This window comes from Bufo gargarizans, chromosome 3, assembly GCF_014858855.1.
Source record: "Bufo gargarizans isolate SCDJY-AF-19 chromosome 3, ASM1485885v1, whole genome shotgun sequence".
NCBI classification, from domain to species: domain Eukaryota; kingdom Metazoa; phylum Chordata; class Amphibia; order Anura; family Bufonidae; genus Bufo; species Bufo gargarizans.
In genome coordinates, this window is record NC_058082.1 from 294,878,482 (window position 1) to 295,022,660 (window position 144,179).

General features: G+C 44.2%; 2 protein-coding genes across 3 annotated transcripts; both read right to left on the reverse strand.

Moving 5' to 3' along the window:
- Positions 1–6,259: 6,259 nt before the first annotated feature.
- On the reverse strand, positions 6,260–85,489 carry LCK (LCK proto-oncogene, Src family tyrosine kinase). Of its 2 annotated transcripts, none has more exons than XM_044286502.1 (13): positions 85,068–85,489; positions 75,830–75,930; positions 71,410–71,485; positions 61,460–61,550; positions 54,582–54,677; positions 41,599–41,702; positions 39,850–39,999; positions 36,683–36,835; positions 25,326–25,505; positions 21,990–22,066; positions 21,286–21,439; positions 11,301–11,432; positions 6,260–7,657 (listed from the first exon to the last, which is right to left on the reverse strand). In XM_044286502.1, exons 2-13 carry the CDS (start codon positions 75,920–75,922, stop codon positions 7,455–7,457), a joined length of 1,509 nt encoding a protein of 502 aa, XP_044142437.1. In that variant the 5' UTR covers positions 75,923–75,930; positions 85,068–85,489; the 3' UTR covers positions 6,260–7,454. The 2 variants fall into 2 exon arrangements, with proteins under 2 accessions (XP_044142437.1, XP_044142436.1); XM_044286501.1 differs by having other exon boundaries at positions 75,830–75,927; positions 85,068–85,487.
- A 38,217-nt stretch (positions 85,490–123,706) lies between these two features.
- Positions 123,707–130,325, reverse strand: FAM167B (family with sequence similarity 167 member B). The gene is made up of 3 exons (XM_044285186.1): positions 130,218–130,325; positions 129,815–130,101; positions 123,707–125,584 (listed from the first exon to the last, which is right to left on the reverse strand). The coding sequence occupies exons 2-3, from the start codon at positions 130,097–130,099 to the stop codon at positions 125,321–125,323; spliced, it is 549 nt and encodes a 182-aa protein (XP_044141121.1). The 5' UTR covers positions 130,100–130,101; positions 130,218–130,325; the 3' UTR covers positions 123,707–125,320.
- Between the last annotated feature and the right edge of the window lie 13,854 nt (positions 130,326–144,179).

Consider the following 144,179-nt stretch of genomic DNA (forward strand, 5'->3'; position numbering starts at 1 on the left):
TGCATCGCAGGCTGCGATGTAAAACTGTCAGCATTCGCCCCATAAGACGCAGGGGCATCCCCCCCCCCATTTTGGGGGCGAAAAATACGGTAATTATATTCCTCTAGTAGCGTTTGTATAATTTGTAGATCTGACCGGGGGTTGGAGATTAGGAAGAGCAAATTGTCGGCAAACGCCATACACTTAAGTTGCGCTTGACCGCATTTAAATCCTTGGATTTGTGGATTTTGTCTTACACTCTGAAGTAGTGTTTCAACTACCAATATAAAACGGGTTGGGGATAGCGGGCAACCTTGACGTATCCCATTTGCTATCTTAAAAGAGGAGGATAATGTCCCATTTATTTTTATTCACACTGAGGGGTTCGTGTATAACGTGAAAATTGTTGATGTCAGCTCTGTTGGGAAGTTTAATTTGCGTAGAGTGGCTTCCAGAAATTCCCAATCCACCCTATCAAACGCTTTTTCAGCGTCAATTCCTAGCAGAGCAAGTGGGGATTTGTGGTGATGGGCCGCGTGGATGATATGCAGGAGTTTACGTGAGTTATCTCTGCCTTCCCTTCCTTTCACAAAACCTGCTTGTTCAGGGCCGATCAGATGGGGGAGCAGAGGGCTGATGCGATTTTAGCCCAGATCTTGAGATCCAGATTTGAAAGGGATATGGGTCTGTAATTTTCACATGCCTGTGGGTCCTTACCTTGTTTGTGAATTCAAGTAATATGTGCTTCCAGTGATTGTGGGAAGAGAGTTCCTCCTGTGAGAAGGTGATTACAGAGATTAGTGAGGTGGGGTAGAAGTATATCTGCAAATTTTCGGTAGTACAACAGGAGGAGACCATCAGGTCCTGGGCTTTTCCCTACGGGGAAACTAGATAAGATTGAACTAACTTCTTTGTCAGTAACTGGTGCTATCAGTGCGGATTTTTCTAAATCTGTTATTTGAGGGGCCTCCAGGGGGTTTAAAAAGTTTTGGATTCTGGAAGGAAGTAGAGGATCTCTATCAGGCCGCAGGTTATATAGGCTCGTATAATACGAGTGGAAATCCCTGACTATTTCAGAGGTTTGAGTCTGGACTGCTTCTTGCTTTGTCTTAATTTTATGGATGTACTGCTGTGCACACACTTTTTTAATTAGAGCCGACATCAGCTTCCCTCCCTTGTCCCCGTGCGCGTAAAGTTTATGTCTGAAGTGTAGCTGCTGTTTTGCATGTCGCAAGTCAAGTATGCGTCTCAATTCTTTTCTGAGTTTCTTTAGATTTTCCGTTTGTGCTGTAGCAGGGAATAGGTGTGGGGATGTGTTCCTTCGATTATGACATTATCTCCCCTGCTCCTTTCTGGAAGAGGACAGTATATCAATAAGGCCTCATGCACACGACAGTATTTTTTCACTGTTCGCAAAACGGGGTTCCGTTGGTCCGTGATCCGTGACCGCTTTTTCGTCCGTGGTTCTTCCTTGATTTTTGAAGGATCCACGGACATGAAAAAAAAGTCGTTTTGGTGTCCGCCTGGCTGTGCGGAGCCAAACGGATCCGTCCTGAATTACAATGCAAGTCAATGGGGACGGATCCGTTTGACGTTGACACAATATGGTGCAATTGCAAACGGATCCGTCCCCATTGACTTTCAATGTAAAGTCTGGAGTCCCTTTTATACCATCGGATCTGGGTTTCTCCAATCCGATGGTATATTTTAACTTGAAGCGTCCCCATCACCATGGGAACACCTCTATGTTAGAATATACTGTCGGATATGAGTTACATCGTGAAAACTCATATCCGACAGTATATTCTAACACAGAGGCGTTCCCATGGTGATGGGGACGCTTCTAGTTAGAATATACTACAAACTGTGTACATGACTGCCCCCTGCTGCCTGGCAGCACCAGATCTCTTACAGGGGGCCGTGATCAGCACAATTAACCCCTCGGGTGCAGCACCTGAAGGGGTTAATTGTGCGTATCATAGGCCCCTGTAAGAGATCAGGGCTGCCAGGCAGCAGGGGGCAGACCCCCCCCCTCCCCAGTTTGAATATCATTGGTGGCCAGTGCGGCTCCCTCCCTCTATTGTATTAATAACATTGGTGGCCAGTGTGCGGCCTCCCCCGGCCCCCCCCTCCCTCTATTGTAATAAGAACATTGGTGGCAGTGTGCGGCCTCCCCCGGCCCCCCCTCCCTCCCTCTATTGTAATAAGAACATTGGTGGCAGTGTGCGGCCTCCCCCGGCCCCCCTCCCTCCCTCTATTGTAATTAGAACATTGGTGGCAGTGTGCGGCCTCCCCCGGCCCCCCTCCCTCCCTCTATTGTAATAAGAACATTGGTGGCAGTGTGCGGCCCCCCGCACCCCACCCTCGATCATTGGTGGCAGCGGAGTTCATCCGGCCGGGAGCTCCTCCTACTGGTAAGTGACAGGTGTGTGCGGCGCATTGCTAAATGAACTGTCACTTACCAGTAGGAGGAGCTCCCGGCCGGACACAGACATCGCAGAAGCCAGCAGGTAAGTATGATGCTTCTACTATTGCTAAGTAACCATGGCAACCAGGACTGCAGTAGCGTCCTGGTTGCCATGGTTACCGATCGGAGCCCCAGCGATTAAACTGGGACGCCGATCGGAACTCCACTGCCACCAATGATCGGGGGGGGGGGGGGGCGCACACTACCACCAATGTTCTTATTACAATAGAGGGAGGGAGGGGGGCCGGGGGAGGCCGCACACTGCCACCAATGTTCTAATTACAATAGAGGGAGGGAGGGGGGCCGGGGGAGGCCGCACACTGCCACCAATGTTCTTATTACAATAGAGGGAGGGAGGGAGGGCCGGGGGAGGCCGCACACTGCCACCAATGTTCTTATTACAGTAGAGGGAGGGAGGGGGGGCCGGGGGAGGCCGCACACTGCCACCAATGTTCTTATTACAATAGAGGGAGGGAGGGGGCCGGGGGAGCCCGCACACTGCCACCAATGTTATTATTACAATAGAGGGAGGGAGGGGGGGCCGGGGGAGGCCGCACACTGCCACCAATGTTATTATTACAATAGAGGGAGGGAGGGGAGGGGGGGCGCACACTGTGCCACCAATGTTATTATTACAATAGAGGGAGGGAGGGGGGGCCGCACTGGCCACCAATGAAATTTAAACTGGGGAGGGAGGGGGGTCTGCCCCCTGCTGCCTGGCAGCCCCGGATCTCTTACAGGGGGCTATGATAAGCACAATTAACCCCTTCAGGTGCAGCACCTGAGGGGTTAATTGTACGGATCACAGCCCCCTGTAAGAGATCGGGTGCTGCCAGGCAGCAGGGGGCAGTCATGTACACAGTTCGTAGTATATTCTAACTAGAAGCGTCCCCATCACTTCGGATCCGTCTGTGTGAAAGTAGCCTACGGCCATGGAACACGGACGCGGATGGGTCCGCAGAAAATCACGGAAAACGGCCGTGTGCATGAGGCCTAAAAGGAACAAAAAACGAATGGGGGGGGGGGAGCAAATCAACCTTCTAAAGTCCAGTCTGCCACTAGAAGATGTCTCACAGTTACCCAGGTCTTTAATGGTGTAGCTCTGAGGGCTATTGGAACAGGCAGCATGATGATCCGCAGGTTCTCATTAGTGTGTCCTGTCAGCGAATGAAGACCCTGCATGCTGCTGTCCACATGACGGAGGGCTTGCAAGGTTTCGACGAATCGTGTTCATCAAATCTCATTAGAGTTTGCTCCTCCATACAGAGTGGGCGAGGCAAGTATAAACATATAGACAAATAAAGACAAATAAAAAGCTGTCAGCACGAGTTACAGGGCTTAGAAGAGCGGTTTTAAAGCCGCTTGTAAGGGGGGAGAGTGTAAGTATGTAAAGTTAGAGTGGACGAGGGGAAATGAACGGAGATAAGTGGAAGTAGGGATGGGGTGAGATGGGGGGGTGGGGAGAGAAGGCGTAGGGAGAGTAAAAGAGGGGATCGCTGAGGCCGATATCCTTTTAAAGGTAGGCCGCTCTCAGTCCTGCAGACAGCCAGTGGGTAGTATCTGGTCGTTCACATTAGGTTTCGACCACTGGCTTGCAGGAGGTCGGCCGACCCTCATCCTCGCAGAGTGAGGACATGTTGAGCGATGCTCGATACATAGTTAAGAGTCTAACTTGAACAAGAGTCCAACATAAGGGTGTAACTGGCAGGTTGACCAACTGGTCATTCCCTGGATGATTAAATACCTGGAACTATACTGAGAAGTTTTCAAGCAGGGTCTTGCGTGTCCTCCTTGTGTTCTCTGTTGGGCCGCGGCCGTTTCCCTGTATGGACGAACTGCCAGGATGGTGATGAGGGCAAGGTCGGCAGCAGCTGCGGTTTCGACACTGGCATCCAAGACGGGATTTCCATCGGGTCAAGATCCAGTAGTGGCCATGCTTTGTTGAGGTCTTCGGGTGTGTGTATACAGATTCTACGCCCTTTGTATAGAATTGCGAGCCCGAATGGGTTAAGCCATGAATATAGAGTATTTCTCTGGCGTAGCTTCTTCAGTAGTGGGCGTAGAAGCCTCCTCTTGGCGAGAATGGAAGGGGCAACATCTTGGTAGAAAGAAATGTCCACGTCTGCGTATTTCAGGTGGTCTTTCTCTCTGACGGCTCTTAATAAGCGTTCTGCATCTACATAGGATAGAAGGCCGCAGATCACATCTCGCTGAGGGTCCGATGGTGGAGGAACCGGAGTGCCTATTTGCTTCACGTCAGACTTTATTTTCGAGAGGTCCGAAAGAATCGGCTGTAAGGCCTGGGCTATTGCTGATGTAAAGAAAGATTTGGAGGATGCTGTCAGTTCTAGCTCTCCGTGGCTCGCAGGCTGCCCACATGTCTGGCCTGTTTCCTCGCTGTCTCCTGCCTCGTGTTCTTCTGGCGCCATCTTGTGTGTCCTGGCCGCCGCAGTGAGGCTCTTATGGTGGAGAAATTTGTGGATGTCTGATGAGTTTTGCGAGGACTGGTAAGTGCTTCCGCCCTCTGCCCTCCTTTCTTTGCCATATTTTACCATTTTGGCGCTAATAGTAGCACAGGGTAGCCGCTTGTAGGGACTGCTGGAGAGGAGCTCTTTACTCACGCGTCCTTCTCCATGCGCCGTCAGGCTCCGCCCCCTTTTCACGCATTTTCTGCGTGGAATATGCACCAAAAAACATCTCTAAAAAACCTCCTATTCTTTCCAATGGCATGAGAACTTATTTTTCCATGCTGAAAAAACAGTGTGGAAAAATGAAGCAGCATACTGTATCCGCACTGATTCTCCTATTGAAATGAATGGAAAGCTGAAAAAAACACGCCAAAAACCACACTGAAAGTCAGTGTTTTTTTTCTGCGTGTTTTCAAAATCCGCGGTCTGAACATACCCATACACTTAGCTTGAGAAACACAACTGCTTTCTAGGTGTAGCAGTGGCCATTCAGCACTCAATGAGTATCATCCACACAACCTTTTCTACTTAGTAGGACCCATGCACTGTACTAGCTGAGCATCAGACAGTTGCCTAGTGAGCAGTGGCATTTCTCGATGCCTAATGTCATATCAGGCAAGTGAGTATGCCTGGACAATACCTGAAGTCCTCTTGAACTGACCTCTCATTATGTACTTGCTTCACTCTCCATTTAATTTGTAGTTGGTTGGAAGTCTTGGTCTTTAAACATCCCTGTCTACCTGGGTTCCCCGGATGTCAACATCTGGTTTGACATTGCGAAGCCAATCACTAGCCATGGCGGAAACCGGATCCCTTGTGTCATGTGACCATTTGTCATGCCGTAAGGGAAGCAAGTCACCGCCGCGGCCAGTGATTGGCTGTGGCAATGTCAAACTGGATGTTGACATTGAGGGAGCCCAGCAGAGCGTTGCAAGCTTGGAAGAGAAGGAGTGGGGAGCCGCTGTCGGGAAGCAGGTAAGTCATCTTTCCTTTACAGGTCCAGCAAAGTGGGGTATTTGCCAATACCCCCCATTTTTTCACAGTGTAAATGTGATCACGTCTGGCCCTGACTTCTCCTAAAGTCTATCAAAGTGCAAGGGGTACAATAGTTGCAGAGAGAGCAGAGCCTCTAGGTGTAATGACAACATCCCCGTTGCTCCTAGAGGTTCATTTGCATATTTGAAAACTTCCTAGAGGCTCATTTGCATATTTTAACACTTCACAGCAATGTGAGCACGTATGAACATGTCTTCAGCAGCCAAGCGCATATGCAACAAGTCAGCCAGTTTCCTAGGTATAAATCTGCTGACAGATGCCCTTTAAGGTCCAGCAAAATCCAGGAGTGTAACCTTATGTGTCTTTATTTAATCTTTAAAATGCACAACTATTTTATACACACAGTTTAATGAAATGTTCCCTGCAGTTTTTCACATCTGAATTTAGGCAAAATAACCACATATACAGTATATACGGTATATATTATTTGGGATTATTCTGTGTGCATATAGGTATGTAAATGAGGAATAGGCAAGAGTTATATGAGGTATATCCTGTTATGGAAAACTATTGTATAGAAGACTAGAAGAAAATTTACCAGACAACAAACTTTGTGTTATACTTGTTTTCACACTTTGGTTGGTCCTGTGCATCCTCTCCTGTTCTTGTTGCCTCTCCAAGGGACATCAGGAGTGGCAGTGGACCAGAGAGTAATTGGTAAAGTAACTTCATAGCAAACTTCGTTATTTTGCAATTTAGAAGCCATTTTAAGGCTGGAAACCCATGGCAGTACCATCAGCATCATCATTGGTATATCTGAGTTCTCTACAACAATGCTAGTTTAAGGAAGATGAGCAAAAGGTGGTTGCTGACCACACATTTTTTCAAGGAAGTCAGAGGACAGATGATATCCTTTGACAAAAATCAATTGTCTATAACAGCTTAAAGCGTACCCTAGTTTAAAAAAAAGAAATTTGCAGAATGACTGTTTCTTTGTACAATTATAACTGTTAAGAAAAAGGTATTTTATGGGCTTCCCTAATGTTTCTTTCAGTCATATTATTCTCTGCACAACTAGATTAATTTCTCTCACAAGCAGTGGATGTCTCCCTTCTGTGAAATTTACCAGCACTGTACTGCTGTGATGTCCTTTCCCTTACTTCCCACTATGTTTGTTTTCAGCTCCAGAGCTCACAGAACAGATAAGGAGGGGGAAATCACACTTGCAGACACAGGAGGCTCCTATAATCTTCAAAAGCAGTGTAGAAGCAGTTCTTTTATCAGGCTCAGGATCTCAGCTAGCTCTGATATGCCCCCACTTTCTGTGAGCTGTCTTCTGAGTCTCTGTTACTACGGTCGGATCTTGCCTGACAACAGGCAGTGGACTGCAAATTAAGTGGAAGTGAGAGCCCTAGTGGTCATGACTGTAGTTTTTTGGGGTTTTTTTTCAGGTGGATGCAGGCATATTTTTTAAGTGAAGAAATATGCTAGTTACACCATTCTCTATTAAAGGAAATTAAATTGTGTGAAAGTACAGTGACTCTTTAAGGCTGAGCCTGATACTGGCCCTCTGTAGCTGTAAAAAAATCTTCCAAATAGGAGCGAAGAAATTCAAATGTAGGCCTTTCTTCAGGGATGTCCTTCCAACATCGAAGCATCAAATCATAAAGTTCCTTAGGGCAATCTTCTGGTCTTGGCATGCGGTACCCACGCTCAAGATGATCAATCACTTCAGGGTTAGTCATGCCTGTAAAATACATTTGCTTATAAAATTACGTTTAATAAAGTTGTTTTCAGTGTACACAGATACTATGAGGCATGAAACAGCACCTACAAAAAAAACGTAGGCCTCCAAATAATGGAGAGGCCCTCTAGAACTATAGCAATAGGTGTGTAGGTGGGCTACAATGTTAATAGAAGGGGTTCCTGATCCCAGGGATCAAAATCATCCAGTCAAAGTCTCAGGCCCGTCTCACAATGCTGGCAGGCTGTTTCGCCATAGAATGTCATAAATTGAACAAACAAAAAATGTTGTGCGCAGTAGTATTTGTCCAGCAATTTCTTGGCATATTTGCCAGATCACTGCCAGACCTCATTATAGTTAATGGGGCTGGACAGCATTCTGGCAAGCTGTTTGTGGCTGGCAAGCATTCCGGCTCGGCAACCTCAAGTGTGAAACAAACTTAAAAGGATTTATCCAATACTATAAACTGCACCCCCCCATATGCCGGACCCCTCAAAAGGGAATATACTTACCCCGCTCCCTGCACCACTCCTGGTTCCCGCACCGCCACTGCTGCTTCTCCCCATACACAGATGAAAACATCCGGTGTAGGGGGGGATATGTCAAGCGAATGACAGGCGGGGACGGGGACAAGCCTCCCTAGCGTCACCCGCGATACTAGGGAGGCTCATCCCCGTCCCCGCCTGCCATTAGCTGCTTTCCCAGACACCTGATGTATTCATCTGCACATGGGGAGAAGCAGCAGCGGTGGTCCGGTACCAGGAGCGGCGCAGGGAATGGGGTAAGTATATTCCCTGTGAGGGGCCCGGCACATGGGGGAAAGTTTATAGTATTGGATAACCCCTTTAATAGGGTATATGGTAAGGTGTTGATAATAAAGATAATTTCTTAAATGCTGTGCTTGGTACATGAACTAAGCTTAAACTTAACAATCCTGTCCATGAAAAGAAACAAGCATTGTTAAATCTGTCTCTTAGGTTCTGTACAAACTTCATAATGCCGCAGCCATAGAAGTCCATCAGGTCCTATGGTACCTCAATAAGCCTCTGAATTCATATAGGGGCATATTGGTTTTCTTCTGTAAGATTTTTATGGAATAAAATATGACATGCTCTTTCAGATGCCGTATTATGGAGCTTTTCTCTCTTAGAACAGAAACAGCATCAGTCGGTGCAACCTGCAGGGTGATATTAATATGCAGGTGCACATAGTCATAATTAAAGGGGAAGCAAGGCATAGCAACATTCTATAAAAGTACAGTATATGATCCATATGTAAAATAATACCACTTCTGATATACAGTCAAATATGAGGTGCTCATAAAATATATTTTGATCAAAAATATGTGTCTAGCCACCACAAGGTGATCTCAATACAGATGGGAACCTTATCTCTATGTCATTCATGGACATCTAAATGCAAGGACAGTGGAACCCATACAACCTGTCTGACTGTCACTCTGTGCCAGTAAGCCTTCTATGAGCAGGGAGGGCAGACTCAGCTATACATGTCATGCTATTTAACAGCCTGTGATGTAGGTGGGTTAGTGATAGCAACCAACATGGAGGCAACCACGTCTCCAGATATATATGCTGCAAACTCAAATAATAGAGTTCTGTCCTTTGGGTATGCAGCATGTATCTGGATGTGTGGCTGCCTCCATGTTAGTTGCTATCACTAACCTATGCACTTCACAGGCTGTTAATTAGCATGACTGGTATAGCTGAGTCTGCCCTCCCTGCCCACAGAAGGGTTGCTGGCCCAGAGCGACACAACAGGTCATGGCCTGCTCACTCAGAGAGGTGGTTTTATGGGTTCCACTCTCCTTGAATGTAGATACCCATGAACAACATAGAGCTAGGTTTAGAGTTAGGTTCCCATCCATATTGACGTCACCTTGCTGTTTTTATGATCAAAATATATTTGCTAAGCACCTCAAGTTTAACTGTATATTAGATGTGGTATTGCTGCCACTACCCCCCCCCCCCCCCCCATTCTCTCTTAAAAGCAAATTACGTCCATCATATGCACACACGCCACCTTTTTTAGGAACATTTCTGTGGCTCCTAACTTGAGGCCCCCAGATTTCTTATGCACGTGATTCTGTGCAAAGTAAAAAAAAAAAGTTTAAGATGCTGGCAAGGATTTATAACGTCCTTCCAATTACTGGCAAAATGATTATTAACAGTCTTCTTAAAGAGCCTCTGTCAGCATGATCTTTAAACCTATTTAACCTGGCATATTTCCTGGTAGGGTTGCTGATGCTGATTAAAATGTATATTTCTTTACTCTGTACGTTTTTCCATTGTTGCGTTATGAGGACTTTAATCAGTATGTAACTAAAGCCAGTTGGAGCACCGAGAGGCGGGCTGTATCGCTTCACGCACTACTATAGCTCCATCCCTAGTACTCACTACAATCCACCCTCCCCTTTGATTGACAGCACTAGACATCACATCTAGCGCTATGTTCTTACGCCTGCGCAGTTAGAAACAAACTCAGTGCACTCCATCTACTGCTGCTTGCCAAGCAGCGCAGTTTCACAGTGTGCAAGTGTCGACAATGTCATTCCACCCAGAAGTGGAGGAGCCGCCGGCTTTAGAAACAGAGGAAGAACACTTCCTGGTGAAATGACGTAGTCTACACCTGCGAACAGCAGTGCAAGAGCCAGAAGACAACGCTAGACATTATATCTAGCACTGGAATGTATTGGATAACACTGTAGTGAGCCCTAGCTGTACCGGTGCTAGAAGCGATATAGCCCGCCCCTCGGTGCTCCAACTGGCTAATTAAATACTGATAAAAGTTCTCATAACTCAACAACAGAAAAACATACAGAGTAAAGAAATGTATTGTTTTAATCAGCATGATCAACCCTACCAGGCAATAGGCCAGGTTTAATAGGGTTGATCATGCTAACAGAGGCTCTTTAAATAGCAGTATATTATAAGAATCGCAATTATCGGTAATTGAGATCCAAGAGCACAACTACTAGGGTACCAAGAATAGCAGTAAATCTGAGGGACTTCAAGCAAAGAGAGTAAGACTTAAAGAAATGAATGTAAACCAAATATTCATGAGCTTTTCATGTCCTAAAATAATTTGCCTCTGCTGGAGGTCATAGTGCTCCCGACTCCCTTTCCAATTCTCATCACAGCCTCCATAGAGTTCATTAGAGAGGCAAACACGACCCTCTACACTGAAGTCTTTGGGCATTAGAGAAAGCCCCCTGTTCTCTCTGTAGGTGAGAAACCCACACTTATCAAGCATTTATGCCATGCAGGGGCGTAGCTATAGGGGGTGCAGAGGTAGCAGGCCCAAAGACCCTTGCGGTGCATAAAAAGACACTGGTATCATAGGAAGTGCATGCTGGTCAAGTTACACCTCTGGCTGGAGGGAAGGGGTAAGGTCAAAAATTTGTTATGGGGAGGGGGGGGGGGGGGGTAGTGTGCCATTTCAATTTTTGCCTCAGGCAGCAGAAACGCTATGTACTTCCCTGCCCCTGGCCACAAAGCACTGAGGGAAGGGGGGCCCAAGCTGAACTCTTGCACCGGGGCCCATGAGCCTTTAGCTACGCCCCTGATGCCATGAATTCCTAGGATGAATAAAACTTTAATCTTTTCACATACTTTTTCTCTCATTTTACCTGGGTAAGGAATTCGCCCATGTGTGATGATTTCAGTTAAGAGAACACCAAATGACCATACATCTGATTTAATTGTAAATGTTCCATAATTTATTGCTTCAGGAGCTGTCCATTTAATTGGGAATTTGGCACCTGCAGTAAAAAAAAAAGAACCTTTTACTAATCTAATCTATAATATTAATAATAATCTGGTGCAAAGCAAAGAACAGATTTGTATTATTTTTTTGTTTGTTCTAGATTTGCTCTTAACATTTTTAATTCCTAACATTCTTAGAGGGGTTTTCTGGGATTTTAATATTGATAACCTATCCTCAGGATAGGTCATCAATATCAGAACGGCAGAGGTCCAACACCCAGCACTCCCGCCGATCAGCTGGTTGAAGAGAAGGCCGCACTCTGTGCGAGTGCAGCGTTTCCCTTCTATTGTTTACCTGCTCGCCGCCGATATCGCAGTGGTGAGCAGGTGTAATTACAAGAAGCCGTCGCATTCACTTCAATGGGACGGCTCCTTCCTGTTCAAGTGTACAGGAACGAGCTGTCCCATAGTAATGCTTACAATTGTCAGTTTCTGTGTGTTTACTGTGGTCATAGAAATATAGAATCATGTTATATTAGTATTAGGCTGCATTTACATCAACGCTAGCTATTTCGGTTGCTGTGCTTTGTTAGATAAGCAGGACAACGAAAATAACAGAAGTGCCAAATTTGGCACATAACTGAAACCAACAGAGCTGACCAGACCCCATTCTGTTTATGTTCATGTGTCCGTATTTTGGCAGAATCTACAACTGAGGCCCTGAACTGATCCTCGAACACAGATGTGAACATGTCCTTAGTGGCATATAACCCATAGAGAAAAACTTTTTTTAAGGCCGCTTTTAGACGAGCGTGAGTATAAAACAGCTCCCGTCCTGAACTTGCAACCCTGCTGGGGTCGCATAGCATTATATTGATTTATGATGCTATGTAACCCTTACATTTCTGGAATGTATTGGATAACACTGACAGCATTATATCAGTGTTATCCAATACATTCCAGATGCAGTGGCGTACATAGAGAAGTAAGGGCCCCATAGCAAGGATCAAACCATGCCCCCCACACAGGACACAAGGGTTTCTGCCTAAACCCCTTTCAATGACCCTTGGGCCATTTTTTTCCCACTGCCTCAATTGCTAAAAGTTGTTTCTTTAGAGGAAAGAGTCCTGACCAAGTTTTCACCCCCAGTAGAAGAGGGGATGATCCCATCTGGGCCCCCTCTTGCCCTGGGCCCCATAGCAGTCGCATGGTCTGCCACTATGGTAAGTACGCCCCTGTCCAGACGTCTAAGGGTTACATAGCATCAAAAATCAATATAATGCTATGCGACCCCGGCAGTGCTGGAAGTTCAGGATGGGAGCTGTCTTATACTCACGCTCCTTGGTAGAATGCAATTTTACCCCACAAAGCATTTTTTACAATACAAGACATGGTAAATTAAATGGTGCCATTAAGAAATAGATCTTAGGTATAGAAGGGTTAGTGGCTGCACCGATGGGAAACAGTGGTGTGGTGCTCTCCCCATGCGACTCACCCCTGTGTCGCCGAAAATGGATAAATAAATAATGTAAGATATAGATGTGGGGGGCACTCGGTATCCGGGTTAGATGTGTGTGGTTTGTAGAAATGTTGAGGGGTTGGTAGTATGATTGTATTATAGGTGTGGGTTGTGCTCTTGAAGTAGTATATAATGATCACATCATAGTTGTTGCTATTAAAAAATTATAATTTATTGGTGTTTAAAAATTGTTGTTGATAAAGATATATAAATAAAAAAAGATAAAAAAAATGAAAAAAATAGAAAAAGGGAGAAAATTATCTTAGGTCCACTTGGTATGAAGTGAGAAATAAGAATGTATCAGGACCTAGTTCGCATAGTCAATGTTCCTAATGTCTTTGATTTAACATTGTTGTCCAGTAGGGGGAGCTGTTGCAGCTAAAGATCGTTACAGCTGAAGGTGATTGTAGCCGGGAACGATGGATGTGCCAGATTAGCTGGGAGTAAAATGTAAGTACATATGTAGCAGGATTGACATGTGAGTTGCCCCTATATTCGTAACTTTGTGGCGATACAGGTTAGGTAAGCCGGTAAAATAGAATAAAATATGTTGCAAACATTAATATACGGCTAAAAAGGAGGAGCGCAGACAGGTGCTTGATGCAGATGCACCCTATTAGGGTCCATTCACACGTCCGTAACGTGTTTTTCGGATCCGCTGATCCGTAAAACACGGACAGCGGCAATAGGCGTTCCGCATTTTGCGGACCGCACATTGCCGGCACTATAGAATATGCCTATTCTTGTCCGGAATGGGTCCGCAATTCCGTTCTGCAAAATGTGGAACGAAATTGCGGACATGTGAATGGACCCTTAGTGTTACGTTACCCGTTCTGCTGCTGTGTTGTTCGCCGGCCTTGCTCTACGTGGCAATACAGGTTAGGTATGCCAGTAAAATTACAGGTTAGGTATGCTGGTATCCTGCAGTATCGCCACCCTTCAGATTGCAAAAACAGAACTTGGAGATATGAACAAACAGACACCTGCCGATCTTTCTAAGGAACGCATCAACCCAAGGACTCACATTAATCGGAGGAAACTGACACCAAAATAAATTTGTAAAGTTGGTTCCCTATTTTATGTTGTTCATTTTGACATATACAGTGGCATGCAAAAGTTTGGGCACCCCTGTCCAACATTACTGTTACTGAAAGGAAAGGAGTACCTTGCAAAAGTATGGGAACCCGAAGAGATTTAAGTGATAACTTTGACCGAGGTCTCAGATCTTATATAGCCTGTTAGGGCTAAAGGGGTTGTCTCATCTCGCTGTTACTAAGGAGAGATGAGACACAGTCCCGCTCATCAGCCGTCCAGGAAGCAGCAGAGCGATCCAGTTAAAAACCAATAAAAACGAATTGTGGTTGTAAATAATTTTTGACCTAACATTTGTCAGGGAGCAGGGTGCTGTGTGAAATTGATTAAAAAACACTTGCCTTTTAAATATTCTGCACTACAGTTTTGGTCCCAGCTGCTCGAATCCACACTGGGCTTGCAGTGGTTATTTGCTGTTCTTTGTTCACGTGGCTGCTGCACCTACTCACTTGCAACTGTGCTCACGTGTGCATGAGTGGGATGTGCAATGGGAGGCCTCCCCCTAGGGCTCTCTATATAACGTCCCAGGTTTAGGAATGCCGAGTAGTATAGTGCGGCTTATCTGTGTATCTATGTGTGTCACGGTGCTCCTACCTGGATACGGCTGGACCCCAGGCTTTGGCTCTGAAGCAATAAATAGGGGGAATAATTGAGGGATAAAAGAATAACTTGAGTCCAGACCTTGAGATGAAGTCCAGTGGCAGCTTTAATTCACATAAACGTTCTCCAAAACGGTTTACAGGCTTTGTCTTGGTTCTAGCAGGCTTTAGCATGAAACTGGCAGGCAAACTTCACTCTGCTATATCTGTACTGACAGGCTGGCTACATAACTCAGCTTCCTCTGTATGCTGCACTTTCTCTGTAGTCTGACTCTAAGTTATGCCAGGGAACTTTCCTCCTGGCTCCTAAGGCTTTAAGCTTTGGCATTCATGCTCTGGCTGGCGTGGGCACATCCAGCAGAGACGTGCCCCTGTACACCCTTCCCGTCGCAGGGGGTAAGCTAGACGAACTAGAAACTGGTCCCCACCCTTCCTGCAGAGGGGGGTTAGAATGGAATGGAAGGTTCCATTCTATCTACATACAGCTCTGCCATATTTGCTGCCACCTGCTGGTGAACCAGGCACATTACATATTAATATAACAGTTGCATAACAAAATAGGAATGCACATTGTGGAGTACCTGGAATAAATACACAAGATAACATAAGGTTAGAAGTAGTAACACCACTCTAGGTTGTTACATTCCCCCTTACTTAAAACGAAACCGTCCTCGGCTTGTGCTTAGGTTGTGCTCTAAGGGTACCCAAGGAAGGTTAAAGGGTTGCATAAGACTATATACTATTACATACATAGACTGACTTAGAAACAGCTACCACTAGGTTCCTGCCCGTATGAGTAGGGTGTCTATTCACAGTTCACCCTCTCGGTATAACCAGTGAACCAAAAATATACTGCACTAAGCACTCAAATGCTCCACACAGAACTGGGCCAGAGTCGTATATGGAGCGTGGGGGTGTCATGTACTGTAATCCCTCCACAATACTATGAGACACCCAAAAATAGAGTGTGGATTTATCCTGTAATCCCTTCCTAGCACCAAGGTCTATATAAAGCTTTTTGCATGGTCACATTGATGACTAAACAGGTAGCTAAAAAAAACATACATATCCATATGGCTGTGCACTAAGCATTAGGACACACCAAAGTAGGAGGAGGAGCCTGTTTTCTCCCAAAACTCCCACGAGGGTTAATCCCTCTACACACACATTTTTACACGTCCTCAGAGGCAGTCCATATGAGCAATAAAGGACACTAGCTACATAAAGTCCAAGGTCCATTTAAAAGTGCATACTTGATCACATTGCGGTACCTATAAGAGAGTACATTCAATGGGATAAATACTTGAACATTGCTAAAACTTTAAAAGGGTTAGTGCAAAAACACAGTGCAAATATAAGATGCAATAGCATAGTGCAATTAAATTAAAATTAGAATCTTTTCCTTCAGTGCGGCCAGAACAAGTGCACCAATACTGGGACAAGTAGTGCAAAAGTCCTTTGTAATCCACATGAGGTAATAATGTTATTATTTGTAATCCACATATAAGGGAAAATAGCAGCAATGGTAATGAGAACCCTTTGAGCAAAAGGGGCTCCCACTTAACCTGAAAAGGGGGGGGAAAAGGAATTCCCCACAGACGTGCGCATCTTGGAATGTTTCTGCAGATGGGGGAGTCCTGACAAACATGTCCATCTGGATGAGGACCAAACCATGAGCAACAAACAAACAAAATAGCCAACACGTCCTCACCCGTCAAGAGTAGTCCAAGATGTGGCTCCCATTAGTTGCTTTCTCTTCAGGATCCAATGGAGGGGCTGCTTAGAGGAGGTACCTGAAGTCCTCTTCGCTGCTGCTGCTAGAAGACATCAGAGGGCGCTCCTGCCTCTTGTAGGCCAAACTCGCTGCCATGGTGGTTCTCCGCTGACCTCTAGTGGAGTACCGCAGGACTGGGTGGTCACATTGGCTATAGCGGCAGCCACATTTTCCTTTGCAGTGCTGATACCTCCTGCCGGGGCTCAGGATCTCCAGCTGTAGGGCTGTGGCCAAGGGATCTCCAGTGGTGATGATGGAGAACAGGGCTCTCTTACTGCGGCCGATGCCATCTTCCATGGCAATTGGTAATTGACCACCCTTTGGTGGTAGGAAAAGGCGACGGTTGACAAGCATCCCAGCTGGACAGTTGGCGGCGGGGGTAGACCCAGGATCAGAAGCTGCGGTTGTGGCTTTTCTTGGAAGCGCAGGACTCCCTCCGCGGTCTCCTGGAGGCAGCGCACATGGCCTTTGGCGGCTGGATCCTCCTGTCAGCACTCAGCTACTGATAACGGGACAAGGGGTTTGGACAGGAGGGTCACTCCCTTGAGGGAGACCATGGGGATGTACTCCACGTGGTCCCCCATGTATAAGCTATGACAGGCTTTGGGCAGGTAGGGGCGTTTCACAGACTTGTGTCCCATAAATAGTTCTTTGCCACTCTCGTCGTCCATCAGGAAACCAGAGCCGCATTCCACGGAGAAACACAGGATGGTCCCTCCGCCAGGCCCGTCGCTACCCAACAGGCAAAACAAGCAATTGCTTGGGGCACCGAGCTGGCCCGGGGCCAAGCAGAGCCGGTGCTTGTTTTGCTTCCTTTAAGGCTGAGTAACTCAGAAGATCCAATGGTATATTCTAACCCCCAGGCGTTCCCATGGTGATGGGGGCGCTTGCCTGCGGGTTAGAATATACCATCGGATCTGAGTTTTACAAGCTCAGTGAGATCGTAAAAACTCAAATCCGATGGTATATTCTAACCCCCAGGCGTTCCCATGGTGACGGGAACGCTTGCCTGGGGGTTAGAATATACAGGGCCACACCGCTTACAGCAGTATATTTATAAACTAATCAGTAACTACTTTAACTTTAATCATTGCTCATTGCTGAGCTCTTTACTTGGATTATTTGGATATCTTACTTTGTCTTAGCTCCGGTAATAGCAGGCAGTGCGGGGGGCGGCGCTCACTCACTGATCAACGCCACGCGCCTGCTCCTCCCACTAGGCGGCGCAGGTGCTTGACGTCAGTGAGTGAGCGCCGCCTGCACTGCCTGCTGTTACTGGAGCTAAGAAAAAGTAAGATATCCAAATAATCCAAGTAAAGAGCTCAGCAATGAGCAATGATTAAAGTTAAAGTAGTTACTGATTAGTTTATAAATATACTGCTGTGAGCTTCGGGGAGGGGGATCTGTGGATGGCACTGTAGGGGGATCTGTGGATGGCAGTGCCATCCACAGATCCCCCTACAGTGCCATCCACAGAACCCCCCTCCCCTAAACAGTGCCATCCACAGATCTCCCCCCTAAACAGTGCCATCCACAGATCCCCCCTAAACAGTGCCATCCACAGATCCCCCCTCCCCTAAACAGTGCCATCATGTGGATGGCACTGTTTAGGGGAGGGGGGATCTGTGGATGGCACTGTTTACGGGAGGATGGATCTGTGGATGGCACTGTTTAGGGGGAGATCTGTGGATGGCACTGTTTAGGGGGGAGATCTGTGGATGGCACTGTTTAGGGGAGGGGGGATCTGTGGATGGCACTGTTTAGGGGCAGGGATCTGTGGATGGCACTGTTTAAGGGGAGGGGGGATCTGTGGATGGCACTGTTTAGGGGAGGAGGGATCTGTAGATGGCACTGTTTAGGGGGGAGATCTGTGGATGGCACTGTTTAGGGGAGGGGGGATCTGTGGATGGCACTGTTTAGGGGGGATCTGTGGATGGCACTGTATAGGGGAGGGGGATCTGTGGATGGCACTGTTTAGGGGCAGGGATCTGTGGATGGCACTGTTTAGGGGAGGGGGGATCTGTGGATGGCACTGTTTAAGGGGGATCTGTGGATGGCACTGTTTAGGGGGGAGATCTGTGGATGGCACTGTTTAGGGGAGGGGGATCTGTGGATGGCACTGTTCAAATTTCATGCACATTAAATGCAACAGCAGTATTTGCACTGTAAACCTCCTTTTTTATTTATATAAAATGTGGGTGAACTTAAACTGTATGGCTATACTGTGGTTCCTGTAGGCTTTGCGTGCGTAAGTTGTGGAGGGGGGGGCCTCCATGTCTATTTTGCTAGGGGCCCCCAAATTCCTTCAAACGGCCCTGCCTCCGCGCAGCTCCAGCCTCGGATCCCCCGGCCGTGGGTGGTCCAGAACATTGGTCACCCAGTCCTCGATGCTTTTTTTTGTAGTCCCACATTGTAAGGGCATGAGCTGTAACTTCCGGCGAGTCCATGGGGTTCAACTGTGTAAACGAACATTGGGCTTCGTATTTTACATCAGTTTTTGGTGTAAACTGTTGCAAAACCGTTGTAAAAAAATCTGGCTTTTCATACTGTATGGTATCCTTTCTGTCCCCAGCATGTCTCCTCTTGGTTGCTGGTTATGCACACTGCTGTGTCCCCTGTCTACTGTTTTGTTGGGCTTTTCTCTGCGTGCTAGAGTTATGCGTATACACATTATTCCTCTACCCAGCCAACCAATGTGATTGGTATGCGGCATGCGCAAACCCTGAATTTCATGTATACTTGGTTGGTATTCTTAAATTATACGAGTGGCCCTGATTAGCAAATGTGTAGTAGGAAACAGTGGCATGTATATACTCAGAAGAGGGATGTAAATAGCAGCAGCAAGTAAAATAGAGGTACATTAACAGATATACAGGTTTTTTTTTTACCAAGATGGTCATGACTAGAGATGAGTGAATCGAAGTTGACGAAGTGGAATTCGATGCGAATTTCAGGAAAAATTCTATTTGCACCGAATCCGATTTCCTCACGCTTTGTGGTAACGAATCACATTTTTTCCTAAAGTAGCTGCTGCACATGTTAGGACATGGAGCAAAGTACTCTGGGAACCAGGGATCACCCACAATGCCATGCATGTAGCCAAACAGCAGCCAGCCAGCGGTGTGATGTCACAGCCCTATAAATAGCCTCAGCCATTTTGGATTCTGCCATTTTCCAGTATGCTTTTAGTGCAGGCAGAGATGTCAGCAGGCGCTAGGGACAGTGTTAGGCCTCATGCACACGACAGTTGTTTTTCTCGGCCTCCGTTCCGTTTTTTTTGCGGATAGGATGGGGACCTATTCATTTTAATGGGTCAGCAAAAAAATGCTGATAGTTCATGCGTTTGTCTTCCGCGTCCGTTGTCCGTGTTTCCCTTCAGCAAAAAAAAATAGTGCATGTCCTACTTTTTTCACATTTACGGACAAGGATAGGCATTTATTACAAGGGATCTCTGGAAAAAAACGGATCCTCCCAAAAAAAAAAATGCATCAGTTTTTTTTGCCGGACGCACAATTTTCGGATGCAAAAAACAACTGCCGTGTGCATGAGGCCTAAGAAAAGACTTTATTGTGCTGAAAAAAACTATTTACAAGTTCAGGGAAAGATTATTCAAGGTGTAGGGAAAGCATAGGGAGGCATCATCTACACTATAAAAGGAGAACAAGGTGCAATAGGAGAGTGTACAGCCTGGGTAATAGGATCGATTCTATTACACCTTGCTGCACTAATTGGGGATCCAAATCTCAATCCGTCTCACAAATGCTCTCAGTCAGCGGCAGCTCGGCGGACAGTTCCGACGACGGAACTGCCCGCCGGATCACACTGCCGCAAGTGTGAAAGTACTATTGTTTCACTACCACAGCAGACTCCCTATGTGTGTTACTGCAAGGCACAGTGTTCTACACCACAATACAGGCTCTCTGCAGACAGAAAAATAGCTGTTTTTTAACGCGATTTGCCACAAATGAATTTGGATCGAATCTGATATTTTGGGAAAATTCGGCGAACCGACTGAATCGAATTTTTGAGAAATCTCTAGTCATGACCCAGTCCCTAATGCACCTATGCAAATTTTAAATAGCAAACTCTAGAGGTAAGGATACCCTTTAAATGTAATGTTTTATAAAATTATTTTGTTATACATTATGGGTTCTGATGGCATTTTCCTGCAACAATTGATGCTTATTAGACACAGGATGTTGTAGATTGGAAGGGCAATTAGAGATGTCTGCAATCAAAAGGCCGTCTGTAAGGGGCATACACAGATCTCATAGGGTCCCAAAGCAAAACTTAGTTTGGGCCCCCCTGTCCCACCCAATTTCCTAGTATATACGCATCAATTACTCCCAGGCAGTGAAGAACGCAAATTGCAACACCCCAGATCTCTGTCAAATTTACACCCTTTTTTTGTTTGTTTTAGAATGAATGAAGAAATTTGAATTAAATACAAACTGTAATGAAAAAAAATGCATTTGGCCTCAACCTTTTTTTCTGACTTATTTGGGAAAAGGTCGAACAGATGCTTCAAAATAATGGCGCTCACTATGACCACCATATTTCTCAATGTATTTATACTAGACAACTGACAAAAACACATTGATAAGTCTCCAGATTCCCTTCTATTAAAAAACTGGGGGGAGCTCAGTGCATAGGTATTTATGCAATTAACATGGAAGCTGTAATCATCTCTTTGCATTGAGGTCCCCCAGTGCCGGGCCCCCTCTCTCCCAAGCCCTATAGCAGTTGCGTGGTCTGCCTACGTTGCAGGTACACCACTGCCATCTGTACTGTTTACCAGTTATCACAGGTGGTCTAATAAGCTCTCATCTCTCCCAGGAAAGTGGCGTCAGAACCCATAACTCATAACACTTTTCATCCAAGCATTACATAATCTTTTACTAGGCTAGGTTTGTATAGTTAGGTACCTTCCCGGGCGGTGTACTCATCGTTCTCTATCATACGAGCCAGACCAAAATCTGCAATTTTGCAGATCACTCTTTCTGATACCAAAATGTTGGCAGCTCGCAAGTCTCGATGGATATAATTCTTACGCTCCAGGAATGCCATTCCTTCTGCCACCTAGTGATTATGAAAGTACATTACAGTTAAGACTACAGGTGAAAAATTAAAGGGATTGTCTCATCATGGACAATGGGGGCATATCACTAGGATATGCCCTCATTGTCTTATAGGTGTGGATCCACCAAGCCGACTCCCCATAGAGGTGAATGGGAGCGTACTGCGCACGCGCGGCCCCCTCTCCCAGTCATTTCTATGGGGCCGACAGAAATAGCCAAGCCAGTGCTCGGCTATTTTCGCCGGCTCCATAGAAAATGAATAGCGGGCAGCTGCGCATGCGCAGTGCTCTCTCCTTCACCTGCGGGGCTCTGTTTTCGATATAGGTGCGGGTCCCTAGCGATATGCCCCCATTGTCCATGATGAGACAACCCCTTTAAAAAAAAAAAAGTGGACATGTAAAATGCTGTGTTTTTAAAAACATATTCTAGTAACTATTAATTGGCATTGTTTCTCTAATCAAATTCTGGTTCCCCAGAATTTCATTTCTTCCTAGGACCTACCATTTCTCTATTCTCTGTCATCTTCAGCATTTTGTCATTTAACGCCTTACCTGGGCGGACATGTCTATTAGTTTATAGACGTTAAGTCTGAGGCCTTCTGGTGTCTTCAAATAATCTATCAGGCTTCCTGTAGTATAGAGAAAAAGGTCAGTGGAATTTGTCAATAGACAGATAAGATCGATTTTCTTCCAAGATGGATGTCATTTGCCTTAAAGGGGTTGTTTTACTACAGTAAGTTGCATTTATCATGTACAGAAAGTTCATACAAGGCACTTACTAATGTATTGTTATTATCCATATTGCTTCCTTTGCTAGCTGGATTCATTTTTCCATCACATTATACACTGCTCGTTTCCATGGTTACACACCACCCTGCAAACCATCAGTGGTGGTCGTGCTTACACACTATAGGAAAAGCATCAGACTCTCTGGTGGCCGGGACCATTGGAGCGCACATAGGTTAGTGCTTTTTCCTATATTGGCAGAACAATAAAAGAAAAAGGAGCCCAAGGTGCCAAAAGGAAGGTGGTGTAAATATAGAATTTAATTGTAATGTAACAAAACACAATTAAAATTACAATTACATGCATGTGATGCCGGAAGACAGGGAACAAAAAAGGAACAGGGAAGGAAAAAACTGTGCCACCCTGGGAGGAACACACTGGTCAAAGATCTGTGAATGTATAGGATCTGCAGGGATGTATATGGTATAATAACCTACCCTCAGATCACATATATATATGTAATAAATGGTGAGTCACTAGTAAACTGCAGAGAACCAAATATAAACATGAGAAAAATGTGTAAAACTGAGGGGTCAGTAAACATCCAGGTAACAGAAATGAAGAAGGGTTAACATGCAGAGGAGACTCACCTAAAAGGGACCAGAAGTGTGACAACCAGGATGGCGCTACCCCAACGCGCGTTTCGGCGTGCCTTCGTCAGGGGGTGACCCGAAACGCGCGTTGTCACACTTCTGGTCTCTTTTAGGTGAGTCTCCTCTGCATGTTAACCCTTCTTCATAGTGTGTTCCTTTTTTGTTCCCTGTCTTCCGGCATCACATGCATTTTATTGTTCTGCCATTGTACTCGGGAGCTTGTGCCGAGTTATTTCTTGGGGGTGCTATTCATGGACATACTGGGTGGGCACTGCCCCCTCTCACTTTCCGCACCCCTGGGGTCTTCTCTCTCTTCTTTTTCCTATATTGTTAAAGCACGACCACCACTGATGGATTGCAGGGTGTTCTGTAACCATGGAAACAAGCAGTGTATAATGTGATGGAAAAAATTAATACAGCTCGCAAAGGAGCCAATATGGCTAATAACAATACATTAATAAGTGGCTTGTATTAACTTTCTTTACATGATAAATGCCACTTACTGAAGTGAGACAACCCCTTTAAGGCTCCTTTACACTGGCCGAGCATCCAGCAGATAATCATTAACAAGCGCTCAGCAAAGGTACCGCCAAATACTGGATGAACGAGAGTTTAAAAAGATTGTTTGTGCGGACACCTAAATCATTGTTTGCCTGCAGCAGATTGTGCTGTCTAATCACGCTCTGATGCCTGCAAACAATGATTCTGTATGGGGATGAGCAATGACATTAGTGATTACTCCTCCCCATACTGAGGAGGAGATCACTGCATATACAGTCCTGATGAAAAGTTTAAGACTACTTGAAAAATGGCAAAAAAAATCATATTTAGCATTGTTGGATCTTAACAAGGTTCCAAGTAGAGCTTCAACATGAAACAAGGCCAAATCTGTGCAAAGATGTGGATTCATTGTCATTTTCTGTCAGGTAGTCACACGTTGTGATGGCAAAGGCAAAAAAACTTTCCCTTTTTGACCGTGGTCGGGTTGTTGAACTGCATAAGCAGGGTCTCTCACAGCGCGCCATCGCTGCTGAGGTGGGACGCAGTAAGACAGTCATTTGGAATTTCTTAAATGATTCTGAGGGTTATGGAACAAAAAAGTCAAGTGGAAGACCCCAAAAAATTTAATCAGCACTGAGCCGGAGGATCCAATTGGCTGTCTGTCAAGACACTGGACGATCCTCAACCCAAATTAAGGCCCTTACTGGTGCTGACTGCAGTCCCATAGCCATCAGACGGCATCTGAGACTGAAAGGCTTCAAAAACAAAAAACGTCTTCAAAGACCTCGTCTCCTTGAACGCCACAGAACTGCTTGTTTGGACTTTGCAAGAGAGCACCAAACATGGGACATTCAAAGGTGTAAGAAAGTTTTATTCTCTGATGAGAAAAAATTTAACCTTGATGGTCCTGATGGTTTCCAACGTTACTGGCATGACAAGCAGATCCCACCTGAGATGTTTTCTACGTGCCACAGTGGAGGGGGCACCATAATGGTCTGAGGTTCTTTTTCCTTCAGTGGAACAATGGAGCTTCAGGAAGTGCAGTGGCGTCAAACGGCCGCTGGCTATGTCCAGATGTTGCAGAGAGCATTCCTCATGACTGAGGGCCCTCGTCTGTGTGGTAACGACTGGGTTTTTCAACAGGATAACGCTACAGTACACAATGCCCGCAGGACAAGGGACTTCTTCCAGGAGAATAACCTCACTCTTTTGGTCCATCCGGCGTGTTCCCCTGATCTAAATCCAATTGAGAACCTTTGGGGATGGATGGTAAGGGAAGTTTACAAAAATGGACAACAGTTCCAGACAGTAGATGGCCTTCGTGCGGCTGTCTTCACCACTTGGAGAAATGTTTCCACTCACCTCATGGAAACATTTGCATCAAGCATGCCGAAACGAATTTTTGAAGTGATAAACAATAACGGCAGAGCTACTCATTACTGAGTTCATGTTTGGAAGTTGGATTTCTGTTTTGGGGGGGTTTATTTTTTTTTTTTTGGAGGTGTGGTCCTAAACTTTTGATCAGCTGAAAAACAGCCTGTTTCAGTTTATTCGTTGTTTTCATTAAATTGAATGCTCAAAAAATGTTTTGTTTCACTCCCATTTCTTCTTGTTGCATATTGAAGCTCTACTTGGAACCTTGTTAAGATCCAGCCATGCTAAATATGATTTTTTTGCCATTTTTCAAGTGTAAATGCACCGTTCTCTTTCACTGATGGGCAGGAGATTGACGGGAAGGAACCTTTCCTTCTGCTCAGTTCAGCAGTGAGGGGGCCTTTGGAGACACTTCTTGTCTGAATGCAAAGTGACAAGTGTGGTGCAGAAGGAATTGTGGTTTAGAGTAGGCACCATAGTTTCAGTGAAGTGAACTGAACTGGTACAGCATTCAATGTCAGTGTCATTCATGAAATGCTTTCTGGGGCATAGCACCCAAAATGTTTGTCAGCAAGTATTCTAGGTGCTAGCCAGGGAGGATTCAGAAGTTAGCTTTATCTTTATTACGTCTTACCATTTTCCATGAATTCTGTCACTATAAATATAGGCTGTTCAGTTACCACTGCATGTAAGCGGACCAGTCGTGGATGCTGCAGCTGCTTCATTAGATTGGCTTCTGCCAGGAAAGCTGTTGGGGGCATGGTGCCCTGCTTAAGGCTCTTTATTGCAACTTTGGTGTGCTTATTGTAGTATCCTGCCCAAGAAAACAAAGGCCCAGATTTACTAATGTGTCTGCGCCTAGTATGTGTATAAAAAGAGGCACAGATTGGAGCAATTGGGTGCAACTTGGGTTTCTACAAAGCTTTTTTTAGTTATGCGAAAGGGGGTGGAAATGTTTTGTGCCACATTTTGGTGCAACGTCTCAAAGTAAGCCAACCAATAGCTGGTACAAAGTCAGAGAAAAGTTTTTATCCTTGCACCACATTTATCATCCAGCCTGAGCCCTTTAATAAATCCTGTGCAGATTTGAAAAGCCTGACTAAGTTTACGCCGTCGATAGGATTAGTAAATCTGACCCAAAGTGTAATACAGAAACAGACTTAGGGGGGCACTTATCAGAGTGTGTTTTCTGGTGGTAATTTGTCAAAAAATTTGGCGCAACTAACTTGCTGCACAAACTCCTACGACTTTTGTCTGTATAGGCCACAGTTCACCAGTTTTTTAAATGGTCTATATGTAAGTACAAGAACTGGAATTACACCTAAATTATGGCACATTTACTATGTGCGACTTTTGCTACGGTCACAAAATAGTCACATCTCCATGCCAGACAACCCCCTGGTGTACTTTTACAGACAAAGGCATTTATCACATTGCTCTTGCACTAAATATATTATTACCATGCGCCATTTCATAAACTTGGTGCACCCATAAAATTATTGTGCGGCTATTCACAAATTTGGCGCACTGTCGCCAAGCAAAAAATAAATAAAATGACACAAAAACCACAACAAACAATAATGCCCCCCTAAGTGAATATAAAAAATATTGCTGTTTATTTTATCTTCAACAAAAAGCAACACAGGAAGGTCGCAGGAAGGGATATCTCAGGTTGAAGTCATTTATATATATATATATATATATATATATATACATATATATATATACACTAGCAGAAGGATCTGGCTTCACACGGGTATATTTCATCTATTTCATTTAATGTTTGTGTGTGTCATTAAAAGATATCGACAGTATCCACTATAACAGTGACATCTACAGTACCCCGCACCTTTAACAGTGACCTCCACAGCGGCCTGTCCCCTTAACAGTAACATCCACAGCGCCCTCCCCTTTAACAGTGACCTCCAAAGCGGCCGCCCCTTTATTAGTGATCTCCACAGTACCCCGTCTCGTTAACAGTGATTTCCACAATAACCTGCCCCCTTAACAGAGACCTCCACAGCATCCCGCCAGCTTAACAGTGACCTCCACAGCACCCTCCCCTTTAACAGTGACCTCCACAGTGGCCACCCCTTTATTAGTGATCCCCACAGTACTCCATCTTGTTAACAGTGATTTCCACAATAACCCGCCCCCTTAACAGTGACCTCTACAGAGCTGTGTTCCCTTAAAATGTGACCACCACAACACCCCACCTCCTTAACAGTGACCTTTACAGCGCCCTGCATCTTAACACTGACCTCCATAGCGGACCATCCCCTTAACTGTGACCTCTACATTTCCCTGTCCCCTTAACAGAGACCTCCACAGCGCCCCCCTTTAACAGTGACTTCCACAGCATCCTGCCCCCTTATCAGTGACCTCCACAGAAGCCCACCCCTTTAACAGTGACCTCAGCAGCATCCCACCCCCTTAACAGTGACCTCCACAGCAGTCCACCCCTTTAACAGTGACCTCCACAGTACCCTATCTCCTTAACAGTGATTTCCACAACACCCCGTCCTCTTAACAGTGGCCTCTACAGCAATCTGCCCCTTAACACTGACCTCCATAGCGGACCGTCCCCTTAACTGTAACCTCCATAGCAGCCTGCCCTAGCGTTTCAGACTCCCTGTCTTCCATCCGGCGCTGGGTACTTGGTCTCCACATACACACAGTTTTACACCTTGTTTCCATAACAACCCAACCATTTTTCTACACTGCTGTAGGTCAGCTTTAAAGGGGAGGGAGCTATGGATGACACTGTTAAGGGAGCAGAGTGCTGTGGAGGTCACAGTTAAGGTGACGGCCCACTATAAAGGTCAGTGTTAAGGGGCAGAGTGTTGTAGAGGCCACTGTTAAGGGGGCGCGGTGTTGTGGAAATCACTGTTAAAGAGATGTGGTACTGTGGAGGTCACTAATAAAGGGGCAGCCGCTGTGGAGTTCACTGTTAAGGGGCGGGATGCTGTGGAGGTCACTGATAAGGGGGCAGGGAACGGTGAAGGTCACAGTTAAGGGGACGGTCCACTATGGAGGTCAGTGTTAAGGGGCGGGGTGCTGTGGATGTCACTGTTAAGGGGGTGGGATGTTGTGGAGGTCACATTTTAAGGTAACAGAGCTCTGTGGAGGTCACTGTTAAGGGGGCAGGTTATTGTGGAAATCAATTTTAATGAGTCGGGGTACTGTGGAGGTCACAGATAAAGGGCCAGCCACTGTGGAGGTTACTGTTAAGGGGGTGTGGGACTGTGGAAGTCACTATTAAAGGGGCAGCTGCTGTGGAGATCACTGTTAAGGGGTGGGTTATTGTGAAAGTCACTGCTAAGGAAATGGAGTACTGTAGAGGTCACTAATAAAGGGGCGGCCACTGTGGAGGTCACTGTTAAAGAGGAGGGCGCTGTGGATGTTACTGTTAAGAGGGCAGGATGCTGTGGAGGTCACTGTTAAAGGGGCGGGCACTGTGGAGGTCACTGTTAAGGGAGAAGGGGACTGTGGAGGCCACTATTAAAGGGGCAGCGCGGTACTGTGAGGTCAATGTTAAGGCAGTGGGGTACTGTGAGGTCACTGTTAAGGGAGCGGAGTACGGTGGAGGTCACTGTTAAGGTAGCGGGGTACTGTGGCAGTCACTGTTAAAGGGGCAGTCGCTGTTGAGGTCTCTGTTAAGGGGGCCGGGAATTGTGGAGGTCACAGTTAAGAGGACTGTAACCTATGGTCAGTGTGAAGGGGCGGGTGCTGTAGAGGTCACTGTTAAGAGGGTGGGCCCCTGTGGAGGTCACTGTCAAGGGGGTGGAGTGCTGTGGAACTCAGTGTTAAAGGGGCAGGCTGCTGTGAAGGTCAAAGTTAAGGGGGTGGACTGCTTTAGAGGTCCCATTTTAAAGGGCACTGTGGAGGAGTCAGTGTTAAGGGGTGGGGGGCTGTGGAGCTCACTGTTAATGGGGGTGAGGTACTGTAGATGTCACTGTTATGGGGGATGCTGTCGATATATTTTAATGACAAACACAAACATTAAATGAAATAGATATATACTTGTGCAAAGCCGGGTCTTTCTGCCAGTATATATATATATATTTTTTTTTCTTTTTTCATTTGTTTTTTCATATATATATATATCCTCTTCAGGACACAGGGCGTACAGGTACGCCCTGATGTCCTGGTACTTAAGGACACAGGGTGTACCTGTACGCCCTGTGTATTTCCGATCACCGCTGCGCGGCGGACGGTGATCGGATGCCGGTGCCTGCTCAAATCATTGAGGTCGCGGGGAGGTCCCATGACCCCCCCATGTCGGCGATCGCCGCAAACCGCAGGTCAATTCATAGGGCTGTCCCCATGGGGCTGTAGCTTCCTGAGGCATCGCCGCTGCCTTCCTGTGACGTGCCTGTGAGATCCAGCCCCGTCCATATAGACTGGCTCTATAAAAATATCACATGACCTAACCCCTCAGATGAACACCGTAAAAAAGAAAAATTGTGCTAAGTAAACAATTTTTTGTCACCTTACATCACAAAAAGTGTAATAGCAAGCGATCAAAAAGTCATATGAACCCCAAAATAGTGCCAATCAAACCGTCATCTCATCCCGCAAAAATCATATCCTACCCAAGATAATGGCCCAAAAACTGAAAAAACTATGACTCTCAGAATATGGAGACACTAAAACATGATTTTTTTTTTGTTTCAAAAAGGATATTATTGTGTAAAACTTACATAAATAAAAAAAAGTATACATATTAGGTATCGCTGCGTCCGTATCGACCGGCTCTATATAAAAAATATCACATGACCTAACCCCTCAGATGAACACCGAATAAAAACTGTGCTAAATAAACAATTTTTTGTCAACTTATATCACAAAAAGTGTAATAGCAAGCGATCAAAAAGTCATATGCACCCCAAAATAGTGCCAATCAAACCGTCATCTCATCCCGCAAAAAAATGAGACGTTACCTAAGATAATCGCCCAAAAACTGAAAAAACTATGGCTCTCAGACGATGGAGACATTAAAACATGTTTTTTTTTGTTTCAAAAATGAAATCATTGTGTAAAACTTACATAAATAAAAAAATTGTATACATATTAGGTATCGCCGCGTCCGTGACAACCGGGTCTAAAAAATACCACATGATCTAACCTGTCAGATGAATGTTGTAAATAACAAAAAAAAGGTGGCAAAACAGCTATTTCTTGTTACCTTGCCTCACAAAAAATGTAATATAGAGTAAACTAAAATCATATGTACCCTAAACTAGTACCAACAAAACTTCCACCTTATCCCGTAGTTTCTAAAATGGGGTCACTTTTTTGGAGTTTCTACTCTAGGAGTGCATCAGGGGGGCTTCAAATGGGACATGGTGTCAAAAAAACAGTACCCTAAACTAGTACCAACAAAACTTCCACCTTATCCCGTAGTTTCTAAAATGGGGTCACTTTTTTGGAGTTTCTACTCTAGGAGTGCATCAGAGGGGCTTCAAATGGGACATGGTGTCAAAAAAACTGTCCAGCAAAATCTGCCTTACAAAAACAATATGGCATTCCTTTCCTTCTGCGCCCTGCCGTGTGCCCGTACAGCAGTTTACGACCACATATTGGGTGTTTTTGTAAACTACAGAATCAGGGCCATAAATATAGAGTTTTGTTTGGTTGTTAACCTTTGCTTTGTAACTGGAAAAAAAATTGAAATGGAAAATCTGCCCAAAAAAGTGAAATTTTGAAATTGTATCTCTATTTTCCATTAATTCTTGTGGAACACCTAAAGAGTTAACAACGTTTGTAAAATCAGTTTTGAATACCTTGAGGGGTGTAGTTTCTAGAATGGGGTCATTTTTGGGTGGTTTCTATTATGTAAGCCTCACAAAGTGACTTCAGACCTGAACTGGTCCTTAAAAAGTTGTTTTTTGAAAATTTCTAAGAAATTTCAAGATTTACTTCTAAACTTCTAAGCCTTGTAACATCCCCCAAAAATAAAATGTCATTTCCAAAATGATCCTAACATGAAGTAGACATATGGGGAATGTAAAGTAATAACTATTTCTGTAGGTATTACTATGTATTATAGAAGTAAAGAAATTGAAACTTGGAAATTTGCAAGTTTTTCCAAATTTTGGGCAAATTTAGTATTTTTTTATAAATAAAAATGATTTTTTTTTTACTCCATTTTACCAGTGTCAGGAAGTACAATATGTGACGAAAAAACTACCTCAGAATGGCCTGGATAAGTCAAAGCGTTTTAAAGTTATCACCACTTAGGCCTCTTTCAGACGGGCTTTGCGGGAAAAGGTGCAGGTGCGTTGTGGGAACATGCACGATTTTTCTGCACGAGTGCAAAATATTGTAAGAAAAATCTGCATGTTTGGTACCCAAACCCGAACTGCTTGTGATCGGTGTTCTGTAGATTGTATTATTTTCCCTTATAACATGGTTATAAGGGAAAATAATACCATTCTGAATACAGAATACATAGTACAATAGCGCTGGAGGGGCTAAAAAAAAAGAAAATATAATTAAACTCACCTTAATTTACTTGATTGCACAGCCCGGCTTCTCTTCTGTTTTCTTTTTTGCTGTGTGCAGGAAAAGGACCTGTGGTGACGTCACTCCGGTCATCACATTGGCCATCACATGATCCATCACCATGGTAAAAGATCATGTGACGGACCATGTGATGACCGGAGTGATGTCACCACAGGTAATTTTCCTGCACACAGCAAAAAAGAAGACAGAAGAGAAGCCGGGCTGCGCGATCAATTGGATTAAGGTGAGTTTAATTTATTTTATTTTTTTTAACTCCTCTAGCGCTATTGTACTATGCATTCTGTATTCAGAATGCTATTATTTTCCCTTATAACCATGTTATAAGGGAAAATAATAATGATCGGGTCTCCATCCCGATCATCTCCTAGCAACCGTGCGTGAAAATCGCACTGCATCCGCACTTGCTTGCGGATGCATGCGATTTTCACGCAACCCCATTAATTTCTATGGGGCCTGTGTTACTTGAAAAACGCACAAAGAGGAGCATGCTGCGATTTTCACGCAACGCACAAGTGATGCGTGAAAATCACCGCTCGTGTGCACAGCCCCATAGAAATGAATGGGTCAGGATTCAGTGCAGGTGCAATGCGTTTAACTCGCGCATCGCATCCGCGCGGAATACTCGCCCGTGTGAAAGGGGCCTTAAAGTGACACTGGTCATATTTGCAAAAAATGGCCTGGTCCTTAAGGTGAAAAGAAAGGGGTAGTAACGCTTTAAAACCTAAACTTTTATTAGGGTTATTAAAAGTCCCAGTGGTGGGAGGAGAACCCCTACCAGACGAACATAAACAAAACAACAGAGGACCTGAAGTAACAGGTCACCTGATGGTCAGATACCCGTTCACGTCTCCGAATGTAACCGGAGGTGGACTATGTGACCAATAGACGTTTAACAAAACAAAAGACCGTAGCAGGTGTGCCGTGGTCTACAAACATGCCATGCGGCACATATAAGGGTTGGTCTTACCGGTGGTGGACGGAAGGACCTACAGGTCCGGAACCCCGGAGAAAGTGTTCTCACGTGTGGATGCGTCCTCCAGTTGGTGGTCACTTTGTACAGGAGGGCCACAGGGAGGAGTCTGTCCCTGGTACTGCCCTACTTGGCCTAGCAAGCCCTAAAGTGCCTCCTAACACGGGGTCCTATCCCCGCAAGGGGTGGCCCCGTCCGGAACCTTGCCCTGGAATAGAAGACCCTAGATGACCCTGTCAGAACAGGGAGGTGGCCCTATGTGGCTTTAAACCCGGTTAAGGCTATTAATATGGGGGTAACAATGGAGACAAGCTCTGGTTCCCAAGCTTGTGTGGGGATATACTCTGAGCTCCTACGCGTTTCATTGAAGAGAATATCCAATAAAATACATCCAACAGTAAGGGAATAAAGGTCACTACCTATTAAAAACCCCTTAAATCATCAGGGGACAGGGGTGTAAGGTAGGATTTGAACCCCCACTCTCAGTCCATCTGTATGGTTATAGCAGGTGCAGGGGGGGGGGGGGTATTGAGTGGCGCAGACTGAACGGGACTTGATAGTCCAAAATGACCCAGGTACCTATAAAGTAAAGGACATCGATGGGGGTACAGTCAGGTACATACATACGCTACACTCAATGCATTGGCATGCCAAGTCAGATTACTTACTGTTTGGCCTGAAGGTCTAATGGCTTGTGTGGGGTATGGCAGGATGGATGCACGTGCCGAACCAACAGCCGGCGTCTGACAGCACTCACTGGCAGCGGCGCATGCGCAAGGGGGGATGCGGCCGGCCGCATCACATGACATATACCAAATCGCGCGAGCGGCGGCCGCACCTACCGCGCATGCGCCCGACCAACCTGCCCCTGCATTTAAACTACACAGCGCGCGTACAAGCGCTGTCAGACGCCGGCTGTTGGTTCGGCATGTGCATCCATCCTGCCATACCCCACACAAGCCATTAGACCTTCAGGCCAAACAGTACCTGACTTGGCATGCCGATACATTGAGTGTAGCGTATGTATGTACCTGACTGTACCCCCATCGATGTCCTTTACTTTATAGGTACCTGGGTCATTTTGGACTATCAAGTCCCGTTCAGTCTGCGCCACTCAATACCCCCCCCCCCCCTGCACCTGCTATAACCATACAGATGGACTGAGAGTGGGGGTTCAAATCCTACCTTACACCCCTGTCCCCTGATGATTTAAGGGGTTTTTAATAGGTAGTGACCTTTATTCCCTTACTGTTGGATGTATTTTATTGGATATTCTCTTCAATGAAACGCGTAGGAGCTCAGAGTATATCCCCACACAAGCCTGGGAACCAGAGCTTGTCTCCATTGTTACCCCCATATTAATAGCCTTACCCAGGTTTAAAGCAACATAGGGCCACCTCCCTGTTCTGACAGGGTCATCTAGGGTCTTCTATTCCAGGGCAAGGTTCCGGACGGGGCCACCCCTTGCGGGGATAGGACCCCGTGTTAGGAGGCACTTTAGGGCTTGCTAGGCCAAGTAGGGCAGTACCAGGGACAGACTCCTCCCTGTGGCCCTCCTGTACAAAGTGACCACCAACTGGAGGACGCATCCACACGTGAGAACACTTTCTCCGGGGTTCCGGACCTGTAGGTCCTTCCGTCCACCACCGGTAAGACCAACCCTTATATGTGCCGCATGGCATGTTTGTAGACCACGGCACACCTGCTACGGTCTTTTGTTTTGTTAAACGTCTATTGGTCACATAGTCCACCTCCGGTTACATTCGGAGACGTGAACGGGTACCTGACCATCAGGTGACCTGTTACTTCAGGTCCTCTGTTGTTTTGTTTATGTTCGTCTGGTAGGGGTTCTCCTCCCACCACTGGGACTTTTAATAACCCTAATAAAAGTTAGGTTTTAAAACGTTACTACCCCTTTCTTTTCACTTAGTTTCTATTTACGAGTAGTTTTTGGGGGGGTGCTTTCACATCACCCCGAAGGGACCACCCTTTGTATTTACTGGTCCTTAAGGTGAAATAAGGCTGTGTCCTTAAGGAGATATATATATATATATATATATATATATATGAGAGTTCTGTGCTTGAACCTTTTGACCTGAGATTTGCAATTCAGACTTTTTCTGACTTTTGTCGTCTGGTACTGCATTTGCCCAACTACACTGTAACTTAATTTGGGCCTATCTCATCATTGTGTACCATACAGCTTAATTGTTTCTGATCTTGTTTGATTACAATGTTGTCCCTTGATTTAAGGTATTTTCACACTTGCGGCAGCAGGGTCCAGCAGGTTGCCAGAAGTCCGCTCTGGCCCCATTTACTATAATGGGGGTGGGCCGGAGGTCCGGCCGCATCACGGGAAACAAGCCGAGAGGCGGCTGGACAAAAAATGCAGCTATGAGCTGATGTAGATTTGAACCATCATTTACACCTGTTCCTGTAGTAAACGATAGTAAATCTGTTGAGCTGCTGGGGAAACACCCCTTCCCACTAAAGCCTGCTAACTTATCTTGACACCTTTGAAAAATAGCGAGAAAAGTAAAAAGTTGCAGAATATGGCTCAACTATTCTGTGCGCCATAACTTGCAACTTTTTTACACAATAGGGGTGTAAAACAGTGGTCCCCAACTTTTTTTGCACCAAGGACAAGTTTCATGCAAGACAATTTTCCCAGGGACCGGGGGTGGGGGGTTCTGGGGCGGGGCTTGGGAGGTGCTGGTCGGCGCTGACTGATTCACGCTCATAACAAAACACAAGGTACATATTAAAATATATAACACTATATAACGACTATATAAACTGACTAAGGTCTCTGCTGCACTGGTCGAGAACAATAAGAAAAACATTTTTTACATTACACCTCAGGTTAAACCAGCAATCAGACCCACAATGTTAATCAGACTTCAGATCAGACACCCAATGCCTCAGATCAACCCCCCAACCTTCAGCCATCTATCAGCTCCCATGTCAGCCAGCCATCAGCCCCCATGTCAGCCAGCCATCAGCCCCCATGTCAGCCAGCCATCAGCCCCCATGTCAGCCAGCCATCAGCCCCCATGTCAGCCAGCCATCAGCCCCCATGTCTGCCAGCCATCAGCCCCCATGTCTGCCAGCCATCAGCCCCCATGTCAGCCAACAATCAGCCCCCATGTCAGCCAGCATCAGCCCCCATGTCAGCCAGCCATCAGCCCCCATGTCAGCCAGCCATCAGCCCCCCATGTCAGCCAGCCATCAGCCCCCATGTCAGCCAGCCATCAGCCCCCATGTCAGCCAGCCATCAGCCCCCATGTCAGACAGCCATCAGCCCCCATGTCAGCCATCCATCAGCCCCCATGTCAGCCAGCCATCAGCCACCATGTCAGCGAGCCACCAGCCCCCCATGTCAGCCAGCCATAAGCCCCCATGTCAGCAATCTGCCCCCATGTCAGCCAGCCATCAGACCCCATGTCAGCCAGCCTTCAGACCCCATGTCAGCCAGCCATCTTCCCTCATGTCAGCCACCAGCCACCAGCCACCAGCCCCCAGCCATCAGCGCAAATGAAATAAAACACTTACCTCTCCTGCTCGTGGACGGCACCACTCCTCACCATTGCGATCCTCTTCATCCTGCTGTCGGCTGTGTATTGTGGGCACGGCGCACAGTGTGAGGTTACAGTGCGCCCTCACGCTGTGCACAGCCGACAGCCAAGCCGAGGACCAGGAAGCTATGATTACAGATCCTTCACCGACTCCTGGTCCTCCGGTACTAATGAAGCGCTTCCAGCAAACAATCTTCCAGGGTCCAGTCCTGAGCCGTGGCCCGGCGGTTGGGGACCACTGGTGTAAGACACTTCACTGACATTTCACGGATTTCATAGAGAATGGGAGCGGCAATCAGGCAATAACATTTTCTTGACTAAGGTCTAGTTCTGACCAAAAACATGCTCTACTGAACTTCACAGAATATTAGCTGAGATGCCCACTGGTTTTCATAGGTCACTCATTCAAAGTTCATATCTGTTGTACCTGTCCTTCCACACTTTTTTTTTTTTGTTGAAAAATGCTTTTTAGAACTAACCTGAGCTGGCAAGATTTCAGATTATAAGAGCCTCTCACCCCACACACCCATAATATTTCAGGTCATTGTATAAAGCTGGCCATACACATAAGTCTTTTGTTGGCCAAACCTGCCGAGAACGAGAAGTTCCTGACAGCGGCTTTCTCTGGTCTCCCCATAGAATACATATACACGTTCTGCCGAGCCAGTCAGGAGGGAGTCCATAAACATAACTGTTGGCCAAATGATAATTCAACCATGAGCTATTGAATATGTATGGGTGGCTCCTTAAGGCTGGTGTTAAAAGCAAAAATACAGTTAATACAAATATTCTGAGCAATAACCTTAATTTGTATATTAGCAAAATAATGGTAGACTTTAACTTATGATATTGATTTACAAATCACAAAAAAAACATTAGAAATGTTTATGATACTTATAAATGAATGGACTTACTTACCCATCCACACTTCCCCAAACTGCCCTGCACCTAGTTTTTTCACCAGTTGAAGGGAACTGCGTGAAATTTCCCATTCATCACCCCACCAGGGCTTTTGTGGTCGGTGAGTCTGACATGGTTTTTTCAGTAAGGTGCACAATCCATCCGAGGTACCTTAATTACATACCAAATATGACAGTTACTCCATAAACCACTATATTTATTAAATCACCTCTGAATTCTTGGCAGTTGTGAAAAAAAACACAACTAAGGCCTCATGCACACGACCGTGCTGTTTTTTTGCGGTCCGCAAAAAACGGAAGCCGCCTGTGTGTCTTCCGCAATTTGCGGAACGGGCGGCCCATTGTAGAAATGCCTACTCTTGTCCGCAAAATGGACAATAATAGGACAGGTTATATTTTTTTTGCGGTGCTACGGAACGGTTCCGTCGTCGGGGGGGCTCTATGCCGGAAGAATCCTGATCAGTTTTATCCTAATGCATTCTGAATGGAGAGAAATCCGTTCAGGATGCATCAGGATGTCTTCAGTTCCGGACCGGAACGTTTTTTGGCCGGAGAAAATACCGCAGCATGCTGCGCTTTTTGCTTCGGCCAAAAATCCTGAACACTTGCCGCAAGGCCGGATCCGGAATTAATGCCCATTGAAAGGCATTGATCCGGATCCGGCCTTAAGCTAAACGTCATTTCGGCGCATTGCCGGATCCGACGTTTAGCTTTTTTTAAATGGTTACCATGGCTGCCGGGACGCTAAAGTCCTGGCAGCCATGGTAAAGTGTAGTGGGGAGCGGGGGAGCAGCATACTTACCATCCGTGCGGCTCCCGGGGCGCTCCAGAGTGACGTCAGGGCGCCCCACGCGCATGGATGACGTGATCACATGGCACGTCATCCATGCTCATGGGGCGCTCTGACGTCATTCTGGAGCGCCCCGGGAGCCGCACGGACGGTAAGGCTAGTTTCACACTAGCGGCAGGACGGATCCGACAGGCTGTTCACCATGTCGGATCCGTCCTGCGGCTATTTCGCCGTGCCCGCGGAGCGCCGCTCCGTCCCCATTGACTACAATGGGGACGGGGGCGGAGCTCCGGCGCAGCACGGCGCTGCACGGAGAAAGCTGCCGGACTAAAAAGCCTGACATGCAGTAATTTTAGTCCGGCGGCCTTTCTCCGTGCAGCGCCGTGCTGCGCCGGAGCTCCGCCCCCGTCCCCATTGTTACAATGGGTCTGCAAAAAAAACTGAAGTTGCATTCCGTTTCCGTATTTCAGTGTGACCGTTCTGCAAAAAAATAGAACTTGTGCTATTATTGTCCACATTACGTACAAGGATAGGACTGTTCTATTAGGGGCCAGCTGTTCCGTTCCGCAAAATATGGAATGCACACGGACGTCTTCCGTATTCTTTTTTTTACTGGACTCTGCAGGATACAAGAACATGGTGTGCTGCATTTTTGTATCCTTTTGATGTAATCCCACCCTTAATTGACAATTTATATTATTAGCTTTCACCATTATAACAGTTTTTATAATCCAAAGCCACTTAAAATGTAGAGGGGGGAAGAAGGAGAGATCGAAAGGAGAGGTGGGTATTTGAGAGGGAGGAAAGTGAAAGGTAAAGAGGAGGGGGCGAGCTCTACCAATTAAATTAGCAGAGACAACGGTATAAGCCTGCAGGGCTGGCCAACCTGTGGCTCTCTAGCTGTTGCAAAACTACAACTCCCAGCATGCCCAGTCTGCCTACAGCTATCAGCCTACAGCAGGGCATGGTGGGAGTTGTAGTTTTACAACAGCTGGAGAGCCGCAAGTTGGCTAGCCCTGGATAAGGTTTGAAGAACAAGACTCTATGCTGAGATCGTAGTGCCGATATTTAAGAGAAAGCATGATGTGACAGTAATTCACAGTGAGAGATCTCAAATCTGGCAAACTGTTCCATCTTATTTAGCCAATGTAAAGTTCAGCAGACATCTCTAGACTTCCATTGCAACAGAAGGAAGAAAAGTGGACTTTTAGTTTTATTAATGGTGATGGGAATTTGGAACAGAGGTTTCTGATGTGATTGTCTTTCCAAACCTTTTGCAACCACATTATTTTAGTTTTTTGTTTTCTTCCCTCCACCTAAAAGATTTCAGTTTATTTTTCAATTGAGTTGTACAGTTTATAGGTCACATTAAAGGTGGAAAAAGTTCAGAAATGATTTATCTTATCACAGAAACCTGACATTTTAACAGGGGTGTGTAGACTTTTTATATCCACTGTATATTTGATGTAATAGAGCTTGTAATTATGTTTCTGACTATTTGGGTCTTTTTCATTTCCACTGCTGTAAATGCACATGTTCTATACCCGTGCTTGTTGATCAGATTCTTCCTGGTGTGATGGAAGATTTGTGCTGCATGCTCAGAGCTACTCAGATTTATCCACCCTGCTATTGTTTCACTAAAATACATTGAGAAATTGCAGCAGCATCCACCCATTCTCCCCTATTTTATGTTTTCTATTTACTTACTTTAAGGCCTCATGCACACGACCGTTTTTTTTTAAGGTCCGCAAAAACGGGGTCCGTAGGTCCGTGATCCGTGACCGTTTTTTCGTCCGTGGGTCTTCCTTGATTTTTGGAGGATCCACGGACATGAAAAATTAAAAAAAAAATCTAAGTCAAGTTTGCCATTGAAATGATAGGAAAAAACGGACACGGATCACGGATGACAATCTTGTGTGCATCCGTGATTTTTCACGGACCCATTGACTTGAATGGGTCCGTGAACCGTTGGCCGTGAAAAAAATAGGACAGGTCATATTTTTTTCACGGCCAGGAAACACGGATCACGGATGCGGCTGCCAAACGGTGCATTTTCCGATTTTTCCGCGGACCCATTAAAAGTCAATGGGTCCGCGAAAAAAATTTGAAAACGGCACAACGGCCACGGATGCACACAACGGTCGTGTGCATGAGGCCTAACTGAAAGCCTAAAAGCTTGTAGACTGGAATATAAGAACTATAAGCAGCTAGGAGAGGAAAATGTAACATCTAGTACTGAATTATGCATATATACAATACTAAGTATGCTTGAAATGTAATTCATCTGATTATGTCACAGACAAATATTTTTGGGTTTTATATGAAAGTGTAAAATGCAAGCCCTGGATAGTATCTCAAAAGAAAGCAATTTTTACCAGAATAATGTTGCACAAGTTCTTGGAGGTTCTTGAAAGTTATTCGAGGAGATATATAGAATCCTCCATCGTCCATATTGCGAATCTTGTAATGTTTCACCACCTCTCCATGATTCTGATCTAGATCACGTACAGATAACGAGTAGGAGCCTGAAATCAACAATAGGTGAGAAAGATTAAAAAAAAATGATAGAGTTCATTGAATTTTGAAAAATAGACATAAATCATGCCCTGCAATCCAAATTGCAAAATAGGGCGATTGCGACTTTTTGAGGTCAAAAGCAAAATGTTTGTGACTTTTTGCATTTTTACACCATTTACTCCAGTTTTGAAAAGTAGGTGGAAAAGTCGTCATGGTTAGCTATGTTATGGGATAGGGAATCACTATTAGATTGACGGGGGTCCTAATGCTGGGTGATCACGAGAATGTACCCTATGGAGTCACATGAAATGACCAGAGCAGCCAGACAGGCATGCACACAGCCGTAGAAATGAATGAAGCTGCTGCATGCATACTTGACTGGCTGCTCCATTTATTTTGGGGGGCTCCACGGGGTACAAGGCCCCTGCTCTTGTGATCGGTGGGGGTCCCAGCAGTAGGACCCCCACAGATCTAATAGTTATCCCTTAACCTTTGGATAGGGGAAAACTTAATACAATCAGAATACTACCTTAATGAGTTTCACTCCAGATTTATCACTGGAACTTTTTTTTTAAAGTCGCCAAAAAAGTTCCAGAGCTACTCCGGTAGGGGAATGATGCAGAAAACTGGAGAAGCATTTCTACACAAAAGTGTTAAGTTTAAAGATGAGCCATATATAACAAATAACATGTGCCATTTGATAAATTTGACTTACGTCTATGTAAACTGGAAAACTGACTTAAAATATTACCCTCATGATAAATTCCCCAAAGAATCAACTCATAGGTGGTCATTTATCATAGACCAGCATTTTATTAAGGTCTTTGATTTTCCCTGTACTACCAGAGGATGAACTTTATTTATGACACAGAACAAAAATTAGGCACATGCTCAGTCAGTCTGTGTGTCTAGACTGAAATCTACTTCAGCTCCTAGCTGGAGTAGCATTAAAAGGGTTATCAGACCCCTCAAATGCCTCCCCATATGCCCGGGCCCCTCATACAAAATGTACTTACCTCGCACCTGCATCGCTTGTGAAGCCTGCACGGCCACCGCTGCATCTGCCCGTGCACAGATGAAAACATCCAGCGTCGGGGAGGCAGGCAGCCAATGGCAGGCGGTGACGGGGACGAGCCTCCCTAGTGTCACCCGCGATGCTAGGGAGGCTCATCCCCATCACCACCTGCCATTGGCTGCCCCCCTTCCCTCTCGACGCTGGATGTTTTCATCCGCACGACAGGGAGATGCAGCGCTGGCCGTGCAGGATTCGGAAGCGATGCGGTTGCTGGGGAACATGGTAAGTACATTGTGTGTGAGGGGCCCAGGCGTATGGGGAGCATCTCATGGGTTGGATAACCCCTTTAAGTTATCACTTACACAAGTAAACTGGCATAAATGATAGTGAATATTCCTGGGTTGATGACCCTCCCTACATCACACCCCATCCTTCTCTCACCACTCCCCCTTTTCAGAACGTGGTAATGACAGTATACAAACATCACATGCATCTAAATCTAGGCACAGTGCCTTTCAAAATGCGGCAAACCACAGGCTTGCAACTTTTTGATGCCGGTTTCAGAAAAAAACTGTTTATCATAAAACAACACCTTTATTTGTTTCACTCTCTCGTATTAGGAAAGATCCTTGCTCGTTTCCTGGAGCTAAGAGCTGACGTTCTGCATCTTTACGACCCAGATCTCTGAAAAACCAACTAAAAAGAATATGTTGGGACAAAGTTATAAGTTTTCTCAACCTTAAAGAACAAAATATATTAAAATCACAAGTAAAACAGTATATACTATTTGAACCAATGGCAGATTTTAATAGGGGCATTCGGGCCGGCAGCCTCGGGCGCGGCATCGCTGGGGGGGCCCAATGGTGACCCGAATGCCGACATACTGTGGCAGGGCACAGGAGCGCATAGTTCCCTGCCCTGCCGCCGATCACCGCCATAGGCTTCAGGCATAGTAGGCCTGAGGCCTATGTGGTAGTATATTCCCGGCGCATGCGGGTCATTTATTAGGGTCATTTATCAAACTGGCGTAACGTTAAACTGGCTTAGTTGCCCAGAGCAATTAATCAGTTTCCATCTTTCATCTTTGACAGCTCCTTTGGAAAATAAAAGGTGGAATCTGATTGGTTGCTATGGGCAACTAAGCCAATTCTACTTTACACCAGTTTGATAAATGACCCCAATTATGAGAAATCTAACGAGTCTGTGCAACAAACTCTGTAGAGACGAGATGCGGCTGAAAGAATTTGTCATGGCGGTCTGGGTCAAAGAGAGGAGAAAAGGAAAGAGATATCACTGGAAGTATGGTATGTGCTGCTGTATTCCCCTATATGTAGAGCTGACTCACCACTGTGACCTGTGTCTCATTTTATCCTCCAAGTCTTTTTGATCATAATCATATGTATTTTAAATTTGGGAACAAAAATTTTAATTTGTAGATGTCACCTGCAGTCCTATGTAACAGCCCAGATAACAGTGATAACTTTCTGTGTACAGATAATGTAGTAGATGTTCCCTGCAGTCCTATGTAACACCCCACATAACATAATTCACTGTGTTATGTGGGGTGTTACATAAGACTGCAGGTAACATCTATGACATCTGTACTCAGAGAGTTATGAGATGGTGGGGGTCCGACTCCTGGCTCCCCCAGGAATCAGGTGTTTGAGGAGACCGCAGTGTTCCAGTGAGCGCTGCAGCCTCTTTGCTCTTTACCAAGCACAGCTCTGTCCATTTGATAGCACTGTGCTTGGTATTGCAGCTCAGCCCCAATCACTCAGATGGGACTGTGCTGCACAGAGACCATGTGAACGATGAATGTGATGTCATATGGCCTAGGAAGAGACTGTGGCGCTCTTGAAGCACCGCAGCCTCTTCATACAGATTTTTTTTTAAACTAAAATGGAAGGAGGGGGCCCAAGATGGGTAGACAGCCCCGGGCCTATCATGCACTTCATCCGCCTCTGATTTGAACTGTCAATGTTTACTTTGTAGCTATCTAATTAAGGGTTTTTAGATATGCTGATTTCAGCCTGGAACAAACTCTGATCGATGATATAACAATTTGGATTGGCAGACTCGTAGGGCCATGCAAACTGAACTAGTGATGAAAGATTATTAGCATTTGTACATTTGCATAAAAGATCTGTTTACCTAACAAATGAGCACTCGTTTGTGAGCTGATCGCTGCCCTTTTTACGCTGAGCACTGATTGGGAAAAATGTTCCTGTGGATAATCACTGGCCATGTAAATGGGCCCTAAGCAATTCTTAGTAGTTTAGGCTACTTTCACATTAGCATTTTTTGCGGATCTGTCATGAATCTGCAAAAACGCTTCCGTTACCATAATACAACCACTAATACGTAACCAGCTACTAACCACTCTTGTCCCAGACTATTAAAACATAACTTTTACTTATTAATCTTTAAAACGCGTGAAAAGATATTTAGTGAGCTAACTAAGGAGTTAAAAACACTGTGCCTCATGAGAGATGCTTTAAATCAGGGGTGCACAACCTGCAGCCCAGGGGCCACATGCGGCCCTCGATACCATTCTGTGTGGCCCCCAAACATCTGGTAAAAGACATGTATGTCTATGTCTTATGGATTTTTGCATGTATCTTTCATGTATTCTCCTATTAGATGGGAATCCTGGAACTGTAACTAAACAGTTAAAGAATATACTGTATGTTCAATATGCCGAAAATGCAAAAATTTCAGTTGGTACTACCCCTTTAAGTTTTATTTTCGGGCCTTGGAATTGGTTCAGGCTGACAATGTGGCCCCCAACCAGAAAAGGTTGTGCACCCCTGCTTTAAATGATAGGTCAGTGACATGTATAGGTAGGCGGGAGTGCACTGACACCGCTCTACCACACACCACCGTCCCTGCTGTATTAGATAAAGATAATTAGACAAGATACTTTGCTGTGCCTGATGTCTACTAGACCCCCATACCTGGGGTGTATGCACCAATGTGAGATAAGCTTTATGGCAGTGAGTGTTTTACATCAAGCACACAGATTGCAGCATAACTCAATAGAGTACAGCAAATTAAAACCTAAATTAAAACGGATCCGGTTGTATTATGTCTTCTATAGCCATGATGGATCTGTCTTAACCACTTCAGCCCCGCTAGCTGAAACCCCCTTAATGACCAGGCCACTTTTTACACTTCGGCACTACACTCCTTTCACCGTTTATCGCTCGGCCATGCAACTTACCACCCAAATGAATTTTACCTCCTTTTCTTCTCACTAATAGAGCTTTCATTTGGTGGTATTTTATTGCTGCTGACATTTTTACTTTTTTTGTTATTAATCGAAATGTAACGATTTTTTTGCAAAAAAATTACATTTTTCACTTTCAGCTGTAAAATTTTGCAAAAAAACCGACATCCATATATACATTTTTCGCTAAATTTATAGTTCTACATGTCTTTGATAAAAAAAAATGTTTGGGCAAAAAAAAAATGGTTTGGGTAAAAGTTATAGCGTTTACAAACTATGGTACAAAAATGTGAATTTCCGCTTTTTGAAGCAGCTCTGACTTTCTGAGCACCTGTCATGATTCCTGAGGTTCTACAATGCCCAAACAGTAGAAAACCCCCACAAATGACCCCATTTCGGAAAGTAGACACCCTAAGGTATTCGCTGATGGGCATAGTGAGTTCATAGAACTTTTTATTTTTTGTCACAAGTTAGCGGAAAATGATGATGATTTTTTATTTTTATTTTTTTCTTACAAAGTCTCATATTCCACTAACTTGCGACAAAAAATAAAAAATTCTAGGAACTCGCTATGCCCCTCACGGAATACCTTGGGGTGTCTTCTTTCCAAAATGGGGTCACTTGTGGGGTAGTTATACTGCCCTGGCAATTTAGGGGCCCAAATGTGTGAGAAGAACTTTGCAATCGAAATGTGTAAAAAATGACCGGTGAAATCCGAAAGGTGCACTTTGGAATATGTGCCCCTTTGCCCACCTTGGCTGCAAAAAAGTGTCACACATCTGGTATCGCCGTACTCAGGAGAAGTTGGGGAATGTGTTTTGGGGTGTCATTTTACATATACCCATGCTGGGTGAGAAAAATATCTTGGTCAAATGCCAACTTTGTATAAAAAAATGGGAAAAGTTGTCTTTTGCCAAGATATTTCTCTCACCCAGCATGGTTATATGTAAAATGACACCCCAAAACACATTCCCCAACTTCTCCTGAGTACGGCGATACCAGATGTGTGACACTTTTTTGATGCCAAGGTGGGCAAAGGGGCACATATTCCAAAGTGCACCTTTCGGATTTCACCGGTCATTTTTTACAGATTTTGATTGCAAAGTACTTCTCACACATAAGGGCCCCTAAATTGCCAGGGCAGTATAACTACGCCACAAGTGACCCCATTTTGGAAAGAAGACACCCCAAGGTATTCCGTGAGGGGCATGGCGAGTTCCTAGAATTTTTTATTTTTTGTCGCAAGTTAGTGGAATATGAGACTTTGTAAGGAAAAAAGAAAAAAAAAGAAAAATCATCATTTTCCGCTAACTTGTGACAAAAAATAAAAAATTCTAGGAACTCGCCGTGCCCCTCACGGAATACCTTGGGGTGTCTTCTTTCCAAAATGGGGTCACTTGTGGCGTAGTTATACTGCCCTGGCAATTTAGGGGCCCAAATGTGTAAGAAGTACCTTGCAATCAAAATGTGTAAAAAATGGCCTGCGAAATCCGAAAGGTGCACTTTGGAATATGTGCCCCTTTGCCCACCTTGGCTGCAAAAAAGTGTCACACATCTGGTATCTCCGTACTCAGGAGAAGTTGGGGAATGTGTTTTGGGGTGTCATTTTACATATACCCATGCTGGGTGAGAGAAATATCTTTGTTCCCATTTTTTTATTCAAAGTTGGCATTTGACCAAGATATTTATCTCACCCAGCATGGGTATATGTAAAATGACACCCCAAAACACATTCCCCAACTTCTCCTGAGTACGGCGATACCACATGTGTGACACTTTTTTGCAGCCTAGATGCGCAAAGGGGCCCAAATTCTTTTTAGGAGGGCATTTTTAGACATTTGGATCCCAGACTTCTTCTCACACTTTCGGGCCCCTAAAAAGCCAGGGCAGTATAAATACCCCACATGTGACCCCACTTTGGAAAGAAGACACCCCAAGGTATTCAATGAGGGGCATGGCGAGTTCCTAGAATTTTTTTTTTTTTTGCATAAGTTAGCGGATATTGATTTTTTTTGTTTTTTTCTCACAAAGTCTCACTTTCCGCTAACTTAGGACAAAAATTTCAATCTTTCATGGACTCAATATGCCCCTCACGGAATACCTTGGGGTGTCTTCTTTCCGAAATGGGGTCACATGTGGGGTATTTATACTGCCCTGGCTTTTTAGGGGCCCTAAAGCGTGAGAAGAAGTCTGGAATATAAATGTCTAAAAATATTTACGCATTTGGATTCCGTGAGGGGTATGGTGAGTTCATGTGAGATTTTATTTTTTGACACAAGTTAGTAGAATATGAGACTTAGTAAGAAAAAACAAAAACAAAAACAAACAAAAAATTTCCGCTAACTTGGGCCAAAAAAAAATGTCTGAATGGAGCCTTACAGGGGGGTGATCAATGACAGGGGGGTGATCAATGACAGGGGGGTGATCAATGACAGGGGGGTGATCAATGACAGGGGGGTGATCACCCATATAGACTCCCTGATCACCCCCTGTCATTGATCACCCCCCTGTAAGGCTCCATTCAGACGTCCGCATGATTTTTACGGATCCATGGATACATGGATCGGATCCGCAAAACACATGCGGACGTCTGAATGGAGCCTTACAAGGGGGTTATCAATGACAGGGGGTGATCAGGGTGATCACCCCCCTGTCACTGATCACCCCCCCTGTAAGGCACCATTCAGACGTCCGCATGATTTTTACGGATCCATGGATACATGGATCGGATCCACAAAACACATGCGGACGTCTGAATGGAGCCTTACAGGGGGGTTATCAATGACAGGGGGTGATCAGGGTGATCACCCCCCTGTCACTGATCACCCCCCCTGTAAGGCTCCATTCAGACGTCCGCATGATTTTTACGGATCCATGGATACATGGATCGGATCCACAAAACACATGCGGACGTCTGAATGGAGCCTTACAGGGGGGTTATCAATGACAGGGGGTGATCAGGGTGATCACCCCCCTGTCACTGATCACCCCCCCTGTAAGGCTCCATTCAGACGTCCGCATGATTTTTATGGATCCATGGATACATCGATCGGATCCACAAAACACATGCGGACGTCTGAATGGAGCCTTACAGGGGGGTTATCAATGACAGGGGGTGATCAGGGTGATCACCCCCCTGTCACTGATCACCCCCCCTGTAAGGCTCCATTCAGACGTCCGCATGATTTTTACGGATCCATGGATACATGGATCGGATCCACAAAACACATGCGGACGTCTGAATGGAGCCTTACAGGGGGGTGATCAATGACAGGGGGTGATCAGGGTGATCACCCCCCTGTCACTGATCACCCCCCCTGTAAGGCTCCATTCAGACGTCCGCATGATTTTTACGGATCCATGGATACATGGATCGGATCCACAAAACACATGCGGACGTCTGAATGGAGCCTTACAGGGGGGTGATCAATGACAGGGGGGTGATCAGGGAGTGTATATGGGTGATCACCCGCCTGTCATTGATCACCCCCTGTAAGGCTCCATTCAGACGTCCGCATGTGTTTTGCGGATCCGATCCATGTATCCATGGATCCGTAAAAATCATGCGGACGTCTGAATGGAGCCTTACAGGGGGGTGATCAATGACAGGGGGGTGATCAATGACAGGGGGTGATCAGGGAGTGTATATGGGTGATCACCCGCCTGTCATTGATCACCCCCCTGTAAGGCTCCATTCAGACGTCCGCATGATTTTTACGGATCCATGGATACATGGATCAGATCCACAAAACACATGCGGACGTCTGAATGGAGCCTTACAGGGGGGTGATCAATGACAGGGGGGTGATCAGGGAGTGTATATGGGTGATCACCCGCCTGTCATTGATCACCCCCTGTAAGGCTCCATTCAGACGTCCGCATGTGTTTTGCGGATCCGATCTATGTATCCATGGATCCGTAAAAATCATGCGGACGTCTGAATGGAGCCTTACAGGGGGGTGATCAATGACAGGGGGGTGATCAATGACAGGGGGTGATCAGGGAGTGTATATGGGTGATCACCCGCCTGTCATTGATCACCCCCCTGGTAAGGCTCCATTCAGACGTCCGTATGCTTTTTGCGGATCCGATCCATGTATCCATGGATCCGTAAAAATCATACGGACGTCTGAATGGAGCCTGACAGGGGGGTGATCAATGACAGGGCGGTGATCAATGACAGGGGGGTGATCAGGGAGTTTATATGGGGTGATCATGGGTGATCAGGGGTTTATAATGGGTTAATAAGTGACGGGGGGGGGGTGTAGTGTAGTGTGGTGTTTGGTGCGACTGTACTGACCTACCTAAGTCCTCTTGTGGTCAATCCTAACAAAAGGGACCACCAGAGGACCAGGTAGCAGGTATATTAGACGCTGTTATGAAAACAGCGTCTAATATACCTGTTAGGGGTTAAAAAATTCGGATCTCCAGCCTGCCAGCGAGCGATCGCCGCTGGCAGGCTGGAGATCCACTCGCTTACCTTCCGTTCCTGTGAGCGCGCGCGCCTGTGTGCGCGCGTTCACAGGAGATCTCGGCTCTCGCGGGAGGACGCGTATATGCGTCCACCCAGAAGAGCAGGACCGCCGGCAGGACGCAATCCTGCGTACGGCGGTCCTGAGGTGGTTAAACACCATTGAAAGTCAATGAGTGACAGATCCGTTTTCTATTGTCAGAGAAAACGGATCGGTCCCCATTGACTTACAGTGTGTTAGGACGGATCCGTCTTGCTTCACACCACATCGCGGACAGAAAAATGCTGCTTGCCGCGTTATTCTGTCCACGATGGGAGCGCAACCAATCGGAACGGAAGGCATTTTGGTGCATTCCGTTTTGTTTAGTTCAGTTTTGTCCCCATTGACAATGAATGGAAACAAAACTAAAGCGTTTTCTTCCACTATTGAGATCCTATGACGGATCTCAATAGCGGAATAGAAAGCGCTAATGTGAAAGTAGCCTTATCAGATATTTTACACAAGGGATGTTCCAAAATATTATTGGATGGGGGATGTCTTGTAAAATGTAGCATACAGTGCATTCGGAAAGTCTTTAGATTCTTTCACTTTTTCATATTTTGTTATGTTGCAGCCTTGTGTTAAAAAAAAAATCACACTTTCCCCCATCCTTCTGCACTTTCCTAATTAAATGAAAAGGAAAAAACAAAAATCTTGCATTGACATAAGTATTCAGACCCTTTGCTCAGTACTTAGTTGAAGCACCTTTGGCAGCGATTACAGCCTGCATTGTTCTTAGGGTACTTTCTCACTAGCGTCGCTGGATTCCGGCAGGCAGTTTGGTCGGCAATCTGTATGCAAATGGATGTATTGCAATACCAGATCCGTCTCTCCGGTTGTCATCCGGAAAAAACGGATCTGATATTTATCTTTTTCACATTTTAACGGTCTGCGCATGCGCAGACCACAAAACCAGATCTGTTTTTCCAGAACACTTAGGGCCGGATCCGGCATTAATGCATTTCAAGGCAAGTGTTCCGGAATTTTGGATGGAGAAAATAGTCCAAAAAACGTATAGTGACTGAACTGAAGACATCCTGATGCATACTGAACGGATTGCTCTCCATTCAGAATGCATTAGGATAATCCTGATCAGTTTTTTTCCGGTATTGAGCCCCTAGGACGGAACTCAATACCAGAAAAGAAAAACGCTAGTGTGAAAGTACCCTCAGGTATGATGCCACAAGGTTTTCACACCTGTATTTGGAGATTTTCTGCCATTCTTCTCTGCAGATCCTCTCAAACATTGTTAGGTTGGATGGGGACCATCAGTGGACAGCCATTTTCAGGTCTGTCAATAGATGTTCGATTGGATTCAAATGAGGGCTTTGGCTGGTCCACAAAATGGCATTGACAGAGTTGCCCCTAAGCCACTCTTGTGTTGTCTTGGCTGTATGCTTGGGGTCATTGTTTTGTTGGAAGGTGAACCTTCGGCCCAGTCACGTCCAGAGTAGTTTGGCCGAATACCGTGTGTGCTCAAGCGCCATGCTCGAGTCTCCTCCCCGCACGTTTGTTGGCTGCTACGCAGCTAATAAACGTGCAGGTAAGTGCTGCCACTCACTGTAATGCTTTAGCCATGTTGGTTACTGGCATTACAGTGATTGGCTGGCCGGAACGCGTCATCGGGTGCTATAAAGCACCTGATGATACGTGATTCGGCCAGTCTTAGTCAGGGACAGCTGTGCTATGGAAGGGACAGATAGTGTAGGGAATTGAATTTTATTTTTTGGTTAGGCAGGGTTGGTGTTAGAGACCCAAAAGTCCTTTTAAGGACTATTGTTGTATCTAGCAGCAATATATATTTTTAGCGCAAGCTGCGCTAAATAGCTTTAAATTGTTTGGCCGCCACAGACAGCGACATTATCTGCGCTACATCTCCTGTCTAACGTGTGCGCAACCTAAAAATATCTGTGACATCCAGTGTACTTTTTCCGTAGACGCTGCGGACAGGGACATTACCTGCGCTACATCTCCTGTATAACGTGTGCGCATCCTAAATATATCTGTGACATCCAGTGTACTCTTTCCATAGACGCTGCGGACAGCGACATTATCTACGCTGCATCTCCTGTTTAATGTGTGCACATACTAAAAATATCTGTGATATCCAGTGTACTTTTTCCGTAGACGGTGTCCACTGCGGACAGTCACATTACCTGCGCTACATCTCCTATATAACGTTTGCGCATCATAAATATCAGTGACAGTCAGTTTAATTTTTTTGCCGCTGGTGGCAGCGACATTACCTGCGCTACTTCTCCTGTATAACGTTTGCGCATCATATATATCAGTGACATTCAGTCTAATGTATTTGCGCATACACTTACAAAAGCTGTGCTACTGTACGTGTGACATACTTGCAAGCATATATACCATTTAATATGCACAAGGCGAGCAGTAAGGGATGGGGAAGTGGCCGTGCTGCTGATGGTGCATGCAGATGCCGTGGCCCTGGTCGAGGTGAAACTGTGCCTGCTGCCAGAGCACAAGAAACACACTCATCACTGGAAAACTACAACTATCCATTCAATAAGCGGGACTACCGCTGTATTTAAACACTATAACAATATTCAGCAGAACCTTACCAATCACTGCTAATATATCGGGACATTGTGCAATATACTTATCACTATTAGTAATCTTACCATCCACTATTAACCACTGTCAACTCATTGGGATATTGTGAGCTATTAGCAACATTAATTAATTGTTACAGAAGAACAGTATTGTTTCACAATGAACAAGAGAATATTGAACTTATAGGAGGAGACACAGAATTATCTATGCCACAGTGATTTATATATATTCTGTATATATTTTCCTATATACATTTCTGCAGAATTTTTTTAATATATATTTTTATATTTTTTTATCTTCTATCAAGAACACCAACAGTAATTAACTTACCTCAACTTACCTGTACTAGGACTAATTTGTTAACAAGATTGCACACTTACTTTTACCTTTATATTTCTCACATTTTTTCATATTTTTTATTTTTTATATTTAAAAAAATAAATAAATGTATCTCCTTCACTGCACATGCACTTTTTCTGCACAAATTGTACTAACGTGATCAAGTTAATATATTTGTATGGGGAATTCCAACAAATAACTCTATATGCCATTTTATAGATTATATACCTTTTTTTTTTATATATTTCTCTTTAATAAACCTCTATACATTTTTAATAAATATTAATTTCTGCGCAAGACCGGATGAGGAGTGCTTGTCTATATACTATACTTTAGAATCCACTACTGATTGGGTGAATCAGATAGACTTTGAGCACCCGATACATGGTACTCCCATGCACCCCTTCCACCACAAAAAAGAGTATATGTTCAATCTTCCTTTTCTCATCCTCCTCCTCCTCCATCATATCAACATGCTTATTAGGCTGCCCTCACTCCTAATGTTTTAGAGGGTCAGTTCAGCAGCAGGCCCTCAACCATAATTTTTTCGATTGTCAGCTCAGCAGCAGGCCCTTAACCATAATTTTTTCGATGGTCAGCTCAGCAGCAGGCCCTCAACCAAATTTTTTCAGTGGTCAGCTAAGTAGCAGACACTCGCCCCTAATGTTTTAGAGAGTCAGCTTAGCAGCAGGCCCTCGCCCATAATGTTTTAGATCAGGGATGCTCAACCTGCAGCCCTCCAGTTGTTGTAAAACTACAACTCCCACGATGCCCTTCTGTAGGATGATAGCTGTAAGCTGATGGGAGTTGTAGTTTTGCAACAGCTGGTGGGCCACAGGTTCAGCACACCTGTTTTAGATGGTCAGATCAGCAGCAGGCACTCGCCCCTAATGTTTTAGATGGTCAGCTCAGCAGCAGGCCCTGGCCCTTAATGTTTTAGATGGTCAGATCAGCAGCAGGTCCTCGCCCCTAATGTTTTAGATGGTCACCAGCAGGCCATCAATCATAATTTTTCAAGGGTATGTATGATGCCCATCTTTATGTGAAATAAAGGGTGTAATTTTTGGCAGCACTTTCACTTAGTGCATAGGCTTTATGAGTGTAGGAGTCCCACTACCTGAACAATTGTACCACAATGTGAATGAGGCCCTCCTTTATGTGATATACGGGTTGTATCGGAGTGCCTCTTCCTTGTAATTTTTGGCAGCACTTGCACTTTATATACAACTAAATTTACAGGAAAGGATGTGTCCTAACAATTTTTCCTCTAAAATTGATTTTATCTTCGGTTTGGTGCGTATTATTGTCAGTCTGTAAAAGTGGCATACTACTCGGACAGCATTGTTCTCAGCAGCGACCTGGGAGTCCAAGATGCATCCAGACATCCTCCCCATGCTGTTCCTGAATCATTTCAGTGGTGTTTCCATCAATTTCTGACCTTTTCCTATGAACCAGACACCCTCCCCTCTTCAGAGCAGGGGGTGCCTGGTTTAATGCTTGGGTTCTCCCATTGACTTCCATTGTGCTCGGTAGAGCACCCGAGCATCCCAAGGTGTTTTACTCGAGCACCCGAGCACTTTGGTGCTCGATCAACACTAGTCCAGAGCACTCTAGATCAGGTTTTCATTAGGAATATCTCTGTGCTTTGCTCCATTCAGCTATCCAAGTCTCCTTATCTCAGCCAATGAGAATACCCCCCCCCCCCCCACCCCCCAGCATGATGCTCTCACTATGCTTCACTTTAGGATGGTATTGGACAGTGCCTGGTTTCTTCCAAACATGACGCTTAGAATTGAGGCCAAATAGTTTAATATTAATTTAATCAAACCAGAACATTCTCACAGATGCTTTTTTGAAAACTTTCATGTGTCTTTTACTGAGAGGAGGCTTCTTTATGGCTACTCTCCCATAAAGCCCAGATTGATGGAATGCTGAAGTCATAGTTGACCATCTGAGCTGCACACAATATCTTTGCAGCTCAGCCAGAATGACCATTGGGTTCTTAGTCACCTCTCTTACTAAAGCCATTTTCTCCCGATTACTTCGTTTGGTTAGGCGGCCAGCTCTAGGAAGAGTCCTGGTTGTTCCCAATGTCTTCCCTTTAAAAATCATGGAGGCTACTGTGCTCTTGGGAACTTTCAGTGCAGCAGAATTTTTATATCCTTCTTTAGATGTGTGCATCTTCTCAAGGTGCAGAACCATCTTGACGATGACCAAGAGAAATGGGACACCCCCAGAGCTAAATGTCAAGTGTCATAGCAAAGGGTCTGAATACTTATGTCCATGTTAAATTTTCTTTTTTCCGTACATTTCTGTGAATGTCTTTGCAACTATTTTGTACTAGCTTTCAATTTTTTTTAGTAACTTATATTTTAGGTTTAGTAGTTTTTTTTAAGGCCAACTTTGCAGCGATTTTTAAAGCCAAGATGCAGCGATCTCCTCAGCAACATGGGGAGGAGCGTTCGCTGTGCCATCGCTCTTCCTCAAGCTCTACAGTGGTTTGCCGGCAGCTGATCGTAATTCCACAGCATGATCTGCCTCTGGAAAATCCTAATCTTTCAGCGTGCTGAAAGATCTGGATTACTCGATGAACAAGCATTTGCTCGTTCATTGTGCAGTCGGCAGCAGTATTAGACTGCCAGATGATCGCTAATGAGCGTTACTATGATTGCTCATTAGCAATCATCGGGCAGAAAATCTGCCCTTCTAATATACCCCTAATATACCCTTTATAAGGGATGTCTCCCTTCAGAAAATGGCATTTATCATGTAGACAAAGTAAATTTAAGGCACTCACTAATGTGATTGTCTATATTGCCTCAGCAAATATAATTTGCTGAAGTGAGACAACCCCTTTAAAAAAAGTTATAAAGGGTCATTACTGAATGCTTGCCTGACTTTTCTGTATGAGTGGATACTCACCATTCCGATGCAATTCCAACAGATGCTACAAAATTATATGGCACAAGTCCCTCTTCTCCTGTTCGCAAGGACTTAGCTTTCCACCACTCTCCAGTTCTGTAAGAGATAAAATGTGTATAAAGCTATGATTAGACAGCAGACAAAACTTAAAGGGGTTGACTGGGATCAGAGCTGAACCCTGACATACCCATATTTTCACCTAGGCAGCCCCCTGGTGTTAGCATCGGAGCATCTCATTCTCCGAGGCTCTCCTTTGCGCTGGATGCACTGGATAGCTCTTTTGTTTACAATAACACACTGCCAGGCGGAAGCTTCTGCCCGGCAGTGTGTTTGGTAACATCACCGGCTCTTATGGGAGCGCTTTAGCACTGCCCTAGCCGTTTTACTGGCTAGGGCAGCGCTAAAGCACGCCCATCAGTGCCGATGATGTCACCAGGCTTCGTGGCAGCCCCATGGAGAGCACGGTTTCTCACCGAAACTGCTGAAAATGCGATTTAGCACAGGGCAAAGGAGAGCATCGGAGCATGAACTGCTCCAATGCTCAAGTCAGGGGGGCTGACGGGGGAAAATGGAGGTATGTCTGGGTTCAGCTCTGAACCCGGACAACCCCTTTAACATCCTTTTACACTGGCAGATAATCTGCCTGTAATGGCTACTGATCAATGATATAGTTAGTCTATGTACACCTACGGGGACAAATAATTTTTTCAATTCTTATTAAAATATTGAGCCATTCTGTCACAAAGGGTTAACTGTTTTTCTAGTTGTGCGAATGGTACTTTCACTTTGTGTGGTCATTTAAAAATAACCCTCTCTAAATTACTAAAAGGACATTTACATTCATTTAAGCCACATTCTTATCAGTGAGATAAGAACTGACCTATAATGAGTGTTTATAAGGTCAGAGATCACAGATAAGGAGCCGCCAGCATCCTGCCTAATGGAGCAGAGAGAAAATACAGATCCTACTAGTAGATACACTGAAAGCTTGTGCAGGGAAAACGGCTCATCATTTTTAACAAAGACCAATTGAAAAAAAGATTTTTAGCTCATAATGATTACAATGCAATAATAAAAAAAATTGCCACCAAAGTTGTACATAGCCTTTAACCCCTTAAGGACTCAGCCCTATTTCACCTTAAGGACTTGGCCATTTTTTGCAAATCTGACCAGTGTCACTTTAAGTGCTGATAACTTTAAAACGCTTTGACTTATCCAGGCCGTTCTGAGATTGTTTTTTCGTCACATATTGTACTTCATGACACTGCAAAAATTGGGTCAAAAAAGTTAATTTTTTTGGATAAAAAAATACCATATTTACCAAAAATTTTGAAAAATTTGCAAATTTCAAAGTTTCAGTTTCTCTACTTCTGTAATACATAGCAATACCCCCAAAAATGTTGATGACTTTACATTCCCCATATGTCTACTTCATGTTTGCAGCATTTTGGGAATGATATTTTATTTTTTGGGGATGTTACAAGGCTTAGAAGTTTAGAAGCAAATCTTGAAATTTTTCAGAAATTTACAAAAACCCAATTTTTAGGGACCACTACAGGTCTGAAGTCACTTTGCGAGGCTTACATAATAGAAACTGCCCAAAAATGACCCCATTCTATAAACTACACCCCTCAAGGTATTCAAAACAGATTTTACAAACTTCGTTAACCCTTTAGGTGTTGCACAAGAGTTATTGGCAAATGGGGATGAAATTTGAGAATTTCATTTTTTTGCCTAATTTTCCATTTTAACCCATTTTTTCTACTAACAAAGCAAGGGTTAACAGTCAAACAAGACTTTATCTTTATTGCCCTGACTCTGCCGTTTACAGAAACACCCCATATGTGGCCGTAAACTACTGTACGGGCACACAGTAGGGCGTAGAGGGAAAGGTGCGCCGTATGGTTTTTGGAAGGCAGATTTTGCTGGACTGGTTTTTTGACACCATGTCCCATTTGAAGCCCCCCTGATGCACCTCTAGAGTAGAAACTCCATAAAAGTGACCCCATCTAAGAAACTACACCCCTCAAGGTATTCAAAACTGATTTTACAAACTTTGTTAACCCTTTAGGTGTTGCACAAGATTTTATGGAAAATAGAGATACAATTTCAAAATTTCACTTTTTGGGCAGATTTTCCATTTTAATATTTTTTTCCCAGTTACAAAGCAAGGGTTAACAGCCAAAAAAACTCATTATTTATGGCCCTGATTCTGTAGTTTACAGAAACACCCCATATGTGGTCGTAAACCGCTGTACGGGCACACGGCAGGGCGCAGAAGGAAAGGAATGCCATACGGTTTTTGGAAGGCAGATTTTGCTGGACTGGTTTTTTGACACCATGTCCCATTTGAAGCCCCCCTGATGCACCCCTAGAGTAGAAACTCCATAAAAGTGACCCCATCTAAGAAACTACACCCCTCAAGGTATTCAAAACTGATTTTACAAACTTTGTTAACCCTTTAGGTGTTGCACAAGATTTAATGGAAAATAGAGATACAATTTCAAAATTTCACTTTTTTGGCAGATTTTCCATTTTAATATTTTTTTTCCAGTTACAAAGCAAGGGTTAACAGCCAAAAAAAACTCATTATTTATGGCCCTGATTCTGTAGTTTACAGAAACACCCCATATGTGGTCGTAAACCGCTGTACGGGCACACGGCAGGGCGCAGAAGGAAAGGAATGCCATACGGTTTTTGGAAGGCAGATTTTGCTGGACTGGTTTTTTGACACCATGTCCCATTTGAAGCCCCCCTGATGCACCCCTAGAGTAGAAACTCCATAAAAGTGACCCCATTTTAGAAACTACGGGATAGGGTGGCAGTTTTGTTGGTACTAGTTTAGGGTACATATGATTTTTGGTTGCTCTATATTACACTTTTTTGTGCGGCAAGGTAACAAGAAATAGATTTTTTGGCACCTTTTTATTTTTTGTTATTTACAAAATTCATCTGACAGGTTAGATCATGTGGTATTTTTATAGAGCAGGTTGTCACAGACGTGGCGATACCTAATATGTATACAATTTTTTTTATTTATGTAAGTTTTACACAATGATTTCATTTTTAAAACAAAAAAAATGTTTTAGTGTCTCCATAGTCTAAGAGCCATAGTTTTTTCAGTTTTTGGGCAATTATCTTAAGTAGGGTCTCATTTTTTGCGGGATGAGATGACGGTTTGATTGACACTATTTTGGGGTGCATATGACTTTTTGATCGCTTGCTATTACACTTTTTGTGATGTAAGATGGCAAAAAATGGCTTTTTTTACACCGTTTTTATTTTTATTTTTTTACGGTGTTCATCTGAGGGGTTAGGTCATGTGATATTTTTATAGAGCTGGTCGATACGGACGCGTCGATACCTAATATGTATACTTTTTTTATTTTATTTAAGTTTTACACAATGATTTCATTTTTGAAACAAAAAAAATAATGTTTTAGTGTTTCCATAGTCTAAGAGCCATAGTTTTTTCAGTTTTTGGGCGATTATCTTGGGTAGGGTATGATTTTTGCGGGATGAGATGACGGTTTGATTGGTACTATTTTGGCGTAAATGCGACTTTTTTGATCACTTTTATTACCTTTTTTGGGAAGTAAGGTGGGCAAAATTTCAATTTTCTCATAGTTTTTTTTTTTTTTTTTTTTATGGCGTTCACCGTGCGGGGAAAGTAACATGACCGTTTTATAGATCAGGTCGTTACGGACGCGGCGATACCTAATATGTGTAGTGTATTTTTTTTTTTTTTTTTTTATTCAGTGATAAATGTTTTTTTTTTTATCTTAACTTTTTTTTTACATTTTTTTTGACCCAGACCCACTTGGTTCTTGAAGATCCAGTGGGTCTGATGTCTGTATAATACAGTACTGTACAATATATATTGTACTGTACTGTATTTTACTTACCACTTTGTCTGAACAGATCTCTGCTTTCAGCACAGATCTGTTCAGCACCATGGACAGCAGGATGCCTGAGAAGGTGTCCTGTTGCCATGGGAACCTTCCCCGTCTGCTCAGTAGTGTTCAGAACTTCGCAGACGGGGAAGGGTAAGGACGGGTCTGTCGGGGGGCTGCCTGGGAGCTCTCTCCCTCTCCCATCGGGGGGCTGCAAAGGCACAGCAGCCCCCGATGGGAGAGGGAGGGAGCTCCCTGACCTGTTAACCTTTTCCATACAGCGGTCCGTACGGACCGCTGTATGGAAAGGGTTAAACGGCTGACATCGCATCACCGATGTCAGCCGTTTATACCAGGGTGCCAGCAATGTGCTGGCACCCTGGTATACCCACTAGAAGCCAACGATTATTCAAGGGGAGGCGGGCGGGGGATCGTGATCCCGCCTCCCGCACCGCCCGCCTCCCGCACCTCCCGCACCGCCTGCGACACCCCCCCTGCACCACCCGCCCACATAATATCATTCAGGGGTGCAGGGGGGGTTAATAAAAACTTAATTTCTGGCATTTTAACGTTTGATCCCCGCGGTACGTCATGGGTCCTTAAGGACTCGGGAACCATGCCGTACCGATACGTCCTAAGTCCTTAAGGGGTTAAGGTACCTTTACATGAGATGACAGAGCAGCAGACAATTTGCTGCTCCCTGGTGGAGAGGGGGGATCAGAGTATGGAGGGGAGGGATCACTAATGCCATCGCTCTTCCCCATATTGACTGGTTGTTTGCCAGATCGGATTACCCAATGACCGAGCGTTACGATCGTTCAGCGGGTGATTGGCGTTCCATTTATACTGTCAGATAATTGCTTACAGACGTTCCTATGAACACTTGTTAGCAATTATCTTTAAGATTCTTGGCCCATGTAAAAGGCCGTATAGTCGATCGGTGCTCACTTAACTGCTATTTACATGCGACAATGGTTGTGTGCTAATACAGCTTGCACTATTGTCACCAGCACATCCTCTGTTTAAACACCTTAGATTTTTTTGCTGACATAAAAGATGTGATCAATGAAAAACAAGCATTTACTTGTATGTTAGCTGATGGCTGGACATGTTTACATAGGGCAATGATTGTGAATTAAAAGGGCCTGTAGCACAGACTAGAACCCACTATTGCCTGTCCTTTATTCAATTGACCTATGCTTTATATTCTTGTAAACTCCCAGTATTGTCATAAAATACAATTATTCAAGGCTGGGTTTTCAAGCTGCGGCTGCTGTATGCAACTTAAACCCAGCCCACCTGCCGTGGCCGATGGCAACATGATTTTTTACACTTATGAATATTCATTCTCAAATCATGTCCAGCAATCAGCGTTCAAACGATTGCATTTGTTGTTGATCATATCTTTTGTGCAGCCATAAAAATCTTAGTTTTTATTTAAATAGGATATCCCCTTTGCAGAAAAGCATCTCACATATCAGCTTCCTAGACTACTGTTATTATGATTTTGAATTAGTGGGAGGAGTAAAGGTTTTTTAAATTAATAATTAACTATTAACTGCATGGCCTATGTGGGGATTTGCGGCTTGCGGACACAGTATAGAGGCAACGACATTTCCAGAAAACCCCTTTATCTGCAGTGAAGTCTAAGGTTGAGTTTACACTCAATAGTTTTACCAGCTATTGACTGCTGTGGGTTGGTAGCCATGGCATGTAAACCAACTGAAAGTATGGCCAGATGGATCACCCATGAATTAGCCAAGGGCTACATGGCTTTGCATGCCGCAGCAGTGCTCTGTTACTGCATTAGAAACGTTTTGGTTATTAATTGTTCATTGTGAATGGCCATGTATTTGGTGGTGGATCAAACAGCCATTCACAGAGATCAAGGGGTAACTAATCCGTTTCAAATCAACTTGCATAGACATGTGGTACCCGTCTGGCTCTACACTATAAATTTAGTTGTGGCTGGAGTTCTCCTTTTATTAAAGGGGTTCACCCATCTCGGCCAAGATGGGAATATTCCTTAATTAGCTCCAACCTCGGGAAGCAGACTTATGGAAATGTAACTTGTGTAGCTTGCTGTGCTTGTTGCGTTGCTCCCATTCACTTCTGTGGGGAGTTAAAGAAACAGGGGAGTGTCAGCCACTCAGCCATTTCCATAAATTCGTCCACCCCAGACTGCCGCTTACTTTGTGCTTTTCCCACCTTGGCCATGAAAGATGAGATGAGACAGCCTCAAATTCAAGTGAATTAACCTACTAACTGTTTTGCCCGCCCCCAGTCCAGCTTCAGCAGTAGGAAAAGTAGCTAACTGGAGGGGGGAGGGCTGCTTTAGTTGCTGCTATCTCCTTAAAAATTCAACTGGTCTTGTTCGAAAGCTGGCATTTCAAGCTTTCAGATAATACCAGAATGACAGCAATGTGTTCAGTACAGGGGAGGATATCACTGATAGAATTAGAATGCTGTGAATGTAGCTGAAAGTGAAAGTAAAAGCAGGTTTTACCCGCGATTATTCCTGACTCGATTTCATTTTGGTCTTGTATGAAAGACCAGTTGAATGTTCCTATCTGCTACCATTCAGGAGACAGCAGCATCTAAAGCAGCCCTCCTCCCTCCAGTTAACATCTTTTTCCACTCCCCGAGCTGGTCTCTGGCCAAACACTTAGGTGGTTAAAAAGGACTTATCACCTCTTTTTACTTGTCTGTTTAGTAAATACTTGGATTCCCATTACAATAACAGTTCTGGATTGTGCCTTTCCTCTGTTATTCCTCCTAGGAATTAATAAATAAATTGACAACTGAGTTACCATTACCATTCCCCTTGCCCAAGTGGTAATTCTCATTCAGTCCATGTACAGTGTAACATATGGTCATATGTGGTTGCATTTCTTTACAAAAAAAAGGAGAGCTGACAGGTCCTCTTTAAGTGTAAATAGGACATGTAGCACAAATTGGTTATCTATGTACAGAATTCACACTTACGATTGCAGGATGTATAGGTTGTCTCCTGCCTGAAAGCCAAGATCACCATCATGTACCGGCAAGTAATCATACAAGGCCACTACCTGTTTATCTGGACGATAAAAAATAAATAAATAAATCTATAAATACTGCACTTAAAAGGGCCAAAGTTCCTACTCAAATGTTTAAAGGGAATGTGTCATCATAGAATCACCTATTCTTTAAATCAAAATTTTAATGGTAAACATATCTTTTTAGAATTTTTGTTGATTTTTGTAAATTCCCCATGTTCCTATTTATGTTTAAAGAAATTCCTAAAATCATGCAGTTTTCACATTGGCCGCTAGGCTTAAAATGTGTCAAGACTTGCTTTTCTTTGAGATCAGCCACATAAGTCATAGACACAATGGACAGGAGAAACCTCATTGACTTCTATGGAAGATTTTATAGGCATGTTCTGTGACCTGTGATTAAACTGCCTTGGGAGAGGTGTTAGAATGGCATTATCAGTGGCAGACAATAGATGTCACAGCCGTTTACCTCTATTCAAGCTTTTTTTCCCCAGTTTTATATAAATAGCTTCTTTCACATCTCTTTTGAACCTTCCTCTGTGTCTAAGATGTAAACCTCGCTGTCATAAACTAGTGTCCTTTTTCCTTAACCCCTTAAGGACCAGGCTCATTTTCACCTTAAGGACCAGGCCATTTTTTGCAAATCTGACCAGTGTCACTTTAAGTGCTCATAACTTTAAAACGCTTCGACTTACCCAGGCCGTTCTGAGATTGTTTTTTCGTCACATATTGTACTTCATGACACTGCTAAAATTGGGTCAAAAAAGTTAATTTTTTTGCATAAAAAATACATTTTTTACCAAAAATTTTGAAAAATTAGCAAATTTCAAAGTTTCAGTTTCTCTACTTCTGTAATACATAGTAATACCCCCAAAAATTGTTATGACTTTACATTCCCCATATGTCTACTTCATGTTTGTAGCATTTTGGGAATGATATTTTATTTTTTGGGGATGTTACAAGGCTTAGAAGTTTAGAAGCAAATTTTGAAATTTTTGAGAAATCTTCAAAATCCCACTTTTTATGGACCAGTTCAGGTTTGCAGTCATATTGTGAGGCTTAGATAATAGAAACCTCCCAAAAATGACCCCATTCTAGAAACTACACCCCTCAAGGTATTCAAAACAGTTTTTTCAAACTTTATTAACCCTTTAGGTCTTCCACAAGAGTTGATGGCAGATGGAGAAACAATTTTGAAATTTCTATTTTTTGGAAAATTTTCCAATATAATCAATTTTTTCCAGGAGTAAAACAAGGGTTAACTGCCAAACAACACTCAAAATGGGTTGCCCTGATTCTGTAGTTTGCAGAAACACCCCATATGTGGTCGTAAACTACTGTTTGGCCGAACGGTAGCACATAGAAGGAGGGGAACACCATATGGGTTTTGGAAGGCAGATTTTGCAGGACTGGTTTTGTTTATACCATGTCCCATTTGAAGCCCCCTGTTGCACCCCTAGAATAGAAATTTCAAAAAAGTGACTCCATCTAAGAAAGTACACCCCTCAAGGTATTCAAAACTGGGTTTACAAACTTTGTTAACCCTTTAGGTGTTCCACAAGAGTTAATGGCAGATGGAGAAACAATTTTGAAATTTCTATTTTTTGGAAAATTTTCCAATATAATCAATTTTTTCCAGGAGTAAAACAAGGGTTAACTGCCAAACAACCTTCATACGACCAACATACATATAGGTCTCTCTGCAATTCCCCTGAAGACGCCGTGGAACGGCGAAACATGTAGGGAAGCAGGAGGTAGATTTTAGTTCTAGATCTGGGGGAGACAAAGGGGAAAGAAATAGAGACGCTACTAATTCAATACACAGCTGAGACAAAGCCTAGCTAGACAAAGAAGTAGAGACAGGAGGGACACCTGAGAAGTATCAGGCACCTCCAGAGCAAGCTGTGTAATGACGGAAATGTATGTACATGAACGTACTTGAAAGTGTGAAACACAGAACCCCTACTCCAGATCCTGAGGAATTTTAATGGTGTGTTCTCCTGATACAACAGGACAAATTTTAAATGTGATATAATAAAAGTATAAGTTTTAATAATCAGTCAGTGAGGAATAAGGGCCACAGATGGTCCTAGAGACCCTTGAAAATTTTCAACTGCCAAACAACACTCAAAATGGGTTGCCCTGATTCTGTAGTTTACAGAAACACCCCATATGTGGTCGTAAACTACTATTTGGCCGAACGGGAGCACATAGAAGGAGGGGAACACCATATGGGTTTTGGAAGGCAGATTTTGCTGGACTGGTTTTGTTTATACCATGTCCCATTTGAAGCCCCCTGTTGCACCCCTAGAATAGAAATTTCAAAAAAGTGACTCCATCTAAGAAAGTACACCCCTCAAGGTATTCAAAACTGGGTTTACAAACTTTGTTAACCCTTTAGGTGTTCCACAAGAGTTAATGGCAGATGGAGAAACAATTTTGAAATTTCTATTTTTTGGAAAATTTTCCAATATAATCAATTTTTTCCAGGAGTAAAACAAGGGTTAACTGCCAAACAACACTCAAAATGGGTTGCCCTGATTCTGTAGTTTGCAAAAACACCCCATATGTGGTCGTAAACTACTGTTTGGCCGAACGGTAGCACATAGAAGGAGGGGAACACCATATGGGTTTTGGAAGGCAGATTTTGCAGGACTGGTTTTGTTTATACCATGTCCCATTTGAAGCCCCCTGTTGCACCCCTAGAATAGAAATTTCAAAAAAGTGACTCCATCTAAGAAAGTACACCCCTCAAGGTATTCAAAACTGGGTTTACAAACTTTGTTAACCCTTTAGGTGTTCCACAAGAGTTAATGGCAGATGGAGAAACAATTTAGAAATTTCTATTTTTTGGAAAATTTTCCAATATAATCAGTTTTTTCCAGGAGTAAAACAAGGGTTAACTGCCAAACAAAACTCAAAATGGGTTGCCCTGATTCTGTAGTTTGCAAAAACACCCCAAATGTGGTCGTAAACTACTGTTTGGCTAAACGGCAGGACATAGAAGAAGGGGAACGCCATACGGTTTTTGGAAGGCAGATTTTGCTGGACTGGTTTATTTACACCATGTACCCTTTCAAGCCCCCTGATGCACCCCTAGAGTAGAAACTCCATAAAAGTGACCCCATCTAGGAAACTACGGGATAAGGTGGTTGTTGTTTTGGGACAATTTTTGGGGTAAATTAGATTTTTGGTTGCTCTATATTACTCTTTTTTGAGGCAATGTAACAAAAAAATTTAATTCTAAAATTGTTTCTACATTCGCTATTTAGTTTTGTGGAACACCTAAAGGGTTAACATAGTTTGTAAAGTAATTTTTGAATACCTTGAGGGGTGTAGTTTCTTAGATGGGGTCACTTTTTTGGAGTTTCTAGTCTAGGCTACATCAGGGGGGGCTTCTAATGGGACATGGTGTAAAAAAAAAAAACTGTCCATCAAAATCTGCCTTCCAGAAACCGTATGGAGTTCCCTTCGTTCTATGCCCTGCCGTGCGGCTATATAGCCATTTACGACCACATATGGGGTGTTTCTGCAAACTACAGAATTGGGGCAATAAATGTTTAGTTTTGTTTGGCTGTTAACCCTTGCTTTATTACCGGCAAAATGGATTTAAATTTAAATTTTGCCCAAAAATAGGTGTTTTGGCACCGTTTTTATTTTATATTTTTAACACCGTTCATCCGAGGCGTTTGCTAAAAAGTTATTTTTATAGCGACGACTTTTACGCACGCGACGATGCCCAATATGTATGGCTCTCAGACTTTGGAGACACTAAGCAGGCATCCTAAAACTGCGGCCCTCCAGATGTTGTAAAACTACAATTCCCACCATGCCCTGATGATGGCTGTAGGTTGTCTGGGCATGCTGGGAGTTATAGTTTTACAACATCTGGAGGGCCGCAGTTTGAGGATGCCTGCACTAAAACTAATATTTTTTGGGGAAAGAAAAATTGTTTTCGTGTCTCCAAAGTCTGAGAGCCATAGTGTTTTATGTTCTCTAGTGAACTGTTGGGGATTATAAAAATTTAGTACTCCATGGAAGTGTGATACTCCCTGAAGCAATCGATAATGCAGAGGCCCGGATGATCGGGGCACGTGTCACATTGAGTTGTGGTGTCCTTCCGTATCCCCCTCTTGTGACACACTCTGCACTTTTTTTGGGTTCGTCCCTTCTTTCCAGTATGGGGGACCACACCTGGAAAGTGTTGGCCAGGGACGATCCGGGCGCCTCCAGTTCCCGAGGTACTCCGGCCTGCTCTTTCCCGGTCCGAAAAGATCAGGTCTTTGAGGACTGCCTCATAGAATTGGAGGAATGTCCCTGTGCTGCCAGCGCTTCGGGATAGTACAAAAGAGTTGTACATGGCAACCTGCACCATGTAGACCGCAACTTTTTTGTACCATGCCCGGGTTTTGCGCATGGCGTTATATGGCGTGAGGACTTGATCAGAGAGATCAACTCCTCCCATATACCGATTGTAGTCGACGATACAATCGGGCTTGAGGACCGTTGCCGCGGTACCTCGCACAGGGACTGGGGTGGTGCTGTTACCGTGGATTGTGGACAGCATAAGGACATCCCTCTTGTCCTTATACCTGACCAGCAACAGGTTTCCACTGGTAAGTGCACGGGTCTCACCCCTGGGGATAGGTACCTGGAGGGGGTAGGCAGGGAGGCCGCGTTGATTTTTCCACACGGTCCCACAAGCGAACGTGGATCTGGCGGCAAGGGACCTGAACAAGGGAATGCTGGTATAAAAGTTGTCCACGTACAAGTGGTAACCCTTATCCAGCAGTGGGTACATAAGGTCCCACACGAGTTTCCCGGTAACACCCAGAGTGGGGGGACATTCTGGTGGTTGAATCCGGGAATCTCGCCCCTCGTACACACGAAATTTGTAAGTGTACCCTGAGGTACTCTCACAAATTTTGTATAGCTTCACGCCATACCTCGCCCGCTTTGTGGGAATGTATTGGCGGAAACTGAGTCTCCCCTTGAACGCAACGAGAGACTCATCAACCGCGACCTCCCTTCCAGGTACGTAGGCCTGCTGAAATGTGGCCCCAAAGTGATCGATGACCGGCCGTATCTTGTACAGCCGGTCATAGGCAGGATCACCTCGGGGTGGACATGCTGCATTATCGGAATAATGCAGACATTTCCGGATGGCCTCAAACCGGTGACGTATCATGACCATACTGTACAGTGGGGTCTGGTACAGGACGTCCCCACTCCAGTATTGCCTGACACTGGGTTTTTGGACTAGACCCATATGCAGCACGAGGCCCCAAAATGTCCTCATTTCGGCTGCACTGACCGGCGTCCAGCCACCGGGTCTAGCCAAAACTGAGCCTGGGTTTTGAGCGACGAACTGTTGGGCGTACAGATTCGTCTGCTCCACCATCAAATTCACCAGTGGGTTACTGAAAAAAAAACTAAAAAAGTCTATTTCAGTAAACCCCACTGTGGGAATCTGGATTCCAGGATTGCCAGCGAAATCCGGAATCTCAGGCTCAAAGTCCACTGGGGGACACCAGCTAAGTTCATCGGCAGGGGGCTCCGGTGAACTTATTTGGTGGGCCGGGAAACCAGTACGAACCCCAGGGCGGCTCGTACTAGGGTGGGCCACAGGATCCCTAGCATGTGTGGCCCCTGGCTCCGCCTGGCGGCGTCTCCGCTGCCTTGGTGGCTCATCGTCATCCGATGATGATGAGGAGGATGCGGATGACAAAAGGAACGTGGGGTCATCCTCATCCTCACTGGGGCTCTCAGAGTCGGAGGCAATCTGGGCATATGCCTCCTCGGCCGAGAACACCCGGCGGGCCATGGGTGTGTGTGTGTGCGTGTGTATGTGCGTGCGTGTAAACCTTTATTCTATGTGCGTGTGTGTGGGGGCACGGGTGTTCACGTACTAAAAAGTCCAGGCAAAAAAAAGTGTTAGGAAAAAAAAAAAAATTCAAACTTGCTGATCTGCGGTTCAACGCTGATCAGCGGTCGGTGGGGTGGTGGGGCGGGCGATGCGCTAACAGTGGACGGACGCTAAAAAGTGCCGGCCAGTCAGCGCACGCAGAAAAAAAAAAAAAGTGGTGGTGGGGGAAGGGTCTGGTGGTGGGGGGAGGGGGTTGGTGGGGGGGGGGGGCTGGTGGTGGGGGGGGATGCGGGGGGGGCAAGTGGCAGGGGGGGTCTGGGGTCTGAAAGTTGAAAAAAAAAAGTTTAGAATAAATGTGCTTTTTTTTTTTTTCTAACTTTTCCCTTCTATCCCTGCCTAAAGGTGCCTCTCCCTCACTGACCCTAACCTACCTGGGTGGCGATGGGTGCAGGAGGGTGATGGATGCCGATTTAGGGGGACACAGGAGCTGGTGCTGGACGATGCTGCACGGTCAGGGTGCTGGACAGGAAGAGGAGGGGAGAGAGGAGCGCAGGAAGTTTGAATCTCGCGCCTCTCTCCCCTGCACCAATCAGCACCCTGGACAGCGGCGTTCAGCACCAGGGCCAGCTCCGCCTCTGCAAATCCTCGGACTGCGATTGGTGGTGTAAAATTACGCCACCGATCGCAGTCTTTTTCCGGTTCATCGGGTCACAGGACACCCGAATGGACCGGAAACGCAGAAAACCGCAGGTCTGAATTGACCTGCGGTTTTCTGCGATCGCCGATACGGGGGGGTCCAATGACCCCCCCCTGCGTTGTTACGGGATGCCGGCTGAATGATTTCAGCCGAAATCCCGTTTCGATTAACCCCCGCGGCGCCGGAATTCAGATTTTAAGTCAGGACGTACCGGTACGTCCTCGGTCCTTAAGGACTCGGGAAATAGGGCGTACCGGTACGTCCTCGGTCCTTAAGGGGTTAAAGGGGTTGTCCCACAAAAAATATTCTACAGTTTTTAAACCAGCACCTGGATCTGAATACTTTTGTGATTGCATGTAATTAAAAATTTAGCATAGCCACTGAGCTTTCCAATAAAATGTATCTGTATAGCGCCACATGCTGTTTGTTTATTTCTTATTTCTTTGTCCTGCTCACTGAGAAGGCTGCACATGCTCAGTTTCATCTTCAACTGCCTCCTGAGCTGTGATAGGTAAAACATGGACACGCCCCCTGAGCTGCAGCAGTAAAGACCCTCCCCTTGAGATGTCAGCTTGATATAAATCTAGCAGAGCAATGAATGGGGAGATCTCTGGATCCATGTGAGGTACAGGGCTGGTTCTAACTTTGTTAGAAAGGTATTGTCATGTATTATATGATGTCTGATTTTAATTTTTTACATTAGTCATGGGATAGACCCCTTAAGAGGTAGGTATGCAGAGTCCTGAGTGCAGGTGTTGGCTCTTCTGTGCTGGGCTATACACTGGTGTAGCTGCTGTTTTATTTCCCTGATGTACTTGGCACTCCTCACGGAACTGGACACATACACAATATTGCTCTTCTTATATTTCTGTGTTGGGTTTTTTGAGTGAACCAGTTGCTGCTTCAGTGCATTCCAGGTTTAATGCAGACAGGGATGCAACATTTATTAAAATGTTTTTCACACATACCAGCTATAAATGGAAGAACCAAGTTCTCCCGACTGTCCTGCATCGCACCTTTGAATCTTAGACACAGAAGAAGTTACTTATTTCAAATAGGAGAAAATGAGCTTGAATAGAGGAGGAGGGTGCAATATCTATTGTCTGCCATCTACAATCCTGTTCCAACACCTCTCGCGAGGCAGTTTAAAAGGTCTTTCCAACATTTTAATACTGATGACCTATCCTCAGGAGACTACTTGCACAAGTCATTCTAATTGAGATTGAGTCAGATACCTAGTGAAATGTCTACAAGTCCAGTTGCTCTGACTTATTACCACTGAACTGATATACCATGACCTGGATGAATGAGAACCTTTGCAGACATCCATTACGTTGCTAAACCAGAGATTGGTGAAGACAGAGCAAGGTTCAGCATATAATTACTTCTGTTAAAACCACCGCCCTGTATGCATAGCAGTATACTCAACATGTTGGTCAGGTCAAAATATTTTAACCCCTTCTCATCAGATATTTTTTCTTTTTTCTTTTTTTCCTACCCACTTTAAAAGAGTTATAACTTTTTGATTTTCCTATAAAGATTTTCATGTAAAGGCTTGTTTTTTTTTGTGACAACTTTGCAATTACGCTATTTAACGGGAACCTGTCATCTCCATAATGCCCACCCAACCACCAACAGTACCTTTTACCTAATGCTGTCTTTTGGGATATCAGATGCATCACGCCTTAAGAAACAAAACAGAGCTGTCTGTCTAAGAGTCTTATGGTCCCTTTACACAGGAAGACGATCTAGCAGATTGTTAGTAAGGAAGCGTTCCTTCCCGACAATCTTCTGATCACTAGTGGAGGAGAACGGTACATTTACACGCAGCAATATCCTCAAGGGTATAAGGAGGAGTGAACGCTAATGCCATCGTTCTCCCCATACTGTCTCGTTGTTTTCCGGCAGCAGATCGTCTTTACACAGCATAATCTTCTGCTGGGAAACTATGCTCTTTTGTGCAGCACAAAAGATACAATTACCCGATGCACTGTGGTTAGTGATGATCTGTTCAATTGTCAGCCCGTTTAAAGTGCCCATAAGGGTAAAGGAGGTTGGAAGGGGTGCAGCAAGCTTGACTTGAATCGTGAAGGCTGTTGCCCTTGTGACTTCAACCTGCTCATTTACATACACTGAGCAGGGGTAATAAATTGCAAATTTGGCCATCAAATAACAAAAGACAACATTGGAGACAAGATGACTTTTACTGCGGGCAGTTTGGGGGGCATAATGGAGGTGGCAGGTCCCCTTTAATGTTCTATACAGTATAATATAGTGAGAACGGTAAAAAATATATATATTTGTGGGGTAGAAATAAAAAAAGTTAACACAATTCCCAAACTTTTTTTGTGTTGTTTTTACAGCACTCACTGTGCGGTTAACTTTATGTTGAAGGTCAGTGCAATTATGGATTTTTTTTTTTTTCAAAAATAAATTCCTTTGTGCTGCCATATTCTGACATGCTGTTTTGTTTTTTCCATCAATGTAGTGAGTTGTATGAAGGCTTTTTTATTTGTGGGGTGAGCAAAACATCATGATGATCCAATTTTGTAGAAAAGTACAGGAAAGTACAAGATTACAGATATACAATTTACTCAATTAAAGAACAAAGTGTTGGTGTTGGATGTATTTGTTTTTTCAGCAAATTCAATAGTCAGTTACCATTAGCATTTTGTTTAGAGTTTAGAAACTATTCAGTGTATAGAAATGTACAGTAACAGGGGGCATTTGACCAAACTCTATTGAATTTCATGCCATAATGTAAGTTATGTAACAAAATATTAACAATCATTAGCTTGGTGCGCCAACTAAAGTGGAGGCTGATCCCCTTCTTTGCTACTGTATACAAAGGCAGTATATATTGTAGAGCTGGCAATGCTGAGCTATATAGAACTGAGATATATAGATATGATTCCTAAAAAATAAGAAGTCAAATTGCCTAAATTATGCTTCACCATTGTTGGGTAAGCCCCATTTTGGTTCTCTATGCTTTTCCAAGAACCTCTCCTCTTCTGACATATCTGCTTTGGAAACTACATGCTTTCCCCATTTAATAACGGCAACACTAATAGAATAGTATGCAGGGACACACTCCCAACTGGTAACTCCCATCTGGACTTTCACTGCAAACTGCTAGTATTTTATTGATAACTTGAGGCAGGAATAATAAAGGAATGGCCCATCATAGAGTCATAAGAATAGATACTCCAGAATTGTTATTATAAGAGGGATGCACGTAGTTGCTAAAACAGACATGTCAGGAGAGGTTACAGGTCCTCTTTAAAGTCTGTTTGTACAGCAGAGTTAAGTTTACACTTTTAGTTGATACTTTACTTACCATGCACTGGAGAAGTTGGGGGAAGTTGAGAAATATATGAAACCAGTGGGTCTTGTACATCATATTGCATAATCATCTGAGAGGGCAACAAAAGGAAGAAATCACAATTTACCTCTAAATAGATCACTTTTGTTTTTGTTTTGTGCCTCTTTTGTAACTTCTGACATTTTTATCAAAATAAGCATTTGCTTGTGTAAGGTGCTGGCCAAAAATCAATTAGCCCTTTTAGCAGGGGTGGTCTGTCCATAGACCCTATCTGGGAGATTTCCAGTGGGAAGCAGGCCTATCTAATAACAAAGGCCCGCCAGCACCTGCTGAGTAGGTTCAGCCTCATTTATTACTTAATATTTCGTATTAGTCATTTATTAATACCATAATAGATCTGCACCAGCCAGGTACATTAGGACCTGACAGGACAAGGATTTGCAGTTCTGTTGCTTTGGCCCTGTCTACCAATGCCTTGCTTGGTTGTGCATTGGCCTCCACCTACTGAAAAGGCTTTTCATACCTTTGCATTTTTGCATTGGCCCTAACCATCAGCAATGTGAGCAAGTCTAGTGGCTTGCTGACACCCCCATTGTGTTGGCCCCACCGTCTGCCAATTGGACCCACAATATGAGGCATATGCTGTGAAGATACAAGATGTGCAGCACCTGAAACTATGGATACTGGAAGCCTGTGCTAGCATTTCTCCTGCGGTGTTACTATCAGTGTGTGAAGAGTGGGAGAAGAGGGTTGCATTGACAATCCAACACAATGGGCAGCACATTGAAAACATTTTATAAGTGGTCAGAAACTTGTAAATAACTCATGAAAGAATAAAGTGAAATTCCCAATAAGTTTGATGTGTCACATGACCCTCTCTCTATTAAAAAAACTAAAGTTGGATTTAAAATAGCCGACTTCAAAATGGCCACCATAGTCACCACCCATCTTGAAGAGTTTCCCCCTTCACATATACTAATGTGCCACAAACAGGAAGCTAATATCACCAACCATTCCCATTTTATTAAGGTGTATCCATATAAATGGCCCACCCTGTAGTTTGTAATATAGCAGTGTAGTTTTAATGAGGATTTTGATGAATGAATGAGGATCAGACATTCAAATTATTTTGACTTAAATTTTATAATATGCAATTGTACACATACCCATGTTAATTTATCAATCAGGAGGACCCTGGATGCCTTACTTGAAATTAAAAGTATCACAGGTTATGAGTACAAGATTTCTGGAAAATAGATGTTGATCCAGGGATTTATGATTTTCCTAATGTACAGCAATTGGCTTCTGCCGCATGCATTTTTTTAAAACTTTAATCTGGATCAACATAGTAGAAGTATAGGTTGCAACAGCATACAATGCAAATGAGTTCCTTGTTTCAGTCATCTTACATGCAAGCCCCTCCACACGGCTCTTCACCAAACGTTCCAGGTGAGGATAATAAAAAGTACACAACAATTCATCCAAGGAACCATTAAGAATCTCGCCTTCTTCCAATGCAGTCAATCACCGCACATCATTGCAAAAGAGAACCACACTATCCTGTAGTCTTCCCTTAAACTCCCAGTTGAAAAAAAAAGGAATTAGACATCGAATAGTGCAGCCTTGCTTAGTTGCAGCTTTATCACACAAGGTTTATTGTGCTTACAAGATAAAAATGTTAGAAGTGCACATCAATAAAATGTTCAAAACATCTGCATCATAGGAACTTGAGTTTCCCTCTAGCTTTGCCAAGGGCTTAAATCTCACATAAAAAAATCATATGCTTATAAATTCGCCCTTCCTTTTTCCAAAAATCCGGGATTGGGTGATACTTTGTGCATTACACATACTGTATAGTTTATTTAATTGAAAAGAAAGGAAAATTATTTTATATTTCCACCAAAGGTAATTATTTAAAATATATCACATAGATCATTAATAAAACATTTTCTATCCGTAAGCTTTATATTAATTTAAAAATACGACTTTTTAGCCATTTAAATGTCACATAAAAAATAATAATAATAACGACCAAGTACAGCCAATTACAGATAGGATTTCCCTTATTCATCTACATCACACTGTCACATGATAATGCTGACCAAAGAACTTGGGATATCCTTACACTATAAACTCATTGTTTATTTAAAAAGACTATTCTTTTATCTTTTGAATATCACGTGATCTACTACAGCCAATTACGACAGGGATTTCCCCTATCCATCAGCATCACACTTGATCCGAAGTCACTTTGGTCAAAACTTTGCTTGAATACTGTACGGAGATTCGTCTCTGTACAGTTTTCTAATGTATGGGCTCCGGCGAGTTGAAATGAAATATCACCAAAGTCTCAATTTTTTAAATTGCAACCCATTTTAAAAGTCAGTTTGGTACAGGCTGGTACCTCGATACCGAAGCTGACTTCGGAACCAAGTTTTAAAATGGTTTATAACAAATAACAAATAACAAATTTCCCTTGCCGGAGTCCATACATTTTGATGCTATATCAAGACAGATCAAATTTTGGACTGAATCGACTTCTGAGCCTGGACCCTCAGGCAGCACTTTAAAACTGGCATTATTCTGTACTGGGAGACACTACATGGGCTCAGAAATAATTCCAGAAATCATTGTCTGTGAACATAGGTCACAGTGCAATCCATAAATGCAAGTTAAATCTGTATCATGCAAAGAAGAAGCCATATGTCAAGACTATCCAGAAACGCCACCATCTTCTCTAGGCCAAAACTCAGTTAAAATGGAATGAGGCAAAATGGAAAACTGTTTTGCAGTCAGATAAATAAAAATTTGAATTATTTTTGAAAACCATGCATGCCATGTTCTGCGGTCTCAAGAGGAGAGGGGCCATCCACTTTATTACTAGTGTACAGTTCAAAAGCCTGCATCTCTGATAATATAAGGTTGCATTAGTGCCTATGGCTCAGATAGTTTACACATATGGAAAGGCACTGTCAATGCTGAACAGTATATAGAGGTTTTAGAACATAATATGCTCCCATCCAGATGTCTGTTTTAGGGAAGAACTTACACATTTCAGCAAGACAATGCTAAATCATATGCTTCATCCATCACAACAGCATGACTTTGCAGAAGAACACTCTAGATGCTGAATTGGCCTGCCTACAGTAGAGACCTTTCACTAATAGAAAACATCATGAAATGAAAAATCCAGCAAAGAAGACCCAGGACTGTTGAGCAGCTAGAATCAGACAAGAACAGGACAACATTCCGTTCCCACAAGTCCAGGAATTGTTCTCCTCACTTCCCAGACATTTACAGACTGTTGTTAAAAGAAGAGGGGATGCTACATAATGGTAGACATGGCCCTGTCCCAACTTTTTGGAGGTCAAGTTCTAAATTAGTTAATTTTTTTTCCATGAAATTGTAAAATGTATCACTTTCAACATCTGATGTGTTCTATGATCTATTGTGAGTAAAATATGGGTATATTAGATTTTGAAATCATCGCATTCTGATTTTATTAATTTTTATTTATATTTTACACAGCGTCCCAACTTTTTGGAATTGGGGTAGTATAAATTTTAGCACTTAAAGAAGGTATCTTAAGAAAACAAACCCTTTCCATATTTTCTTTTAAGTCATGTGAATATTATAGAAAGAGTTCTGGATGCCCCTCAGTAAGCCATTAAGTAAAAATGGCTTCTACGCAGACCCAGCCTGTCCGTATATTACATGGTCAGGTAGTCATTTGAAGTGTATTATACTAGATTTAGCCTGCTGTGGCCCTGCATAAAAAATATGGCCAGTGGTCCAAAGAGAAAATGTGGGTAACTAGGATCCTACTCTTTAAGGGGTTTTCCGATATATTTTAACCGATGACCTATCCTCTGAATATGTCATCAGTATCTGATCAGTAGGACTACAATACCCAGCTTTCTTGCAGCTTACCATTGACCAGTGATGTTTCGATCATCAGTCACGTGGCCTAAGCGTAGCTCAGTCCCATTAAAGTGAATGGGGCTGAGCTGTGATACCAAGCACAGCTGCTATGCAATGTGCGGTGCTCTGCTCGGTAAGCCACAGGAGGGCCGCTGCTTTCTCAAACAGCTGATCGGCGGGGTTCCCAGATGTCAGACCCCACAGATCAGTTAAATAGTATCGGAAAGCCCTTTAAATCTTTTGGTCACACTTGAAAAGTGTTTTGATTATAGGATACAAGTGTTCTGACAGTTGGAGCACATTTCCAATGGTTGGAATAGATGTTTTTAGTATCATGGACAGAATTATTATTAACAATTGTAAAATCATTTAGATGATTTTATGCTCTTTAAGGGTGGCTCACTAAGGGCCTTCCACTGAACTGAATATCTCAATAGGTTGGACTTGATGGACCTGTGTCTTTTTCCAACACAGTTATATTTCTATATCAAATCTAAGAATAATGCATACTGACCTGCTTTTTCTCTCGCGGAAGGTGGCAGTTTTCACACACATCAAAGTTTTCAATCCAGTCCTCATCATACTCAGAGCTGCACCCACACCCCATTGTACCTGCTCAAAAAGACATGTAAAGGAAATGTAAAGTATGAAGTGAATGTTTCTTTACTTTGGACCACCTTTAGTTTTACATTTTTTTGTCCCTAAGAATTTACATGTTAATTATGTCTAATGTTTGCAATGTTATAATATTTCCATCAGTAAAAATACTTTAGTTTATTGTGATAGTTTACCATTCATTATTTTATTACATGGAACCCCCCCTCTATGACATTGTCTTTTAATACCACTTTAGGCTAGTTGCAGACTAGTGTCAGAGATCCAGCATTCTGTTCCAGCAGGTACAAGCCTGCCAGACTTCCGCAAATTCCGGCATTACCAGGAGGTATGTAGGTCTCTGTCCAGTCCCATTCACTATAATGGGGACTGGCGGACATCCGGTCACATTCTGGCAAATATGCCAAGAATAGGTTGGAAGGAAACTGTGAGTCTGGCAAGGGTGTAGGGGCAGGGTGGGGTTGTGAAACAGTTGATAACATGAGAACTAGATATTTCTCTCTGATAAGACCTGTTACATAGTTTCTTCTGATCACTTGTACTATTGATTTTTGCAAAGTTGTGTGCCTGATGTGTAACCATAGGAAGGCAAATTCTTTGTATGATTTATTTATACATCAGTGACTTCTGTCAACATTCATTTTTCCCCTAAAAATGTCGGAAGGTTTCTTTCTTTTATGCTGCTCCATAAAATATATGGACAACATTAAGGCCATAAAACAGCTGTGTAAGAAGTAAAGTTGTACCGTATGTGTGCCTTACTCTTGACACTGACCCTGACTGCATATGTTATACAGTCCTCAGATGGAGTCAATTGGTCTGTCAGTACACTATGTTGCCTTTATAGAGGGCAGCTTAAGGCAGCTGACAGGTTTCCATTAAGTCCTCAAGAGCCACAAGCCCCACCCCCCATGTTAAATTCTTGACCTAACCCCTTCCCTCCAGCCAGAGGTGTAACTTGACCAGCATGCACTTTCTGTAATACTGGTGTCTTCTCATGTGGCACAAGGGTCTTTGGGCCCACCAGGCTCCTGGGCCCGGTAGCGACTGCTACCTCTGGGCCCCTAAGTCAAGGGGGCCCACGGGGCCCCTTCAAGCCAGGAGAGCCACAGTAAAGCCTTACCCCCCCCCCCTCATTGGTGGCAGCGGCAGTTCCGATCGGAGTCCCAGCAGTGTAATGCTGGGGCTCCGATCGGTTACCATGGCAGCCAGGACGCTACTGAAGTCCTGTCTGCCATGGCCATAAGCAATGCGCCGCACAGATCTGTGACGAGTTACAAGAAGAAGGAGCGCCAGGCAGCGACAGCGCATGTAAGTATGCTGCAGAGTAACTGGCCATGGCAGACAGGACTTCAGTAGCGTCCTGGCTGCCATGGTAACCGATCGGAGCCCCAGCATTACACTGCTCGGACTCCGATCGGAACTGCTGCTGCCACCAATGATGGGGGGGTCCGCACTGCCTACCAATGACTTTAATACAGGGGAGGGGGGGAGGGCACGCCAATGATTTTAATACCGGGGGAGGGCACACTGACTGCCCACCAATGATTTTAATACCGAGGGGGGGAGGGTGCACTGCCCACCAATGATTTTAATACCAAGGGGGGGAGGGTGCACTGCCCACCGATGATTTTAATACCAAGGGGGAGGAGGGTGCACTGCCCACCAATGATTTTAATACTGGGTAGGGCGCACTGGGGGCTGATGGAGAGGGTACTGGGGCTGATGGAGAGGCACTGGGGGCTGATGGAGAGGCACTGGGGGCTGATGGAGAGGCAATGGGGGCTGGTGAGAGGCACTGGGAGCTGATTTTTGCTATGGGGCCCAGTCATTTCTAGCTACCCCCCTGTGCGCACATTGTATGTTTATATCTCATGAAGAAGAAATAGGGTTGATATTGAGCATAATGATAAATACTGTATCTTAATATTTTCATACATTTGCTAGAATGCGGGGTACTCCTTTAATACCATTATTTTTATTGCCACCTCTTATTATATAGTTATTCATTATTTTATATATATTTTAATTATTCTATCTTCAGGATAATTAACCATTCTGTCATAAAATAAGCTACTACCTCTTTTTAGGGTTTATAATTGCTTCTCCATGGTTAGGTCTTCTGCTTCTGGTCTTTTGAGATTCAAGATATTAAGCATTTTTATTAGACAGGATACCACACATGGTCGGAGAATGACCACTAATCAACCGTATTGATTGGTTATCTGGGTAAATAAGTAATCTGCAATCTAAAATCATCTGAATGAAGCTGGATGGCCCAATATTGTCCAGCTGGCCCAACCAAATTTACAGCCATACACAGTATTTACTTGGCCTGTGAAGTGAAGCATATCATTTTAGGCCTCTTTCACACTTGCGTTGTCCAGATCCGGCGTGTACTCCACTTGCCGGAATTGCACGCCGGATCCGGAAAAACGCAAGTGTACTGAAAGCATTTGAAGATGCTTTCAGTGTTACTATGGCAGCCAGGACGCTATTAAAGTCCTGGTTGCCATAGTAGGAGCGGGGAGCGGTATACTTACAGTAGGCGCGGCTCCCGGGGCGCTCCAGAATGATGTCAGAGCGCCCCATGCGCATGGATGACGTGCCATGCGATCACGTCATCCATGCGCGTGGGGCGCCCTGACGTCACTCTGGAGCGCCCCGGGAGCCGCACGGACGGTAAGTATGCTGCTCCCCCGCTCCCCGCTACACTTTACCATGGCTGCCAGGACTTTAGTCCAGGCAGCCATGATAACCACTCTAAAAAAGCTAAACGTCGGATCCGGCAATGCGCCGAAACGACGTTTAGCTTAAGGCCGGATCCGGATCAATGCCTTTCAATGGGCATTCATTCCGGATCCGGCCTTGCTGCAAGTCTTCAGGATTTTTGGCCGGAGCAAAAAGCACAGCATGCTGCTGTATTTTCTCCGGCCAAAAAAGTTCCGTTCCGGAACTGAAGACATCCTGATGCATCCTGAACGGATTTCACTCCATTCAGAATGCATGGGGATAATCCTGATCAGGATTCTTCCGGCATAGAGCCCTGACGACGGAACTCTATGCCGGAAGACAAGAACGCAGGTGTGAAAGAGCCCTTACTTTGTATGTTCACCCTAAGGCCTCTTTCACACGGGCGTCAGTTTTTTTGCCCTGATAAGAGGCGGGTGCGTTGCAGGAAAATGCATGATTTTTCTGCGCAAGTGCAAAACATTGTAATGCGTTTTTCACTCGCGTGAGAAAAATCGCACATGTTTGGTACCCAAACCCGAACTTCTTCACAGAAGTTTGGGCTTGGGATTGATGTTCTGAAGATTGTATTATTTTCCCTTATAACATGGTTATAAGGGAAAATAATAGCATTCTGAATACAGAATGCATAGTACAATAGGGCTGGAGGGGTTAAAAGAAAATAAAAAAAAGTTAACTCACCTTATCCTCTTGATCACGTAGTTCCCGGTCTCTGCTTTACTAGCTGTGGGCTAAAGGACCTGTGGTGATGTCAGATCACATGCTCCAATCACATGGTCCATCACCGTGGTGATGGAGCATGTGATCTGATGTCACCACAGGTCCTTTAGCCCACAGCTCATTCAAGAAGTAAAGAGACCGGGAAGTACGCGATCAAGAGGATAAGGTGAGTTAACTTTTTTTTATATTTTTTTACCCCCTCCAGCCCTATTATACTATGCATTCTATATTCAGAATACTATTATTTTTCCTTATAACCATGTTATAAGGGAAAATAATACAGTGAATAGACTGTCACCTAGCAACCATGTGTGAAAATCGCACCGCATCCGCACTTGCTTGCGGATGCTATGCGATTTTCACGCACCCCATTCACTTCTATGGGGCCTGCGTCGCGTGAAAATCGCACAATATAGAGCATGCTGCGATTTTCACTCAACGCACAAGTGATGTATGAAAATCACCGCTCGTGTGCACAGCCCCATAGAAATGAATGGGTCAGGATTCAGTGCGGGTGCAATACGTTCACCGCACGCATCGCACCCGCACGGAAAACTCGCCCGTGTGAAAGGGGCCTAACCCTTTTGCTAACAGGGCTGTACATGTGCCGCGCTGGAGAGATAGGCGAACATGGCACCCGCTCGCACGTGCTGCCCGAAGCTAATTACCGCAACCGGCAATAATGGCGATTATGGTAATTAAAGCCTTTAGATGCCGTGATCAAGCTTGCGCTCACGGGCTTCTTACCAGCATCCTCTGTGGCCAGTGAGGATGGCGGTAATTAATTTCAATATACTAAGCCTTGCTGAAGAGGCTGAGGGTATCAAAGCTGCCATTCTTATTTTGGCCCGCAGGTGGCAGACCAGCATAAGAAATGAGCAATTGTCAGTAATAAATGGATTTTAAAAATACGAGCTTCAAAATCATTACAAAAAAAGTAAAAAAAAAAATGTAAAAGAATATATAAAAATTAAAAAATACATAAAAAATAAATACATAAATAGCAAAAAATATAAATATCATGGGTATCACCACAAATGAAAACACCCGTACTATTAAAATATATTATATATAAATATTTTTCCAATATGGCAAATCACGTAATGGAGAAAAGGGTCAAAATGGCAAATTTGCCATTTTTTCATTGCTTCTCTTACCCAAACAAATGTAATAAAATGTGATCAAAAAGTCACACACACTCCAAAATGATATCAGAAAAAAATTGCAGATCATCCCACAAAAAACAAGCCCCCACACAGCTTAGTAGATATAAGTTTAAAAAATGTATGGGAGTCAGAATTCTTTTTTGTTTCAAAGTTGAAATTTATTTTTGCACTATTTAGACATAAAAAAAACTATACTTATGGGGTATCATTTTAATCGTACTGACCCAGAGAAGAGAATGAAGGGCATGGGTCAGTGACATGCTAGGCATGGGTCAGTTTTGCCACAAACAGAACGCCATGGGAACAAAACCCGTAAAATGGTGAAGGAATTGCGTTGGAATTTTGTTTTACTGCTTCCCACTACATTGTATGCCATAATAAATGGTGGCATTAGAAATTACAACTTGTCCCAGAAAAAATAAGCCCTCATACAGCTATGTGAACAGAAATATAAAAGAGCTATGGCTCAAGGAAGATAGGAAAGAAAAATGAAATCGCAAAAACTAAAAAAAAAACTAAAAACTCAGGTATCCTAAGGGTTAAATTGGTTTCATGCACACGACTGTGGTTATTTACAAGAAATATAGGGACATTCTGAAGAATACAATTTGATGAAGCTTTTACAGATATATTTGTTGACAATATTAGTATATAACTTTTTAAAAGTCAGCCATAGACATTAGTGATGTTTTGATTTCAATGGGATCTAACAATGATGTTATAGCTATAGACAGTGACAGTCCCTTAATGTCTTCAATTGGAGCTAACCAGAATACAACAGGCTAACTCTTTTATTTAGCGAACAGGTAAGTAATGCTAGGTTCCCCTGACAGTCACCTACCTACCCCCCCCCCCCCCCCATACTGAAATACAAAATAGCTAAAAAATAAAATGCATACTTATTAAAGTTATAGCCAATCGACTGTCAGCTGGCCGCTATCTAGTGTCTGTGGTGAGTGTCAGGAATGATACCTTCTAATAAACACTTGTCAGCATGGAGGCAAGTTACTACAGTTTAGAATAATTTAAGTGCCATGTAACCTACAGAAAAATATTATGTTAGCCATAACACCAATATATATATATGCAGAAAAATGAAGGCAGCACTCCAGTCTTCAAGTGAAAAGGTGGATTTTTTATTACACCCAACAACAATGCAGCATTTCAGCTCTCTCAATGGAGCCTTTGTCAAGCTAGTGAACATAGTGCTCCCAACATATTTCAATAAAGCTAATTACATATGTGTTCAATAATTGATCATAAATAAATAAACATGATTACATTGTGAAAACCATGATCATAAATGTTATTTGAGTTCAATAAATACATATATAATCCAGTGTTGCGATACATTGATTGTGGTTATAATGAACAATTCCATCATATCCATGATTACGTGCAAAATTCATAATTGCATCCTAACAAAGCATGATTAGGCAATAAGTGCACCTGTGCTAGTAATGTGAAATAATTAAAACGAAGACAAACCCCCAATATGATTCCTTCCATGTGCCGGCATGTGTCCCGCTAACGTGAGAGTTCAGCATATCCTGCGCATGCGCACTGCATAAAGGTTATTTGCCCACACCTAGCATGTCGCATCTGTGTGGTAAGTTGAAACAGCGCATGACCAACGGAGCAGGCTATCGTAGTGATGTCTATTAGCCATGGCGATGAGTGTTACGTGGAGTTAAAAGGAAAATAAACTAAACCCATGTGCCATGAACCAGAGGATGTCTATAACAGGGCACTGCCCCAAGTGTCAACAAAGGTGCATGTGAAGGGGTTCACATGCACCTGAGTTGACACTTGGGGCAGTGCGCATGCGCGGGACATGCTGAACTCTCATGTTAGGGGAACGCATGCCGGCACTTGCGCACTGTTCAACATAGGACGCTGAGTTTTAATTTTGCACATAATCATGCAAATGATGGAATTGTTCATTATACCCACAATCACTGTATCGCAACACTGGATTCTATATGTATTTATTGAACTCAAATAACATTTATGATCATGTTTTTCACAATGTTATCATGTTTATTTATTTATGATCAATTATTGAACACTTACAGTACAGACCAAAAGTTTGGACACACCTTCTCATTCAAAGAGTTTTCTTTATTTTCATGACTATGAAAATTGTAGATTCACACTGAAGGCATCAAAACTATGAATTAACACATGTGGAATTATATACATAACAAAAAAGTGTGAAACAACTGAAAATATGTCATATTCTAGGTTCTTCAAAGTAGCCACCTTTTGCTTTGATTACTGCTTTGCACACTCTTGGCATTCTCTTGATGAGCTTCAAGAGGTAGTCACCTGAAATGATCTTCCAACAGTCTTGAAGGAGTTCCCAGAGATGCTTAGCACTTGTTGGCCCTTTTGCCTTCACTCTGCGGTCCAGCCCACCCCTAACCATCTCGATTGGGTTCAGGTCTGGTGACTGTGGAGGCAAGGTCATCTGGCGCAGCACCCCATCACTCTCCTTCATGGTCAAATAGCCCTTACACAGCCTGGAGGTGTGTTTGGGGTCATTGTCCTGTTGAAAAATAAATGATGGTCCAACTAAACGCAAACCGGATGGAATAGCATGCCGCTGCAAGATGCTGTGGTAGCCATGCTGGTTCAGTATGTCTTCAATTTTGAATAAATCCCCAACAGTGTCACCAGCAAAGCACCCCCACACCATTACACCTCCTCCTCCATGCTTCACGGTGGGAACCAGGCATGTAGAGTCCATCCGTTCACCTTTTCTGCGTCGCACAAAGACACGGTGGTTGGAACCAAAGATCTCAAATTTGGACTCATCAGACCAAAGCACAGATTTCCACTGGTCTAATGTCCATTCCTTGTGTTCTTTAGCCCAAACAAGTCTCTTCCGCTTGTTGCCTGTCCTTAGCAGTGGTTTCCTAGCAGATATTCTACCATGAAGGCCTGATTCACACAGTATCCTCTTAACAGTTGTTCTAGAGATGTGTCTGCTGCTAGAACTCTGTGTGGCATTGACCTGGTCTCTAATCTGAGCTGCTGTTAACCTGCGATTTCTGAGGCTGGTGACTCGGATGAACTTATCCTCCGCAGCAGAGGTGACTCTTGGCCTTCCTTTCCTGGGGCGATCCACATGTGAGGCAGTTTCTTTGTAGCACTTGATGTTTTTTGTGACTGCACTTGGGGACACTTTTAAAGTTTTCCCAATTTTTCGGACTGACTGACCTTCATTTCTTAAAGTAATGATGGCCACTCGTTTTTCTTTACTTAGCTGCTTTTTTCTTGCCATAATACAAATTCTAACTGTCTATTCAGTAGGACTATCAGCTGTGTATCCACCTGACTTCTCCACAATGCAACTGATGGTCCCAACCCCATTTAAAAGGCAAGAAATCCCACTTATTAAACCTGACAGGGCACACCTGTGAAGTGAAAACCATTTCAGGTGACTACCTCTTGAAGCTCATCAAGAGAATGCCAAGAGTGTGCAAAGCAGTAATCAAAGCAAAAGGTGGCTACTTTGAAGAACCTAGAATATGACATATTTTCAGTTGTTTCACACTTTTTTGTTATGTATATAATTCCACATGTGTTAATTCATAGTTTTGATGCCTTCGGTGTGAATCTACAATTTTCATAGTCATGAAAATAAAGAAAACTCTTTAAATGAGAAGGTGTGTCCAAACTTTTGGTCTGTACTGTATGTAATTAGCTTTATTGAAATATGTTGGAAGCACTATGTTCACTAGCTTGACAAAGGCTCCATTGAGAGAGCTGAAATGCTGCATTGTTGTTGGGTGTAATAAAAAATCCACCTTTTCACTTGAAGACCGGAGTGCTGCCTTCATTTTTCTGCTTTAATTCATCGTTCCATCTCCAGGAACCGTTGTGGGATTTGCACCTGGCATACCTAAAGAGTGCTGCTGTTATTTTTTCTTTATGTATATATATATATATATATATATATATATATTTGCAGATAATGGCATACAAATATATATATATAAAATTATCTGCAAATAGTAGGTCTGTATATCTTGCAACATCCTCCCTAGCTCAGCCATCTTGTGAAACAGATCAGCGGAAGCTGCCATTTCACATAGTGAATAGTTCACAATCAATGTATAGCATATGTAGTCTGAAAACATTCCTGCTAAGTTTTCTAATAAGCAGTGAACACAAAATGTGGTTTAAAAAGAAACATACTTTGCATTCATATGACACACCTAAGGTCATGGTCAGTGCTGATAAAGCAGGGCTTACTATCCCACAATCTCTACTGTGGTCATTGTGAAATTTAGGCCAAACACGGGACAGCCTAAACAACAATAAAAAAATGTATATATACAAATCTTCTCCCGACTGAATAAAATGTAAAAGAGAATATCAATAAGATTACAGAACAGTTGAGTGGGGCATAGTAATGTAGACACACAACACAGCTCATTGGAAATGGCTGATGGACACTGTGAACGCAGAACTAGTAAACTTGACAATTTTTACCTGTGAGAAGAACACTAAGTAGTTCCAGTTAGGATGTGATCACCATTGCACCAATTATATGTCTTCCATGTACGTACTCTTCTGCTTTTTTCCTTCTTTATCCTTTTCACAGATTGGCCTTCATCCACAGTTATTCCTGTCACTAGTATTAAATGTCCTCTGTCATTTTACCTTTTTTAAATTGCTTTTTGCTTGTTTGCTTTTTTCGTCTCTGCCGCACACCCTTCTCTCCTTCCCGTCCTCTTCTTTTACTTTGCATCTGTTGGTCGCGTTCTCATTGTTACCTGACTTCCTGCCCAAGCATAACTCTGAACACCCATGCTACAACCACAAACGCATGTTAGTCATTGTGTAGCTGAAATAATGTCTGTACTTCAAAACCAAGGCTAATGTTCTTACGCACCCTGTTTGGTCATTGTTTAAGGTGTTTTTTTGGCCACTAGTGTCCACACTGATTCACAAAAAGCAATGAAAAAAAACAATAACCACCTAGGTCCTAGGTTCTGAGTGAAAATAGATATATGTCTATCCAACAGAAGGCAAAACTACACCTACGAGGTAACTGCAACTGTTCTCCTTTTAGAGAAAAAAAGATTTCAGCTTTATGAATATGGAAAATTGGAAATTCTAATAAATCCTTCCACAATCCAAAGATCTATTCATATCTGCTTCACGGTTTCTGTAAGAGGTGGAAACCACAATGTAGTTCCATGTGACAGATACCAATGGTGCTCGACAGTCCTGAATGACTTGTAATGGGCTCTGTCGCGTACCGCTGAGGTGCCCAGATGTGAACACAGGTAATGATGAAAAAATCACATCAAAATCATCCATTTTCCAAACTAAGAGTTACGAATCTTGTAATCTACCCATTTCCTTCCTTGTTTTTGTTACACGCCTACTATCTAGCTCTAATTTGGTGCCCAAAACTGTACAAAATTAAGGGAGATTTGTCAGTAGTTTAGAGGCAAAACTAAAATGGAGAAAACTGCATAGCATAATGTATTTAGAGCAACCCACTTGCCATGTTAGATATGCATCTGTCACGGCCTATGGTGTGTTTTGTGACACTTTCCTTCACTTGGTTGCCCGTGGCAACGTGTGGTGTTGTGTGCATGTGGTGGCAGTGTCTCAGCCCTATGGCTGATCCCCAGAACATGGTTGCCACGCATGCTGTTGCCCGCGGCAACAGGTGAAGTGTGTGTTTATGTGTGTACTTCCCCTTTAAGTGGCCGTCTTCCCTTGCCTTGTGTTGGAAGGGTTAACTCCCTTCTGTGTGTGTGATCACCTGGTGTGTCTGAGTGTGGGTGTGGCTACTTTGGGCTATAAAGCCTCTGCTGTTTTCAGTTAGCTGAGGGGTTCTTCAGCCATGGTTGCTGGAGACATCCTCCTGTTATACCATCTGCCAGTGGGGGCCACCCTTGTGGTCATAAGTTCACTTATGGTGTTTTGAAAATTGTTTGGTCTCCTTATTATTGCAGCATATGGTTTCCTGGGTTCCCGTGTGATGTCTGGTGTGTGCTGTGTCCTTTGTGTTGTTGTGGACAGCAGCACTTGTACATGGGTTCCAGGTTGTGTGTCTGTGGCAGGTAGGTGTGGTACTAGTCTCACTTAGGGCTAGCAGGATTATCAGGTTCCGGAGTATGAGCCCTCCTACCATCAGGGTCGGCTCATACAGGCTAGGAAACAGGGTCAGAATTAGGGATTGTTAGGAGGTGATCTGCTCCCTGATTCCTGTCCTGGCCATGCTCTGACCGTCCATCTTCTGATACCGCACGGCTGAGGGTTTTCCCCATCCTCAGCCGTGACAGCATCTCTCTCTGCAGAAGTTCCCTCCTCCCCCTCCTCTTTCCATAGACTTATTTTTTTTATATAATTTTTAATGGTAAAGTAAAAAATACACAAGAGCAAAATCATGAATGACGGGTTGAAAACATACACAAGTCAAATCAGACTGGTTGAAACACATACATGTAACAAGTAGGCATAGATCATATCAAATCAGAAAACACATTGTGGTGGATTCACTAATACTGTCTAATTGTAGGATATTGTAAACTTAGACAGACACATATGCTACCTTTGTCACAATGGTTGATTCTAGTTTTTTAGTCTATCTAGTCCACCTATTTGTTGGCCTAATGTATGATTAAAATGCACTCAATTTTGGGTTTTAAAGGGGTTCTTTACCCCGGAGGCTTTTAGGCAGACCCCCCCAGCATGGGCTGACCTGTGGAAGGAATGATACTTACCTGATTCCTGCCATTGGGTTCCAGTTCCTTGACTTCCCTGATCTTGGCTCTCCCCATATCAGCATCCAGTTTGACTTGGATAGCCAATGAATGCCCGCAGCAATGACATGTCCCCCATGCGTCATGTGACCCAGCGACATTACACATTGGGTATATGTCACCGCCACAGCCAGTCATTGGCTGCAGCAGCCACATGAACCATGTTAAACCAGGCGGGGTGAGAAGGAGCTGGAACCCAGCAGCAGAATATGATATGTATGATTCCCTCTGCAGTCCGTCCACGCTGGGGGTCTACTTAAAAGGCCTCTGGGGGGTGAACAAGCCATATCTCTTTTCCAGTAAGCCACCACCAGGCAGCAAATGTGTAAAAAAAACTGTGGTGCAAAGCATATATGCTAGCTTTTGGAGCAAATTGCACCTGAATTCTGTAGTATATTCAAAAGTCAATATGCCCCATTGTGACAGCGGGAGTTTCTTTCCCCACAAAAAAAATACAACAAAGAAACATAAAATAGGTTTCAACTTTTCTAAATAATGGGATTTTATAGCCACAGATATTGTCATAAAAACTACAAAGTTCATATATTTTGCAGTTCATCCATTGACAGCAGCATTGTTTTTCTAATTGCAAGAGTCTAACTGCTATCAATATATGAGAGAGGATACATTAACCATTATATGGGATTTTGATGTCTTAACACCATGCTGGTATTCCCAGATTAGGACAGCTGTGAAGTCTCCAAATTTAATCTTTAAATTTAAATGTGTCAGTCCATAAAGACTATATCACTGGACAATCGTACCAGCCATTCAGTACCTCTTTTACACGGGCGTCGCGTGTGAGGGCCGGATAGGATACGGGTGCATCGCGAGAAAATGCACGATTTTTCCGTGCGAGTGCAAAGCGTTTTAATGAGTTTTGCACGTGCGTGAGAAAAATATGCATGTTTAGTTCTTCACAGAAGTTCGGGTTTGGGTTAGGTGTTGTGTAGATTTTATTATTTTCCCTTATAACATGGTTATAAGGGAAAATAATAGCATTCTTAATACAGAATGCTGAGTAAATTAGGGATGGAGGGGTTAAAAAATAAAATAAAAATGTAACTCACCTCATCCACTTGTTCGCGCAGCCCGGCTTGTCTTCTCTTATTCTTCTTTGAGGACCTGGGAGAAAAGGACCTTTGGTGACGTCACTGCGCTTATCACATGGTCAATCACAAGGTCCATAACCATGGTGATGGACCGTGTAATGAGCGCAGTGACGTCACCAAAGGTACTTTTTCCTCCTAGGTCATCAAAGAAGAAGAAAGAAGACGAGCCGGGCTGAACGAACAAGTGGATGAGGTGAGTTTAATTTTTTATTTTTATTTTTTTAACCCCTCCATCCCTACTTTACTTAGCATTCTGTATTAAGAATGCTATTATTTTCCCTTATAACCATGTTATAAGGGAAAATAATAAAATCTACACAATACCGATCCCAAACCCGAACTTCTGTGAAGAACCAAACATGCAGATTTTTCTCACGCACGTGCAAAACGCATTAAAACGCTTTGCACTCGCACTGAAAAATCATTCATTTTCCCGCGATGCACCCGCATCCTATCCGGCCCTCACACGCGACGCCCGTGTGAAAGAAGCCTAAAAAGCTTTTACAATATTTTCACATATAGGTTAGAGCAGTGTTTCCCAACCAGTGTGCCTCAGCTGTTGCAAAACTACAACTCCCAGCATGCCCGGACAGCATTTGGCTGTGCGGGCATGCTGGGAGTTGTAGTTTTGTAACAGCTGGAGGCACACTGGTTGGGAAACACTGGGTTAGAGTGCATATTCAGCAAAGAAAAGGGATGGAAATTAGTTGCGGTGATTGGATGTGCAGTGTCGGCCGGTGTCCAGCTGAGAACATCCATCTGATCACCGCGCCTGCGCACTGGCCCGTAATTTTTCCCTACCCTAACCGCTGGTGAGGCTCACGGCGCATGCGCACTCTGCTGTGAAATTTCTCTACCCCGTCGTTGTGCGCCTGCGTGGCGCGGCACACCTCCTCACGTCATGTCCGGTGCGACCGGAAGTGACGAGGTCAGGGAAATCTCACGAGGTAGGGAAATATAACGTTACACCGGCACCCCCATAGTACTGCCTATTCTTGTCCGCAATTGCGGACAAGAATAGAACATGTTTTAATTTTTTCGGGAGCCATGGACTGGAAGATCGGGGCCACGCTCCAGAAATGCGGATGCGGACAGCACACTGTGTGCTGTCCGGATCTCTTCCAGTCCCATAGAGAATGAATGGGTCCGGATTCGATCCGCAATGTTGCAGAACGGATCTGGACCCATTCCACTGACGCGTGAATGGACCCTAAAGCTAATATTACACCTGCAGATCTTGCAGGCGATTGTCGTGAGGGAAGCGTTCCTTCCCTGCAATTACCTGCTCATTAGCTGAGGAGACCGCTGAATTTACATGCAGAAATCTCCTCCACAGTATAAGTCTACAGGGAAAAAAAAAAAACTCTTTCCAATAGCAGCTGTTACCTGATCCCTTGGTGAGCTGAAGATGGATTTTATCAGTGAATTCAGAGTGAGTGATTAGTGCTGGAGGTACCGGGGAGAATGAGAGGAGTCTGATAAGTGGAGAAAGAAGAAACAATTTTCTGTAATAGAACTTATTATAAACATTTTAATCACTGCTTGTACTATTGATTTATGTAAACGTTATTCCATTCCAATTTTGTTCTAAAATTAAGAAGCCATCAAGACAAATTGCTACATGTTTTACAGCGTATAAGGCACCAGGAGGCTCAGTAAATGTATTTATGTAGGCAAGTAATGAACTATTGGTATTAGTCTGGACACAGTTTGGCACATTATTATTTTTTACTGTAAAGCATTTATGTGGTCACTTAGCACTGATCTGTATCATCAGATCATAGGCAGGGAGTTATCGGGAAGGAGTGTTCCTAGGAATGCTTGTCCCCAATAATTGACTTGTTTCATGGTGCTTGTTCATTGGGTTAAGGTGATGCAGACACTAAAATCATGAGTTCAGGTCAGCAGCTTGTTCTGTGTAAACAGGGACCTGCTGCCCACAAACAATGAATCTGTATGGAGACAAGTGATTGCTGTAGTGATCACTCATCCCCATATAGTGGAAGTGATTGCTGCATGAAAATGCAGCACTGTTTTCGGTATACCTCCGGGGTGAGGTTAAACCGTTGGATTAAGGCCTTTTTAATAGCCTCATAATCTTGATCCATAGTTGTGGGCAATGCTGCAAACACCTCCAGTGCTTTGCCTCTTAGTCCTGGAGTCAGGTACTTAGCCCATTCTGCAGGGGGTAGCTGGAATTGCCTGCAGACCTTTTCAAAACTTTTGAGGAAAACATCCAGATCACTGTCTTTCTCCATGACCGGGAAGCGATCTAGACGAGGATTAAGGGATACAGTGTCCGTGGACTCACACTGGGGTGACGATGAAGCATTTTGTAGCTGCATTTATGTCAACCTTAGCTGGTACGCCCGCTCTGCCTGGCGTTCTGCGAACTCTCGATCCGCTCGGTGTTCTGCAGCTTCTCGCTCTGCTTGGCATTTTGCATCTTTTCTCTCTGCTTGGTGCTCTTGGTGCTCAGATTGGGATCACAGGCACCAATCTGCCAGGAGAATTAGAGGAAGAGAAGATTCCATACCGCTTTGATCACTAGTACGATCCTGCCCAGGCAGTTCCTGAATAGGATCTCGTGTATGTTCCTCAGAGGCTGAAGGTCCCTGCTCTGGTTCCACAGAACGATGGGACTGGATTTAAAATGCCATCAATGCTTGTATCAGCTCCGCTTTGGTCTGGTTTGTTGTGTCCATCCTTCTCTCCGCACAGAGGACCAGCAGATCAGCTTTGGTCCTGTTTCCATACGCATCTGCCATCCTAGCAGCGGTTTTCTCAAATAAAAGACAGGAAAGAAAACAAGAGAAGGGATGTGGGGGGGGGGGGGGTCGGTTCTGCACGTATGTATGTTAACTGCCAATTCGTATGCACTGAGTCCTTCCTTGTAAACTGTCGTATCCTTCCCAAGGATACTCCAGCCTTTAAGTGTAATTTATTAATTTATTAAACCAAACACTTAACGTCTTTAACAGTGTAAAAACAAGAACACTATCCCACTGCTTACCACCAATCTGTGATGATCCCTATTCAATAGGTCACGTCACTGGGGTGAATTATACTAGTGAGCTCATCAAGTTCCCACAGAAATTCCCACCCACCTATTCTAGATGACAGAAATATGCTAACTTACTCTCCTAGATTCTAACACCCCAATATTTTCTATCACAATAGCTGCCACCACCTATACTATAAGGCAATAGGGGCCTATACTCACATATTCTCTCAACCCAAATTTAACACAGTAACACAGGTTATCTATATGGGACCTAAAATCCTCTGAAACACTACTGGTAAGTAGTGTTGAGCGCGAATATTCGAATATCGATTTTTTTGCGAATATCGGCACTTCGCTAATTCGCGAATATTTCAAATAGTGCTATAAATTCGCTATTTCGAATATTCGTTAATTTTTTTATTGTTATATTTTTTTCTTTCCCACTTCCCAAAAGTAGTTCTTACCTGTCCTTAGGATTCCTGGCTTCCTGGCTGCTCCAGTCAGTGCCCGTTGCCGCTTCTGCCGACTTCCGTGCTCATGGAGCGTCCCCATCACCATGGGAACGTCTCCATACTAGAATGTACTGTCAGATTTGCAAATTACGTTGAAATCGCAATGCGATTAATATAACTTGAATTAATTGCATTGCGATTTCCACTTAGACATGGTTTACTATGGTTGGCTATGGTAGAATTAGCGAAGATGACGATGAGGTTCTGCAGCAGCTGAGGTGTGTATTAGGAGGTTCTTCAGCAGCTGAGGTGTGCATTTGGAGGTTCTGTAGCAGCTGAGGTGTGTATTAGGAGGTTCTGCAGCAGCTGAGGTGTGTATTATGAGGTTCTGCATCAGCTGAGGGGTGTGTTAGGAGGTTCTACAGCAGCTGAGGGTGTGTACTATGATGTTCTGTAGCAGCTGAGGTGTGTATTATGAGGTTCTGTAGCAGCTGAGGTGTGTATTCGGAGGTTCTATAGCAGCTGAGGTGTGTATTAGAAGGTTCTGTAGCAGCTGAGGTGTGTATTAGGAGGTTCTGTAGCAGCTGAGCTGTGTATTAGAAGGTTCTACAGCTAAGACCTGTCTTAGGTTGCTAATATGGCTTACATGTTTATATAGCTAGACTTGCAAATAAATGTAATACAGTTCCTATGTTTATATGTTAGAGACAGAAAGAGAGTTATTTGCAGTGACTTTATGTTTTGGATGTCATATAACAGTTATGTATTGTATTCACAGAAGCAGAAGAGATAATATACCTGAGATGTGTGTTAGGAGGTTCTGCAGCAGCTGAGGTGTGTATTAGGAGGTTGTGCAGCAGCTGAGGTGTGTATTAGGAGGTTCTGCAGCAGCTGAGGTGTGTATTATGAGGTTCTGCATCAGCTGAGGTGTGTGTGAGGAGGTCCTACAGCAGAACAACAGCAGCTGAGGGTGTGTCGTATGATGTTCTGTAGCAGCTGAGGTGTGCATTATGAGGTTCTGTAGCAGCTGAGGTGTGTATTAGGAGGTTTTAGAGCAGCTGAGGTGTGCATTATGAGGTTCTGTAGCAGCTGAGGTGTGTATTAGGAGGTTCTGCAGCAGTTGAGGTGTGTATTATGAGGTTCTGCATCAGCTGAGGTGTGTGTTAGGAGGTTCAACAGCAGCTGAGGGTGTGTACTATGATGTTCTGTAGCAGCTGAGGTGTGTATTATGAGGTTCTGTAGCACCTGAGGTGGGTATTCAGAGGTTCTATAGCAGCTGAGGTGTGTATTAGAAGGTTCTGTAGCAGCTGAGGTGTGTATTAGGAGGTTCTGCAGTAGCTGAGGTGTGTATTAGGATGTTCTGCAGCAGCTGAGGTATGTATTAGGAGGTTCTTCAGCAGCTGAGGTGTGTATTAAGAGGTTCTGCAGCAGCTGAGGTGTGTATTAGGAGGTTCTTCAGCAGCTGAGGTGTGCATTTGGAGGTTCTGTAGCAGCTGAGGTGTGTATTAGGAGGTTCTGCAGCAGCTGAGGTGTGTATTATGAGGTTCTGCATCAGCTGAGGGGTGTGTTAGGAGGTTCTACAGCAGCTGAGGGTGTGTACTATGATGTTCTGTAGCAGCTGAGGTGTGTATTATGAGGTTCTGTAGCAGCTGAGGTGTGTATTCGGAGGTTCTATAGCAGCTGAGGTGTGTATTAGAAGGTTCTGTAGCAGCTGAGGTGTGTATTAGGAGGTTCTGTAGCAGCTGAGCTGTGTATTAGAAGGTTCTACAGCTAAGACCTGTCTTAGGTTGCTAATATGGCTTACATGTTTATATAGCTAGACTTGCAAATAAATGTAATACAGTTCCTATGTTTATATGTTAGAGACAGAAAGAGAGTTATTTGCAGTGACTTTATGTTTTGGATGTCATATAACAGTTATGTATTGTATTCACAGAAGCAGAAGAGATAATATACCTTTAAGATTCAGTAAATTAATGTAAGGTAAGCTCAATAACAGCAGAATTAACAACAGAGAGCATAGAGTTAAACTGCTGTTACTTGCCAGGAGTCTTAACCAATCACAGCCAACCCTGGCATAAGATTCTGGAGTTAGCATAAACCAGAGAAGAAGAGCTGAACAGTAGAGTTGAGCGAACACCTGGATGTTCGGGTTCGAGAAGTTCGGCCGAACTTCCCGGAAATGTTCGAGTTCGGGATCCGAACCCGATCCGAACTTCGTCCCGAACCCCATTGAAGTCAATGGGGACCCAAACTTTTCGGTACTAAAAAGGCTGTAAAACAGCCCAGGAAAGGGCTAGAGGGCTGCAAAAGGCAGCAACATGTAGGTAAATCCCCTGCAAACAAATGTGGATAGGGAAATGAATTAAAATTAAAATTAAATAAATAAAAATTAACCAAAATCAATTGGAGAGAGGTCCCATAGCAGAGAATCTGGCTTCACGTCACCCACCACTGGAACAATACATTCTCAGATATTTAGGCCCCGGCACCCAGGCAGAGGAGAGAGGTCCCGTAACAGAGAATCTGTCTTCATGTCAGCAGAGAATCAGTCTGCATGTCATAGCAGAGAATCAGGCTTCACGTCAGCCACCACTGCAACAGTCCATTTTCATTAATTTAGGCCAAGCACCCAGGCAGAGGAGAAAGGTCCCGTAACAGACAATCTGGCTTCATGTCAGCAGAGAATCAGTCTTCATATCATAGCAGAGAATCAGGCTTCACGTCACCCACCACTGTAAGAGTCCATTTTCATAAATTTAGGCCCAGCACCCAGGCAGAGGAGAGAGGTCCCGTAACAGACAATCTGGCTTCATGTCAGCAGAGAATCAGTCTTCATATCATAGCAGAGAATCAGGCTTCACGTCAGCCACCAATGCAACAGTCCATTGTCAGATATTTAGGCCCAGCACCCAGGCAGAGGAGAGAGGTCCCGTAACAGACAATCAGGCTTCACGTCAGCCACCGGTGCAACAGTCCATTGGCATATATTTAGGCCCAGCACCCAGGCAGAGGAGAGAGGTCCCGTAACAGAGAATCTGGCTTCATGTCAGCAGAGAATTAGTCTGCATGTCATAGCAGAGAATCAGGCTTCACGTCACCCAACATTGGAACAGTCCATTGGCATATATTTAGGCCCCGGCACCCAGACAGAGGAGAGGTTCATTCAAATTTGGGTAGCCTCGCAATATAATGGTAAAATGAAAATAAAAATAGGATTGAATGAGGAAGTGCCCTGGAGTACAATAATATATGGTTAAGGGGAGGTAGTTAATGTCTAATCTGGACAAGGGACGGACAGGTCCTGTGGGATCCATGCCTGGTTCATTTTTATGAACGTCAGCTTGTCCACATTGGCTGTAGACAGGCGGCTGCGTTTGTCTGTAATGACACCCCCTGCCGTGCTGAATACACGTTCATAGAAAACGCTGGCCACCGGGCAGGCCAGCACCTCCAAGGCATAAAAGGCTAGCTCTGGCCACGTGGACAATTTAGAGACCCAGTAGTTGAATGGGGCCGAACCATCAGTCAGTACGTGGAGGGGTGTGCACACGTACTGTTCCACCATGTTAGTGAAATGTTGCCTCCTGCTAACACGTTGCGTATCAGGTGGTGGTGCAGTTAGCTGTGGCGTGTTGACAAAACTTTTCCACATCTCTGCCATGCTAACCCTGCCCTCAGAGGAGCTGGCCGTGACACAGCTGCCTTGGCGACCTCTTGCTCCTCCTCTGCCTTGGCCTTGGGCTTCCACTTGTTCCCCTGTGACATTTGGGAATTCTCTCAGTAGCGCGTCTACCAACGTGCGCTTGTACTCGCGCATCTTCCTATCACGCTCCAGTGCAGGAAGTAAGGTGAGCACATTGTCTTTGTAGCGTGGATCCAGCAGGGTGGCAACCCAGTAGTCCACACACGTTAAAATGTGGGCAACTCTGCTGTCGTTGCGCAGGCACTGCAGCATGTAGTCGCTCATGTGTGCCAGGCTGCCCAGGGGTAAGGACAAGCTGTCCTCTGTGGGAGGCGTATCGTCATCGTCCTGCCTTTCCCCCCAGCCACGCACCAGTGATGGACCCGAGCTGCGTTGGGTGCCACCCCACTGTGACCATGCTTCATCCTCATCCTCATCCTCCTCCACCTCCTCCTCATCCTCCTCGTACCTGGCCTCTGCTGTTGCCAAAAACCTCCCTCTGAGTCACTTCGAAGAGACTGGCCTGAAAGTGCTAAAAATGACCCCTCTTCCTCCTCCTCCTCCTGGGCCACCTCCTCTTCCATCATCGCCCTAAGTGTTTTCTCAAGGAGACATAGAAGTGGTATTGTAACGCTGATAACGGCGTCATCGCCACTGGCCATGTTGGTGGAGTACTCGAAACAGCGCAACAGGGCACACAGGTCTCGCATGGAGGCCCAGTCATTGGTGGTGAAGTGGTGCTGTTCTGTAGTGCGACTGACCCGTGCGTGCTGCAGCTGAAACTCCACTATGGCCTGCTGCTGCTCGCACAGTCTGTCCAGCATGTGCAAGGTGGAGTTCCACCTGGTGGGCACGTCGCATATGAGGCGGTGAGCGGGAAGGCCGAAGTTACGCTGTAGCGCAGACAGGCGAGCAGCAGCAGGATGTGAACGCCGGAAGCGCGAACAGACGGCCCGCACTTTATGCAGCAGCTCTGACATGTCGGGGTAGTTGTGAATGAACTTCTGCACCACCAAATTCAGCACATGCGCCAAGCAAGGGATGTGCGTCAAACTGGCTAGTCCCAGAGCTGTAACGAGATTTCGCCCATTATCACACACCACCACGCCGGGCTTGAGGCTCACCGGCAGCAACCACTCGTCGGTCTGTTGTTCTATACCCTGCCACAACTCCTGTGCGGTGTGGGGCCTGTCCCCCAAACATATGAGTTTCAGAATGGCCTGCTGACGTTTACCCCGGACTGTGCTGAAGTTGGTGGTGAAGGTGTGTGGCTGACTAGATGAGCAGGTGGAAGAAGAGGAGGAGGAAGTCGAGTAGGAGGAGGTGGCAACAGGAGGCAAAGAATGTTGCCCTGTGATCCTTGGCGGCGGAAGGACGTGCTCCAAACAGCTCTCCGCCTGGGGCCCAGCTGCCACTACATTTACCCAGTGTGCAGTTAGGGAGATATAGCGTCCCTGGCCGTGCTTACTGGTCCACGTATCTGTGGTTAGGTGGACCTTGCCACAGATGGCGTTGCGCAGTGCACACTTGATTTTATCGGATACTTGGTTGTGCAGGGAAGGCACGGCTCTCTTGGAGAAGTAGTGCCGGCTGGGAACAACATACTGTGGGACAGCAAGCGACATGAGCTGTTTGAAGCTGTCTGTGTCCACCAGCCTAAATGACAGCATTTCATAGGCCAGTAGTTTAGAAATGCTGGCATTCAGGGCCAGGGATCGAGGGTGGCTAGGTGGGAATTTACGCTTTCTCTCAAATGTTTGTGAGATGGAGAGCTGAACGCTGCCGTGTGACATGGTTGAGATGCTTGGTGACGGAGGTGGTGGTGGTGTTGGTGGTACATCCCCTGTTTGCTGGGCGGCAGGTGCCAACGTTCCTCCAGAGGCGGAGGAAGAGGCCGAGGCGGCAGCAGCAGAAGAGGCCGAGGCGGCAGCAGCAGAAGAGGTAGCAGGGGGAGCCTGAGTGACTTCCTTGGTTTTAAGGTGTTTACTCCACTGCAGTTCATGCTTTGCATGCAGGTGCCTGGTCATGCAGGTTGTGCTCAGGTTCAGAACGTTAATGCCTCGCTTCAGGCTCTGATGGCACAGCGTGCAAACCACTCGGGTCTTGACGTCAGCACATTGTTTGAAGAAGTGCCATGCCAGGGAACTCCTTGAAGCTGCCTTTGGGGTGCTCGGTCCCAGATGGCGGTGGTCAGTAGCAGGCGGAGTCTCTTGGCGGCGGGTGTTCTGCTTTTGCCCACTGCTCCCTCTTTTGCTACGCTGTTGGCTCGGTCTCACCACTGCCTCTTCCTCCGAACTGTGAAAGTCAGTGGCACGACCTTCATTCCATGTGGGGTCTAGGACCTCATCGTCCCCTGCATCGTCTTCCACCCAGTCTTGATCCCTGACCTCCTGTTCAGTCTGCACACTGCAGAAAGACGCAGCAGTTGGCACCTGTGTTTCGTCATCATCAGAGACATGCTGAGGTGGTATTCCCATGTCCTCATCATCAGGAAACATAAGTGGTTGTGCGTCAGTGCATTCTATGTCTTTCAACGCTGGGGAAGGGCTAGGTGGATGCCCTTGGGAAACCCTGCCAGCGGAGTCTTCAAACAGCATAAGAGACTGCTGCATAACTTGAGGCTGATACAGTTTCCCTGGTATGCATGGGGGTGATGTGACAGACTGATGGGGTTGGTTTTCAGGCGCCATCTGTGCGCTTTCTGCAGAAGACTGGGTGGGAGATAATGTGAACGTGCTGGATCCACTGTCGGCCACCCAATTGACTAATGCCTGTACCTGCTCAGGCCTTACCAGCCTTAGAACGGCATTGGGCCCCACCATATATCGCTGTAAATTCTGGCGGCTACTGGGACCTGAGGTAGTTGGTACACTAGGACGTGTGGATGTGGCAGAACGGCCACGTCCTCTCCCAGCACCAGAGGGTCCACTAACACCACCACGACCATGTCCACGTCCGCGTCCCTTACTAGATGTTTTTCTCATTGTTATCGTTCACCACAACAACAAAAATATTATTTGGCCCAATGTATTGTATTCAAATTCAGCTGAATATAAATTTGAGGCCTAGTATTTAGGCGCTGGGTGACCGGTATGGATTTACTGACAGAATTAGACTTGGAAATGCACAGTAGCGTGTGTGTGAAGTTATTCTGAATGACCCTATGTGCACCTTGAATATTATATACCCTTTTAGGGATAGATTTCAAATAGCTCTGATATAGCAGAAACCACTAAATTATGAAATTGCTAAATTGGGACTTGTATTTCAACCCAGAACAAAAAATGTGCTTTGACGGACACTAAATAACTTGCCCAGCCATAACAGTACAGCGGTAACGACAGATTTAGCAGGATATAAATTTGAGGCCTAGTATTTAGGCGCTGGGTGACCGGTATGGATTTACTGACAGAATTAGACTTGGAAATGCACAGTAGCGTGTGTGTGAAGTTATTCTGAATGACCCTATGTGCACCTTGAATATTATATACCCTTTTAGGGATAGATTTCAAATAGCTCTGATACAGCAGAAACCACTAAATTATGAAATTGCTAAATTGGGAATTGTATTTCAACCCAGAACAAAAAATGTGCTTTGACAGACACTAAATAACTTGCCCAGCCACAACAGTACAGCGGTAACGACAGATTTAGCGGGATATAAATTTGAGGCCTAGTATTTAGGCGCTGGGTGACCGGTATGGATTTACTGACAGAATTCGACTGGGATATGGCCAAAAAATAACCACACTATTGCTGGTTAAATGCACTTGGTGTGACAGCTTGACCAACCACACTACTGAGGGTTAAATGCACTTGGTGACAGGCGCAGCTTGCCCCTGATGTAGTATATGGCCAAAAAATGAACAGACTATTGCTGGTTAAATGCACTTGGTGTGACAGCTTGACCAACCACACTACTGAGGGTTAAGTGCACTTGGTGACGGGCGCAGCTTGCCCCTGATGTAGTATATGGCCAAAAAATGAACAGACTATTGCTGGTTAAATGTACTTGGTGTGACAGCTTGACCAACCACACTACTGAGGGTTAAATGCACTTGGTGACAGGCGCAGCTTGCCCCTGATGTAGTATATGGCCAAAAAATAAACAGACTATTGCTGGTTAAATGCACTTGGTGTGACAGCTTCACCCTGATGTAGGCTTTAGCCAAAAAACAACCACACCATTGAGGGTTAAATGCACTTGGTCGCAGCTTGTGCTGGCGCACCACAAGACACAAAATGGCCGCCGATCACCCCAGAAAAAAGTGACTGACAAACGGTCTGGGCAGCCTAAAAACAGTGAGCAATTGAGTATCAGCAGCTCAATGACCCACAGGTGCAGATCGATCAATAATCAAGTCCTTTGGAGGAGTTAATCTGCCTAATCTCGCCCTACTGTCGCAGCCGCAACCTCTCCCTACGCTAATCAGAGCAGAGTGACGGGCGGCGCTATGTGACTCCAGCTTAAATAGAGGCTGAGTCACATGGTGCTCTGGCCAATCACAGCCATGCCAATAGTAGGCATGGCTGTGACGGCCTCTTGGGGCAAGTAGTATGACGCTTGTTGATTGGCTGCTTTGCAGCCTTTCAAAAAGCGCCAAGAAAGCGTCAAAAAGCGCCAAGAAAGCGACGAACACCGAACCCAAACCCGGACTTTTACGAAAATGTCCGGGTTCGGGTCCGTGTCACGGACACCCCAAAATTCGGTACGAACCCGAACTATACAGTTCGAGTTTGCTCATCTCTACTGAACAGAGTCATTCCAGTCAGAGCTGTGTTTTATGGGAACAAGAGGCCAAATAGTTATTTAGAACAGTTATATGATGTTCATATTGTTAATATTGTGATCGGAACTGTATACTGAACCAGTTGTATATGTTTGTTTGCAGTTTACAGTTCCACCAAACTGTGTAAATCATACTGCGCTGAGAGCAATTATAAAGTGCTTAAATAACTTAGAGAGAGAGTACAGATACTGAAGAGAGAAATATATTCACCATTTATGTTGAATGACAAGATTGAAAAGTTAAACCACCATTTTATGCATACCGCCATTTTGTGATACTTTATGCAACACGTGTTTGTACATGGACTATCTGCTGCAGAGGTAGCAGTGTTATACACTGTATGAAGAAATGTTGAAGTTAATAAAGAAGTTATTTCAAGCATTTGGTGTGCTCTTTAAGCCTACTGTTTCCACAGAACGGCGCTAGAAGAATTAAAGTAGAGTAACAGACAGTCTGGTTGGACTAAAAAGTTTGAGATATCAAATTCTTCTAATGCCACAGCCAAAGGCACTTCATTGTGCTGCGCCTGTCACAAAGGCTGGGTAATCACTTGCAATTAGATTTTGGTATTCTGTTCCAGCGTACCAGCATACCAGAATAGCCAGATCCAGCATATGCCAAACACTGCTGGCACCTGCCGGATCCCATTCACAATCATGGGGTCATTCAAGATTTTTTTGCCCTTTGTTTTTGCCAGAATCTGCAACAGAGGCTTCTGCTGGAACCTCTGCAGTAGATGTGCATGTACCCAAAGGGGTGCGATGGGTCACTCAGGGAGCCCAAAAAAGATTCTTGCCATGTGGCCCAGTGATTTCTATGTACGCCCCTGGTCCTGACCAAGTTTTCACCCCCAGTAGAAGTGGAGATGATCCTAACTGGGCCCCTCTTGCCCTGGGCCCCATAGCAGTCGCATGGTCTGCCGCTAAGGTAGTTATGCCCCTGTTTTCAGGCCAATTATCGGGAATGTGCATTTAAGGGATGTAGCCAATTATCCAATGAACGAGCAAACTCTTGTTTGTTGGCTGATGGGCACCATTTATCAGCATAAAAAGATGTCAGTTTATCGCCAAAACACATCTCTCTGTGTAATCAGGGATGTGCTGACGCTAACCAAGAGAACTGAATGAGGGAGGAACAACTGTGGTAGTGATCATTCCTCCCACATTCAGTTTGCTTGGCCTGACATTCCACACAGATGAGATCAGTCTGAAATACTGACCTTTGCTTCCCGTTACAGAAGTTCAGTGAAACTGGAAAGTTAACAACTGGACACCCTGTAATTAACCCTTAGACTACCAGCCGTTTCACAGTTCACCTGTCACCATGAAAATGCAGTGTAATCTGCGGGCAGCATGTTATAGAGCGGGAGGAGCTGAGCAGATTAATACAGGGTTTTATGGGAAAGGAGTAAGAAAAACTTGTATTTCCTTCATTTATATCTCTGCTATTTCTGAGCTCAGTAGCCAAGATGGCAGTCTTATCAGTGATTGACAGCTTTTATGTATATACACTCCTACAGGGAAGGCTGTCAGTCACTGACAAGACCGCCCACTTTGCTACTAAGCTCAAAAAGAGCAGAGATTTTAATGAAAAAAATAATCTTTTCAGACAAAACTATATATCAACCTGCTCAGCAGCTCCTTCTCTATAACATGATGCCTGCAGATTGCATTGCATTTTAATAATAACAGGTTCCATTTAACCCCTTCAACTACCATCAGTAGCAGGACACTTCAAAATGGTCATATATGACAACTATAATGTAATTTTGTTTGGATACTGAGATGGTATTATTAAAGCAAAGTATACTGATTGGCAATATCATGTGGGCACATCATTGCAGTATTAATTGTCACTGTTTGGCAGTTTTTTGTATATGTGTATATATAGGTAGCATTTGCAATTACCATAGAACCTGTATAAAACTGGTGGGTGGGGTGGTATGATTCTACTTATATTGACACCATAAGGGACTATTTACTGTATTTAGTTGGGGGTGTGTACCTGCACAGTCTGAAAATGGCAGCACTGATTGGATAGAGTAAGACTGTGCAGGTACACGCCCCCAACTGGTCACCACCCCTCTGTACCCTTACTGCAGACTGCTAGCAATTCATTCATAACTTCTAGTAGAAATAACACAGGATTGGTACAACATGGAGCCATAAGATTAGATGCTCCAGAATGGTTATTACACGGGGAATGCATGAAGCTAATAAAATAGGCGTGTCAGGAGAATTCCTCTTTAATTAGGTGATATTGTAATTTTGTTATAGTGTGTTTTAATTTACAGGAGTCTAATATAGCTACAGATTGTTAAGATATATGTGATAATGTATTATTACACTTGCACCTGTTCCTGTAACTGTTTTATTCTCTACTTTAATATTCTCTTTGTTTCTTTTTCTTACACCAAGAACTTTGATCACATATTTCCTCCCACATTCGTGAGCTATTTTCACACTAAGGACTGGCATAACCACAAAGTCTCATGACACATAATTATACACACATACACGAACTAGACAAAAAGCATCTAGCATTTATTTCATTCAGGAGGCAGAGTTTCACAGGAAGCAGCATCTTAACCACTTCAGCCCCGCTAGGTGAAACCCCCTTCATGACCAGAGCACTTTTTACACTTCGGCACTACACTCCTTTCACCGTTTATCGCTCGGTCATGCAACTTACCACCCAAATGAATTTTACCTCCTTTTCTTCTCACTAATGGAGCTTTCATTTGGTGGTATTTTATTGCTGCTGACATTTTTACTTTTTTTGTTATTAATCAAAATGTAACGATTTTTTTGCAAAAAAATTACATTTTTCACTTTCAGCTGTAAAATTTTGCAAAAAAAACGACATCCATATATAAATTTTTCGCCAAATTTATTGTTCTACATGTCTTTGATAAAAAAAAAATGTTTGGGCAAAAAAAAATGGTTTGGGTAAAAGTTATAGCATTTACAAACTATGGTACAAAAACGTGAATTTCCGCTTTTTGAAACAGCTCTGACTTTCTGAGCACCTGTCATGATTCCTGAGGTTCTACAATGCCCAAACAGTAGAAAACCCCCACAAATGACCCCATTTCGGAAAGTAGACACCCTAAGGTATTCGCTGATGGGCATAGTGAGTTCATAGAACTTTTTATTTTTTGTCACAAGTTAGCGGAAAATGATGATGATTTTATTTATTATTTTTTTCTTACAAAGTCTCATATTCCACTAACTTGCGACAAAAAATAAAAAATTCTAGGAACTCGCCATGCCCCTCACGGAATACCTTGGGGTGTTTTCTTTCCAAAAATGGGGTCACTTGTGGCGTAGTTATACTGCCCTGGCAATATAGGGGCCCAAATGTGTGAGAAGAACTTTGCAATCAAAATGTGTAAAAAATGACCGGTGAAATCCAAAAGGTGCACTTTGGAATATGTGCCCCTTTGCCCACCTTGGCAGCAAAAAAGTGTCACACATCTGGTATCGCCGTACTCAGGAGAAGTTGGGGAATGTGTTTTGGGGTGTCATTTTACATATACCCATGCTGGGTGAGAAAAATATCTTGGTCAAATGCCAACTTTGTATAAAAAAATGGGAAAAGTTGTCTTTTGCCAAGATATTTCTCTCATCCAGCATGGGTATATGTAAAATGACACCCCAAAACACATTCCCCAACTTCTCCTGAGTACGGCGATACCAGATGTGTCACACTTTTTTGCTGCCAAGGTGGGCAAAGGGGCACATATTCCAAAGTGCACCTTTTGGATTTCACCGGTCATTTTTTACACATTTTGATTGCAAAGTTCTTCTCACACATTTGGGCCCCTAAATTGCCAGGGCAGTATAAATACGCCACAAGTGACCCCATTTTGGAAAGAAGACACCCCAAGGTATTCCGTGAGGGGCATGGCGAGTTCCTAGAATTTTTTATTTTTTGTCACAAGTTAGCGGAAAATGATGATTTTTTTTTTTCTCTTTTTTCCTTACAAAGTCTCATATTCCACTAACTTGCGACAAAAAATAAAAAATTCTAGGAACTCGCCATGCCCCTCACGGAATACCTTGGGGTGTCTTCTTTCCAAAATGGGGTCACTTGTGGCGTAGTTATACTGCCCTGGCAATTTAGGGGCCCAAATGTGTGAGAAGTACCTTGCAATCAAAATGTGTAAAAAATGGCCTGCAAAATCTGAAAGGTGCACTTTGGAATATGTGCCCCTTTGCCCACCTTGGCAGCAAAAAAATGTGACACATCTGGTATCGCCGTACTCAGGAGAAGTTGGGGAATGTGTTTTGGGGTGTCATTTTACATATACCCATGCTGGGTGAGAGAAATATCTTGGCAAAAGACAACTTTTCCCATTTTTTTATACAAAGTTGGCATTTGACCAAGATATTTTTCTCACCCAGCATGGGTATATGTAAAATGACACCCCAAAACACATTCCCCAACTTCTCCTGAGTACGGCGATACCAGATGTGTGACACTTTTTTGCTGCCAAGGTGGGCAAAGGGGCACATATTCCAAAGTGCACCTTTTGGATTTCACCGGTCATTTTTTACACATTTTGATTGCAAAGTTCTTCTCACACATTTGGGCCCCTAAATTGCCAGGGCAGTATAACTACGCCACAAGTGACCCCATTTTGGAAAGAAGACACCCCAAGGTATTCCGTGAGGGGCATGGCGAGTTCCTAGAATCTTTTATTTTTTGTCGCAAGTTAGTGGAATATGAGACTTTGTAAGGAAAAAAGAAAAAAAAAGAAAAATCATCATTTTCCGCTAACTTGTGACAAAAAATAAAAAATTCTAGGAACTCGCCGTGCCCCTCACGGAATACCTTGGGGTGTCTTCTTTCCAAAATGGGGTCACTTGTGGCGTAGTTATACTGCCCTGGCAATTTAGGGGCCCAAATGTGTAAGAAGTACCTTGCAATCAAAATCTGTAAAAAATGGCCTGTGAAATCCGAAAGGTGCACTTTGGAATATGTGCCCCTTTGCCCACCTTGGCAGCAAAAAAGTGTGACACATCTGGTATCGCCGTACTCAGGAGAAGTTGGGGAATGTGTTTTGGGGTGTCATTTTACATATACCCATGCTGGATGAGAGAAATATCTTGGCAAAAGACAACTTTTCCCATTTTTTTATACAAAGTTGGCATTTGACCAAGATATTTTTCTCACCCAGCATGGGTATATGTAAAATGACACCCCAAAACACATTCCCCAACTTCTCCTGAGTACGGCGATACCAGATGTGTGACACTTTTTTGCTGCCAAGGTGGGCAAAGGGGCACATATTCCAAAGTGCACCTTTTGGATTTCACCGGTCATTTTTTACACATTTTGATTGCAAAGTTCTTCTCACACATTTGGGCCCCTAAATTGCCAGGGCAGTATAACTACGCCACAAGTGACCCCATTTTGGAAAGAAGACACCCCAAGGTATTCCGTGAGGGGCATGGCGAGTTCCTAGAATCTTTTATTTTTTGTCGCAAGTTAGTGGAATATGAGACTTTGTAAGGAAAAAAGAAAAAAAAAGAAAAATCATCATTTTCCGCTAACTTGTGACAAAAAAAAAAAAATTCTAGGAACTCGCCGTGCCCCTCAGGGAATACCTTGGGGTGTCTTCTTTCCAAAATGGGGTCACTTGTGGCGTAGTTATACTGCCCTGGCAATTTAGGGGCCCAAATGTGTAAGAAGTACCTTGCAATCAAAATCTGTAAAAAATGGCCTGTGAAATCCGAAAGGTGCACTTTGGAATATGTGCCCCTTTGCCCACCTTGGCAGCAAAAAAGTGTGACACATCTGGTATCGCCGTACTCAGGAGAAGTTGGGGAATGTGTTTTGGGGTGTCATTTTACATATACCCATGCTGGATGAGAGAAATATCTTGGCAAAAGACAACTTTTCCCATTTTTTTATACAAAGTTGGCATTTGACCAAGATATTTTTCTCACCCAGCATGGGTATATGTAAAATGACACCCCAAAACACATTCCCCAACTTCTCCTGAGTACGGCGATACCAGATGTGTGACACTTTTTTGCAGCCTAGATGCGCAAAGGGGCCCAAATTCCTTTTAGGAGGGCATTTTTAGACATTTGGATCCCAGACTTCTTCTCACACTTTCGGGCCCCTAAAAAGCCAGGGCAGTATAAATACCCCACATGTGACCCCACTTTGGAAAGAAGACACCCCAAGGTATTCAATGAGGGGCCTGGCGAGTTCCTAGAAATTTTTTATTTTTTGCATAAGTTAACGGAAATTGATTTTTTCGGTTTTTTTCTCACAAAGTCTCACTTTCCGCTAACTTAGGACAAAAATTTCAATCTTTCATGGACTCAATATGCCCCTCAGCGAATACCTTGGGGTGTCTTCTTTCCGAAATGGGGTCACATGTGGGGTATTTATACTGCCCTGGCTTTTTAGGGGCCCTAAAGCGTGAGAAGAAGTCTGGAATATAAATGTCTAAAAATGTTTACGCATTTGGATTCCGTGAGGGGTATGGCGAGTTCATGTGAGATTTTATTTTTTGACACAAGTTAGTAGAATATGAGACTTAGTAAGAAAAAACAAAAACAAACAAAAAATTTCCGCTAACTTGTGCCAAAAAAAATGTCTGAATGGAGCCTTACAGGGGGGGGGGGGGTGATCAATGACAGGGGGGTGATCAATGACAGGGGGGTGATCAATGACAGGGGGTGATCAATGACAGGGGGGTAATCACCCATATAGACTCCCGGATCACCCCCCTGTCATTGATCACCCCCCTGGTAAGGCTCCATTCAGACGTCCGTATAATTTTTACGGATCCATGGATCGGATCCGCAAAACACATGCGGACGTCTGAATGGAGCCTTACAGGGGGGTTATCAATGACAGGGGGTGATCAGGGTGATCACCCCCCTGTCACTGATCACCCCCCCTGTAAGGCTCCATTCAGACATCCGCATGATTTTTTACGGATCCATGGATACATGGATCGGATCCACAAAACACATGCGGACGTCTGAATGGAGCCTTACAGGGGGGTTATCAATGACAGGGGGTGATCAGGGTGATCACCCCCCTGTCACTGATCACCCCCCCTGTAAGGCTCCATTCAGACATCCGCATGATTTTTTACGGATCCATGGATACATGGATCGGATCCACAAAACACATGCGGACATCTGAATGGAGCCTTACAGGGGGGTGATCAATGACAGGGGGTGATCAGGGAGTGTATATGGGTGATCACCCGCCTGTCATTGATCACCCCCTGTAAGGCTCCATTCAGACGTCCGCATGTGTTTTGCGGATCCGATCCATGTATCCATGGATCCGTAAAAATCATGCGGACGTCTGAATGGAGCCTTACAGGGGGGTGATCAATGACAGGGGGGTGATCAATGACAGGGGGTGATCAGGGAGTGTATATGGGTGATCACCCGCCTGTCATTGTTCACCCCCCTGTAAGGCTCCATTCAGACGTCCGCATGATTTTTACGGATCCATGGATACATGGATCGGATCCACAAAACACATGCGGACATCTGAATGGAGCCTTACAGGGGGGTGATCAATGACAGGGGGGTGATCAGGGAGTGTATATGGGTGATCACCCGCCTGTCATTGATCACCCCCTGTAAGGCTCCATTCAGACGTCCGCATGTGTTTTGCGGATCCGATCCATGTATCCATGGATCCGTAAAAATCATGCGGACGTCTGAATGGAGCCTTACAGGGGGGTGATCAATGACAGGGGGGTGATCAATGACAGGGGGTGATCAGGGAGTGTATATGGGTGATCACCCGCCTGTCATTGATCACCCCCCTGTAAGGCTCCATTCAGACGTCCGTATGCTTTTTGCGGATCCGATCCATGTATCCGTGGATCCGTAAAAATCATATGGACGTCTGAACGGAGCCTGACAGGGGGGTGATCAATGACAGGGGGGTGATCAATGACAGGGGGGTAATCACCCATATAGACTCCCGGATCACCCCCCTGTCATTGATCACCCCCCTGGTAAGGCTCCATTCAGACGTCCGTATAATTTTTACGGATCCATGGATCGGATCCGCAAAACACATGCGGACGTCTGAATGGAGCCTTACAGGGGGGTTATCAATGACAGGGGGTGATCAGGGTGATCACCCCCCTGTCACTGATCACCCCCCCTGTAAGGCTCCATTCAGACATCCGCATGATTTTTTACGGATCCATGGATACATGGATCGGATCCACAAAACACATGCGGACGTCTGAATGGAGCCTTACAGGGGGGTTATCAATGACAGGGGGTGATCAGGGTGATCACCCCCCTGTCACTGATCACCCCCCCTGTAAGGCTCCATTCAGACATCCGCATGATTTTTTACGGATCCATGGATACATGGATCGGATCCACAAAACACATGCGGACGTCTGAATGGAGCCTTACAGGGGGGTTATCAATGACAGGGGGTGATCAGGGTGATCACCCCCCTGTCACTGATCACCCCCCCTGTAAGGCTCCATTCAGACATCCGCATGATTTTTTACGGATCCATGGATACATGGATCGGATCCACAAAACACATGCGGACGTCTGAATGGAGCCTTACAGGGGGGTTATCAATGACAGGGAGTGATCAGGGTGATCACCCCCCTGTCACTGATCACCCCCCCTGTAAGGCTCCATTCAGACATCCGCATGATTTTTTACGGATCCATGGATACATGGATCGGATCCACAAAACACATGCGGACGTCTGAATGGAGCCTTACAGGGGGGTTATCAATGACAGGGGGTGATCAGGGTGATCACCCCCCTGTCACTGATCACCCCCCCTGTAAGGCTCCATTCAGACATCCGCATGATTTTTTACGGATCCATGGATACATGGATCGGATCCACAAAACACATGCGGACGTCTGAATGGAGCCTTACAGGGGGGTGATCAATGACAGGGGGTGATCAGGGAGTGTATATGGGTGATCACCCGCCTGTCATTGATCACCCCCTGTAAGGCTCCATTCAGACGTCCGCATGTGTTTTGCGGATCCGATCCATGTATACATGGATCCGTAAAAATCATGCGGACGTCTGAATGGAGCCTTACAGGGGGGTGATCAATGACAGGGGGGTGATCAATGACAGGGGGTGATCAGGGAGTGTATATGGGTGATCACCCGCCTGTCATTGTTCACCCCCCTGTAAGGCTCCATTCAGACGTCCGCATGATTTTTACGGATCCATGGATACATGGATCGGATCCACAAAACACATGCGGACGTCTGAATGGAGCCTTACAGGGGGGTGATCAGGGAGTGTATATGGGTGATCACCCGCCTGTCATTGATCACCCCCTGTAAGGCTCCATTCAGACGTCCGCATGTGTTTTGCGGATCCGATCCATGTATCCATGGATCCGTAAAAATCATGCGGACGTCTGAATGGAGCCTTACAGGGGGGTGATCAATGACAGGGGGGTGATCAATGACAGGGGGGTGATCAATGACAGGGGGTGATCAGGGAGTGTATATGGGTGATCACCCGCCTGTCATTGATCACCCCCCTGTAAGGCTCCATTCAGACGTCCGTATGCTTTTTGCGGATCCGATCCATGTATCCGTGGATCCGTAAAAATCATACGGACGTCTGAACGGAGCCTGACAGGGGGGTGATCAATGACAGGGCGGTGATCAATGACAGGGGGGTGATCAGGGAGTTTATATGGGGTGATCATGGGTGATCAGGGGTTTATAAGGGGTTAATAAGTGACGGGGGGGGGGGTGTAGTGTAGTGTGGTGTTTGGTGCGACTGTACTGAGCTACCTGAGTCCTCTGGTGGTCGATCCTAACAAAAGGGACCACCAGAGGACCAGGTAGGAGGTATATTAGACGCTGTTATGAAAACAGCGTCTAATATACCTGTTAGGGGTTAAAAAATTCGGATCTCCAGCCTGCCAGCCAGCGATCGCCGCTGGCAGGCTGGAGATCCACTCGCTTACCTTCCGTTCCTGTGAGAGCGCGCGCCTGTGTGCGCGCGTTCACAGGAAATCTCGGCTCTCGCGGGAGGACGTGTATATGCGTCCACCCAGAAGAGCAGGGCCGCCGGCAGGACGCAATCCTGCGTACGGCGGTCCTGAGGTGGTTAATAAAGTTCCGTTCTGGGCCATGTGAACGACAACTCAGTAACAAGAAAAATCCTTTAGTTACCTCTGCATACCTTAACATTGACGTAGAATAAATAATCACAGAAGGCCATTCAAACAGGGCCTTTCAGCTTGGCTCCATGCTACTACACCATTATCTCACACGCAACTGCATGCTTAACCCTTAAGGACACAGCCATATTTCACCTTAAGGACCAGGCCATTTTTTGCAAATCTGACCAGTGTCACTTTAAGTGCTGATAACTTTAAAATGCTTTGACTTATATAGGCCATTCTGAGATAGTTTTTTAGTCACATATTGTACTTCCTGACACTGGTAAAATGAAATTTTAAAAAAATCATTTTTATTTATAAAAAAATACCAAATTCACCAAGTTTTTTTTTTAAATAGCAAATTTCCAAGTTTCAATTTCCCCACTTCAATAATACATAGTAATACCTCCAAAAATAGTTATTACTTTACATTCCCCATATGTCTACTTCATGTTTGGATCATTTTGGGAATTATATTTTATATTTTGGGGATGTTACAAGGCTTACAAGTTTAGAAGCAAATCTTGAAATTTTTCAGAAATTTTCAAAAACCCAATTTTTAGGGACCAGTTCAGGGCCTGAAGTCACTTTGTGAGGCTTACATAATAGAAACCACCCAAAAATGACCCCATTCTAGAAACTACACCCCTCAAGGTATTCTAAACTGATTTTTACAAATGTCGTTAACCGTTTAGGTGTTGCACAAGAGTTATTAGCAAATGGAGATGAAATTTGAGAATTTTCATTTTTTGGCAAATTTTCCATTTAATCAATTTTTTCCAGTAAAAAAGCAAGGGTGAACAGCCAAACAAAATTCTATATTTATTGCCCCGATTCTGTAGTTTGCAGAAACACCCCATATGTGTCCGTAAACTACTGTGCGGGCACACAGTAGGGCGTAGAGGGAAAGGTGTGCCGTATGGTTTTTGGAAGGCAGATTCTGCTGGACTGGTTTATTTACACCATGTCCCATTTGAAGCCCCCCTGATGCACCCCTAGAGTAGAAACTCCATAAAAGTGACACCATGCAAGAAACTACACCCCTCAAGGTATTCAAAACTGGTTTTACAAACTTTGTTAACCCTTTAGGTGTTGCACAAGAGTTATTGGCAAATGGGGATTAAATGTTTGAATTTCAATTTTTTGGCAAATTTTCCATTTTAATCCATTTTTTCCAGTAGCAAATCAAGGGTTAACAGCCAAACAAGACTGTATCTTTATTGCCCTGACTCTGCAGTTTACATAAACACCCCATATGTGGTCCTACACTACTGTACGGCCACACGGCAGGGCCAAGAGGGAAGAGCGTTTTTGGAGGGCTGATTTTTATGTACCGGTTTATTTACACTGTGTCCTGTTTCAAGCCCTCTGATGCACCCCTGGAGTAGAAACTCCCTAAAAGTGACCCCATCTAAGAAACTACACCCCTCAAGGTATTCAAAACTGATATTACAAGCTATGTTAACCCTTTGGGTGCTCCACAAGAGTTATTAGCAAATGGAGATGACATTTCAGAATTTCATTCTTTTGCCAAATTTTCCATTTTAACCCATTTTTTCCACTAACAAAGCAAGGATGAACAGCCAAACAAGACTGTGTCTGTATTGCCCTGACTCTGCCGTTTACAGAAACACCCCATATGTGGTCCTACACTACTGTACGGCCACACGGCGGGGCGTAGAGGGAAAAGAGCGCCATGTGGTTTTTGAAGGGCTGATTTTTATGGACCAGTTTATTTACACCGTGTCCTGTTTCAACCCCCCTGATGCATCCCTGGAGTAGAAACTCCCTAAAAGTGACCCCATTTTGGAAACTAAGGGATAAGGTGGTGGTTTTGTTGAGACTATTTTAACCACTTCAGCCCCGCTAGGTGAAACCCCCTTCATGACCAGAGCACTTTTTACACTTCGGCACTACACTACTTTCACCGTTTATCGCTCGGTCATGCAACTTACCATACAAATGAATTTTACCTCCTTTTCTTCTCACTAATAGAGCTTTCATTTGGTGGTATTTCATTGCTGCTGGCATTTTTACTTTTTTTGTTATTAATCAAAATGTAACGATTTTTTTGCAAAAAAATGACATTTTTCACTTTCAGCTGTAAAATTTTGCAAAAAAAACGACATCCATATATAAATTTTTCGCCAAATTTATTGTTCTACATGTCTTTGATAAAAAAAAATGTTTGGGCAAAAAAAAAATGGTTTGGGTAAAAGTTATAGCATTTACAAACTATGGTACAAAAATGTGAATTTCCGCTTTTTGAAACGGCTCTGATTTTCTGAGCACCTGTCATGTTTCCTGAGGTTCTACAATGCCCAAACAGTATAACTACCCCACAAATGACCCCATTTCGGAAAGTAGACACCCTAAGGTATTCGCTGATGGGCATAGTGAGTTCATAGAACTTTTTATTTTTTGTCACAAGTTAGCGGAAAATGATGATGATATATTTTTTTTTTTTTCTTACAAAGTCTCATATTCCACTAAAATAAAAAATTCTAGGAACTCACCATGCCCCTCACAGAATACCTTGGGGTGTCTTCTTTCCAAAATGGGGTCACTTGTGGGGTAGTTATACTGCCCTGGCAATTTAGGGGCCCAAATGTGTGAGAAGAACTTTGCAATCAAAATGTGTAAGAAATGACCGGTGAAATCCGAAAGGTGCACTTTGGAATATGCGCCCCTTTGCCCACCTTGGTAGCAAAAAAGTGTCACACATGTGGTATCGCCGTACTCAGGAGAAGTTGGGGAATGTGTTTTGGGGTGTCATTTTACATATACCCATGCTGGGTGAGAGAAATATCTTGGCAAACGACAACTTTTCCCATTTTTTTATACAAAGTTGGCATTTGACCAACATATTTTTCTCACCCAGCATGGGTATATGTAAAATGACACCCCAAAACACATTCCCCAACTTCTCCTGAGTACGGCGATACCAGATGTGTGACACTTTTTTGCTGCCAAGGTGGGCAAAGGGGCACATATTCCAAAGTGCACCTTTCGGATTTTGCAGGGCATTTTTTACACATTTTGATTGCAAGGTACTTCTCAAACATTTGGGCCCCTAAATTGCCAGGGCAGTATAACTACCCCACAAGTGACCCCATTTTGGAAAGAAGACACCCTAAGGTATTCCGTGAGGGGCACTGCGAGTTCCTAGAATTTTTTATTTTTTGTCACAAGTTAGCAGAAAATTATGATTTTTTTGTTTTTCTCTTTTTTCCTTACAAAGTCTCATATTCCACTAACTTGCGACAAAAAATAAAAAATTCTAGGAACTCGCCATGCCCCTCACGGAATACCTTGGGGTGTCTTCTTTCCAAAATGGGGTCACTTGTGGCGTAGTTATACTGCCCTGGCAATTTAGGGGCCCATATGTGTGAGAAGTACTTTGCAATCAAAATCTGTAAAAAATGACCGGTGAAATCCGAAAGGTGCACTTTGGAATATGCGCCCCTTTGCCCACCTTGGCATCAAAAAAGTGTGACACATCTGGTATCGCCGTACTCAGGAGAAGTTGGGGAATGTGTTTTGGGGTGTCATTTTACATATACCCATGCTGGGTGAGAGAAATATGTTGGCAAAAGACAACTTTTCCCATTTTTTTATACAAAGTTGGCATTTGACCAAGATATTTATCTCACCCAGCATGGGTATATGTAAAATGACACCCCAAAACACATTCCCCAACTTCTCCTGAGTACGGCGATACCAGATGTGTCACACTTTTTTGCAGCCTAGATGCGCAAAGGGGCCCAAATTCCTTTTAGGAGGGCATTTTTAGACATTTGGATCCCAGACTTCTTCTCACGCTTTAGGGCCCCTAAAAAGCCAGGGCAGTATAAATACCCCACATGTGACCCCACTTTGGAAAGAAGACACCCCAAGGTATCCAATGAGGGGCCTGGCAAGTTCAAAGAATTTTTTTTTTTTTCGCATAAGTTAGCGGAAATTGATTTTTTTTTGTTTTTTCTCACAAAGTCTCACTTTCCGCTAACTTAGGACAAAAATTTCAATCTTTCATGGACTCAATATGCCCCTCAGCAAATACCTTGGGGTGTCTTCTTTCCAAAATGGGGTCAGTTGTGGGGTGTTTGTACTGCCCTGGCATTTGAGGGTCTCCGCAATCATTACATGTATGGCCAGCATTAGGAGTTTCTGCTATTCTCCTTATATTGAGCATACAGGTAATGAGATTTTTTTTTCCGTTCAGCCTCTGGGCTGAAAGAAAAAAATGAACGGCACAGATTTCTTCATTCGCATCGATCAATGTGGATGAAAAAATCTCTGCCAAAAAAAAAAAATGGAGGGGAAAGGCGTCTGCCAGGACATAGGAGCTCCGCCCTACATCCATACCCACTTAGCTCGTATGCCCTGGCAAACCAGATTTCTCCATTCGCATGAATCGATGTGGATGAATAAATCATTGCCGGGATTTTTTTTTTTATATATATATATATATATATACAAAGTGCTTGCCAAAGCATAGGAACGCCGCCTCCTCCTCAGCTCGTATGCCTTGGCAAACGTATCTGTCACTGCAGAGGAGAAAATCCCGTCTTGCAGCGCCGCATACACCGACTTGCGTGTAATCTGACAGCAGCGCAATGCTTCTGTCAGAATGCACATCGGTGCTGCAGCTAGTAGATCGGTTGGTCCACCTGGAAGGTAAAAAGACAAAAAAAAAAAAAAAAAAAAACAGGCCACAACGCAATAATTTTATTAACTTTGGAACAGAACATGTAACTTTAACTTTTGGAACTAAACATTAACCTGTTTGCTTACCTGTTTTTTTTTTTTTTTTGTTTTTTTACCTTTATAGAACAAACCTCTCCTTCCCCATGGGTCAATGTGCAAAGCGCAAATCGCCCAAAGATGTGGCGAAGTGCGTTATGCACTTTGTCCCATGTGAAAGGAGACGTTTGCAGCAGCAGTGAGTGAATGGGCCCTAATAGCCCTGTGTGCCTGTCCTGTGAGATGTGGTCCCTATGCTAAGTGTACCTGTGTGTGGTACTTCCGGAAACACTCTCCAAAGCATAGGGCAGGGTGGTCCGGACAGTCAGGACAGAAATAGCGGGTGTCACGCCTTATTCCACTCCTGCTACAGACACTACATCTTTTTCGGGGTGACGGTTGGGTTGAGGTACCAGGAACGATATTGGGGAAATGTCGCTCGTGTAGACGGTTAACTACACTGGTGGTTGGGGCCACTGAACCTCCTGGATACAGGAGGTTCTCGATGATCTCTTCCTGAAATTTGAGGAAGGATCCAGTTCTCCCAGCCTTACTGTAGAGAACAAAACTATTGTACAGAGCCAATTGAATTAAATATACAGACACCTTCTTATACCAGCGTCTGGTGCGTCGGGAAACTAAATACGGAGACAACATCTGGTCATTGAAGTCGACCCCTCCCATGTGGAGGTTATAGTCGTGGACTAAGAGGGGCTTTTCAATGACACGGGTTGCTCGCTCAATTTGTATTGTCGTGTCTGCGTGAATGGAGGAGAGCATGTAAACGTCACGCTTGTCTCTCCATTTCACCGCGAGCAGTTCTTCGTTACACAGTGCGGCCCTCTGCCCCCTTGCAAGACGGGTGGTAACGAGCCGTTGGGGGAAGCCCGCGCGACTAGTTCGCGCGGTACCACAGGCGCCAATCCGTTCTAGAAACAAATGCCTAAAGAGGGCCACACTTGTGTAAAAATTGTCCACATAAAGATGGTACCCCTTGCCGAATAAGGGTGACACCAAGTCCCAAACTGTCTTCCCACTGCTCCCCAGGTAGTCAGGGCAACCGACCGGCTCCAGGGTCTGATCTTTTCCCTCATAGACCCGAAATTTGTGGGTATAGCCTGTGGCCCTTTCACAGAGCTTATACAATTTGACCCCATACCGGGCGCGCTTGCTTGGGATGTATTGTTTGAAGCCAAGGCGCCCGGTAAAATGTATCAGGGACTCGTCTATGCAGATGTTTTGCTCTGGGGTATAAATATCTGCAAATTTCTGGTTGAAATGGTCTATGAGGGGCCGAATTTTGTGGAGCCGGTCAAAAGCAGGGTGGCCCCTGGGACGGGAGGCGGTGTTGTCACTAAAGTGCAGGAACCGCAGGATGGCCTCAAAACGTGCCCTGGACATGGCAGCAGAGAACATGGGCATGTGATGAATCGGGTTCGTGGACCAATATGACCGCAATTCATGTTTTTTTGTCAGGCCCATGTTGAGGAGGAGGCCCAGAAAAGTTTTAAGTTCGGAAACTTGGACTGGTTTCCACCGGAAAGGCTGGGCATAAAAGCTTCCCGGGTTAGCGGTGATAAATTGTGTGGCATACCTGTTTGTTTCGGCCACAACTATGTCTAAAAGCTCCGCAGTCAAGAACAGCTCAAAAAATCCCAGGGCCGAACCGATCTGAGCCGTCTCAACCCGAACTCCAGACTGGGCAGTGAAAGGGAAAACTACAGGTGCGGCTGAAGTTGGGGACTGCCAATCAGGGTTTGCCAGCACCTCTGGGATTCTAGGGGCTCTACGGGCACGTCTTTGCGGTGGCTGCGACGGGGTCACTACTGCACGTGCCACCGTACCAGCTTCAACTGCCCTTCTGGTGCTCGCTACTTCACCAGGTTGTACGGCAGTGCTGGTACTAGGTCCAGGGAGGGCTGGGCTGCTGGTGTATGCCTCACCACGTAATCCGACAGCACCAGCCCCACTCTGCTGCTCTTGAAGCGGATCCTGCGCAACCTGCGGTCTAGCGACACGGGGCCGGGTACGCCTGGTGGTATCAGGGACCTCAGCCTCCTCGTCCGAACTTTGGGTCAGAGAGCCACTGCTTTCTACAGGTTCGTATTCTGACCCGCTGGATTCATCAGATGAGGGTTCCCACTCCTCATCCGACTGGGTCAGAAGCCTGTAGGCCTCTTCAGAGGAATACCCCCTGTTTGACATGTGGGCAACTAAATTTAGGGGTATTCCCTGAGACTACCCAAGAAAAAAAAAGCAAGCCTGTCTTACAAAGGGGAGGCTAGCGAAGTACCGGAGGCCGCTGCGGTTGATAAAAAATATCAAAACTGATTTTTTTATCGCCGCAGTGCGTGTAAAGTGAATGTGCAGTTTTTTGTCACTGCGGTGGGGCGGGTGTGGGCGAACGCACGTGTGGGCGACCGATCAGGCCTGATCGGGCAAACACTGCGTTTTGGGTGGAGGGCGAGCTAAAGTGACACTAGTACTATTATAGATCTGACCGTGATCAGTTTTGATCACTTCCAGATACTATAAAAGTACAAATGCTGATTAGCGATACGCTAATCAGCGAATAACGGACTGCGGTGCGGTGGGCTGGGCGCTAACTGATCGCTAACTACCTAACCAAGGGACCTAAACTATACCTAAAACCTAACGGTCAATAACAGTGAAAAAAAAAAGTGACAGTTTGCACTGATCACTTTTTTCTTTTCACTTGTGATTGACAGGGGTGATCAAAGAGGTGATCAAAGGGTTAATTGGGGTTCAGGGGGGTGATCAGGGGCTATAGTGTAGTGTTTGGTGTACTCACTGTGAAGCCTGCTCCTCTGCTGGATCCAACCGACGAAAAGAACCAGCAGAGGAGCAGGCAGCCATATAACAGATCATATTTACAAATATGATCTGCTATCTGGCACTTTGATTGGATTTTTTAAAAATCAGCAACCTGCCAGCCACGATCATTGGCTGGCAGGTTGCTGACGAAATGGTCCTGAACGAAATGCCGGCGCGAACTGCGCACGCTCGGGCGCATACTCGCGTCATCTCGCGTCTCGCGAGATGACGCGTATATGCGTGACTGTGCGCCAGCCTGCCACCTCCGGAACGCACATGTGCGTTAGGCGGTCCGGAGGTGGTTAAGGGTACATATGATTTTTGGTTGCTCTATATTTCATTTTTGTGAGGTAAGGTTACCAAAAATTGAAATTCAGAAATTTCTGAAATAGGTCATAGGGTATTTTTTTAGAGGAGATTATTACCGATGCAGCGATACTTAATTTGTATACTTTTTTAAATGAGAAGTCTGAGAACCATAGTTTTTAATCGATTGTCAGTGGCTAAATGGAAAGTCACCATCACCTCACAGGATCTAAGGATGGTGATTGGTGGTGTATTATCACACCACCGATCACCATCCTGTTCTGGGTTATCGGGTCACCAGAGACCCGAAAAAACCCGGAAACGCAGCAAACCGCAGGTCTGAATTGACCTGCGGTTTGCTGCGATCGCCGATGCGGGGGGGTCACATAACCCCCCTAGACATTGTGCCAGAGTGCCTGCCGAATGAATTCGGCAGGCACTCAGTTCCGATCACCGCCTGCGGCACGGCGGTGATCGGAACTACACAGGACGTACGGGTACGCCCTGTGTCCTTAAGTACCAGGACATCAGGGTGTTGCTGTACGCCTTGTGTCCTTAAGGGGTTAAAGGGGTTTTCCAAGAATTAAGAAAATCAATATATCTAAATATTACTTATATAAATATATTCCCAAATACCTTTCATTAGTTATAATGGCTCATTTTGTCTGGGGAGCAATGATTAGAAGAAAAACTGTCCTATTAGTACACAAAAAACCTGTTCTAATCACACAGCAGGACAAGTTACTTCACAACTCTGAGATAAAGAGCTGCCTCATCCGCCTCTCTGCTCTGCTTGTCAGGGATTATGACCCTAAATACAGTTTAATATGATATTTAGCTGAATCTTTGTGGGAATGGAGTTCATGAGGAGAAATGAAGTACAGAGAGAATGGACAGAACAGACTGTGGTAATGGAGACTGCATACAAGAGCTGCTGCTCATTCGCCACATCTGCTCATGAACTCAATTCCAACAGAGTTCAGCTAAAGATCTGTATTCAGGATCATAATCTCTGACAAGTAGAACAGAGAGGAGGATGAGGCAGCTCTATAGCTCAGTGTTGTGAAGTAACTTGTCCTGCTGTTAGAAAAGGACAGGTTCTGTGTGCACTAATAGGACGGCGGCCATTTTGTTTCTCCTAATGATTGCTCCCCAGACAAAATGAGCCATTATAACTAATGTAAGGTATTTGGGAAAAAATTTATACTGAAGTAATATTTAAGTATTTTTATTTTCTTAATTCCCGGAGAACCCCTTTAAGTTCAACACCAAGCAGTCAGGTCTTGCTTCCTGTCACTGCTCCCATTACTATTGCCAATTAGTTGTCAAAAAATTCCCTGTCAATTCAACTCACACTAAGACTTGGAATCACACACAGTTATCTGTGGCTCTTTACTGTTAATGGTCAATTAAAGCAATGGTCAATTAGAGCAAAGTCCACCACCAAACATGCATTTAAACCTTGCTTTATAGAATGGGCAACCAAGGTAACAGGAGCTGAAAAAATGTCAGGGCCCCCTCAGAGCTTTTGCTTGTGGGGACACATGGTGGCACACTCCCTATAAGCAAATTTTTTGTGGTTTTGAATTATATGTATATGGTGGTACATTCTTTGGGTTTCTCGCTATTTCTCTCCCTCCACTTATCCCCATTCTCATATATGTATGTGGAGTCATTTATTGCAGGTAAATTGAACCTGAGGAGATTGGGTCAACTTGAGGTTAGCTGTACTGAAGTACGAGCCGGTTGTTCTAATCTGCCCCTGGTTGCTAGGGGTTTTTATTGGATGTTTGAAGCAGAGCGGGAAAATATGTCAGCTGTGATTTGTTGTGATCTGCAATGGCGGGAAGGAATCCTCTATTTAAACCCGGTTATCTGGGGTTTCGTGTCAGTTGGGGTGCAGAAGAGCTATAATACCATGCCCCGCCCACCCTCCTCCTGTTCAGTCGCGATGTTTGTTGTAGGGGTGTTGTCGCCCAGCTTTTGCTGGGTGGACTTGTTTTATGACTGCAGTGTGGTATGTTGGTTTTAACTAGTTATTTATTAAATGATATACTGTATATTTATTATATTTATTCTGGTTTTTAATTATTAATCATTTAACCCTAAATAAACATTGCGGCCAATTTTATCCACACATAGAAGTGTCTGTGTCTTTATTTATTGTTTCTCCGTTTAGTATTCTGTTAAGTAATGGGAGTTGTGCTTCCATGATGGGTCTAGTTTGTGGGCAGACTATATTTTTAGAAAGGGCATTCTAAAAATCTGACAAAACCTCTCTACAGCACCAATATAAATCTCAGTGGGCATGGGACCTCCTAAATACGACACGCATGGACAAACAGGAAGAATCATGTCATTTCCAGTGTTCATAATCACAAAAGATTACTTCAACCACTGAATCTTAGCTCTTTCTATTCCCTTGATAAATATATTTTTTTAACAACTCCTACCTCCAAACCCTATCTGAAATCCTGGCTTTTCAGACACAGTGGATCATTCTACCAAATGGTCTACACATTCAATCAAGCAAGGCTGTGGTATATGTGATGTACAAAAGTCATCTCTTCCCCTTCCCTTCACTACAAAATGATCTCTGCAGATGTCACAGAGCCTGCACATAGTTACCTGTGTCCAAATGGTTGCTTCTTTCAATTTTATCTAATATTAACAGCCCATATGTGAATATTTAATGTCCCGTAATTTTTTGAAGCCACTCCATGCATTCTACTTCCTGTCCTGGATCTTTAACTTCCTCTTTTGTTTGGAACTTTAGCATGGTAAACAGCCTCTCTTGACTTTCTCAGTCAGACCATTCAGAACGGCCAGAGAGGGAAGGGAATGAATGATTCAATTAGAGCATCACACATTACATTGATAAGTACAGTGCTCTACTGTGGTGATCTTTATCTGGGCCTAATAAGAGAACAGCAGAGCTGCCATACTGTTATCCTAATTCTACTAATCTATCATTTTACTAAAGGTGCATTTAGACGAGCAGATAATCATTTAAGAGATCACCAACACGAGCAACCAAATGTTCTAGCAGACAAATAGCATTTCAATGAAAGGATTATCGTGTAACATTTTGGTTCTTTTCGATCTATAATCATTGAAACGCCTGCCTACACAGGGCTCTCTATCATCAAGAATGTACACGATGCACACTTGCATAGCACAATTCATTAACAATAAACGATGAGTGTTCGCAGCAATGATTTCACAGACGTTTTTGGTCAGATGGCTCAATTTTTAGAAACATTTACATGCAACGAGTCTCATCCATCTTCCATCGCTTGTGTTCGAATCGTAACAATTATCTGCTCGTCTAACTCCACCTTAACGAATAACATCCGTCCCTTGCAGCAGCAGTAGATAAGCAATGGTTTAGCTATATTGAAGTTTTATCTTTTTGTGCTGACTGCTACAGAAAGACGATATTTTGAATTTAATTTTCGGTGGTATAGTACTAGCGAAATGAAAAACTATAAAAAATAGTTAAAAATTGTATTCTACCAATATGAATTAAAAAAAATACTCTTTTCTGATGAAAGTGTCCCTCTAAATCATATGCTATTAAATGAGCAGAACAAGTTGCTGCCCTTGTAGCGATGAACAGAATATAAAAAAAAAAATATATTTAGAAAATAAAATTAGAAAAAAATGTGTATTAGGCCTCATGCACACGACCGTTGTGTGCATCCGTGGCCGTTGTGCCGTTTTCCGTTTTTTTTCGCGGACCCATTGACTTTCAATGGGTCCGTGGAAAAATCTGAAAATGCACCGTTTGGCAGCCGCATCCGTGATCCGTGTTTCCTGGCCGTGAAAAAAATATGACCTGTCCTATTTTTTTCACGGCCAACGGTTCACGGACCCATTCAAGTCAATGGGTCCGTGAAAAAAGACGGATGCACACAAGATTGTCATCCGTGTCCGTGTCCGTGATCCGTGTCCGTTTTTCCTATTTCAATGGCAAACTTGACTTAGATTTTTTTTTTCATTTTTCATGTCCGTGGATCCTCCAAAAATCAAGGAAGACCCACGGATGAAAAAACGGTCACGGATCACGGACCTATGGACCCCGTTTTTGCGGACCTTAAAAAAAAAACGGTCGTGTGCATGAGGCCATAGTATGTGGTTTTAATTACCAAAAAAAAGGAAAAAAATGCATTCTTTAAAAAAATGAAAAATATCTCAGTCTGGTTATTTGAAGTGTTTAATTGTAAATAATGTTTTTTTTCATATATTTTTATCTATAAATCCAAACATTTTTTTGCAAAGCAAAAACACAAACATGAAATGGAAAATAACTAAATATTTAATAACTTTTTAAAATAAGGGTTTGTTAAGGGTTTGTCACATAAAGAAAATGCTTTTCCATTTGCTGTATTAGATCATAAAAGTAGGTCCTTTCTCTGTAAGAGCATCCCCCACTCCTTCTCACGGGGACCTTTAACACATAAACCATATTTTAAAGAACAACATGCTGAATAAAAGAACATAGTATCATAAACTGTACAATAAAATTCTAGTATATGTGGATTGTAAAACGCTTTATAGCTCTGTACTATTTTACAAACGTACAATAAAATTATATTACATGTAGTCGCATAAGACATGTTATAGCTGTGTGATACTTAAATGGTATTTAGTCTGTTGTGTAGAGAAAGAACTTTTTTATTGAAGTCCATCATCGCACAACATTTATAACTGTTGTTCCTTCACATTGCTCATGTTGATATGCCCAGGAGCCCACTCCTCTTGCTGATGTGTTTTTTCTTTCTTACGCATTTTATAAAACAGTTTTTGATGCAGTTTTGGCATGGATTTTCATTCCTTAACATTTTCAGTGGGAATTCTGGACATGGACCCCGCATTATGAATGGCCAGGGCACTTCTGTTTTTCTATGGTGCAGTTTATAAAACCACAAGCTGAAAAAAAGGGGTTGTCCCATCCGGGCCCCTGAAGTGAAGGTAAAGCACAGTGTGCATACATGGTCATCCTCCATTGTACTATGAGTGTTCTGAAAATAGCTGATCACTGGCAATTCCATAGCAGTGAATGGAGATAATGCTGCACATGCACACTGTTATGGGGACCTGTGGATGACACTGTTATGGAGGACCTGTGGATGACACACTGTTATAGGGGATCTGTGGAGAACACACTGTTATGGGGGACCTTTGGATGACACACTGTTATGGGGGACCTGTGGGGGACACACTGTTATGGGGGACCTGTGGATGACACACTGTTATGGGGGACCTGTGGATGACACACTGTTATGGGGGACCTGTGGAGGACACACTTATGAGGGATCTGTGGTAGGACACCAATATGGGGGATCTGTAGAGGACACCGTTATGGGGGATATTTGGAGGACACACTTATGGGGCATCTGGCTGTGATAATGCCTCAATGTGTGACATAGCTTTACAGATTCCTTTATTCGCAGACCTGAATGAAGAAGAAGGCCCAGTCATCCCAGTATAAAGTTTAGGCCTCCAGCCTGGAGCAAGTGCAGACAAAGGATGGGGGTGGGGCTATGTTAGCTCCACCCACACAGAACGTCCTGATGCTGGTTTGTGGCATCACTCAGGATTGTGGATAATGCAGCCTACTGGCCTGTCACTGATGTCTGGTGAGACGGGGACACTGTGCGGGGGGAACAGCAGCGGTGACGGTTCTTACAGAGATGGCTGCAGCATGGTAAAGAGACACTAGGGAGCATGTGGAGGAGGAAAATAAAGAAATTGAATACAAAAAATAAATATGTTGCACACTCGGCCCACTTAAGTATCTAACAAGCCCTGGGTGTACTGCCCATGAGAGAGCCGCAAGGTAAGATGAGTCAGAATCCAGCAGAGCACAGTGAACAGAGCCGGGATTTACAGAGCACTGACAGTCTGCCTACGTATTCCTGCTTCCTGGCACCTGAATAAAGATTTTCTCTGATGTACTGGAAAAGTGTTTTGAATTATAGCAATTCATATTAGTCAAATGTGTATGAGCACCGGATAGTGATTATTGCAAAATGTAAGTAAACAAGTGAAGTGAAAGGCAGAGTAACAAAATAAATTCCCCATAAGGTGTCTCCTGTCTGAACCAGTAAGAAGTGCAGTGGCGGCTTAGAATGATTAAAATAAACAAATTACCAGGTCCAGATTGCATACACCATCATATAGTAGTGCGATAGACATACCTTTTTGTCTAATATTTAAAGGCTATGTACACCTTTGAGGGTTTTTACTATTATAATGTACTCGTTATGAGCTGAAAATCATTTATTCAATTGGTCTGTAGTAAACAAAAATTGAACCACTGTCTCTGTGGAGCCTTGAGTTTATCTAGTAGTATTTTTCCATCATATTATACACTGCTCATTTCCATGGTTATGATCACGCTGTGATCCATCAGTGGTGGTCGTGCTTGCACACTATAGGAAAAAACACCAGTCTACGCAAGCTCCCATGTTCCCGGCAATCACGGCCACCCCTGATGGATTGCAGGGTGGTCGTAACCATGGAAAAAAGCCAAGGAAAATGGATCAACCCAGCAAGGAGGCAATATGGACAAGCACAATACATTAGTAAATGACTTGTATTAACTTTCTCTACATGATAAATGCCACTTGCTGAAGTGACACATCTCCTTTATGAACTCAACAATGACAGGGTCTGTTCCACAGGACTGATGCACAGCAAATGTTGACCAGTATTAAAAAGGGGGTAAATTGTTTGAAATCAGATCGGTCCTGGAGCTGTTAGGAAGCATTATTTTTAAATGCATTTAGCATAGACATCATATTCTGATGTTTGGTAATATTTTTTTGCTCTTTACACATGATGCGTAACGTACTTCTTAGCACAATGAAAATCTTCGGGAGTTAATATTCATGCGTGTCACCCCGATGTGTTTGAGGGGAGTTGAAAGAGAGAAGGCAGCACGTGGTGGAATGTCGCAGAGTAGATCAGAGTCTTCTTCACAACCCTCTAGGTCGAAAGTAGCATCGTCTAGCATCTCCTTATGCCTCTCGCAGGTCTGCTCTATTTTAAACTGTGAGATCCGGGATCGTAATAGCATAAGCTGGCGTGCCAGGAGGTGGTCTGAAGCCTGCATCTCCTGCTGTATGAAACAAGAAAGTACACCTAATGATACAATATCAAATTAAGGGTGTGTTCACACTAGCGTTATGGAGTCCGTTATGGCTTTCCGTTATAACAGGGTTGCAACGGAACATAACGGAATCCATAGGACGGAAAGTCGGATCCGTTTTGCTGCCCATAGACTTTCATTACGACGGAATGCAAAACAGATGCCTTTAAAAGGCATTCCGTTTTGCTCCGTCCTATTAGAAGTCTATGGGAATCAAAACGGATCCGTCTGGTTCCCGTTTGGCAAGACGGAAAACAAAATCCTGTCAACAGGACTTTGTTTTCCGTCTTGCATAACGGGACCCAGACGGATCCATTATGTTTTTTCATAGACTTCTATTAGGACGGAGCAAAACGGAATGCCTTTTAAAGGCATCCGTTTGGCATTCCGTCATAATGCAAGTCTGCGGCCTCTTTGCATTCCATCCTATGGAGTCCGTTATGTTCCGTTATAACCCTGTTATAACGGAAAGCCATAACGGACTCCATAACGCTAGTGTGAACCCACCCTAACATTGTGTACAGATGGAACAGTGTATATAGCATATACTGAATATAGCAATTTAAAAGGGTGTCCAGGATTTTTATATTAATGGCTTATCCTCAGAATAGGCCATCAATATCTGATTGGTAGGGCTCCACCACCCCTATCCTCTAAAATGTTATGGGAGAGCTTTCTAGGCATGCTCTGTGACCTGTGCAGAAGTCAGTAAGCAGTAGTTAAGGCCAACTTCACATCACCATTTTGTTTCCCGCTCTTCTGATCAATTAGAACAAAAGATAAAAAATGGATGCATTATTTTGAGCATCTGTTATCATCAGTTTGCATCTGTTTTTGTTCGTTCCATTAGAGATCTGTTATTTTAGATGGGAGAAAAAGTCTTCCTGAAATTACTTTTTCTCCTGTCTAAAGTAACAAATCTCTGACGAAACTGACAAAATTGTTGCGGATGCAAAATGATATTAACTGATGCTCAAAAATGACGGATCAGTTATTTTAGTGCAAATTGATGCATGACTGATCTATTTTTTATTTTACTGCTGGATCAGAAGAACAGAATTTTTCAAAACGGTGAGATGATCTGCAATATCATCTGCTGTGAATGGTGAATCTTGTGTTATCTATATAGAGGTGTTACTTGTCATTGTAATTCTGCCTGTAAGGATAGTGATAACAGCTAATCAGTACAGAACAGGAAATCATGACCTATTATTAGGCATAGTGACCATTGCGAAAATTGCAGGATTAAATAAAAAAATTTAAATATAGATAGTGACATGGAAAAATAAAAATTCACCAAACATTCTAAAAAATATGTTTGCCATAAAAATGTGGTTTAACCCCTTCCTGACATGGCTTTTTGCATTTTCATTTTTTCACATCATGCTTTCTTGGAACCATTACATTTTTAATTTTTCTGTTCACATAGCCATATGAGAGCTAGCTTTTTTGTTGGAGAACCTGTACTTTCTAATGGTACCATTTTATACTGCATACGATCTAGTGGGAAGCTGGCAAAAAACTCCAAATGGGGTGGAATAAAAAAAAAACGCAATTCCGCCAAAGTTTTATGAGATTTGTTTTATGCTGTTCCTTATGCAGTACTGAAAAAAAGAAAAACTTTGGGAATTTTTTTTGCAGGCAGGACTACATGGGAATTATTGCTGTGGTAGCCTCGGATCTTTCAGAGGGACCGAAGCTACCTTAGCGAACAAGATCGGGGAAGCTATTCAGGACCTGGGAATGCAGTGATCTCAGGGAAGAGCCTGCCAGATGCCGTGGCCACAATTGACCACGGCATCTGATGGATTAAATGTCTGTGATTGGTGTTTTAGACGAACCCAGACATTATCCCTAGGTGCCTGCTGAGTCAATGGAAGCTCTTAGCGCACATATTTGATCAAACATGTGATGGGCCCGACACACGTTTGATCAAATATGTGCGCTAAGAGCTTCCATTACTCATTTATAGTCGGTATTGTACCACTTTTATTTAGAATGATCCCCATTTCTTAGCTCTATTCTTTGTATATATAATGGTGTGCAGCCATTTTCTTTTTTATAATACAGTGGCATCTGTCACCATAGAGTTCCATTGTGAAAAAAAGTATACGTTAACGTATATGTTTTTCTTACCAGACTCTGCAAGATACAAAAGCGTGGTGTGCTGCGCTTTTGTATCCCTTTTTACTAAAACATATCTATTAAATGGATGGCAAAAGTGTAATGTGAACCCACTCTAAAACAGAACATTTAAGGCTATGGCCTATCTAAGACCTCATGCACACGGCCGTTGTTTTGGTCCGCATCTGAGCCGCAGTTTTGGCAGCTCGGATGCGGACCCATTCACTTCAATGGGGCCGCAAAAGATGCGGACAGCACTCCGTGTGCTGTCCGCATCCGTTGCTCCGTTCTGTGGCCCCGCAAAAAAAAAATAACATGTCTTATTCTTGCCTGCTCTTTGCGTACAAGAATAGGCAGTTATATTAAAGGCTGTCCGTGCCGTTCTACAAATTGCGGAACGCGCACGGACGCCATCCATGTTTTGCGGACCGCAAAACACACAATGTTCGTGTGCATGTAGCCTAAGGCTGTGGTCTCGTCAAGTCCAGCAAAATAGAACAAAAAAACGTATCCATTAAACAGATTTTTTTTTTTTTTTTTTTACAGTGGAACCCTATGGTGAGGGATACCACTAATTTGTGCATGTACTGATTCTAGTAGATAAGAGGCCTACAAAAAAACTGTTGCTGCTATTGAAGCTTGAAGTTGATTATCAGCAAAATTATCAGCAAGACTACTAGACACTTCTGAGATAGCGGACACAATAACTTATGATGCTAATATTGACCAGGGATCCGACCTAACTGTAATACCTATAAAGAAATGTAGCCATTGCCATATGACAGCTTCCTATTAAATGTGCATAGAGAGGGAGTTGTTAATCACTAATTGGACCGTCCAAAGGACAGAGAATTCTATAAGGCTGGGTTCAGACCTGAGCGTTTTACAGCGCGTTCCTATGGGAATGGTTCTCACCTGAGCGTTTTACAGCGCGTACGATCGCGCTGTAAAATGCCCGACGCCCCAAGAAGTACATGAGCTTCTTTGGGGCATCTTGTCGCCCGTTCCCGTACATAGACTTCCGGGAACGCGCGACAATGGGCATTCGCTTGTCTCTGTATGCGCGATTGCAAACGCCGGTACAATCGCGCATACAGAGCGCGACATCCCGAACGCTCAGGTCTGAACCCAGCGTTAGGGTCCATTCACACGTCCGTGGTGTATTGCGGATCCGCAATACACCCGGCCGGCAGGGGCGTAGCTATAAGGGGTGCAGAGGTAGCAGTCGCTACCGGGCCCAGGAGCCTGAGGGGGCCCAAAGACCCTTGTGCCACATAAGACACTGGCATTATAGAAAGTGCATACTGGTCAATTTACACCTCTGGCTGGAGGGAAGGGGTTAGGTTAAGAATTTGGCATGAGGGGGGGCCCTTTCAATGTTTGCCTCAGGCAGCAGGAAGGATATGTGCTCCTCTTGCCAGCAAGCAATGAGGGACGGGGGCCCAAGCTGAACTCTTGCACCAGGGCCCATGAGCTTTTAGCTACGCCCCTGCCGGCCGGCACCCCCATAGAACATAGGACATGTTCTATTATTTTCCGGAGCCGCGGACCGGAAGTTCGGGACCGTGCTCCGGAAGTGCGGATGCGGACAGCACACTGTGTGCTGTCCGCATCCATTTCTGCCCCTTAGAGAATGCATGGGTCCGCACCCGTTCCGGATAATTGCAGACTGGATGCAGACACATTCTACGGACGTGTGAATGGACCTTTAGTAACTTACAGGTTATACTGAATATCATTCTGCTCAGCTCCTCCAGCTCTATAACATGTTACCTACATATGAAACACCAAGCATATAGCGACAGGTTACGTTTAACTATCAAGTGCTGGCCAATACCACTAATGAAATATGTGAAAGACCTCATGTCCACAGCCATATTGTAGATTTGTGTTGCATACATTAGTAATATGTCATTTATAGTCTGCAACAGGCCCATATTGTCCTTGGCACATGGAAGTTTTGTTCTCACCACTTCGGACCTTCACTTATGATATGGTTGAGAAATCTCAATAAAATACATTCTGTTCATTGAATTTATGCATGAAAAGCACTAAAACAAAAACAAAAAAACTTACTAGTTCTTTCCTCAGCCATTGTAAAGCTTCATCTATAGAGCTGAACCCACAGATGCTGTTTTTTTGGATGCTTTGCTCTTGATTAGAAGATAGTTTCTCTTGGGCAACAGCTCGATTTTTTGCCCATGGTCGTGCTTGTACTCTCTGTGTCCATTCTTGGTATGATGGTCGACGGGTTTGCAGGTTCAATCTGGCTGTCAGGGCTTTAACAGACTCTAAATCAGGAGCTATATCACCCTCCTCATCTTCACACAGCTCATTGAATATAACTGGACTGAAAGACATGGCTGTGCAAAGTTACAGCCCACACAAAACAAAGTCGTAAAGATCAGGAGATTATAAGCCAACCCAGGATAAGTCTATGCTCTCCAGAAGAAATTTTCCAGAAGAAAATAATACCTACAGGCATGTGGAGATCAACCAACCAGTTTTACCAAGGTCCATGTGGTTCTGTGAAGTGCTTCAGACACATACTTCCTAATACCTCTTAGCTCCAAGTACACCGTGTTTTATTAGTTTTTATGATTTATTATTATGCCTGTAAGATCCTCCTATTTCTGCAGGAAACTGCACCCAGTATCTAAGTTTATCCAGTGTTCAGGAGAACAATAACAGTCGCCTTATGATCAGCATGCAAAGGAAAAGTCATTAACACATTCATCATCTATGATCTATTTAAAGATGACCCTAGAACAGGAAAGGGAAGGGAAGAGGCTGAGTGAAATCCAGAACAGAACATTACAAACATTAATAGATGTCACTATCACAACTTACCTCCTGTAGAACTATCTGCAAAAGACAAGGCGGTCTAAGCATTCAAGTAGGTGGCCTACAGGTAACTCAACATCCACTACATGAGAACCAAATATCAGTTTATATGGAAAATGATTAAGTCTGTCCATCAAATGCTACATCATAAATCATTATATCATCATTTATTTATAACAAGTCTAATAAACCGATAAGACTAAAGTAATAGACCAGCAATTTCAAATATTTCTTGAGAGGAAATATCACCCAGTGAGTACGCAGGGTAGACAGGTTAAAACTGTGCATTCAGATCAAGGCCTCTACACTACATATAAAGCATACCAAACCACCATTACAACATCCTGCCACAAGAAGAGGAAAATGAATTATAAGAGACAATGTTCAGTCATACTCTTAAAGAAAATCTGTCACCAGGCAATTCATGGTTAAACCAGCTACAGTGCCTTCTAGGGCTAGCTCAGCTGGGTGAAAGGATATCTTTCATTTAGCGATCTGTTGCAAATGCTTTGGGTTTTGCCACAGATATCACTTTGGATCTGTCGCTTTGCCTTGAAAGCAATAGTGAAAATCCATGAAAATTCTGCATAATTAGCAATTAGAAAAATGTACAGTATACTCTTACTTCCTTGTGGACAAGGTTTTGAAAAAGGTACTTTCAATCTACACTGAGCAAAAATATAAACGCAACACTTTCGGTTTTGCTCCCATTTTGCATGAGCTGAACTCAAAGATCTGAAACATTTTCCACATACACAAAAGACCCATTACTCTCAAATATTGTTCACAAATCTGTCTAAATCTGTTAGTGAGCACTTCTCCTTTGCCAAAATAATCCATCCCACCTCACAGGTGTGGCATATCAAGGTGCTGATTAGACAGCATAAATATTGCACAGGTGTGCCTTAGACTGCCAACAATAAAAGTCTACTCTGAAATGTGCAGTTTGATCACACAGCATAATGCCACAGATGTTGCAACATTTGAGGGAGCGTGCAATTGGCATGCTGACTGCAGGAATGTCCACCAGAGCTGTTGCCCGTGCAATGAATGTTAATTTCTCTACCATAAGCCATCTCCAAAGGCGTTTCAGAGAATTTGGCAGTACATCCAACCGGCCTCACAACCGCAGACCACATGTAACCACACCAGCCCAGGACCTCCACATCCAGCATGTTCACCTCCATGATCGTCTGAGACCAGCCACCCGGACAGCTGCAGCAACAATCAGTTTGCATAACCAAAGAATTTCTGCACAAACTGTCAGAAACTGTCTCATGGAAGTTCATCTGCATGCTTGTCATCCTCATCTGGGTCTGGACCTGACTGCAGTTCGTTGTCGTAACCAACTTGAGTGGGCAAATGCTCACATTCGATGGCATCTGGCACGTTGGAGAGGCGTTCTGTTCACGGATGAGTTCCCGGTTTTCACTGTTCAGGGCAGATGGCAGACAGCGTGTGTGGCGTCGTGTGGGTGAGCGGTTTGCTGATATCAATGTTGTGGATCGAGTGTCCCATGGTGGAGGTGGGGTTATGGTATGGGCAGGCATATGTTATGGACAATGAACACAGGTACATTTTATTGATGGCATTTTGAATGCACAGTGGTACCATGGCGAGACCCTGAAGCCCATTGTTGTGCCATTCATCCACGACCATCACCTCATGTTGCAGCATAATAATGCACGGCCCCATATTGCAAGGATCTGTACACAATTCCTCGAAGCTGAAATCATCCCAGTTTTTGCATGGCCAGCATACTCACCGGACATGTCACTGTCACAGGTTAAGGGGAAGGGAAAACACCAAATACACACCACAACGAATAGACAACAATCTAGGCCTCAAAAGCTAAGGAAGATGGATGGTGACCTCCTAGAAATCCCTAGGCCTTTCCCTAACTCCTGCCAGTATGAGCAGATCCTGATGGTGGAAATACTCATACACCGGATACCTAAAGCCCTGCTAAAACTGACGAGCCCTAGGATAGGTAGCAGGGGATGAGACAGCTGGTTCCATCCAGAATAAAGGAACCTGCGTCTCCCTGTGGCCTAGAAACAACACACTCCAGATAATAAGAAACAGGCAACAAGTACTTAGCTTAGAGATGAATGGAGAAGCAGGAGATCCAAGACAAACCAGCACTAGCAACTCCAAGCAGAAACTATGAACCGCATGGTCAGCAGTGTGAGGCGGATCTAAATGGAGCCTCATCACTGATAACAAGCAGCACCTGAGGAGAGGTGAGATCCTGCCAAACAACAACTTACATAGAGGAAAACAGAGAGACCTGTCAGATAGCCTCACGTACAGCAAGTCTATCCGATCTTCTCACCTCTCCCACAGGAGGGACCATGACAATACAGTCCTGATCAAAAGTTTAAGACCACTTGAAAAATGGCTAAAAATCATATTTTACATTGTTGGATCTTAACAAGGTTCCAAGTAGAGCTTCAACATGCAACAAGAAGAAATTCGAGTGAGACAAAACATTTTTTGAGCATTCAATTAATTGAAAATAACGATTAAACTGAAACAGGCTGTTTTTCAGCTGATCCAAATTTTAGGACCACATGCCTTTAAAACGCCAAATCTGTGCAAAGACGTGGATTCATTGTCATTTTCTGTCAGGTAATCACACATTGTGATGGCAAAGGCAAAAAAACTCTCCCTTTTTGGACGTGGTCGTGTTGTTGAACTGCATAAGCAGGGTCTCTCACAGCGCGCCATCGCTGCTGAGGTGGGACGCAGTAAGACAGTAATTTGGAATTTCTTAAATGATCCTGAGGGTTATGGAACAAAAAAGTCAAGTGGAAGACCCAAAAAAATTTCATCAGCACTGAGCCGGAGGATACAATTGGCTGCCCGTCAAGACACTGGACGATCCTCTACCCAAATTAAGGCCCTTACTGGTGCTGACTGCACCCCTATAACCATCAGACGGCATCTGAGACTGAAGGGCTTCAAAAACAAAAAAAAACGTCTTCAAAGACCTCTTCTTCTTTAACGCCACAGAACTGCTCGTTTGGACTTTGCAAGAGAGCACCAAACATGGGACATTCAAAGGTGGAAGAAAGTTTTATTCTCTGATGAGATTTTTTTTTACCTTGATGGTCCTGATGGTTTCCAACGTTACTGGCATGACAAGCAGATCCCACCTGACATGTTTTCTACGCGCCACAGTGGAGGGGGCGCCATAATGGTCTGGGTGCTTTTTCCTTCAGTGGAACAATGGAGCTTCAGGAAGTGCAGGGGCGTCAAACGGCCGCTGGCTATGTCCAGATGTTGCAGAGAGCCTTCCTCATGACTGAGGGCCCTCATCTGTGTGGTAACGACTGGGTTTTTCAACAGGACAACGCTACAGTACACAATGCCCGCAGGACAAGGGACTTCTTCCAGGAGAATAACATCACTCTTTTGGCCCATTCTGCGTGTTCCCCTGATCTAAATCCAATTGAGAACCTTTGGGGATGGATGGCAAGGGAAGTTTACAAAAATGGGCAACAGTTCCAGACAGTAGATGGCCTTTGTGCGGCCTTCTTCTCCACTTGGAGAAATGTTCCCACTCACCTCATGGAAACGCTTGCATCATGCATGCCGAAACAAATTTTTGAAGTGATAAACAATAACGGCGGAGCTACTCATTACTGAGTTCATGTTTGGAAGTTGGATTTCTGTTTTGGGCTTCTTTTTTTTTTTTTTTTTTGGAGGTGTGGTCCTAGACTTTTGTTTAGCTGAAAAACAGCCTGTTTCAGTTTATTAGTTGTTTTCATTAAATTGAATGCTCAAAAAATGTTTTGACTCACTCCTATTTCTTCTTGTTGCATGTTGAAGCTCTACTTGGAACCTTGTTAAGATCCAGCCATGCTAAATATGATTTTTTGCAATTTTTCAAGTGGTCTTAAACTTTTGATCAGGACTGTACTTCTACTACTGTTCTTCTACTGGTGGCCTCCGAACACCCAGGACTGACTTTATCAGGATGCGCCCTGTGAAAGGCCCTCACAAGCCGACTGGCATTCATGTCGGTCGCAGAAACCCACATTCTTTCCTCTGGACTGTAACCCTTCCAGTGCACGAGGTACTGAAGAGATCCATGAAGAATACGTGAGTTCACTATCCTGGCAATCTGAAACTCAAGATTACCATCAACCATGACAGGAGGTGGTGGCAGGGAGGATGGTTCAGCAGGTTCAAAATATCTTTTCAGCATGACTTGTGAAACACATTAGGAATCTTCAAAGCCTGCGGAAGCTCAAGACGAAAAGCAACCAGATTAATAATGGCAGAGTGTCACCACCAGACATCTGGGAAGCTCTGACAGACGTTCTTCAGAACCTCCTGCTTAAGGTTCCTTTTGTTTTGCTTTCGTTTTCTCATCTTGTTAGCCTCTCTCAGCTGTCATGTAGTTGCACTGATTGCATCCCTTTAAATCCCTTCCCATACTGCATCACTTTGCGGTTTATACAACTTCCTGGAGTGTGTGCATGCTGGATGCTACTACTGAGTCTTCTACAGATAAGTTTGTTCTTTCATTTGTATTTTCCTGTTTGCTGGATCCTAGGTGACCCTGACTCCCTCCGTATTAAGTGTAGGGAGCCGGTGGTCGTGTCCCCACACTTTTATAGGGTGTTCAGGTGTAATACAGTCGAGGAACGAGGATATGCAATCATCTACCATAGAGATTTTTGCATAGGCTGAGCAGTAAGGGAGAGAGCCAGGTCTGTTACAGGGCTTATCCTCTGGTTCCTTAGTTTTGGATGCAGTCAGTCGGATCTTCATTTTGTGTCTTCTAGTTTCTGTACACCTTCCGTGACACAGAGATCTTGTATGGCCCAATAAACCTTAGCCCCAATTTCCAAGAGGGTACCTTCAACTTAATGTTTCTTGTGGACAGCCACACAGAATCACCCACTCTCAGGTCCAGACCACTCACACATCTCTTGTCAACCATACATTTATACTTTTTGCCCATTTTATTTAAATTGTTTTGAATCTTCCTCCAAATAGATAACAACGAAGATGAGAATCTTTCCTCTTCAGGTATACCAGACGTCTCAGTACCAGAAAATGTGCCAAACTGAGGATAAAACCCATATGCACTAAAAAACGGCGACTTATCAGTGGACTCCTGTCTACGCTTATTTATAGCAAACTCGGCCAACGACAAAAATGAAGACCACTCCTCTTGATTCTCAGAGACAAAAAATCTCAAATAAGTCTCCAGATTCTGGTTAGTGCACTCAGTCTGCCTGTTCGACTGAGGATGTAAGGCCGAAGAGAAGGACAATTGGACCCCCAGACGAATACAGAACGCCTTCCAGAATCTGGAAACAAATTGAGTCCCTCTATCAGACACCACATTAGAGGGAATGCTGTGTAGTTTCACAATGTTATCGACAAACATTTGAGCGAGAGTTTTGGCATTAGGTAAACCTGATAATGGTATAAAGTGTGCCATCTTGCTGAAGTGGTCAACAACCACCAGAATCACAGTTTTCCCAGAAAAATTAGGCAAATCTGTAATAAAGTCCATGGACAAATGAGTACAGGGTCGGGATGGGATAGACAAGGGAAGTAGAGATCCTGAATGGCGAGTATGAGCCACCTTAGCACACGCACAAGTCTCACAAGCTGCCACATAGCCCATAACACATTTACGTAACCCTGACCACCAGAATCTTCGAGAAATGAGATCCACAGTGGATCTGCTCCCAGGGTGTCCCGTAAGAACAGTATCGTGATGTTCCTTAAACACCTTGTGTCATAGTTCCGAAGGGACAAACAACTTCCCTGGAGGACAGGAATCGGGTGTCTCTCCCTGGGCCTCCAACACCTCTGCATCCGCCTTGACGTTTTTAATCCCAGGACGATAAGTGACAATAAAATTAAATCTAGTAAAAAGCAACGACCATCTGGCCTGCCTTTGGTTCAGATGTTTAGCTGATTACAGGTAGGCCAGATTTTTGTGATCAGTAATTACCATAACGGGATAAATCGCTCCTTCCAACCAATAACGCCAGTCTTCAAAAGCCAATTTAATGGCCGACAACTCTCTATTATCTACATCATAATTTCTTTCGGAGAGATTTTTTAGAGAAAAAGCATAAGGGCGCCAATTGCTAGGAGAAGAACCCTGCGATAAGACTGCTCCCACCCCTCATCATCAGAGACATGCTGCGGTGGTCTTCCCGTCCTCATCATGAAGCATAAGTGGCTGCATCTCTTCCACTTCTGGGGCAGGGCTATGTGGATGGCCCACGGTAACCCTGCCAGCAGAGTCACCAAAAAGCATAAGAGACTGCCATGGGCTGCAGGTGCCAACTCTGATCTTTCAGCAGGGGACTGGGTGGGAGACAATGTGAAGGAATTGGAGGCACTGTCAGCCACCCAATCTACTATCGCCTGTACTTGTTCTGGCCTCACCATTCGTACTGTACTAAATGCAGTGTAGGCCGCAAATGTACTTTCTAGCGTAAAAGATGAGCATTTGTCACCCAACAATGTAACAGACGAATTAGTGAAATGAATTTCCCTGTCCACTATGTAGAGCAGGGGTATATCACAGCCAAAAATTGGTGAATTTCACCCGACAATGTAAGAGACAAATTAGTGAAATTTATTTCCTCGTCCACTAGTTAGAACAGGGGTATATCACAGCCAAAAATTGGTAATTGTCACCCGACAATGTAACTGACGAATTAGTGAAATGTTTTTCCCTGTCCACTAGGTACAGCAGGGGTATATCACAACCAAAAATTTGTGAATTTCACCCGACAATGTAACAGACGAATTACTGAAATGTATTTTCCTGTCCACTAGGTAGAGCAGGGGTATATCACATCCAAAAATTGGTGAATGTCACCCGACAATGTAACAGACGAATTAGTGAAATGTTTTTCCCTGTCCACTAGGTAGAGCAGGGGTATATCACACAGCTAAAAATTGGTGAATGTCACCCGACAATGTAACAGACGAATTAGTGAAATGTATTTCCTGTCCACTATATGGAGCAGTGGTATATCACAGCCAAGATTGGTGAATTTCACCCGACAATGTAACAGATGAATTAGTGAAATGTATTTCCCTGTCCACTATGTAGAGCAAGGGTATATCACAGCCAAAAATTGTTTATTGTCACCCGACAATGTAACAGACAAATTAGTGAAATGTATTTCCCTTTCCACTATGTAGAGCAGGGGTATATCACAGCCAAAAATTGGTGAATGTCACCCGACAATGTAACAGATGAATTAGTGAAATGTATTTCCCTGTCCACTATGTAGAGCAGTGGTATATCACAGCCAAATATTGGTGAATTTCACCTGACAATGTAACAGACGAATTAGTGAAATGTATTTCCCTGTCCACTATATAGAGCAGTGGTATATCACAGCCAAGATTGGTGAATTTCACCCGACAATGTAACAGATGAATTAGTGAAATGTATTTCCCTGTCCACTATGTAGAGCAGGGGTATATCACAGCCAAAAATTGTTTAATGTCACCCGACAATGTAACAGATTAATTAGTGAAATGTATTTCCCTTTCCACTATGTAGAGCAGGGGTATATCACAGCCAAAAATGGTGAATGTCACCCGACAATGTAACAGATGAATTAGTGAAATGTATTTCCCTGTCCACTATGTAGAGCAGTGGTATAGCACAGCCAAAAATTGGTGAATTTCACCCGACAATGTAACAGACGAATTAGTGAAATGTATTTCCCTGTCCACTATGTAGAGCAGGGGTATATCTGTAATGACCGGCGTCACGCACAGGGAGGGAAAAGGGAAAGCCCTGCCCAAGGGAGAGGGAAAGGTGGTGACCCCTGACTCACCTTGCGGCTGGCACCTGACTGCCCTGATGTCCCTAGACGGGTTCCTCACCCATGCAGCGATCACGTGCCTAAACACTGGCTTTCCCTAAAATGAGCCCTAGATAGTGAACGGGCCGGTGGGATCGCTAGTCCGCACCACTGACACTAAGAGGGAAACACCAGGGAGAGGACAGACAATACAGACAAACACATAAACCCAGGTGGGCGACCACAGCAGACCACAAAGGTCCAACAGGGATCCGGAGGGAAACGTTCTGGACCAACAACCAGAGAACGCAGCAACACAGCTCCAGTGGGTCAGTATAGAAGTCCAGGCAGGAAGCTCTATATCTGGCAACCAGAGAAGTGTGAGAGGGGAATATAAGGAGGTTGGGAGTGCTGGACAAGGAACAGCTGAGGAGAAGGAGCTACGGATCCCTGAGTGAGCCAAAAAGGGTTGCAAAGCAAACCCAGAAAGCTACCATAAGGAAACAGCCCTATCTTACATAGAGCGCGCAGCCAACCGCTGCGACTTCCTGACCCCGGGTATAACAGAGTCAGGCGTGGGTCTTGACACCCTCGTGACAGTACCCCCCTCTCTACGAGGGGCCTCCGGACACTTAGGACCAGGTCTCTCAGGATGAGAGGCATGAAAAGCCCGAACTAGCCTGTCGGCGTTTACCTCAGATGCAGGAACCCACATTCTTTCCTCTGGACCGTAACCTCTCCAATGCACCAGATATTGAAGAGAGCGGCGAACCCGACGAGAATTAACAATTTTGGATATCTGAAACTCTAGATTACCATCCACAACAACAGGAGGGGGTGGCAGCGGTGACGATTCTAGAGGTGGAACATATTTTTTGAGTAACGACTTATGAAAGACGTTATGGATTTTAAAAGTCTGAGGTAGCTCTAGGCGAAAAGCCACGGGGTTGATGATGGCTACAATTTTGTAAGGGCCAATGAACCTAGGACCCAGTTTCCAAGAGGGAACCTTTAATTTAATATTCCTAGTAGACAACCACACATAGTCATTCACTCCTAGGTCCGGACCTGGCGACCGTCTCTTATCAGCATTTGTATTTACCTCCCATATTTTTCAAGTTAGCTTGCACCTTCTAACATACCGATGAAAGAGATGACGAAAACCGTTCCTCTTCGGGAACCCCAGAAGACCCCCCCTCTTTGAAAGTACAGAATTGGGGATGAAAACCATATTCACCAAGAAATGCTGACTTGCCAGACGACGATTATTTATGGCAAACTCAGCTAACGGTAAATATGATGACCACAACTCTTGGTTTTCAGACACAAAACATCTTAGATATGTCTCAAGGTTTTGGTTGGTACGCTCAGTCTGTCCATTCGACTGAGGATGGAAAGCTGAGGAAAACGACAAGTGTACCCCCAAACGGGAACAAAAAGCTTTCCAAAATTTAGAAATAAACTGGGTACCCCGATCCGAAACAACATCGGAAGGGACCCCGTGAAGCTTCACGATTTCACTGATGAATACCTGAGCAGGAGTCTTAGCATTAGGTAGTGCGGGTAACGCAATGAAGTGTACCATTTAGCTAAACCTGTCCACTACTACCAAAATAACTGTTTTACCCGCAGACAAAGGTAAGTCAGTGATAAAATCCATTGACAGATGTGTCCACGGTCTATTGGGAATGACGAGTGGTAATAGAGACCCTGCAGGACGTGTATGCGAAACTTTTGCGCACGCACAGGTAGAACAAGAAGACACAAAATCCAATACATCCTGACGCAACCTTGGCCACCAAAAACGACGAGACAATAGCTCCAAGGTTGCTTTACTACCCGGGTGCCCAGCAAGTGCCGAATTATGATGTTCCTTTAATAATTCGAAATGCAGGTTCAACGGTACAAACAATTTCTCTGAGGGGCAAGAGACCGGGGCGTCCCCCTGGGCCTCTAACACCTTCCCCTCCAGAGCAGAGTGTACCGCAGAAACAACCACTCCTCTTTGAAGAATGGGTACCGGATCACTCACATTACCCCCTCCTGGGAAACAATGAGAATTTTTTGCCCCAGGACGATAGGTAATAACAAAGTTAGAGAGGAAAAAGCAACTTTAGCGGCGTCAGACCATTTAGAAAAATCAGTCCCCTTCCTAGTCATGTCAGTAAGGGGTTTTACAATAACTCAATAATTTTTTATGAATTTCCTATAGACATTCGCGAAGCCCAAGAACCGTTGCAGTGCTTTGAGGTTCTCAGGAAGATCCCAATCTAAAATTGCCTGGACCTTCCTAGGATCCATATGAAACCTGAAGCAGATAAAAAATAACCTAGGAATTGTATCTCCTGAACGGCGAAGACACATTTTTCAATTTTAGCATATAATTTATTCGTCCGTAGGACCTACAGTACTTGTCTGACATGCGCCTCATTTGTTCTCAGATCAGACGAATAAATTAAACTATCATCTAGGTATATTAGCACAAACCTGCCGATTAGATGACTAAAAATGTAATTAACAAAATGTTGAAAGACGGCAGGAGCATTGGTCAGACCGAAAGGCATAACTAGATTTTCATAATGCCCCTCAGGGGTGTTAAAAGCTGTCATCCACTCATCCCCCTCCTTGATACGAATCAGATTGTAGGCCCCCCTAAGATCAAGTTTGGAGAACCACATAGCACCCGCAATCTGGTTAAACAGGTCAGGAATGAGAGGAAGAGGGTATGGGTCTCGATGGTTATCCGATTTAATTCGCGAAGATCTAGGCAAGGACGCAGACCCCCATCTTTCTTTTTAACGAAGAAAAACCCTGCAGCCACGGGTGAAGAAGAGGGTCTGATGTGTCCCTTAGCCAAGCTCTCGGAGATATAATCTTTCATGGCTTGTCTCTCTGGACCCGAAAGATTATATAACCTGGTCTTGGGTAATTTTGCGCCGGGAATAAGGTTAACCGGGCAATCATAAGGACGGTGAGGTGGTAACTTCTGACAACCCTTTTCAGAAAAACTTCCTCAAAATCCGAAATAAATGTAGGTAGGGTAGTTATGGAGGCGACTAAGCAATTGCTATTTAAGCAATTTTCTCTGCAATGCTCACTCCACTCCGATATCTCCCTGGCCTGCCAATCCACCACTGGATTGTGCGCTACCAACCAGGGAAGGCCCAGCACTACCGGAGTGGGAAGCCCCTCCAGAACATAACATGAAAGCATCTCGTTATGGTGGTCCCCTACCCGAAGGTGTAAATTATGAACAATGTGGGTGAGGTTTCTCTGAGACAGAGGAGCAGAATCAATAGCGAATATGGAAATAGGTCTCTGTAGCGTACAGAGAGACAAACCCATAGTGCGGGCAAAATGGGCATCTATCAAATTTACCCCTGTTCCACTGTCTAGAAAGAAAGAAATAGTCTCTGTCTTAACACCAAAAACAATAACCGCTGGCAACACAAATTGCGATGTATGTATGGAGGAAACATATACCCCCCTGCTGACATCCTACACACAGCCTGGGGTTAGTAGTTTTCCGACGGTCTTTTGTTTCTGAGGAAAGAAGGACAGACATTAATGAAATGACCCCTCTCCCCACAAAAAAAACAAACCCCACGCCTACGGCAAACCTCAGGAGGACGGACCTGATGAGTGGTTCCTCCTAGCTGCATAGGCTCGTCTAAGTCCGTACAGACTAACTGCTGCTTGGGAGGGGTTACCAATTGCTCCGGTTTTTTCAACCTGTCTATTCGGATAGAAAGGGACATAACCGCATCAAGGGAAAAGGGGGTCTCATATAATGCAAGCGCATCCTTAACCCTTTCGGATAACCCAGAGCAGAACTGACTCCTGAGAGCCGGGTCGTTCCATTGGGTATCCGTAGCCCACCTACGGAAGTCAGAGCAATACTCCTCTACCAGCCGCTCTCCTTGTAGGAGTCTCTGTAATCTTGATTCAGCCAGTGCGACTCGGTCAGGGTCGTCATATATGAGAAAAACTCATCCACTGACCGAAGAGCCTGGGAATCAGTGGGTAAAGAGAACGCCCAGGACTGCGGGTCCCCCTGCAGCAGGAAAATAACAACCCCCACCCGCTGTTCTTCACTACCAGAGGAGTAAGGGCACAGTTTAAAATATAATTTACAGGCCTCACGGAATGTCAAAACCTTGTCCCTTCCCCCAGAAAATCTGTCAGGGAGAGGGACCTTGGGTTCCGCAACAACCTGGTTACCAGTAGCAACTGCTGGGCTTGCGGTCAGTTGTAATTGCTGCTGTTGCTGGAGGACCGACGCCTTCAATCCTGCCACCTCCAAAGACAAGCCATGAAATTGTTTGGACAGAGCAGCAATTGGATCCATACTGGATTCTAAGTAGGTACATTTTTTTTTTTTTTTTACCTACACAAAATAAGGGCCAGATATAATGTAATGACCGGCGTCACGCACAGGGAGGGAAAAGGGAAAGCCCTGCCCAAGGGAGAGGGAAAGGTGGTGACCCCTGACTCACCTTGCAGCTGGCACCTGACTGCCCTGACGTCCCTAGACGGGTTCCTCACCCGTGCGGCGATCACGTGCCTAAACCCTGGCTTTCCCTAAAATGAGCCCTAGATAGTGAACGGGCCGGTGGGATCGCTAGTCCGCACCACTGACACTAAGAGGGAAACACCAGGGAGAGGACAGACAATACAGACAAACACATAAACCCAGGTGGGCGACCACAGCAGACCACAAAGGTCCAATAGGGATCCGGAGGGAAACGTTCTGGACCAACAACCAGAGAACGCAGCAACACAGCTCCAGTGGGTCAGTATAGAAGTCCAGGCAGGAAGCTCTATATCTGGCAACCAGAGAAGTGTGAGAGGGGAATATAAGGAGGTTGGGAGTGCTGGACAAGGAACAGCTGAGGAGAAGGAGCTACGGATCCCTGAGTGAGCCAAAAAGGGTTGCAAAGCAAACCCAGAAAGCTACCATAAGGAAACAGCCCTATCTTACATAGAGCTCGCAGCCAACCGCTGCGACTTCCTGACCCCGGGTATAACAGAGTCAGGCGTGGGTCTTGACACCCTCGTGACAATATCACAGCCAAAAATTGTTTAATGTCACCCGATAATGTAACAGACGAATTAGTGAAATGTATTTCCCTGTCCACTATGTAGAGCAGGGGTATATCACAGCCAAAAATTGGTGAATTTCACCCGACAATGTAACAGACGAATTAGTGAAATGTATTTCCCTGTCCACTAGTTAACGACCATCTGGCCTGCCTTGGGTTCAGACGTTTAGCCGACTGCAGGTAGGTCAGATTTTTGTGATCAGTAATTATCGTAACAGGGTGAATCGCTCCTTCCAACCAATGACGCCACTCTTCAAAAGCCAATTTAATGGGGAGTACGTCCTCGTTCGCTCCAGTGTTTGGGAGATAAACAGCTGAACACTTCCATGGGACATTGTGGACATGCTTGGTGACCCAGGTGGTGGCGTTGCTGGCACATCCTCTGTTTGCAGGGTGGCAGGTGCCACTGTCACTCCAGAGGGGGATGAAGAGGCCGAGACTGCAGCAGAAGAGGAAGCAGGAGGAGCCAGAGACCTTTCTTTGTCTTTGAGATGTCTACTCCACTGCAGCTCCTGCCTTTGGGAATGTCACACAACAATGTAACAGATGAATTAGTGAAATCTATTTCCCTGTCCATAGAGCAGGGGTATATCACAGCCAAAAATTTGGGTATGTCACCCAACAATGTATCAGACGAATTAGTGAAATGACTTAAAATAACATAAAATACGTAAAAATAAAAAATAA

What these genes read in the sequence shown, in the direction of transcription:
- LCK (XM_044286502.1), bottom strand. Translation starts at nt 75,922, where the DNA reads ATGGGGTGTGGGTGCAGCTCTGAGTATGATGAGGACTGGATTGAAAAC. An exon ending in AACCTATACATCCTGCAATC is followed by an intron (nt 54,678 to 61,459) that starts GTAAGTGTGAAT and finishes TATCTCTTACAG; the next exon opens with AACTGGAGAGTGGTGGAAAG. An exon ending in GTTGGAATTGCATCGGAATG is followed by an intron (nt 41,703 to 54,581) that starts GTGAGTATCCAC and finishes TATTCTTTTTAG; the next exon opens with TTGGTTTTTCAGAGATCTGG.
- FAM167B (XM_044285186.1), bottom strand. Translation starts at nt 130,099, where the DNA reads ATGTCTTTCAGTCCAGTTATATTCAATGAGCTGTGTGAAGATGAGGAG. An exon ending in AATGGCTGAGGAAAGAACTA is followed by an intron (nt 125,585 to 129,814) that starts GTAAGTTTTTTT and finishes TGTTTCATACAG; the next exon opens with CAGGAGATGCAGGCTTCAGA.